Here is a 121239-nt window from a genome sequence, read left to right on the forward strand (position 1 = left end):
CAACTTCTTGTGTTCATTCTCTTTCATATTCGTGATTGCCTGTGTTTATTTCCCAACAAGTGGTATCAGAGCCCAGATGGCTATGGGTTGTGCCTGGATGAGCCCCGGTTAGGGTCGGGCCCTGAAGGACTCGGGTTAGAGTCGGGCCCAGGATGACCCAGGGGCCAGGGCTGGAACAACCCATGTTCGTGTCGACTGCGTTCCCGATGTGGTCTCGGTTTGAGGGGAGGTTTGTTGGGTTACAAACCCATCCCACATCGGATGAGGGAGGGAAGTTGGAAGGTGTATATAATTCCTGTCCAACCCCAATTAGTTTGAGGCCTTTTGGGAGTGACCCAAAAATAAATCCGTGCGGGCTTGACCCAAAGCGGACAATATCAAACTAATGTTGCAGTCGACGATCCTAACAAGTGGTATCAGAGCCCTGGTTCAGGGCTGGGCATGTGTGGCTCGGGGTTCGGTGGTTGCGCTTGCAAGTTCTCCGATGTCTCTGCGTGAGCTCGACTAAGACCTGTGGTGACCTGTGGACCTGTAACATGGGGTAGGCATGTGGTCTTGGTCTGGTGGTCTTGGTTTGAGGGGAGGATTGTGGTGAAGCAAACCATATCCCACATCGGAGAATGAACAAGAGTTGCAAGCATATAAATGGGCTACCCCAACTCCATTAGTATGAGGCCTTTTGGGGAGTACCCCAAGAGCAAAACCGTGAGGGCTTGTCCCAAAGCGGACAATATCATACTAATGTTGAGTTAGGGTTTAAGAGGCAGAAATCACGATGGGGATCGACGAGAAAATTGCTGTAGAGAAGTTCGATGGATCTGATTTCGGATTTTGGAAGATGCAGATTGAGGATTACCTGTACGGTAAAGATCTCTGGAAGCCTTTAAAAACCAAACCCGAAAAGATGGAACATGAGGAGTGGGAGCTGCTGGACAGAAAAGCGATGAGCGCGATTAGGCTATCGTTGTCCAAGGATGTGGCTTATCACACGACTGCAGCAAAGTCGACAAAGGAGATGATAAAGATCTTGGAGGACATGTATCAGAAACCATCAACGGCAAACAAGGTACATCTGATTAGACGATTGTTTAATTTTAGAATGCAAGAGGGAAAGCTGGTGCAACAACATCTCAACGAGTTCAACATGATTACTTCGCAACTGAACTCGGTTAATATAAAATTCGATGATGAAATTCGTGCCCTGATTTTGCTATCGTCTCTGCCTGAGAGTTGGGCTGGCACAGTGACAGCAGTTACTGCTGCAGAGACAAAACTAACAGTTGACAGAGTAAGAGATCTGATGATTGGTGAGGAAGTTCGCCGGAGAGAATCAGGATCTTCTACTTCGGGATCAGCACTGAATACAGAACAGAGAGGCAGATCGAAGGGAAAGCAAAATCGTGGAAGATCAAATTCCAGAGGAAGGAGTCAATCCAAGAAGGATTTGGATAAAGTTAAATGCTGGAATTGTGATGAGTTTGAGCATTTTAGAAATCAATGTGAGGCACCAAAGAAGTATAAGAATAAGGATCAGAAGGACAAGAAGACAGCAAACGCTACCATGTCTGATGACGATGGCGAGGCGTTGGTCTTGAGCGTCAGTAGTCCGATGGAATCGTGGGTATTGGATTCTGGGGCGTCGTTTCACTCCTGCAGCAATGTGGAGATAATGGAAGACTACGTTTCTGGCGATTTTGGGAAGGTACATCTGGCTGATGACGAGCCCTTAGATATCGTGGGAAAGGGAAACGTGAAGGTAGTGACGTCCAATGGATCCGTGATAAAACTGAATGGAGTCAGACACATTCCTGGATTGCAGAGAAGTTTGATTTCGATTGGGCAGCTTGATGCAGAAGGGTACACCGTGACGTTTGGCTGCAACAATTGGAAGATTACCAAGGGAGCTATGATAGTAGCTCGAGGTAAGAAGGAGGGTACGTTGTATACCACAACTAACTCCAAAGATTGCATTGATATTGCAAGTGAGGCAAATAATGCAGATTTGTGGCACTGTCGTCTTGGCCACATGAGCGAGAAAGGGATGAAGATAATGTGCTCAAGAGGTTTACTGCCTGGCCTGAAAACTGTTGAAGTTGGCCTGTGCGAGGATTGCGTGTTTGGGAAACAGAAAAGGGTGAGTTTCTCAAGAGGAGGCAGAAAATTGAAGACACAAAAGTTGGAGATGGTCCACATTGATCTATGGGGACCAGCACCTGTGAAGTCCCTAGGAGGCTCTGAATATTATATGACTTTCATCGACGACTCTACTCGAAAGCTATGGGTTTATTTTCTGAAGAGTAAATCCGATGCGTTTGACGCTTTCAGGAAATGGAAAGCCCTTGTTGAAACTGAAACCGGGCTGAAGGTGAAGTGTCTAAGATCCGATAATGGAGGAGAATATGAACTTGCAAAGTTCAAGGAATTCTGCGCCGAGAATGGAATCCGCATGGAGAAAACTGTAAAGGAACTCCACAGCAGAATGGAATCGCAGAGCGCATGAACAGAACGTTGAATGAGCGAGCAAGATGCATGAGGTTGAAAAGTGGATTGCCAAAGAGTTTTTGGGCAGATGCAGTCAACACAGTTGCATTCCTAATTAATAGAGGTCCATCAGTTCCCTTGGAGTTTCGGATACCCGAGGAGGTTTGGACAGGAAAAGAGGTAAATCTATCTTTCCTACGCATCTTTGGTTGTGTTGCTTATGCTCATGTTAGTTCCGTTGAGAGAAGTAAGTTGGATGCTAAATCTATTAAGTGTACGTTCATTGGTTATGGAGGCGATGAGTTCGGTTATAGACTCTGGGATGAGCAGAACCGTAAGGTTATTCGCAGTAGAGATGTCATCTTCAATGAACAGATATTGTACAAGGATAGATTGGAGGCGTCAAGTCCCAGCAGTTCTGAGCCACAAGTGGTCGAGCTAGACATCTCAAACTCGAGTGGGAGCAAGGAGAGTCAGAATGCTGAAGAGGTGCTTGAAGAAGAACCAAACACTCCACCACCGACTATTCCGCTGCCTAAATCGACTAGAGAGCGACGTGCACCTGATAGGTACTCGCCCTCTAATTTCTATTTGTTACTTACTGATGGTGGTGAGCCCGAGTGTTATGCAGAGGCAGGAGAAGGCCCTGATAAACGAAGGTGGAAAATTGCCATGGATGACGAGTTTGCCTCTCTTCTCCTAAATGGCACATGGGAGCTTGTGGAACTTCATAAAGGGAAAAGGCATTGCATTGCAAGTGGGTCTATCGAATCAAAGGTGAAGCTGATGGTAGCAAGCGCTACAAGGCTAGGCTGGTTGTCAAGGGATTTGAGCAACGATACGGTATTGATTATACAGATGTGTTCACTCCTGTTATGAAACTAACTACTATTCGTTTAGTGTTGAGTATGGTAGTTGCAGAAAATCTATTGTTACATCAGATGGATGTAAAGACGGCATTCCTTCATGGTGATTTGGAGGATGAGTTGTACATGACACAGCCTGAAGGATTCATAGTAAAAGGAATGGAAAACCTTGTATGCAAGTTGAAGAAGAGCTTGTATGGTTTAAAGCAAGCTCCAAAGCAGTGGTACAAGAAGTTTGATGGATTCATGATGGAGATTGGCTATAAAAGATGCTACGCTGACCATTGTTGTTACTACAAGAGGTTTGACAAGAGCTATCTTATTCTGTTATTATATGTTGATGATATGTTGATCGCAAGAGGTGATCAAAAGGAGATGGATAAGTTGAAAAGGCAATTGTCTGAACGATTCTCCATGAAAGATCTTGGAGAGGCTAATCAAATTTTGGGCATGAGAATCGAGCGTGCAAGGCGGCAGGAAAATTGTATCTTTCGCAAGCTGCTTACATTGGTAAGGTTTTGGAAAGATTCAACATGGATAATTCGAAGCCAGTAAGTGTGCCTTTGGGCAGTCACTTTAAGCTGTCGAAGAAGGAGTCGCCGAGTACAAAAGAAGAACGTGCTGAAATGAAGAAAATTCCTTATGCTTCAGCAATTGGCAGTATTATGTATGCAATGGTGTGTACGAGGCCTGATATTGCACAAGCAGTGGGAGTAGTGAGCCGGTTCATGGGTGATCCGGGCAAGCAACATTGGGAAGCAGTTAAATGGATCATTCGATACTTGAGAGGTACTACAGAAAGCGTCTTATGTTTCAATGGCAAGAATGTCGAGCTGGCAGGTTATGTGGATGCAGACTTGGCGTCCAATGATCTTGATGGGAGAAGAAGCACAACCGGGTATGTATTTACTTATGGTGGTACTGCTATTTCATGGACTTATAAGTTGCAGAAGACTGTTGCTTTGTCTACTACGGAGGCTGAATATGTAGCTGCGACAGAGGCAAGCAAGGAGATGGTGTGGTTGCAGAGTTTCTTAGATGAACTTGGGAAGGAGAACAAGAGTAGCATACTCTACAGTGATAGTCAGAGTGCTATTTTCTTGGCGAAGAATCCAGCGTTTCATTCTAGGACAAAGCATGTGGAGTTGAAATATCATTACATCCGACACCTAGTGGATATGAAAATCCTGCAACTTGTGAAGATACTTGGAAGTGAGAATCCTGCAGACATGTTTACTAAGGTGGTGACCTTAGAGAAATTGAAGCTATGCATAGCTTCAATTGGCCTTGGAACTTGAAGAGAAGGTTAGGCGATGCTAAGCGGATGAAGGGATGAGATCACGAGGAAATGGTTGTTTAGGAGTTGTTAGTCTCCAAGCGGGAGATTGTTAATTATGGAGCCTAAAATATCTCCTACCATATTTAGGATTTGTTTCCTTGAAGTATATTTCCTTGTGATAGATTTATTCCTTAAAAGATATTTCCTTATGGAATATGTTTCCTAGTTTGACTAGAATTAGGGCTCTCTAGTTACTTATAAATAGAGGTGCTCCCTCATTGTTAAATCATCCTAAAATTATATAGTGAAATCCCTGGCTTGGCATCGCCCCCAGACGTAGATACACATTGTATCGAACTGGGTAAACAACTTCTTGTGTTCATTCTCTTTCATATTCGTGATTGCATGTGTTTATTTCCCAACAAGTGGTATCAGAGCCCAGGTAGCTATGAGTTGTGCCTGGATGAGCCCCGGTTAGAGTCGGCCCCTGAAGGACTCGGGTTAGAGTCGGGCCCAGGATGACCCAGGGGCCAGGGCTGGAACAACCCATGTTCGTGTCGACTGCGTTCCCGATGTGGTCTCGGTTTGAGGGGAGGTTTGTTGGGTTACAAACCCATCCCACATCGGATGAGGGAGGGGAGTTGGAAGGTGTATATAATTCCTGTCCAACCCCAATTAGTTTGAGGCCTTTTGGGAGTGACCCAAAAATAAATCCGTGCGGGCTTGACCCAAAGCGGACAATATCAAACTAATGTTGCAGTCGACGATCCTAACAGTCATGCCATTGATCGCGCACACAATGAGGTCATCGTCGCCGCGACAAGAGCCTTGTGCCTCTGATTTCCATACTAAAGAATTGGGTCTTTTTGTTGATTCCGTTTCATGCATTTGTGTTTTTTAGGCGACGACGATTAGAATGAATTTTAAAATTCAAACATATGTTGATTATCATGCAACTTTTAATGTTGATTACTTATATTTGGTGGTGATGTTGATTGATCATTCTGCTTCAGAGTGGTTTAGCTATTTCACCAAAATAACGACGACGTCATTTGAACATAATTTCTCACAGGTCTTCAACAAATGTTTGATCCCAAATTATTTTGGTTTATGGTAAATGGAGTACAAATTTTACGTTTTAGGAGCTAAACTTGAATTGTTTTGATTGATTATCATAGTAATATCAATTTAATATGCTTTTGTTTATGTTTTTATCAATTGTTTGTTTAAACATCTTGTCGAGTTTTGATAGAAAATGGGTGTAAAAAGAAGTCAATAATAGAAAACACAAATTAGGAGTCGAAAGTTGTAGTCGAACAGAGTTAGTGGTGCTTATTCGTAGTTTTATGAAAGGTGTTTATAATAAAATCAAATTTAAAAATGACAGGTAATATTCTGAATAATTTATTTCACAAAATATAGTAGCCCATGACTCATGGCATTACTCATTACACGGGAAAATATACAAAAAGGAAAACAAATAAATACTAATTAAAATAGAAAGAATTAAGATAGCTAAAATAAAAGAGTGACCTACGCAAATGGTCCATGAACTATGCGTTTTGCACGTAAATGGTATCTAAACATTAAAAATATCGTGAGTAGTCCATGAACTAAAGTGTAATCACATTTATGGTAGTTTTCACTATTCGTCATAATTTTACACCCAAAATGCCCCCAAGGCATGAAAGACATTTTTTGACTTTCATATCAAGGTATTAGATTTAATATTTTCTTTATCTATTTCTATAGTACTGAATATGATATTTTTCTTATAGTTTGAGTACCTAAAATGATATTATTCACTTCACTTTTTCTTCACTTTTTCAATCACTTTTAGGAAGTAAAAAATTAAAATAAAAAATAATATAAAATTCTTAAATATATTAATTATAAAAATTAAATTTATAATTTAATTTTATAAATGACCATGCCATACCATTTATAATTTAATGATATGGGGCGTTAATATTGGACGCCTAATTATAAATATATTTAAGAATTTTTATAATTAATATAGTTAACCTCTAATTATATTATAATTTAACGTCTAATTATATATATATATATATATATATAAATTTTATAATTTAACTTTTATAAATAGCCCTACCATACCATTTATAATTTAATGATATGGGACGTTAATATTGGACGCCTGATTATAATATATTTAAGATTTTTTATAATTAATATATTTAACGTCTAATTATATTATAATTTAATGTCTACTTATAAGTATATTGATTTTTATAATTAATATATTTAAGAATTCCATACTATTTTTTATTTTAATTTTTTACTTCTTATAAGTGATTGAAAAAGTGAAGTGAATAATATCATTTTAGGTACTCAAACTATAAGAAAATATCATAATCACTACTAGAGAAAGAGATAAAGAAAATATCAAATCCAGTACCTAGATATGAAAGTAAAAAAATATCCTTCATGCCTTGGGGGTATTTTGGGTGTAAAATTGTGATGAACAGTGAAAAAATATAATAAATGTGATAATATCTTAGTTCAGAGACTATCCACGATATTTTTAAAGTTTAGGTACCATTTACGTGTAAAATGCATAGTTCAAGGACCATTTGCGTAGTTCAGTTAAAAAAATAAACATCAATATAATAGGAGTAGTTTCACATGTACTCTTATCAAACTCAAACATACATACATTATGATAGATTTGAAAAAAATTCCCCACTTTAAAATAGAAAGAATTAAGATATTTAAAATAAAAATAAACATCAATATAATAGGAGTAATTTCACATATATACTGTTATCAAACTCAAACATATATACATTATGATAGATTTGAAAAAATTCCCCACTTTAATCCTAAACGGGTCGGGTCAAAACCGCATTTGGTGGGTTTAAGGGTTTTACGTTTTGGGGAAAAAGTATTTTAGCTCATGTACACATTTAAATAGCCGCTTTCTCGCTGAGCAAGAAGAAGAAGGAGAAGTAGTAGCACCACTCTTCTCTACTCCAGTTTCAATCCCTTCAATCGGAGAAAGGACCTCCTCTTCGCCGGCATCGGATCAGATTAGCTGGATATGGCAACGTTCGTTCCTCCGCCCCCCGTCGCGCCAGCTGCCGCCGCTTCCAGTTCAGATGCGGAGCAGCCTAAAATTGACTACCTTAATCTTCCTTGCCCCATTCCCTACGAGGAAATTCACCGCGAGGCACTCAGTTAGTGCTTCCTCCATTTCTCTATTTCTTTTATTTGAGATTTGATGGACTGGGTTTTGCAAAATGGTTGCCTCATGTGTTTGAATGTTGATTCCATTGTCTCTGTGTATTGTGCTTGATTCTGTTGCTAGTTGTAAATTAATGTTGACGTGTATTAGTGTGAGGAACTGGTTTATTCTCTTATTTTCGGGCTGTGCTAAAACCCTAGCTTAGTAGTCCAGTTTCATTGGTAACCTCAGCGGATTTAAAGTGCTTGTTAAAGAAGCATCTAACAAAAAATGCGAGCAGCCAGACCATTCGCAATAGCTTGAATATGCAAGGGCATAGTTCTTGCTATGTTAAATATTGCTTTAGATTAATAAGTTATTATTGCATGTTGATTAATGTTGTAAAGAGGTACACAGTATACCGTGATTTTCTATGCGACGTTCTACTATAAGGTTCCAATTTGCAATGGCAAATAATTTGTAGTTCAGACCCATTACCGATGCCGCTGGCAGAACTGAACCCTTGACATATGAATCATGCATGGTCATTGACTGATATATAACACATATCAATTCATTATTACCTCTTTTTCCGGTTGTTGTTCTGCTTGTATCTGAAAATTAGTGGGGATGTACGGTTAAAGTTCACTGTCTAGATAGGGACTTCCTTAGGAAATTACTTTCCATTTCTATCATAAAGCCAGTTTTTATTCATTTTTGTAATGATGTGATATAATTAAAATTCGTATGGAACTTGTAAATGCCAGTGTCGTTGAAGCCAGAACTCTTTGAAGGATTGCGATTTGATTTTACAAAAGGACTCAATCAAAAATTTTCTCTCAGCCACAGGTGAAACTATTGTTCTTATGCTATACAATTTTTGTACATTTTCTTTATATTAGATAAGTGTATTGTTCGTTGCCATCCATTTTCTCCTTAGTTCATATTGTTTTAAGAGCTAATTCAACCTCCTTCAGTGTGATGATGGGACCTACTGAGATTCCTGCTCAATCTGCCGAGACAATTAAAATCCCCACTGCTAATTATGAATTTGGGGCCAACTTTATAGACCCAAAGGTAATCATCGTCTGCTATGTTATTTTACTAATGAAAGGGCTAGTTTGGCTAATAAAGGGTCATTACTTTTCCTGCAGTTGATGCTTTTTGGGAGGGTGATGACAGATGGCAGACTAAATGCAAGACTAAAATGCGATTTGTCAGATAATCTTACTTTGAAGGGCAATGCTCAAGTAGGCACATTTGTTAATTCGTCCACAATGTTTTAAGTTGGCAGCTGTCAAAGGGTTGTCCGATATTTCTTATTTTATACGATGAAACTAGATAATAATATCTGTTTTCTTTTTTTGTAGCTTACCAACGAGCCTCATATGTCGCATGGCATGTTCAATTTTGATTATAAGGTAATTATTGTGTGTTATCATTCCTTATTCTCTTCTTTGAGGTTGTCACAGTGGTACTCGGTAATCATAATATTGATGAAGTGTTGGACTTAGGTGTACAAATTGAAGCTAACAAGTGCTCTCTTCATATGAGATACAGGGTTCGGATTATAGGACTCAGTTTCAAGTAGGAAATGGAGCCTTACTTGGTGCAAGTTACATACAGGTAAACGGTCTGACTCTGTTTTGGAAGGCATTTACTTAGCTTATCTATCAAACTATTAAAGCAGTAGATGCTTGAAGCTTGGGTATTTGTAGTAATCTTTTGAAATCTGAGAACATCAATAACCCAGGTATACTTTCCATCCCAGCAGATCACAATTGTATCATAATTTTATCGTGCTTTAAAATCTCTTTGTGTGAGCCTAAACTATAAAGCATTAGCTGATCTAGCTAGTGACTGGTATGGGGTTAGACCGTTAGATCATTATATTGGCCTGTGCAGTTTTATAGTCAGAATATGCTACAGTTATTGCTTGATGTCATACTTTGCTTCTGGATTTGTGGAAGGCTTGGGGAGTTTATTCATACTTAATTTCAACAATCCACTAGAGATGGAAACATAGTTTGATAGTCTGAAGAACCAATATGTAGTTTATCATTCAGGATATTATTTTATGGGAAATATTATGGAGATTGGTGATAATTTATGCTTCATTGGGCTAAATTATCTTTCACATTTTTTCATAGTTGTTTTTCAGCATATGGAGCTAATATTAAAATCTATATGCTGGTAATAGGAATTTATGAGTAGATCAATTAAATAACAAGAGTATTGATTAGTTTTTCTATACCCTGGACTATGACACTACCTTAAGAAGTAATGCTGCTTTCAATAAATGTATCAAAAGCAACAAATCCGTGATTATGTAAAGTTAGAAAGACCTATTGGCTAACCAACAGCCATCAATAGTTCCATTGCTGTGACCGAGAAAGTGAAAAATGATCGATAAACATGGAAATATATTTACCAGATCTAAAATCCCTCCATCCATCTGTCCAAAGGTGGACAGATGAAATTTGAATGATTTTTCAAGTTCCTTCCATTTTGACAAAAACATTGATGGCTCTAGAATTCCTTCATAAGCATGTGTTCTAGCAACTCAGATACTTTCCAGTACTACATGTTTTCTCTCTCAGAACCCAATGAATTTACCGTAATTGATCGACTAAATGCGTTTTTGGCTGTGAAGATCGTCATTCTTATATTAGTGTTGTACTAATACATTTTTTTCCAGCTACAGTTGATTCTATAAATGGCTTTAGAATATAAAGACACATTGCTGTTATAATGACTGATTCTTCTCATGTTTGCTTGCAGAGCGTGACCCGTAATTTGTCTTTAGGTGGTGAAGTATTCTGGGCTGGTCAACACCGGAAGTCTGGCATTGGCTATGCGGCACGTTACAACACTGACAAGATGGTAATTTTTTTTATATGCAATATTATTCTCTTCACAGGTCACACACATTTAATTGTGAACTATCATTTTTTGTCTGCATACATCTGTTTGATGTGCTTCATCTGTGTTCTCCCAAGGAGCTAAGCACAGAAATCCTTTGTTAGTGGTGATTATATCAACTGAGATATGGAAAGACTGGGTAGCATCCTTGAAACTTATTCATATGAGACCTTCACATGTCTGTCGCCATACTTGAAACTTGCATTTTGCATTTTTGTGGGGGTAGTGGCTCTAGCTGCACATTTTATAGGCTGAGCTGGTGATGAGTTTTTCTATTCATATGAAAAAATAAAGTCATCTAAAAAAGTAGTCTGTATTGCCATTATTTTACTTCTGTAGAACATTGAGTGATATCGTCTCTGTTCGTATCTGTTTGCGGAAGTAGATCTAGCTGGACCTTTTAGCAGGCCAAGTTGATCAAGAGTTCCTTGTGTGAAATTCTGAATATCATAAAAAATTTCTATATATTCATTTTTTTGGTTTTTTTTTTTCTGGGCTAAATTGTAGGACTAAAAAGCCTTAAGCAAAGGCTCAACTTTTGAGAATGTGTAACGACTTTATTTTGGTTGTGAGGATCACCGATCACCCCTGGAAAAGACATAATCTGACCCGCATATTGTGAATAATTAAAGTATTTGCTCAATTTGTGATGTGAAATGTAGCTGGAAAATAACTACTTTAGCTACCCCTAACTTTTCCTCTCCCTAGAGTAGTTATAACTTTGACCAGCGATTTCTACAATTTCTTCTTTGTTGGGCCATATATGATTACTTATGGTTAAAAAGACGCAAATCGGTATTGCTTGTTTCAATTTCAGGTCGCAAGTGGGCAAGTTGCCAGCACTGGGATGGTAGCCCTTAGCTATGTTCAGAAAGTATCTGACAAGGTGATCTGAGTTTATTCTTTGTTAGCGAATATTGTGATTCCATTTCTTTTTATTCTATGCTTGTATACTTAATGTCAAATTATTTTTCCTTCAGGTTTCTCTGGCAACTGACTTAATGTATAACTATATGTCTGGGGATGTCACATCCAGTGTTGGTTATGATTACATTCTTCGGCAGGTAACATTTGTTTCAATAATAAAAGTTTCTTTTTGATGTAATAATAAACAGGTTAGTGTTTGGATAGTTGCATTCATTCTATTATTGCAATACCTTTTGGTGTGGGGTCTAACATTCATTTATTTAGTTGTAGAAATCATATGTATGAAGAGACCAACTTCTAATACTTTTATCAGACGTACATAAACTTTATCCTAAGAGTGCTCGTGTTTAAACTTTAATGTTGGTGGTTAGTGGGTATCGATGCTTCTGGATCATACTGCCATTCCCTCTAATGCATTTATCATCAATCATCATTTTGAAAGAGTCGACTTCTTTTGCTTTACCCGTGGATTCTTTGGGTTCGTCAGTCCAATTCTCACAGTATTGGAAGCAAGCTGAGAGTTTTCTAGATGTAATTGACCATCAAATTTCAATAGGATAGCTACAGCTGAATGTTGTGTTTGTTGTTATAGGTGTAGTTATCAATTGACTGCTATCCCTCTTTCGTTAATGATCCTGCTTTGTATTTATTCCACTTACACCATATTTCTTGTTGAAATGGGCTCTTATTTCCATTAAAAAAATACATCCCTGATTTTTTGCTTAATCTGATAAACCAACTTGTCAGATTTGCTTTTCTGAAACTCAATATTTGCCTGAATTTTCTAATTTGCTTAGTGTGAAATTGTTCAAATAGAGATGGCATCTAACGGGCTCTTTTTCTTGGCAGTGCCGCCTGCGAGGAAAGATTGACTCCAATGGTTCAGTGTCTGCTTTCCTCGAAGAGAGACTCAATATGGGTCTCAATTTTCTGCTTTCTGCGGAGGTGAGTACAACTGGATAAACAAGCTCCCCACTCCACCAGACTCTCTCATACTCTGGACTTCTATGTCCCGATACAAGCTTTTCTTAATGTTTTCAAAAATTGTATCTTGCAGATAGATCACCGAAAGAAGGATTACAAGTTTGGCTTCGGCTTGACAGTGGGAGAATAGGACATGAACCATATTCGTTATCGAGTCTCAAATTAAGCTGATAATTACAAGGTGAGAGCAGGAGTTAGGCAATCCCTCTCCTCTTAAAACTGGAGCCAGTTTTCTATGCTCTAATGACCTTATTCGTTAGCAGTGAGATCTGCTGCAGCACATTTGCTAGTAGATGGTTTTTACAGGTTTGCGATATTACTTTTATCTGAGACAACTTTGTTCTATAGCTAATGAATGAGACCACGATTTTCTTCTGTGGTTGGATTAATGAATTACTACATCATAAATCAGTGCCTTGAATTTGCTCTTTGGGGCTAAGGTGATACTACTAGTTACACACATTTGAGTATTTCGATCTAAATTGGAATCTTCATCGTGGAGAGTCTGTATGGTTTGATTTTATTTCATTTATTGTGTCATATTTTACCTTTATTTGATAAATAATTCTTTAAAAATGTGGCAGAAATATTAAAGTCATGACATTAGGTATATGATTACATCAACAGTAGTTGAAACCAGCAAAATTTGTTATTCTAATACCTGGGACCACTAGTTGCCTTGCCAAATGGGAGTATTGTGTCCTGTTAATGGATAAGATTCGTTAGATATACTACTCCTCCCTCCGTTCCATAGTAATGGAGGCGTTTCTTTTCGGCACGGAGATTAAGAAAATTGTGTTAGGTGAGTTAAGTAAACGGAGAATAAAGTGGAAAATGAAAAGAGAATAAAGTAAGAGAGAGTAAAGTAAGACGGAAATGACTCTATTACTATGGAACGTATCAAAATGATAAAATAACTCTATTACTATGGAACGGAGGGAGTATTATACTAGTAATTCGCATGATTTTAAATACTTAGTGTCCCAACTTAGGTTTGATTCTAAATGACTTTTAAGGAGTTGATAGAATATATAACAAGTGACATACGTATATGAATGTACAAAGTTTAATGGAATGTGAATTTTTTTATATATGATGGGAATGACTTAGTGCAAATGTGGAATTTGTGTTTTAGCTAAAAAATAGTAAAGGTAGATTGAGGCTTTTAAGTTGAGATTGAACAAATTATAAATTGTGACTTTTTAAGGTGGGACAAAGAGAGTATATATTTATGCACTTGATGGAATCTAGATATCTTGTGAAAGGAAGATGACTTGTTCAAAACCAATGGTGTGTGTTTGTGGTCCGGGCCCAAAATGTTGTTCCCCTCAATTTCATCCCACCAAAATTATAACCATTAAATTGTCCCTTTCAACAATGAAATTTGATTGGACACCACATAATGATATTGCTTTATCTGTTAAAATAAAATGCTACTCGTATTACCGATAATTTACAGCCAATCTTATTCTTATAAATGGATAATAATTGTTACAAGAGATTATTAATACCTCATTTTAATGAAACAAAAACATGACCTTATGAACGTGAGCAATTTCTTTATTGTATTCCAAATTTTCGATTCTGATTAGCAATATTGATTTGATAATAGGAAAATGCCAATTTGATTGAGTTATAGTTCAGCAACATAATTATCCCAAAATAATGAATTACTCCACCAATTATAATGGCGTCACGAAGAAAAGTAAAAAAAGATGTGAACATATAATAATGAAACGTGAAAAAAAGGTTTCTCTCTAAAATAAACTTGTTTGCCTATTTGTTGGCAACTTGTCACTATATTAATTGCAAAGCTCGTGGGCAGTCCAAATCTTAATCCTATTTTAGATAATATTCTGGAATCACAAACTATGCGGGTCCCTTTAATCCGTGAGTCGTCTCTATGGCTGATCATGGACAGTTGATGAATGCACTGAATGTAGATAGATTTACTGCCCCGTCCCTCGAGAATATGCACTCTTTTCTTTTTAGTCCATCCCACCTTAAAACTCATACCGACCCTAAAGTACATATTCTTTACGGACGAAGGGAGTATTACAATATTATACTTCCTCTATCCCACAATAATTGTCACTCTTATTATGGACACAAGTTTTAAAAAATGTAAAGAAAAGTTGATTGCAAAAGTTAGTGGAATGTGAGACTATTTTTTATATAAATTTTATAATAAAATGTGAGTGAAGTAAGTTAGTGGAATGTGAGACTATTTTTTATATAAATTTTATAATAAAATGTGAGTGAAGTAAGTTAGTGGAAGGTGAGACACACCTACCATTTATGATAAAAATAAAGAGTGATAATTATTGTGGGACATACCGAAATAGAAAAGAATGACAATTATTGTGGGACTGGGTGGGGGAGTATCACACTTTCTATTTTTAGTTCATTCATTGTTTCTTTTGTTCAAAACATAAAAAAAACTCTTATTTCACAACTTAATTTTAGATAAATAATTATATAATAATAATATTAAAAAGAAAAAAGATATTAAAATAAAATTATAATATTGGAGCATACTTGAAGCACAAGTCTTACTATACATATTTTATAATGCTTTGTTTAAAAAGTGACATATTATTGAATAAGATCATATATCTAGAAATCTAATCTTTCAAATTTAATTCTAAATGAGATAATTATATGATAGATAAATAGCTATATAATTCTACTAGTATGTGTACGTGTATAAAGGATATAAAGTAGGGCCGACAGATAGTGAAGTGGTGGGATCGGATTCAACTTGAAAATAAAAATTATCTGCTCCTTTGTTCTCTCTTTCATTACCTTGTTGTCTCTGCTCAAACCTTACTCAACAATTATCTCACTTCCGGTAAGGTAAAATCCCTCATCCCATCTCTACACTTTGTTGAACTCCAAAATTGAAGCTTTGCTGTGATATTTTCTTCATTCTGTGTATATTTCAAGAAAGTGATGATCTAATTTTACCAGTGAGGAGTTTACTGAATAGCAGAGGCAAAATTTAGAGATTTTTTTAGATATAGATCTTGATTTTCTGTTTCTATACATGCCACAAAATAAACCACTATAAAATTTGTGCTGGTTAGAATCACATCTTTTAAACACAAAATTTGCAGAAATAAACTATCTTGCTTCTGCTTCCTGATCCTCCTGCATATTTGAAGATTAAAGAAAAGGGGTTTAATTACATTACTGCAACAAGATCTTCAATTATGCAACAATTCTGAAATCTATGCTTATACTGAAACTTTTTAGCCTTATTCTCTTGTTATCTTACCTTGTTGATTGGTTTTTTATGTTCACTGTTTTCAAATTAAACTGTAAAGTTCAAGTTTTGAATGTGCTTTTTTTTTTATAAAAAGCAACTCTGGTTGATTCTTCAAGTTCGATGATGTTTACTCTCAGTTCCAGCAACAATGCAAGGAGGAATTCAAGGTTTTTTCTCACACGGCAATGTGATCAAGAGCGCAGTCCTGCGCCACCTGCGCGTGGCGCCACCAGCCGCTCTCTCTCTCATGTTTGCACGCCACGAATCCACGCCTGCTACTCGTATGGAGGAGCATGGCTTCGAGAGCACCACCATCTCCGATATTCTTCAAGACAAAGGGAAAACTGCAGATGGATCATGGCTCTGGTGCACCGTGGAGGATACTGTCTATGATGCTGTCAAGTCGGTATATAGCCTCTCTCACATGCCTTACTCGCAATTTTATAAGCTCGTCTTGTTTGATATCTTCATGTTGCGTCGTTTATAATCTTTGGCTGTGTTTGTGTGCTCTCATTGAAGATGACTCAACACAATGTTGGGGCTCTGGTGGTGGTTAAACCCGGGGCTGGGGAACACAAGTCTATTGCTGGGATTATCACTGAGAGAGGTAAGTAATATCATCGGAAACTCAAAATAATGTGCCGGAGTGCAAGATTTGATTATTTTATGATGCTGTGTTTTTCTAGATTATCTGAGGAAAATCATCGTCCAAGGAAGGTCATCCAAGTCAACCAAAGTTGGGGATATCATGACTGAAGAGGTATGCATAAATATACATACATATATTCTGTTAAGGTTCATGTGAATGGTCATAATAAACTCTAAATGGACTGACTGATTGCAGAACAAGCTGATCACAGTAACTCCGGATACAAAAGTTCTCAAGGCAATGCAGTTGATGACAGGTACTAGTTTCCACTTTCGGGTGTTGATACTTGCGATTTCTGCAACAGTCTGGACTAAAATTACTTCAAACTCTTGGTTGGCAGATAATAGGATCAGGCACATTCCGGTGATCACTGAAGGAGGAATGATCGGCATGGTGTCCATCGGAGATGTGGTTCGTGCAGTTGTGAGCGAGCATCGCGATGAGTTGAACCGACTGAATGCCTTCATACAGGGAGGATACTAACTATGGAGAGACTAAAGATTGTTGTAAATATTTTGCTGCCATGAATCAATCTACTGGAGTGTCTCTGTCAAACAGAGTTCAACAGTAATAATATGCACTCTAAGCTGACTGCTTTGTTATTATTATGTGTGATGATCACACAACTGCTATTTCTAGTCTTTTCTTAGCCTTAGTGTTGGGTGGGAACCATCACAAAACCATCAGGACAATGATAAGTTCCTTCAAGCAAGGTATCAAGTATTGTGAATCTTAACCATTAGATAAAAAATGAAAGGATGAGATTGCATGGGTTTTAAAAACATGCCATTTAGCGTTTTGGTTTATTCCAAGAGTGTTTTAGTTTGTTATAAATACTGTACACCATAATAATTACACTCCCTCCGTCCCCAAAGAGTATGAACTTTGGGTTTGACACGAGTTTTAATTCATTATTGATAAAATAAGAGAGAGATATATATAGAGAAAGTTTTTTAAGTATTGTTAGTGGAGAACGAGTTTCACCTTTAGAGAGAAGAGAGTTTTCAAAATTGAAAAATTCATACTCTTTGGGGACAAATGAAAAATGAAATAATGCATACTCTTCAGGGACGGATGGAGTATTATTATGAACTAAAATGCTAGAATATCGTGTTTTCTAATTAAAAAAAATTTAAAACTCATTTCAACCTTCCATTTTTTAATCTAATTAATTGAGATTTGATCTTTAGTTATGTACTAAAGAGTTACTCCTTCTGTCTTTCAATTAAAGACCACTTTAATTCGGCACATGTTTTCAGAAATTATTTGACTTTGTTAAGAAAAAGAGTAAAAAGTTAATGGAACGTGAGTCTCACTTTTATATAATAATTTTAAAAGTGGAAAAAAGTGAATGTGTCTTTAAATGACGGGCGGAGGGAGTATATAATACTAGTCTTTGATTGAGTATTTATATAGTTACATGATCAAACAAGCATGACACTATTATTCAATCCGTAGTATGTGGTGGAATAGCCTATATTAATATCACGTGACTGAAATGAATAATAATAGGTTATAGGTCTATGGAATTATATAGTTACAGAATTGATTACAAATTTACAATACGTTGTACGAGTACATTTTGATTTGGTTTTATAAAATCTGCAAACCACAAATTCTGGTGCTGCGTAAGGTTTTGTTAACACGTCTATGAATTATAGTTTGCTTAGTGCTTAAAAATTTCTCACTAAAAACTAGGAATTTGGTAGTTTCTCATCCCGATCAAAATCATTTGAGGAAGCCTAGTTGAGAAGGCGAATTGGTGAGCAGAATCGATTCCTAAACTTTGTGTTTCTACGTATCGCCTTGTGAAAATATCTACCAAAATCAACAACCATTTCTGTGTTGCTTTAATTTTCGTGCAGCAATGAAATCGGATGCCACTGCTGCCGGCGGCGAGGTGAACGAGCCATCGCCGGACATGCTAACGAATACGCCGCTGAATATAATGCGGTTGTCTAGTGAGATCGAGCAATGTGAGGGGAGGCAGAAATATCTTGCGCGTACTACCAGTCCGTCCGACGGCGGCGATGTGCGCTGGTACTTTTGCAAGGCTCCCTTGGCGCCAAACGGTGAGTAAGAGGACTGTTTTGTCATTTGTGATGAAATGCTTGTATTTTTCGGTGGAAACTGTTCTTTGCAATTCGTTATTGTGTCGAATTGATGCATGTTTATCACTGCATTGCTGTGTGCCAAAGCTGATTTTAAGCATAGATGAATTGGAGTTATGCATCTGCTTCTTGTCATCTCAAAACTGGACCGAAGCAATTATGCGAACTTCAAAATCAATTGTGTTCTTTTTGGTTTTCACTGTGCATATGACTACTAGGACATTCAATTATTCATCGAGTCACTAAACCAATAGTCAAAGAATGAGTAGGGAAGTAAAGCAGCAGGGAGTAGAGACTTCATGTAGAATAATTACGAGTGGACTTCTGAATTACAAGATGCTCTGAATTATGCATGATACAGTCTTTAAGTTAAAAGGTCTAAATCCACAAGAAGCTCACAAGTACAACCCCTACAAGCCTTTATATAGTCACGCGTGATCAAAAAATTGTCAATTTCTGCAATTTGGAAGGATTTGGTTGTACAACTATGTCCACGCCTTTGTTTACAGTGGCAATAAAGATAACAAAATATGTGACACCATACTTGGATTGTAGTTTCCATACTTGACTGCCAATAACAGCTCCATTTTTTTATTTATAATGAGATTCTGGGCCATTATAGTATCTCATTATAACAAATTAATGAGTCCACCTGAAATCATTTGAGAAACCTTAATTGTTATTTCAAGGGGAGGTAATTCGATTAAAGAATTATAGTGTATATTCATGATACATACTCCGTCCCAGAAAATTGTGCATACTTTTCCATTATAGGGTGTTTCACAAGATAGTGCACATTTCTTAACTTTTCTTTTTTGGACACCTTTCTTCATACTTAACCGTCATTTGCACACCTACTTACACAAAAAACAAACATGACTCACCAGTCACCATTGTTCGCGTTAACTAACATAAAGAACAACAATATGGGGCCCTTTCTTCACTCACAAAATACACTACCTAAATTTTATTAAAACCCATGCCTCACCAAGGTGTACACTAGTTTGTGGGACAAAGGGAATGTATGGTAATGATCATTTCCTCTTGTTTTTCTCAGAGCTAGCTGCATCAGTCCCTCAGACAGAAATTGTTGGAAAAGGTGATTATTTTCGATTTGGTATGAGGGATTCTCTTGCAATAGAGGCATCATTCTTGCAGGTCATGCCACTTTTCTTCTGTTTTGTTGATATCTCAATATCTCATGGATATCTTATTTTCATTTTGAATAGAAAATAATGTACCTTGGATACGAGTACTATACTTGATGCCATTTTCTACATTTGCAGAGAGAGGATGAGTTACTTTCAAGCTGGTGGAAAGAGTGTGCAGAGAGCAGCGCTGGCCCTATACAGACAAGTTTTGTTTCCAAGTCACCCTTACATATAAACAGAACACTGCCAGGAACTCCACAATCCAACCAACTATATTCAACTGATGAAGAAAGAGTTGGTGTCCCTGTAAAGGGAGGCCTATATGAGGTATTGCTATATGAAATTGTGTTATCAATTGATATAGTTGTATTTGGTATAGTTATATTTGGTATACTTATGATCTGTAGTAGTCTGTTTAAGAGAGGTGGCTACTTTATAAAGGGAGAGTTGATAGCTTTTTCATATGTAGCTCACCATCATTCATAGCTTAGTGGAATCAAAGTACATTATTGGTACTACAAACTTTATATGCTAATCCATATAATGGGCTTGAAATACAATAATAAGCAGATATGCTGGTTAACCGGATGCTCTTTTACCTTCTGGCTTGTTGCATTTGGGTTGGTTTCGGGGTGAGACGGATTCTGTATACAACCTGTTGTAACTCTAGAATTGTAATTTCAGCTAGTTAAGTTTATTCCATGTTGTGCCCCTAGTCCTTTTAAATCCCTCTCCCCAACAAAGAATTCTGCGATATTCTGAGTTGTAATCCTTCAAGGGAGATTTACTTTTGCTACTAATCAAATGGATTGACTTCAGGCCAATGTGATCAAGCCCAACTGATATTAAAATTCAACAATGATAATAAGGCACTTACCTTAGGTAGTGATGCCAAATAACAACTACATTGTGTTTTTAGGTATGGATCACTTTCAAAACTTACAAAATATTAGGTCTTCTGATGAATGAGTAGAACATAGGGGCCATAGGGCTTGATTGCACCCACTCTATTAACCTTTTATGGACAAAACATAATCATATGGATGGAGAATGTTGATCATAAAGCAAATGCATCAACAAATACAATATATATTTTCATGTATAGATATCTGCACCATTAAAACTCGTGGGCTCATTCAATTCGTTGTGCTAGTTTGCCTATCACTTGTGTGTGTATTTCAACTTTAACAAGTCCAATATTAAGGATCTTGAAAATATTGAAGTTCAATAAAGAATTTTTTTCACCTAAAAGTTCCTATGTATACCTCCATTGCTTGATCACATACAACGACAGTCTGGCTCTTTTAATTCGTTGTGCTAATTTGCCTATCACTTGTGTGTGTATTTCAACTTAAACAAGTCCAATATTAAGGATCTTGAAAATATTGAAGTTCAATAAAGAATTTTTTTCGCCTAAAAGTTCCTATGTATACCTCCATTGCTTTGTTTGTTGCACCATATAAAATCTTATTTTGGACTGACAGTAGAAGTTCTATCATATAACTGACATTTTTTCCATTTCTTTAATCAAGTTCTGTAGGATATATTTGCATGGACCAATAATTATATTTCAACTAGAAAAACAACGATTGTGCCCCTAATTTATTTTTTGCAAAACGACTTACGGTTTTCTTTTGTGGGTAATATCTTTGTAATAAACTTTGCGACATCTAAACACTTCATTCTGCAGTAGAGATTCAATTTGCTCTAGATAGACAAATCTTCAACTCTTGGTAGCAATGCATATTTTGCTTTATCACTCTTGACATATTGTTCTAATACTTTCCAGTTACTGCTGAAGTGGGATTATCATATGACCCATATTTTTTTTGAGAATGCATGTCTATTCTCTCTAACAATTATGTAATGTATAGAAATTTTGCAGATCCTTCATCCATTGGGTGTTTGTTCACTGCATAAATGAAGAAGCATAAAATGTTGAACGGTTTTGATTAGTGCAGGTGGATTTGGTCAGGAGACATTGTTTTCCCGTATACTGGAATGGACATAATCGTAGGGTCCTACGAGGCCACTGGTTTGCTTGTAAAGGTGGTCAGGATTGGCTTCCACTGCGCGAGGATGTTTCTGAGCAGTTGGAATACGCATATCGCAATCAGGTGCCCACTAATCCCTTCTTATTGGTGAATTTGTGGTGAATCAAGTAGATTAGAAGGGTATGGGGCCTTGCCATGTTCCTGAAGACTATGTGGATAAAGGTGCTTGATTTTTTTTATTTATGTTCCTACCTTCCCCTTTTTCTCTATTATCTTTTAGGCTCTTTCTATGCCTCTGATTATTTAATGGACTTTAGTGGTCTAGTTATTTCTTTCTTTTTATTGTGAGTTAATCTCAAAGCCTGAATAAGGCTGGGTGCCTGCTTTCAGGTTTGGCGCCGAAGAACATTTCAATTGTCAGGTCTCTATGCTGCACGAGTTGATATACAAGGCCCTACTCCAGTGTGCCTTTCTGCTCTAATTTAAAATTACTTTTCACAGTTTTTAAGTTAATCTATATATGGTTTCTAGCTTAAGTGACATGACAAGTAACTGCATCTAATGCCAATATTATGATTAGGGACTACATGCCCTTTTCACTGGGGAAGATGATACATGGAAAGCATGGCTAGGTGTAGATGTTTCTAGAATTTCTGGTGTTGTGAAATTTGGAAAGAATGGGATAAACATAAGACGTGGATATGCTCCACCTCAGTCTCAGAAACCAACCAAGGTAATTCATTTCACTTGTAATTATTGTTGGCTAACTATGTCTTAGAATGCTGATTACCTATTAATTTTTTGGAACTTAACGTCATTTCTATAACGTTTCTCAAAGATTGGAGTGGAAGAGGATTTCTTAATCCACTAGTGTATTTATGGTCCATGATCGATATAGGCTTGGATTGCTGAAATTCTCAAAGGAACAGGCAGGGAATATCGAAGAACAGAGAAGTGCTGATCAAAAATTGATAAAACTGAACTAGGAAATAAAACAACTAATGATACGCCACCTTGAAGAGGGCCACAGCTATGAGAAGGGCTACACACAACAATCGTTGGTACTAAAGACTAATTTTCTGGAAACTTCAAACTACTACCAAACAATTCCGGATCCCCTTTTTACTTAATTAACACAGTTCGAACTGGCGTAAAAAGGAAAGAAAATATTCATGGGAAAGACTTGAAGAAGGAAAAATTTACTGCAAAGAGAGGGAGAGACACATAGAGAGAGAACACATTTTTAAAAATCCTATATTAGGGAAAATGAATACCTAGGTTGAGATGATGAAAAAGAACATTGATATTTTATACTTCCACTGTCCACTATAGTCTTCAAGCTTCATAGTGGATGTCGCAGTTGAATAATGTTGCTACAACTGTCTTCATTTTGTTTCAGGATGAATTACGTCAACAACAGGAGGAAGAGATGGATGATTACTGTTCACAGGTGAGACGAAAAATTTCAGTGAGGATATTGGTGTGAAATTTTCAGAGCACGTGAGAAATATGTATGCCAATTGGCAAAAAAAGAAATTGTCGCTTCGCTTGATGGATGAATCATTTTTCTCTACCAAAAATATGTTTTCTTGTTGATGACTCGTTCTTTGTACATATTGACACATAAGTATGAACGGAATTAGACCATCTTTAACAGGAGAGGTATAATGATTCTGACAGTGCTCGTAGGCGGAGTTTGGAAAGGATGTAACTTTTGGTGCTGGGCTCGAACTTGCTATCATAATAAGATCTTTTCAGAAGCAAAATGAAAAGAATCACTGCGAGTATAATTTTTAATATCATTGCTTATGTCTTTTTTGCATTTATAATTATTGAGTTTTAATATGAGATGCAAATACGTTTTAAATATTATTAAGATTAAACATATAAACAAAAATATTCTGGAATATTCCTTTTTTATATACTTATAAAATAGAGCAGATGGTTGGAGGATGAAGTATAAATTCTGCTGTAAAATAGATACTACCTCTGTCCATGAAAAATAGTTCTGTTTTTTCATTTTGGGTTGTCTACCAAAATTAGTCTCTATCTATTTAGAGTAAAACTTTTCTCTCTAATAAGGCTGTCCCATTTTCACTAATAGTACTTCAACCACTTCTTCTCTCTATCTATGTCTTACTTTACCAATTTTACTTTAAAACTTGTGATGTCTACTACTAAGACTATTTTTTCTGCAAAATGGAGATGCCCTTAGCTATTGCTTGTCCATGGATGAGACTGCTGAAAGTTTTTGTTAGATAGCAATTCTTGTGAGATCACTATGGCATCTTCTTGACCAAGCTTGGAGTTTTCTCATTCAAAACTCATACATGGTAAAGATGACGTGATGGATGCCTGAAATGGTGGACATTGATCGATGAATAGACTGATTCTGTTTCTCATGGAAAATAACTTGCATGTCTCTCGTTTATCTTTCAAGCAATGTAAATTGATCTGAAACCGACAGCACTGCAAGGAACTTTATGTTAAGATGTTTGCATGTTCGTTCTTATATATTTAGTGAGTTACTTACATTATAAACTTTTAATAGTCGAAGATAGTGATATCACATTAAATTTTTCAGCTTGTATTTGTCATAGAACTATGGCAATGCTAAGGCTCGGTATGGATTATTAGAAGGATGTTTTTCTCCTTGAGTTTACTGTGCATTTAGTTCAGTGATGATCTTCCATTAAGCAAAGTTCCTTTTATTTCAAGCTGTGTCTGATTGTTTTCTGGTGTAGGTTCCTGTTGGACATTTAGTCTTCATGGTTCACGGCATTGGTCAAAGGTTGGAGAAATCCAATTTGGTGGATGATGTTGGAGATTTTCGCCTTATAACTGCAAGTGTTGCTGAAAGGCACCTTACTTTTCATCAACTTGCTACTCAACGAATACTTTATATTCCATGCCAGGTAGTTCATTACCCCTGTTATTACTAAATCCCACTTGATTGTCCTCTTTTGTCCATGTTGCCATAGTTGATAATATTTACCTTTATCATTGTATATAACTGATTTTGCAAATTGAAATATTATGAATTATTTGACCGACTTTTCCTGTATCAACACTGATGTAGAGATTTTTTGGATCTATTGATGCGGCCACACGTACACACATGCACAACTGAGATGTGTGGACCTTTGATATGAATATATATGTGCTAAAGTTCTAGAAATAATTTTGGGCTTGATACCTCATATAGTGCTCAAACAGTAAACTTTTAAAACAGATTTTATATGTATAATCTTGGAAAGCTATAACTCCCATCAAGTATTTTTAATGATGGTTTCTCAGCAAGGACTATTGGCCTTGCTTTGAGAAACCATTTAAAGGCTAGTTTAATCTAGTCTTAGCAAAGAGGAAAAACAAAGGTATGCTTATTAAGTTGCATTTCTAGTTCTTTCTCCTTCCAGGTGGGGGGAAATCTTTTCTATACATACACTTTTTGTAAACATTTATTGGTGTCATTTGAAGTTTAGTTTGGCTACTTGAAGAGGAGTTTATAAAAATGATGGATGGCCACAAGATGATTGGTGAAAACCTAAACTTTCTTAATTTCTGACTTCATTGATGAAACTGCTTGGCTTTACCTTACAGTTGGTCCCTAAAGAATTTACAATAATTTAGAAGTTGCAAGTTTTTGTTTGTTTATAGTCAGCCAAGCCTGGTCACTGTGACCCTTTGGAGGCACCCCTTCTCCCAAAGTTACAGATCTAAGCATATCATGTGCTTAACACATCAATTGACATCCTAATTATTGCTGAGTTGTGTGAGCATTGGTTGATAAAGCATTGGAATCATAGCCCACTTTTTCTTTATATCCTGGGAAGGAGACTCTTACATATAGGGTGCCTGCTTTTTCCTTGGCTGAAGGTGGGGGACACATACAGATAAAGTACAATTGAAGAGATGGTGTGAAAATCAACAACTTTTTTCCCCTCTTTGTCCCACTATATCATTAAGTACATACTTCATCAAATTAGAATGATGATCTAATTGTTTGCCTTATTGTAAAAAGCAGCTTAGCATCATCCTCATAGTTGTTGAGATAGGCCTGCTGAAGAGCAAAGACTATGATGTTTAAATATGGTCTCTGGTTGAAAATATGTTCTTTAGTACCCATGAGTGATCTTTTGAGATATCCTAGTTAATTTCCAATCCATGGGGATTCTGTTAAGACAGCTACTATTGGAAATTTTAATTTTAATTTTAGTTTTATGTTTTACTTTTTTGCTTGCATTACTATCCTGATGCTTATGCAAACCAATGTTCGTAATGCTGTTATCATTATTAGTTTGTCTTCTCAGAATGACTAAGCTCATGCACCCCAACTTCTTTAGTCATGAAATTTATTTGTTTCTTTGTAATAATAGTATAATACTTTTTGCTTTCGGCAGTGGAGGAAGGGATTAACTCTCAGTGGAGAAGTTGCAGTTGAGAAAATTACTTTGGATGGCGTCCGAGGGCTACGCAGGATGTTGAGTGCAACTGTTCATGATGTTCTATACTATATGAGCCCAATATACTGTCAAGAGATAATAGATTCGGTAACAAGCTTCTAATGATCTCTTTTCTACACTATTCACTGACATCACTTTCTTTTTCTAGATACGTTGATGTTTTTTTTTCTGGTTTTAACATCTGTGTTTTCTCAGAAGTTGTGATTTCCGTGTTTTACTAAAGATCATAGTTGATTTTATAATCATATCAAAACATGCGAAATAGGTACCTATACATTTATTATAGTAGTATCATTTATATTGTTTGAATACCCAGTTATCCTCCATTGTGGGAAAAATTGTTGATTGAATTATATCAATATTGTGCTTCTGCTCTTAATTCTGCTAGCATTTTGTTTATGGTCTTCAGCATCCTATCAAGCAGAGAATACTGCTGCTTTTTATCTGGAGAATAATATGTCTTCTACCAAACAGTTGATTACCTTACGTTTGGATCTGTTAATTTTAGTTGTTTACATGGCATGTTCAGGTTTCCAACCAACTTAACAAATTATATCTGAAGTTTTTGAAGAGGAATCCTGGTTATGATGGAAAGGTATTGGCCAAAGAAAATATGTTCAACTTTCTATATAATATAATTATAATTAGACTTATCCAAACGTATCACCCGATTTTAGTTGTCTAATAGTGATTCTAATTTATGTAGGTTTCAATTTATGGTCACTCTCTGGGTAGTGTACTGTCTTATGACATCCTTTGTCATCAAGAGACTTTGACCTCACCCTTCCCAATGGAGTGGATGTACAAAGAAAAAAATAAAAACAATATTCCTCATTCTGTCAGGAATAATTTAACATCTAATAACAGTTCCAACTCAAATTCTCGGTGTGAGAGCTCAGAGAGTGTTTTAAGTGAGAACATGGTTGGTCCTCTGCATTATCCAGATCTTGTAGAAGATCCTACAGAGGGAACTTCCAATCCATTGGGGCCTCCGATATCATCAGAGTCTGATTTATCATCATTGGGTGGAAATGCCGATGAACTTTTTCACGGTTTATATGACATGGACTTCAATAAAAATGACCTGATAAATGAACCCGATACCATGAGAACTGATGCTGTAGTGTTCGGCGACAGTACAGAAAATTTTGATCGCTGTAAAGCTGATAAAATTAGGTTATTGATGGAAGAGGTAATTAGTGATGACTTAGCTTTGTGTGCTTGTCTCAATATCTCCGTATGCCTCTTACCATAGTTTCATTGTCTCAGAAAGATTTGCTAAAAGCAAAAGTCAAAGAATTTGAAGCTGATTGTTATAGCAAAGGTGTGGATATGAAGTTTCAGTGTAGTTTCAAATGCTTTTTTGGACTGTACTTGTTTGTCTTAATTGTTCTCACTGATCTTAAACACCAATGTCCCATAATTGATAAGAAGTACTATTAGTGAATGCAAAGAAGAGTTCCTCAGACGTAAACCAGTCTGATCTTAAGAGACGTCAGCATGGGCATAGAGATTCTTTGAAGAGTTATACCCCTCAGATCAGATATACAAAATTAGAGTTCAAAGTAACGTCTTCTCTCTCTTTAAAAATATCTTTCTTTCTGTATACATATCGTGTACACCCTCTCCAAAAACATCTTGATCATCTTCTATTTATATCTTAAGAAATTCATAGGTTGAATAATTCACATTACTTTGATGTCAGGTTGACACATTCTTTGCAGTTGGGTCTCCTCTTGGAGTTTTTCTCTCCCTTCGTAATGTTCGTATTGGGATTGGTAATAACTGATGCTTTTGAAAGTGGCTATACTACTTTCTTTCTTGACCTTCTACTTCTCCTTTTAGGTAGTGTGGAAGTTGTCTTTAAGCATGAGAGATGAGAGCATCATGGGAAACATGCTCCATCATTACATAGATTAGAGCATATGCTTGATTCCTATGGATTTCAGTATTCACTTCTGAAATATTTCTCCATTTTGGTCGCATTGATTGGTTTGTTAACAAATAATAGCTGCGTTAAGTTGGCAGGGTGTTGCATCAATTGTTCTTACACGTCCGTCATTACTAATCGTTCCAAATGGACATTACAATGCTGGGAATACATACACAGAAAAGGTTCATCCTTCCTGTGGAGTTAACACTGTCCTGAACGTCTGGAAAAAATGCTCTGCACAGTCGAGTCATTAGTCTTTTGGGCCTTCTTTAGAACCAAGCATTATTTTCTGGGTGTTCCATGACTTACTGTCATACTTGGTTGTTTTCCTTACAGTCTGATGGATTTGGGTACAGTTGACTAGAATATCTCCTGATGTTTGCATTGCTAGGCAAAGGGAAAGAGTATTGGAAAGAGAAAAATATAAATGAAGAGATGCCAGCATGTCGGCAAATGTTTAATATCTTCCATCCATTTGATCCTGTAGCATATAGGCCTGTCTTCTACCCCTTCGATTAGAATAGTTTAATAACTCCTTTGTGATAAGCTTCATTTTCACATATTACTTATTTGCCACAGAATTGAACCACTCGTCTGTGAAGAAATTATGCACAAACCTCCTGTCATTATTCCTTACCACAGGGGCGGGAAACGGCTGTATGTTGTGCTCAAGGTAAGGAACTGTTGTCTTCAATGTTCGCGGGTTAGTTCCTCCTTGCCTTTTTGTTTTGATATAATGTTAAACAGGAATTCAAAGAAGGCTTAGCATCGTGTTCTCAGGCAGTAAGGAATCACTTTAGCAGAGTTAGGGTAGGTAATTGTTGGTTTTCTTACTATTATTTCAGAAATCACCTTAATTTTTTGCACTTCTTCTGTAAGTAGGCATCTGGAAAGTTATATGATGCAGCGGCAGAATTTACATTTCTTGATCGTGTCAATAGGTTCAGGCTTGATAACTTGTTACTTATATTTATTTTGTTGAATAACTTTCCGAATTGCTCATGATTACAAGGGTATTACTACAATATAATTGAGAAATGAATGCTGGATCTAAATTGTTAAGGAACTATCATTCCTTCTATCTTTTGCTTTCTCTAGGGAATTAAGAAACACAATATGATATCCTGCATTTGAAATTAAGCCCAACATTATGCTCGAGCGTTAGGAGTAAGTATTTTTTAAGGAGCTTTGCACACTTCTAATTCGCCAAAGAATTTTCTGGCAATCATGCTGTGACAAGTTAGCTTAAATTCTGCTGTGTTTGCTAGTAATACTCTATGTTAAGCTGCATCAATACAGATACATATTTACATATGTGAATCACATGATTGGATTTATTTGTGAGTCTTACTGAAAGCATAATTAATGAGTTAAGTGCTCCTATGTAGGTTAAAGTGCTGACACTATGCGAATCTAGGTCAGATGATGAGGATGGTAAGTACTTTAAAGCCATTAGATTTAAAGTTTCTGCTTACCCACTCCTTGTATCGAGATGTAGAGGCACTACTTTTTCTCTGTGCTAAATTTACTGCAATGTATTTGCCCTATTGCAGAGCAATCTGCTAGCAGTCATAAAAAGAATGAGAGATCATACGGTATGATCATGATGAATAGGCTAACGGGCAGTAGAGACGGGCGAGTTGATCATGTATTGCAAGTATGTTCTATCACTGATGTCCAACTTCATCCAAATCACAACATCAGTCTGAAAAATCGTATCATGGTGCAATTCTCTTATTTTGTTTGCTAATGCAGGATAAAACCTTCCGCCATCCGTATGTATCTACCATTGCGGCACACACGTAAGCTTCACCATTCTGATTGAGACATTTTCTTTGTTAGCTAGCTTGTATGATGGTGTTGAAATTGAGCTGAAATTAAATTTTGTCAGAAACTACTGGAGAGACTACGACACGGCTCTCTTCATGTTACGGCACTTATACAGGGATGTAGCAGAGGAACCGAATTTGAGCAGTGAGGAGCTGGAAGGCAGCTGGAGGAGTAGATTGAAGGGGTGGTCTAAACAGAGGGAAATACTCGACGAAGAGCTCCCATTGACGTTTGCTGATAACGTCTTCATAAAGCATTTCTCCTACCAAGTGAAGAAAATGTCCAAAAAACACTGAATTGTCAATTTTGAGGTTCCGCGTTCACTCTCCCACATTTGCACCACCTAATAATCAATTTAGGACATATAGGTTAGTATAAAAAATTTATGGATCAAAAATTTTAGCCATGAAATAATTGCGAAAAAAATTAACGTAATGATATTAATAATTTATTTCAAACACGTGGGACTGACTAAAATTTAATAGAACATCATAAATTTTCATTGATTATCTATGTTATTTTTTAAAAGAATACCAAAAATACAAGCCAACTTTCTATTCACAAAAATAGTTGCTAAGATAAGGATTGCCATGACCATTTGGTTAATGATGGACAAGTCCCCTGTCACCTAGCCCCACTCCATTTGGTTACTATGACTTTATTTGTTACTTTAATAGTTCGAATACATTTTTGCAATCAGACATATATTTAGAATTTACATTGCTAAATTAAAAATACACAAACTTTCTATTCACGAATATCGTTACCAAGACTTATTATTTCCATAGTTCGAAAGCATTTTCGGAATTAGGCATTTGTTTAGAATTAAAATTGATGTTTACCTACACACATTTTCTCTAGATGTGATCTTTCACATTTAGTCGACCAGATAGAGAATGCAGGACTTGTTTCATGCACCACAATAGAGAATGACTTCCAAGTAATAGATTTCGAGAGAAATAGGATCCAGAGATTTGGAGTATTAAATAGGTAATGACCATTTAGAAGACTGGGGATAACATCCACAAAAACCTACTAACATAACCACATAAAGAAAGTCATGCATGCAAAAAAAAAAAGAGAGCAAAATCTTAAACAGTTAACTCAAGGCTTAAACATTAACAGCTTTTTCCAAAGTTGACCTGTATAGATATGCCCCCTCAAGATTTGGAGGCCTTCTGTTTGGCCTTTTCTATGAGAGGTCTCAACTGCTTCTTTTCAGCAAGAATCTTCAAGAAGTTGAAGAGAAAGGGTATGTAATTGTGCTTTCGACGGATGTTTTCGGTTCTCCATTTCTTGAACTTCTCCTCCTCCATCACTATCTTCTCAGTCACAGCTTCAATCCCAGCATTTATCTCTGACAGTGACATGTTAAGCGCGTCCACAGCACTTCCATCTACCATTCTCTCTGACTGCAACGCGCCAAGTTGTTGGAGGATTCGTTCCCTCTTCCTCTGCAGTTCTTTAAGCTCTGCTGTGTAAACTTCTTTTCTGTTCTTTACTATTGCCAATAGATTGAATCTTATTTCATTTTGGGAATATCTCTCAATGCGTTCCTGAATCACAGGTTGTACCAAGCGTAGCCATTCCATATCGCCTTGCCCCCCAACAGGGCATGGCCCCAGGCTTATAGGTCCCTCTTTCAGCCCATCAAGCTCGTAAAGTACACCATCAACCGGTATATAGCTTATGAAGTGATATACATCATCGTCTTTTCCAGATGCTCTCTGCTCTTCGGGTACAAAGGGTTCAGGTCTTGCAAAACTATTGTGCGCTGTGCGGATTGCTTCACTGTTATTGATAGCTAACCCCTTGAGCTCGGGCGGGAAGTTTTTTGTGAATTCCTTCAGCGCTGACAACTCTGACCCAATATCAACATCAGGGCTGTTCAGCAGAATTGACAGGATTGCTTGGGTTGCACAGGCATTATTTATTACCTGCAGTTATATTGGCAAGAAATATTGAAGCAGTCACAAAATTTTTCCAATTTTGACTAGCTAAGGTTCTGGTTATTGATACTAACCTGGCTGGCAAAAAACAAGTTTGGGTTTGGATCCTTTATTACAGGACGGTCATCCTTTTCTCCCGCACGCCATTTAAAGAGGAATATTAGCCCATAAACTGGCCTGTCCACAAAAGAGACAGAAACGAAACCCAGAGCCAAGAACATAAGAGCTAAACTTGAAAAGCAGGTGGAAAAAATAGAATCATGATATTAGTCGAACAAAGTGATATGCAAGAAGTTTACCTTAGATTGTCTAGTGAATCAAGATCCAAAGAATACAACTCCTCGACCTGTTTGAGCATAGTAATTGAAATAAATACTTGATTACAAGAAAGCAACCATTATTATCAGATATCCTAGAACCTAGAGATGATGAAACATTAATTTTACATCACGATAATTCAATTAACCATTCTTCTTGCCATTAGGGCAAAGCTAGATGACCAACTACAACTAATGCAAGGCATACAAAGACTAAGGAAACAGCTAACTTTTAACTGAGTTATACTTATCTCACTTAAAAATAAAAATATACTCTTAATCAAATAAGACCAGTCTGATTGATCAACTTTCTCCACCTAACAATTAATCAGTCGCTAAGAGCAATCAATTACAAACTGCTTGCATTCAAAACTTATTGGAAGTTATGAATGTGACACCCATATAATTACACCATTAAATAAGTAGGGTATCGAAGTAAGATTGGTGAGATCGTTTGTTCTCTTCTTTTACGTACTATCGGGTGTTAGAATGGATTCTCCTTTATTAGCTAGTCAAAGATAGTTCACTTGGAACTTGCATCCTATGAATGAAGTAAGCCAAGCATTGATTCAATGTAAATGAACCAGGCCTAAATGCATATATTTGGCAGAATAATACCTGAACGCCTTTCACTTGCATCTGCTGTATAAGTTCAGTAAAAACACCTGTAGTGCAAGAAAAAATTTAATTATATGTATCATTCTAACAAGGCAAAAGAAATTCAAGAACATGAATGGAAGTATTTATTTGCCGTTAGAGAATAGCTCCTGATTGTACTCAAATATGTAATTCTAGCATAAGAGGATATAGAATAACATACATATAAACACACATAGACATGTATGGTAATTGGTGCATAAGAAACTTTAACATACTTCATGAGCTCTTATTGAAGAACATCAAACAAACTGACCACATATTCCTTTGACAGATTGTCAGAAACACTTAATTGTAGGGCTTGTTAGAAACACTCAATTGACCCATGCATATTGGGATGGTTTCACCACCTCAGCAGCTTCTTAGTGAGCCTTCACTTACAAAGACATACCAATTTCTAAATTTAATTGAGCACCCCTTTATGCTACAACTATAAACATGATATCTGCTACTGAGATGAAACTCTCAGTTCACTATGCCATGACAAAGTCATAGAACTTTTTCATCAGCTTTTTAGTAATCCCCAATGTTGTATAACTCTTATAACTTGCGCTTGACATTCTATAGCAAGGATTGACAAATTGGGGTCAGAACAAGTCAATAATCTGATACAAACAACTCTTCATTTCACAATAACAGCAAATATGCTTAAAATTTTAAAACCATAATTACATTCAATAAACCTCGGACAACAGACTGAGGTTTCTTATGATTCGGAAAGAAAAAGGAACAAATTATTATCTTGGTTTCGTTTCTAGATGAGCTTTGACGACCTAACGCACACAAACTTGAGAAAAAAACAGAAATCCCATGCTCGTCAGATGCCTTGGATAAAACTGAGGCTACTTTCAATGTCCATAAAATTTCTCTTTACAATGACACATGATCACATATCATATCATACAACAAGAAATTCCTTTTACATTAATTTTTTCCAGCAAAAACAGACACCGAAGAAATCTTAGACACTGAATTTCGAAATTAAAATATACCAGGATCCGATTCAATGGTGCACCAAGACATGATTGTACATCAAAATCACTGCAAAATAATAAAATAAAGTTAGGGGAACACGAAAATTAGGTATTACGTAGAACATAAACCATCACAGATATCATTCAAATTCATGCAACAGTGATAAGATACAAATTAACCGTTGTGGCATACGAATACGCAAAATAAATTGAAGACGGCAAGCAAACTTCACCCAAAATATTTATTATAGCTGGACAAAATAGCTAACTCCCAATCCTTGGTTTTAATTGAAATTTGTTTCGATTGAAATTTAGAAGTGTAGTTGTGTTAAATTGGAGAAACGAGAGCATACCTAAAACACGCGGAGGAGGAGGTGGCTGAGCAGTGAGCGGCGACAAGGTGCTTTCTTCGTTCGAAACTTTATGGATTTCGGTGTATACTGTTTGTTACCATATCAAAGTCGGGCCGGGCCGGGCCGGGTTTGAATCGGCAACCCGTAACTATGCTCTCAGCTGCAAATTTAAACCTGATTCGTATATTAAAAAAATTTCTTTTAAATTTTTGACCCACAAAAATATTTTAAAAGCTAAACAAAGGTCAATATCTTTGTTGGTTAGGTAAATATTTTTCTTGTAATTAAATTAATTTTAAGGCCATTGGATGAAAATTGAACAGCGCCCCACAACATTTTGATGAAAGATGTCGGTTAAATGGGTGAAAGCAATCCATGGAATATGATGGTTATTTTTTTTATTTTTTTGTTTGATCCTGCTTTGTGTTCGTTCGTTTCTTGCTTTTGTGAGTTTCTATTGATCGCTTGGCACTGGGTGTTGAGTCCCTACTAGTCGTTCTCTTTTCTACGTGTTGGGTTAGGAGTTGATGTATCTATGCTTGTTGACAGGGGCGGTCCGTACGGATACAGAAAATTGTTATAGTAGGGGTTATATATTCTAAATTTTAGATAAGATAATAAGTTTATTGTAATTTGTTGTTTTGATAAAGACTTTTGCACGTCATTTTACAAAAAAATACTAATAAAATTATAATATAATATAATTAAAATAGTAAAAAAATTAATTAGGGAAGGGCTTAAGCCCCTCTTTAGAGCATACACAACGCGCGCCGCCCGCGTTCCGCGTTTCGTGCCGGAGGAATGAAACGGGCGCGCGACGCGTTACGGACATGCGTTCCGTGCCCATGCCGTCGTCGCGAGACGCGGCACGGCCGCGTCGCCACGCGCTTCGGCGACGTGGCGCGCCCCTGCGTCGTGCGTGACGCGCACTCGCCGGCCCGCGAGTGGGCGTCGTCATTTATGACGCAATAAATCTTTTTAAAAAAAAATCAAATTTATAAAAAAAATTAAAAATGTGTAAACGGTAATATTACCGTTTTATATCCATTTTTTCTTTTTATTTTATTTTATTTTTATTTTTTTACTCTATAAATACTCCTAATTCATCCTCACTTCACACACAACTACACATCTATTCTTCCTAAAATCAACTTCATTTCCTCTCCAATTTTCATCTAACATCTCATAAAAAAATGTCCGGCGACGACAACTCCGGCGGTGGGGGCTCCGGCGGGTGGGATCTCAACACGTTTACCGATTGGGGTACCATGTACAACACACTTGGTGGTTCCGGTTCGTCGATGCCAGGCATGGCGGGTTCGGCGACGCCGGGTGGGTACCAACCACCCACTTTCGACGTGGATGCATACGCTCGACCCTCCGCCCCGCGGTATTCGCAGGGATTATCCCAGATTCGGGAGGATTTCCCCGTTGAACCCACTCTGGGAGGAGGCCGAAGCGGGCGAGGAGGAGGAGGAGGAGGAAAAAGAGGAGGAGGAAAAAGAGGAGGATCTAGGTCGGCATCCGTACAGCAATAACGAAACGATGGCGGTGTACAATGCTCCGCTCTCACTTTGGGAATCAACAAGCCCACAAGCGCTTCTGGGAAAAGGTCACCGAGATCTACCACCAGATTAAGCCGAAAGGCTCCCGGAAGCGCACATATACAATGCTCCGCTCTCACTTTGGCCGAGTCGACAAACAGGTCAAAAAAATCTGCGGCATCTACTCGACCGAAGCGGCGCACTACCAAAGCGGAGCTTCGGGAGCCGACATTCTGAGGGCGGCTTTGCGCGTCTACAACCAGGACACCGGCAAACAATTCAGATTTGTTGATGTTTGGCAGACTGTCAAGGACGAGGAACGGTGGGCCGGCGGTGTCCGCTCCAGCTCGGGCTCAACCTCAAAGCGCACGAAGCACACGACGAGTGGCCAATACTTGTCTGGTGACACCGGTGAGGGCAGCGGCGGACAAGAGGGTGCACCGCAGGAGTTTGCGGGTACGGCCGGGGATGACGGGGGATCCAGCCGTGCGCGCCGTCGGCCGCAAGGGACAAAGGCGGCGAAGGCGGCTAGAGTGAGGAAGGGTCGAGGCGAATCAAGCCAGGCGGGCCCGGGGGAGGCTCGAACACCCTTATGGCGGTGTACATGACCGCCACAATGGCGGACACTTCCCGCTTCTCGCCCTCCCAATACGCGGCTTGGTGGAACGGAATTGTGCATATGGCAGCACAACTTGTCCGACTCCCCCTCCACCTCGACCGCCTTCGGGGGATGATTCGCCGGCGGAGTAGTTTTTTATTTTCTTTAAATTTGTATTTTAAATTATGCAACGTTTAATTTTTTAGGATTTTAATTGTGTGTTTTTTATTTTTTTGAATTTTAAGTTGTAATTTTTTTTATGTTGTGTGTTTTTTAATGAAGTGTGTTTGTTTTATTTGAATTGGGTTGGAAATAAAAATAATAAATGAAATTGAATGAATAGTAATTTAAGGAACGGTTAAGAAACGGATAAGAAACGGAGGGTTGCAGGTTCCGTTCCTTAGTTAAGAAATGAAGTTAAAAAGTACAGTGAGCCCGCAAATAGTAATTTAAGGAACGGTGGGGAACTGCGTAGTGGATGCCCTTAATGACACGTGTGCAGGCAATGCTTGTTGGTAGGGGTCCAGCGTTGGTTAGTTTTGTTTTGTTATTTTGCCTTTCGAACAATAACCACCGCAAATGTAGGCTCGAGCATATATTTTTCTCTCATCGAAAAAAACAAGGCCAATGAAATAATTCAAACTTTGAAAGCATTAAATATGCTTAACAAATAGTTCAAGAATAACTTAATTCTTAACCTATAAACTAGGAGTAATTTTCAACGATCAAGAATTCCTATGGATGCTAATATTAAAAGACTATTTCATATATGCATAATATTAAAAGACTATTTCATATATGCATAATATTAAAAGACTATTTACTATACCAACGGATTGTAGCGCAGTTGGCAGCGCGGAGCTGTGGTGACCTTGAGGTCACGGGTTTAGACCTCACCACCCCCTGAGAGACTTTCGGCCTTAATCCGCAAGTCCGGTCGAGTTTAATCCAATTCCGCCGAAGGCAGATTCGGAACACTTGTGGTCAAACAAAATAATCCATATACATCCAAGTTAAAGAGATGTTGAAAATAAATCGAGAAATAATATTATAGATGCATCTAACATAGTAGTAAAATCGACATTCAACAAGGTTGATAATGAACAAACAAAGAGTAATGTATATAACAAATCTACCAATTATTTTATCTAATCACATGATTGGAGCAACAATGACAGACTTAACCAAATATAGTATAAAACTCAAGAACACCAAAAGCATTGGAAATCTAGTAGTTCATGATGCTCTTTTGTAGTATCAGACATTCAATATATATTGCTATTATAGATGCATCTAGCATAGTAGTAAAATCGACATTCAACAAGGTTGATAATGAACAATATATAACAAATCTACCAATTATTTTATCTAATCACATGATTGGAGCAACAATGACAGACTTAACCAAATATAGTATAAAACTCAACAACACCAAAAACATTGGAAATCTAGTAGGTCATGATGCTCTTTTATAGTATCAGACATTCAATATATATTGATATCGGTATCATGCAGCATGTTTGGTATATACCACTATATGTTGAAATTTATATTTTTACCGTACCAAAAATAATTGGTAAGATATCATACATATCAAAAATTAAGTATTTTCAGTATTTTTCCGAATAAAAACAATACTTTGGTATTTTCAAAACACCCCCTAAAAAATAACAAATTTGAACTACCTTTCCTCCAACATTTGTATTGTTTTCTTCGCGCGCACACTGCTCATTACGATTTGAGGTGCTATTCTTTAATATCCATCTTTAATTTTATTATAAAGTGAAATTAATGATAAATAATGTTTGTACTAATATAAACAAACACAAATCCCCTAAATTGGTGATCGCGCGTGTGTGAAAAAAATTGGTAGCTAAAAATTTATTCATGGCGTTTAGCTGAGCCGTAATTCCCCACCTGCTCGCATTCAATGCACACCAAATTCGTCAAACCTGAAGCAGTCCTTTTCTGTTTCTGCAAAGCCATGAACAAATTCAGACACCCAATCCATTCCTTTGTCGTTTTCTTCTTTGCCACTCGCCACCAAGTTAGTCCCACTGCAACTTTCGTTTCTTCCATTTCTTTCCATTTCAATTTTGTTCATTTTTTTTCTTCTCTTTCTCTTAATAATTGTTGCTTCTTCTTTCTTTGTGGTAATAGTAATAAAGATGGTGTATGGGTGCGATACAGATGACACCAACAATATGCATTTAATGGACCTTTATTTATTTTTATTTGCCTTCCCTTTTGAAGTATGTAAATCCGCAGGGAAAGAGGAAAACGAATGAGAGGTTTGGAAATGGGTGCTGGGTTTTTGGATGTGTCTACTTCCACCAAGCAATTAGGTTGGCTCTCCTCTGTTTTGGCTGGTATTTTGATGTGCAAAGTTGTAAGCGCCTCCCTCTCTCTCTCTCTCTCTCTATTCATTTAGTTGCCATGTGTTTAGCTGAATTTCGAAAATCTAATTATTCCGCCAAATCTCGTTTCAGAGGAAAATTGCTTTGTGATGTTAATTTGTAGTCTACTTTTGTGTTGTTTTTGTTTTGGTTTCCACTTCAATAGTATGTATGTATGGTACTATAGAAAATTTTCTGGACAAAAAAAAATCAAAATTTAGAGGTTTAGGGTTTAAGCACAAGAGTTGAACTAGCAAGATACAAGATTGATTAGAGAATTGATCTTAGCGACCGGCATGATTTCCCGGCTCTTAACGAGCCAGCACGTTTTCGAGGCTTTAGATTTCGTTTTAAAGAGATCCTGTTTTGTTCTTGAAGGTATATGACTTAACCGGTGTGATTAGTGCGTCGTTGGTGAAGGAGTACAGAAGGCTTAACCGGAAACAGAAACTAGAATGGGACAACAGGTAATGCTTGTTTCGTATTATCATGTTGAGATTTTCATTATTGATGTGTTCATTATCTGGCAATTGCTATTGTATCTGAAATTTAACTGGTGACTGATTGTTTGTGTAGGGGGTTCTCCACTTTCCACGCCATCGTTGCATCAGCTTGCGCTCTGTATCTCTTGCTCGTTTCTGACCTTTTTTACGATTCTCGAGAGCAGTTGGTCATCAATCGGTCTTCAAGCTTTTCAAACACTACACTGGGGGTATGTGAATAAATGCCTCATAATAGTCGCAACGACTTAATAATAAAAATTGTGTTTCGATCACCCTGGAACTTAGCATACTTGATCAGAGAACCTAAATGTAGATAGCTGTCCCGATCTTCATTATTTGGATTGTTTCATGAAATTTACTATTTCAGGAACCAGTTACAAAATTGCACATCTTATTTATGGGTTTTTTATCAGACTTACTATATCTAACATTTGTTTTGGCATAATGATGCAGGTCTCAATTGGGTACTTTTTATCAGACTTGGCGATGATACTCTACCAATATCCTGCCTTAGGTGGAGTGGAGTATGTAAGTGGCCTTCTCTAAATGAATATTCAAGTTTCTTACGTTACGTATATAGCCTTTTGTCTCAGTTACCTAGGATTTTGATCGACGTGCTCTTTTCTTTTGCTAGCTCATACATCACGGACTCTCCTTGTTTGCAATTACTCAATCACTTTTCAGTGGTCAAGCGCAAATTTACATACTAATGGTTCTCTTCACTGAAAGCACTACCCCATTTGTTAATCTACGATGGTAATCTTCGGAAGCAGAGATTTTGTAGCCATCTATTTGGTATCATTTACACTCCTGCCAGTTCTTTATTCCTTTTAACACATTCAGGTATCTTGATGTTGCCGGCCAGAAGAACTCCAAACTATATATTTACAACGGTGTTGCTCTGTTCTTGGGTTGGTTGGTACGTACCATTACACTTGAACAAAGTTCATCAGATCATTTTTCTGTTTTCATATTTTTAGTGGCATTTGTAGTAAAGAAACTCAATTAACTTCCCAAACCTAACTTTCTGCAAGATGCTCTGGAAAAATTTAATGGACGTACTAACAACATTTCTAGTTCTGGAACTGCTTATCACAGCCTTAAATGCATTAGCTGAATTCTCTATAGAAGTCCTGTTTACAATTGGTCTATTTCTTTTATTCTCTTTTACCAACCACCTATTGTGTTTGACAGCATGGTATGGATTATCCTAAAACAGAAGTTCATTATATTTGCAACTTTTTGTATAATTAACATTCTTATTATATGATTATACATTGTTTCCTTTCATCTATTTTGTTTCATACTATATGTCATGATAATTCTAACACCTTATTTTGATACTCAGGTTGCAAGGATCTTTTTATTTGTTTTCTACTTCTACCACATGTACGTCCATTTTGATCAGGTGAGCAAGCATTTAACGTTTAATACTGCAGTTCGATCTCTAGTTGTAAGCATGCTCCTCAATCATGTGATTTGGTTGGAAAGTGGAATAGCATAATATGCTTCTATCATTCAGCTGGAATAGTATTTGGTTATCATCTCATCACACTTGGACCATTGCGTAAATACATGATTTGAAAGTTTTCCTTTGTCAGTGAAATGGAATTAGTCATTATATGTGCTTACATTGATAAAGGCATGTCCACTTCAAGTGAGCTAGAATCGTCATGTGTATTGCCTGTTTGAAGCCTTCGAGTGATACCCTAGAAACGGGTTATACGACCCCTGGTTCTGATTAGGTTTGTGCATACATTATTGGTGTTTGGCAGGTGAAACTAGTGTACCCACTAGGGTTTTACAGCTTGCTTACAGTGCCCCCTGTGTTGGCGGCGATGAACTTGTTCTGGTTCTGGAAAATCGCAAGAGGTATGGTGAGGACGTTGAGCAAGGCTAGACACAGTCAATAGTGTTTTACCATTCTCATGAGGCAGTCCAATTACTATCAACTCTCAGCTAGAATCTACACATCCTGCAGCATTTGCTGTTAGTTAAGCTTATTTTTTCCTCTGTAATACTACTCAGCATTTAGCCTCTCATTCTTTATACCTGTGAGGTTTTTGGTCTTGGATCACCCATTTCTCTCTTTTTTTAAAAAATCAGTATTTAATTAAACTAATAATTTAACCTTAATTGTGGATTATTAAATCCTAATTTTAGATTAATAAACCATGACTATGGATTGACGGATTGTAAACTCTAAGTAAACTAGTAAAGAGTAATTAATAAATCTTAATCGTTGATTACTAATTCAGTAATTCCTAATGGAGTATATTAGTTTATTAAACTCTAATTTTAGATGGAAAGTTTTAGGCTTAGACAGACGACTATGTACTAACTAGAGTTACAATAACCTACAAACTATATAATAGTTAAATCATACACTATTTTAAGTTTTCTATTTTTATTTTTTTATATAAAATAAGAAAACTTACTTGCTACTTATTCATTTGTATACAAGTAGAATTTATCTGGCACGTGAGAAACTTTTGGTGTAAATTACGACTCTATCTCTTCTCCTTTTGGTGAAATACTTTTTGGTGTAAATTACGTCTCTACCTCCTTTTTTGTGTAAACTTTTGGTGTAAATTTGTCCGGCACCGTGTAATAGCTTTGTTTATTCTAAAAGTGAGGGTTTTTTCTTTTTTGTTCTAGACCACGATTGTCATTCTTCGAGTGTACTGGACTTTTTTTTTGTTCCGGCTTTGGAAGAGACGCATGACCCTCATGCGTCACCTTTTAATAAAACGCATGACGATTATGCGTCTTTGTGCAAATCACCCGGTCGGGTGTTTTGCCACTGCAATCTCACAATTCGAAAAAATTGAGAGACGCATGTCCTCATGCGTCTCTCACAAAGACTCATAATCATCATGCGTTTCATTAAAAAGGAGACGCATCTCCCAAAACCGGAACAAAAAAAAAGTCCAGTACACTAGAGGAATGACAATTGTGTTCTAGGAAAAAAAAAGAAAAAAACCCTAAAAGTGAAATAGTTACGTCTCTATCTCCTTTTCCTCATCTATTTTTTGTCAACAATTATTTGTAATTATAACTAGTCTTTTCTGATGCATCCTTAATATTTAATCTTGATAGTTACAATTAACCGATAAACACTATATTTGCTATATATGGTGTTGTATACATAATTATTTAAGTAATTTTTGTGCCTGGGATATCATAATCAATTATTTGAACAATTGCATGCAGAGTTGCATCCAGTTCTAGGCTAAAAGCAAATGGATAAAACAAATCATTTAATTTCAAGCCCATTTTTGGATATAAAAAATACTTTTTCCGCTGTCTACATGGTGTCATGGTAGGTTACAATTACATAATTGTTTTTATTAATATTAATAGTCTATTTTTTTTTAATTTTAAATGTGATCGTATAATTATATTACGACCAATCACGAGATTTGTATTCGATTCAAACATCACCATAAAAGTATAGCTTTGCGTGCCTGCGTTTGTGCATGGAATTAAGTCGTTACGCATACAATTTTGAATTTGCAAGCAGCAAGTTATTGACCATTGCTGTGAAAATGGAGGTCACAAGTCACTACCAAATAAGAATGCCGAGATTCATTAAATAAAAATGATAGTAGTATTTTTCAATAATCTAACTTATACATGTAATCATTTTTTATGGTGTCATTCGGTTGCTTATCACTTATTATCATATAACTATAATTAATTATCATAAGACTATAAGTAGTAGGATTCATTCTTATGAGCCAATTATAGTACATATTTAACTATGAGATGTAATCTAGTAGTACATTTTTTAACAAGTGAGTGCAATTTTGACAGTGATAGAGGTAAAAGCTTATGTATGTTTTGATACACTTTTATTTATTTTAATTAGATTCAACTAAAATGGAAAGAGGAATAATGACCACATTTTTTAAACAAAAACATTAAATGAAATTACTACTACTATATAGTATGCCAGAACTTATTAAACTAAAAAAAGAGTAGCACAGGTAATCTATTTAGAAGTCTTTCACATCTCCACTCTAATAACGGAAAATATGGATCATTAATTCAATACTCACTACAGATTTCAAATTTGCTAATTACTTAACATAGAAAAGTATAATAAATGCAAATAAAAAGACAAATTTGTGCTTCCTCACCAATCTTCGAGTTAAGCCGATCCTTACCGTTTCAAAGCTCTCTCTCTCTCTTCCACACTTGACTCTCATCGCATCATCTCCATCTCCATCTCCATCTCCATCTCCATCTCCATCTCCATATCCTCCATTATCGTTTTTCTCCAATGCCACACGACATCATCTACCCACATTCAATCACTCATCACTGATCCACCTTTTTTTTTTCGATTTTGATCGACATGTTGCGAACCCTGGGGATCAATCTTCTGCGACGGACCGCGTGCCGACCTGCGTATCGGTTGATCGGCCCGTCGTTGGCTCGGCACAGCAGCACCGGAGGCAAGGAAAAGAGCGGGAACGCGAAAGCAAAAGCGACGACAAGTCATGCAGAGGCGATGCGGCTGGCGAATGTGGAGGCGCTCAAGGAGAAGCTAAGGAAGGAAAACAAGGAAGTAATACTCTACGATGAACTCGTCAAAATCTGCCGCGCCGCAGGCGTCGTCACCACCACCGATGAGGCCGCGGCCTTCGCTCGGGTGTTAGACGACGCCGGCGTTGTCCTGCTCTTCCGCAACAGAGTTTACCTCTGTCCTGATAAGGTAGGTCGGTAAAGATCTAATTCCAATGATGATATATATATATACATGATCATTTGATCAAGGCATGTGTTCTTGTGTGAATACAGGTGGTTGATCTAGTGAGGAAAGCAGTGCCTCTGGCTCTCCTACCGGAAGAGGAGGTGTCGTGGAAAGCAGAGCTACAGAAGCTGCAAGACAAGAAAGAAGAGATCGACATGGCTGCGCACAAGCAGGTGCGCAGAATTCTGTGGGCAGGCCTGGGGCTGACTGTGATGCAGGCAGGGCTATTCTTCCGCCTCACCTTCTGGGAGTTCTCATGGGACGTGATGGAGCCCATCACCTTCTTCACGACCTCAGCAGGGATCGTGGTAGGCTACGCCTACTTCATGTTCACTTCCAGAGACCCCAGTTACCAGGACCTGCTCATGAGGCTCTTCCTGGCCAGGCAGAGGAAACTCATCAAGAGGCACAACTTCGATGTGGCCAGGTTCATCGAGCTGCAGAAGCACTCCAGGATGCCTCAGTATACATGTGCATCCGTCAAGAGGAAGATCGGCCTTGACATCGATCCACATGATCTTCTGCAAGACCACTCTAACCAAAACTAACACTTATTTTTTCCTTCTATTCTTTTAGGTGGCTGCCTTAGCCACCACTCTCATTTCTAAGTAATTTTATATGCAGTTTCTGATTCAACTTTATCATTGTTGAAGGATATCCAATAACACCATCTTAGATAATTAAGATTTTTCCATTGGAAAAAGGCTCCCTTAAAAAAGAGGCTATACAAGAAATCAACAAGAAAGAGAGAATTCCATCTACTAAGGTAGTAAGGTTAACTCACACTAGGAACTGACCCGATTCATTACATAAGATGGTAAAGATTTTTCTTCTTGAATATCACAAACTCACTCTCGAGACAATTTAGGACGTTGATCACCGACTCTTCTCTCGATCCACTGAAATGCTCCACAATATCCGAAAGCAGAACCTACATATAAATTACATTAATGGTTTGATTTCGAATAAAACCAATTTGCCTATTTGCAAGTTCAAACATGTACCCCATCTTTGAAGTTCTTGAGCCAGTCAAGTACAGAATCCTCTGTTGCTTCCAAAGCAACAGACTGCACTGCTTGTGCTTCGTCAAGTTTCAAGCGTTTCCTAGAGCAAGTGAAGTCATCTGCATTCTCAGATTTTCCAGTTGAGTTACCATTAATCGCACTGTCAACTTTCATCTGATGATCCCCACTGTCAGCCAATGGCACAATATTGGACTGAGCGCCTTCAGTCTTGGATGTAAGGCTGGTGGATCCTCCCAAGAGTTCTGATGTCTCTTTCTTGGAGTTGTCTACTTTGCAGCTTTGCTGATGGGTAGATGCAATTACTTCAGTCGATATTTGCATCTCTTGCAGCAGCAAGTCAACCTTTATTTGCATGTAGATCACCTAATAGTTACAAAACATGGTCATACTTACAGAAGATCATATTTGTATCAGGATAGGATTGTCTAATATCATACCTCTTCAGGTAACTCGTTTTTTATAGGTTTTAAATTTGTCCCAACTTTTGAAACGGCTTCCTGAATGTTGCCAAATGTCTCCTGTGTCAGTCCAACCTCGAGACATAATCTGGCCCAGTCAATAGGACATCCCTCTCTTCCGGCGTCAATTATATACGTCAAGACTGTTTCTTCTTTTATTGGAGCTGCTCTACTAGGATGATTCTGAAAAAAAACTAGGATGTTACCAAAAAGAAAATTGTTCAGTGAATGTAACTAGTATGCCCTTTTAAGAGACCTACAGCAATTTTTTGGGCTGTAAGGCCATCCTCTTGCCACATTTTCCAAGCTTCGAACTTTGCTGGTGATAAGTTTCTTTTCCTGTGAATTATCGCGACCTTAGTTTGCATTGGGGATTCTACACTTGGCTCCCCATCCAAATTAAGACTCTCTTCTTGTGATAGCTGCCTAATGATTTGCAGCAAACGATCTCCATATGTATTTGAAAAGTGCTACAGAAAATTCATAATATGCACATTAGAGAAGCGATTGTATGAAAATCGAATGAAAGGGGTAATTTTTATGTTGAGAATAAAACATGAAGTCATTGAAACAAAACCCAGTCAGTGGAAGACGTTCACTTCCTAAAAAGCCAATTTAAATTACCTCACTGTATTTGAAAAGTAAGATCGTGATGAGTGATAGTAAACACATTTACTGTCTTAATTTGTAAAACAAGTGTACCTGATTCACACCATCAATATTTGCTAGCCTAGCTCTTGTCGAAGGCCTCGTCAATGTAATCCTTCTTAATGTTTGATCGCCACATAATGCATACCTGAAAGGTGAAAAACTCTTTATCATCATGAGTTGTTTTTTCTCAAGCATAGAGCACAATCAGTGATCGATGAATATAAGGAAAACTAAGAACTTACGGAGCAGTTCCATGTGCTTTTGCAAGTTTCATTCTCTCTTCCAAAAGCATTTTGTAGAGCTTATCCTCAGCCTAAAACACATAAGTAATAAGTACAAACATAGTAGTGACCCATGTTCTTTTAGTCTAACTTCATGCAAATGTGAAAAACAAGAGAAATATCCAAACCTAACTATCTAAGTGAAGTAGATTGGATGTCGTGAAAAATGTACTTTATGTTCTGATTGCCAATTAACAGTCATTGCACTTTCAGTTATCTAAATTGTTTTTTGCTTCTATCTAGAACACTAGCACTTTAGCGAGTAGCCATACCTGGGATAATCCATTGGAAACCTGACCCGAATTGTCAACAATCCCATTACCAGTTCTATCTTTGATCGCATCCTCACCCGCCAATTCTGGAGTTAGTGTTATATATAATGGAGGTTGATAATCAGGGTTGCAGGAAGTCAAAAACTGATTTCCTTTTGTTCCAACTCTGGTACAACAAAGAAGACTTGTTCAGGGCAATGAAAGTTCAGTGTGTATGCTACGTATATCAACACCCTTGTGAAGATGGGCCAAGGAGTAAAGAACTTGAGCTTTTCTAGAAAAGACGGGTTCTAGCATGGTCTGGGGTTTTTCTTTGCCCATATACATCGCCTGCTCAAGACGTTATAGTGATACTTCTGGAAAATATTATAAGACCAGCCTTTTTATCATGATAGTGTAGTAAAAATGCATACCTTATAGTTTTGTATATATCTTTGAAGGTTTCGACCAAATAATCTGCAGCCATTGTAGAATTGATGGTGAATAAGGTAGTCTAGTGGTAGAGCATTTAACATTGCAATCAATGAAATAAAGCTATCCACTAGTTTTCTGTTATCTGGTCCTAGAGAATAGTACATGAATAAAGTATATTGCTCGAGGAGTTTCTCTATCTCAAAATTTGGGGAGACATTAGGATATCGGGAATTCTTCTCATAAATTCTGGATATGAAAGTCTGTAACTTAGGACAAATCATTTTTAAAGCAAGGCTCCTACTATATACCTTGTGCAATTAATTGAGAAGCTAGTGCCTTCCACCTATTAGCTGACATATCTTTTCCTAAGCCATGGAACGGAATCTTATCAAAACGAGCATCAAGAATTTTCTTGGACTGCAAACACAGAGGAAGGTATAATTATATAGAAAGAACATAGAATACTGCAGAATCTACAAATAAAACTAGATGAATATATCTTTTGATGCCTTGAACCAAAGCAGAAAATCAATGAAATCCAATTTGTAAAAATAGGAGATGAAAGTGCAATGAGGATTCTAAATGAGATCCAATTTGTAAGAATAGGATATAGAAGTGCAATGACGAGAATGAACTACAGCTAATTCATTCACAATTTTGGGTACCCCCAAAACAAAGTTATTTGTAGAGACGAACAAAAACCAAACTACTTGGAAAAAAATTGAATCTTTTTAGAGTATGTCTAACTTCCATATTGGCTTATCACTATATATTTTACCAGCACAAAAGCTTACTCTAGATCCACGAAGAACATCAATAGGCAAATTGAGACCCCAGTGTCCCCCACACGATTGAATGCAAGCCATAAGAAGAAATGCCTCTCTAGACATATCAATCTCTTTTTTTGAGCTGGTGCAATTATCACAAGTCCCTGCATAAATCATATTTGGCATACTCTAATGTAAAAGAAATATATAATGTCTAACACATACTCCCTCCGTCCTTAAAAAATAGACAAACTAGTAAATGGCACGAGTTTTAATGTGCAATTTGTAAAGTAAGAGACAGATGGGAAAAAGTGAAAGAGAGAGAGAGGGAAAAGGTAGTAGAAGGAGTGTTAGAGGATTGTGGGGCTCAGATTATAAATGATGTGTAGGATTATTATTTGTTAAAAACATTTCATATTTAGACTTAGTCTAATTTTGGGGGACGGCCCAAAATGGTAAAGCTAGTCTATTTTTTGAGGACGGAGGGAGTAATATCTAATAGTTTTAGGTGTTTAGTAAATCATAAAATGATTTTAAAGATTATGCATTCTTCCTTTTTGTACATTGGGACTAAGACCATAACCCAAGCAGAGGTGATCAATAAGACATTATGCTTTGAGGTTTTTCCCCATACATCAGATTTATTAATAGCCAATAGGACAAAACCATACTCTCAATATAAAAACAAGACAAATTACCTAATCTACATTTTAAAGATTTTGAAGCACATCCTAGTGCAATTTTAGAGTTGCGAAGCTTATCTAATCGTGGACTTCTGCTCTAACTGAAGGAATCAAATATTCAGGCACCTTTATTTTATTATCAGCATAGTCTGTGATGATATCAGGATGCTTTAAAGTTTTCTATTTAGTAGATGACTAACCAATCCCTGTTTGCAACATTATTTTCTCAAATGATGCATCATTATTTAGAGGTTAAACAAAGATTTTGTAGAAATCATTTTTGAGTCACTAAATAGAAAAGGCACTGAGTCTAGTTTCATAATGAATAACCATTTTTGCACTCACTTGATGCTAGTAGAAGAAAGGAAAAATATGAACTGATAAGTAGATCTAGATCATATAAAAGCGCAAATATGAAAACTCGGAATGGTTGGTTCTCTTAGAATTGAACTTCCAGCCACTACTTGCAAATATGGTAGTTGGATAACAAGGCAGGTCCAACAATATTCAGATAAGAAACAGTAACATAATTTCATACCACAGCGAGATGATGGGTATGTCTCTCCAAAGTATCCTAAGAGGAAATTTCTTCTGCAAGTTGTCACCATGCAATAACGTTGCGCTGCCGCAAATGAATCCATTATTGCTTTTCTTTGGTCTTCCTGGTTAAACATCACATCACATGTATAAAAAATCTTACCAGAACCAGTGTAACAAAAAATTATTCAAAGAAAAAAAATGAGATAGGAAACTGCAGATATATGTGAAACTATTAAAAAGTTGAATATAAAGAGTCAAAAATACATACTGTGCGTGCTTCAGAACAATAAAAATCACCCTTGCCAAAATCACTTCTTGTGTAATATAAACGGCAGTTTGAAGGAATCCCATCTCTACCACAACGCCCACTTTCCTGATAATATGATTCCAAACTCTTTGGGCAGCCATAGTGTATTACATGTCTTATATCAGGCTTGTCAATGCCCATGCCAAAAGCTATAGTTGCAACCATTATATAAAACTCATCTCTGATGAAGGATCTGTAAGAAGTCATGACACATCAACTGCTATTTCAGAAGCTTTGATTGACACAATATTCAGACCAAAAAGATATTATAAGCATATGAAATATATCCATCACATACTCGAAACAATCAGGAAACATAAAAAAAAGAAAAATCTATGTTGATCATATTAGCAGCAGCGTGTATCCTGAGACTAGTAAAAAACAACTACAGTTATGCAGAAGGTTAATAAATATATAGACCTGTGGGAGTCCTCGCGTGCTTTAGTAGACATCTGTCCATGGTACATTCCGGCCTGAACTCTTGATTCCATAAGGCTCGCAAAGACCTGAAGAAGCCATAACAAACAATCAGCATGAGATGCTCCGGTGCAAGTATATTAGGGCCTCAGAAATTTCTTCTTCAGAAAATAAAATAAACTTTTGAAAGTCTATTCATTTTAAATGTGGATGTGATATGGATATATTAATTATTAAGGTTTATATATTTTCCCTGCAAACTTATGCATACAAACAAGATATAATATATGATGCTAGAGTAGAGAAACATGAATACCTCTTCCACATCTTTGACTGTGGTACAGTATATTATAGTTGATTCTCTTTTAGCAGCACAGGTAGAGATTTCTGACACAAGTTCGTTGAGAAAAGCACTGCCCCGGACAAAAGATTGACAACTGTAGAAGAGATTCTGGCGGTCGAATGAGCCAATGGTTATATGGGGAGATTGCAACTTCAATGACTTCACGATATCATCACGAACCCTGGACGTAAAAAAGAATTATTGGAAGCAATGCACGAAATCATATCGAATCGAATAAATATCAAATCGCACTGGAAAAGAATGATAAGTCATAGATTCTAAAATATATTCCCTCCGTCCCACTATTAGAGACGAGCCTAGACGAAATGGACACGTAGATTAAGAAAGCTGTATTATGTGTAAAGTGGTAGGGTCTAGTGGTCTACTGAAGTTGACTAACTTTTTGTGAGTAAAAAGTAACATATTTGGACTAGGCCACTTATAGTGCAAAACATTGTGATCTTGCGTATGGAATTAGTGACATAGCAATCCAATGGCTATGAGAAAATTTCCAAATTTTAAATTACATGCACCTTGTGTGAGGGAAATTTGTTAAACAAATGGTGTGTAGCTTCCAGGCAGAGGCATGTTATCACTGAATGCAGTAGATTCTATCATTCTACTAACAGTATACACAACATGCGTTTTCGTGATTGGAAGGACTTAAAATTGGATAATATGCGAGTATATATGGAAAATAGATCTATACTTACTTTCCAGTAGCTGTTGCTGTCAATCCAACAAATGGTACGTTCAAAAGAACATCACGCAGTTTATCTAATTGTTTGAATTCCACCCTGTGTAGTAGGCAAACCTTAAGAAATGATGAGAATATCACGGGTGAAAGATTGACATAATTGTGACTTAACATGACAGAACCACAGATAAGTTTGATACTAAAAGTGCCAACATAAACATGAGAACGTGCATGTTGCTGGATATTGTTTGGTAAAATCATATTACTTCTTTCTTATATGAACAAAAAACTAAAAAAGATGATTCAAAGAATCAAAATTATCTTCATAAAACCCGCTCCAACAAGGACAGCAAACTATTTGTTTGTCAAGCCAAGGTTAATTGAATTAAATAATCTAATCAAATGTTGAGCTTAAGGATCCAAAGTTAGCTCATAATATGAATATAATTATTCATATGGGAATGTGAGGAAACAAAAATGTGTTAGATGACTGGTCTGCAAAGTGTCACAAATTTACTTATTTGGGTGCCCTGAAATTTCAGTTGGAGAAAATAGTTTTTTTAGTGGCACAAAGATGTATTTTGAAAAAAGGAATACCGGGTTTGAAAGAATTTAGATTTCAAAAATAAGAACGGACATATACTAAAAGAATATAAAATTGTGCTTTAGAGAAAGCAAGTCAAAGTGAAAAAATGATAATTTTATAAAAACACGAAAATGCTTTCCAGGAGACATTGTTAGGCATGTCTTAAATCAATACATCTTTACTTTGGGGAATGATAATATTCAGGGGTAGTAAATCCTTAACAGCATAGAGCGCTGGGAACACAAGAGGGTTGGGGACTAGGGGCAGGTAAACCTTTTCTCAAGTGTCTACTTCAATGTGAATCTTGCTTACTCAGGAGCAAGAGAGACACAAATAAAGCATTTAGTTAGACATGATAAGATCATAAAGGACCAGAGACTTCAGAAACTAGTAGAGATGATAAGTGACATTATGTGAAGTGAGCTTAAAAGCACACGCCATTGTGAACCCAACTGATAGTTATCATGAGGCAAACAAAGAAATAGATATTAGAAAGGGGCTTTCCCAGTGAGCCACTCAACCGCTCATTGTCTCATAGTCATATACGTCGGTTTCCTTTCATACATTTTAAAATCAATATGTTGGGTTATATATAAAAAAAGAAACGTGCAACCGACCTGAAGTTATGTCCCCACTCTGATATGCAATGTGCTTCATCAACAGCTAATAAGCAAATTCCATAATCTAGTAATCTTGACCAGAAACTGCAGCACAATCGTCATTAATCACGAGAAAGGCAATACAAGAAGTCAAACAGAAAGTAACTAATCAAGTAGCTTTAACAATGAATGAACAGAAATTAGCACTCAGCTCTAATAAACAGACATCAGAAAAAAAACAGACAGAATAAGAACAGTCATGGAGAACATATGCATGTAGCTCTTTCAAATAAAAAATAATCTGTACCACGTCCACAAGCTATTTATAAAGAGGTTTACTTAACAGGGATGAGTAGATGACATCCAAGTTTTTTATCACAAGTTCACCAAATTTCATCAGCAAATAATACTTATAAAAACGATACTCACCTGCTCGGAAGCATGCAGGCCTTCTCTGGTGTCATGTACAGAATATCATATAGACCTCTCTCAGCATTAGTTTGGGCACTTGGATCATTCTGAGCACTAGATAGATACTCTGCTCGTATATCCCTTTCCTTCAGAGCCATAAACTAATCACATAACAGGCTATAACTACATCCAAACCAGTTCCACAAATTACCTGAAAGCATGACGAATAGGCTAAAATGCGTACCTGATCCTGCATCAAGGATATGAGCGGGCTTATGACTACAGCAGTCTTATTCAGTATTAAAGGAGGCACCTGATAGATTTATCATCGGAGTAGGGTTTTCAGAAGTTGATCAGTTTAAGCTAAGGTTACAAAACTTACAATGCCTAGAAAATGGAGGAAAAATTAGAAAAATTACCACAATGACTTGCCACTTCCGGTCGCCACAACCACTAAGCAATCTCTACCTTGCAGGATACTGTCCACAATTTCTTTCTGGTAAGGTCGAAATGTGGAGAATCCGAAGAATTTCTGCAGCCAAAATAATATAACAAACGATAAACCCTTAGACACAACGAAGGGAAATAAAAACGATGGAAATATAGTTCAAAAAATGAAGGGATAAGCGACGAACTTTGAGAGTGGACTCCATTAATGGACCTCGCATTCTTCGGTGACACAACAGTCGGCCAAGCCAAGATAGAGAGACCTTATTAGGGTGTTACTGTGTGTTTGACTCCTTATTAGTGTTTTTTATTTCTCTTTATTTATTCCCGCACATATGGCTTCCCGCCACTTTTCATGAAATTTGTGTGCTCGTTAAATATCTACATTAAGCTTTTTGTTATGCTCTCACTGTTATTAAATATAAATAGTATTCCATTTTGATTATTACGAGTTTTAAAATATAAAGAAATAAAGTAGAAAATCAAAAAGTTAATAATAAGCATTATATTTACTATTTACTAAAAAGTGGAGTAGTAAAAATATAATGAACGAATCTAAAAGAAATTATGAAACAGATTTATTATATAAATTATGTACTACTACTACTTCTACTAGTTATAAATTTGTAACCGTGATTCCGTGTGAATCCAAAATTAACTTTGACATTGCCACCTCACGACGCATCAAAAATTAAATACAGTTTCCTCTGTATGCACACATCATGATAAGTCTATTTACTTTCATATTTACTGTGAGTATTTAGTTATGTCAATAATTTACCTATTTTTATATAAAAATCAAAATTACGCCAATAACTATAAGACTAAAATTAATATGATTTTAAAAAATAAATATAAATATAATTAGAGAGATATCGAGGAAGAATTCAAAAGGGAAAAAAATGAAAAGGAAAATATTGATGTAAAATGCCCATCATTAAATTACGAAGGCCACCACTAGTTAAGCACTTTCCGGTCTCCACACTATCTGCGTTTTATTGGAGCATCCATAATAGTGCTCTTCATAAAAAGCTGACTTATTACTATTCAGGATCCACATACTGCTTTTCATAATTTTTTATTCCATTTTCTTAATTAAGAGATAACCCCTATAAACTACAACAATTCAACTTATCCCTTAATTATTTATGAGTTTCACTATTTTATTCTTCAATTTTAAAATACTAATAATAAACATTTCATTCATAATAAAACTTCATTACAAACACTAAAATCACATTGCAAATTCTTAAAATTAAAACTTACATAATTCAAATCCTAAAAATTTAAAATTGCATAGTTTAAATCCTAAAAATTACAAAACAATTACATAATTACAATCCTAAAAATAAAGAAGCATTAATTTTTTCGGCAGCTGCATGTTCAAACGAGACATGAGGAGTGTAGTTTTCTGATGTTTGCTCGCTTGTTCTAGCCGTGTCATACGTGAAGTGTAGGTTGGTATAGCGGTGAACAACCATTAAAAAAGTTGTGGAAGTTGGAGGGTCGCTAGTTTGTCCCCGTCTTGTCCTTTGCCTTTAGACATACTTTAATTAAGAACGCAAATCATAGATTTCATAGAGAAAATGGGAGAAGAATGAGCGAGTATTTTTTTATGTGAAAAAATGAGTAATGAATGAGGTATTTATAGATGATTTATAGATGAATTAGAGGTTACAAAAATGAAAAGGAATTAATAAAAAAGGTGAAAAAAACGGTAGTAAAACAGTAATACAAGGAAGTGGGCTGGATTTTTTTTATATACTATATTTTTTCGATTTTTTTCCATTTTAAAAAATCAAATACCATAACTCATGTTATGGCTTTGAACGGAATATAATAATAGAAGTAATAATAATAATAATAATAATAATAATAATAATAATATATTATTTATTACTCCCTCTGTCTGAAGAATATGCATTATTTTCTTTTTTGTCCGTCCTCAAAGAGTATGAACATTTATTTTTGAAAACTTTCTTCTCTCTAATGAGGTGAGACTCATTCTCCATTAACAATACTTTAAAAACTTTCTCTATCTCTCTCTCTCTCTTATTTTACCAATAATGCATTAAAATTCGTGCCAAACCCAAAGTTCATACTCTTTGGGGATAGAGAGAGTATTATTATTTATTACTATTATAACTTTACATAATGAAAATAATATAGTTTGAATTGCCACTTTTGTTTTCTTTTGGGGCAGAAGAATAGAACCAAGGAGGAAGCGGCAGACAGCCATTGAATTATACTAGTGATTTAGAAGTTTGGACAGCCATTGAAGTATGTTCTAAGGCTAAGGTTTCAAATTACGTATTTGAATTTGGTGTTGGAAATTTCAAAATTATACTGCATTTCAAGTTTTTTTTTTAATAACGGGGACCGAATTAATTGTGCTTGAAGTTTCTCTTTAATTTTTAAACTTTAGGAATTTTAATTAACGTAAATTTTATGAATTTTAATTAATTAATTTTGTTATTTATATTAGTTTTTAATTTATAAAATTGATGATAATTAAAATAAAATTAATTGAAGTGTGGTATGAATATTAAAAGGTATGTGGAGATGTATGGGGTTGTGAGAGTTATGAGTTAATGCAAAAATTGAGGGGAACGATGATATAATAAAGGTGAGGTATGAAAGGAGGTATATGTTTTCTGTATTTGATATGTTTTCAGTTTTTCACCATTGAATTTCAGTGTAACATGTATTAGAACACAAATAAAATACTACTCCTATAAATTTGAAACTGATGAATCCGCGAATTTTTGATGGTGATGAATGCAGGAAAATGCAGATCACGACACAGAGAATTTACGTGGTTCGATTTACTGAAGTAAATCTACGTCCACGGGAAGAAGGGAGGGCAAGATTGTATTGCTTGATCTGGGATTACAGCTTACAACACAGACTTGCTATATGATATTTTATCTCTAGAGAGCTTCTTTCGAACTTAACCCTTTTCTATCTGATCTAAGTTCTATTTATACATTGAACCAAGATCGTGGCATGCAGCACCATTTACTAGGCAGTGGATGTCGTGGAGATCGTGGCGATCTTGCATGGGTCCACTATCCTGCATGAGTTAATGACTGCTTGACACCACTAAATAGATCGTGGGTGTAGTGGAGGTGGAAATCCTGCATGAGTCCACTATCTCCTAGTTCGGTCGAATACTGAGACCGAACTGCTGAATTATTGCCGAGCAGCTTTTGCCGATCTGAGAGTAGAGCTTGATGCCGACCTGAGAGCAGAGTTTGATTGGTTGGCTTTTACCGAGCTGTAGGCTGGGGCCGAACTCTTTGGTTGTGCCGAACTGAACTCTTTAGTCATGCCGGACTGATACTCTTTAGTCATGCCGAACTGATACTCTTTCTTGGGCTTTAGGCTGATGGGCTTTACTGCTGTTGGGCTTGTTTAGTACGTACTCCATCATACTCCATCACTACCCCCCCCGAAAAGCGAAGTGAATCACTTCGGCATTCTGGATAAAGGTACGGGGTAAGTTGATGTTTGTCCTCGGTCTGATGAAGTGAACTCTTCTTTGACCGGACTTGGTTTGTGTCCTAATTTGGCGAGTTTTATCGCTCGGATCGGACTTTCCGTTGTCCTAATTTGGGGATCGGACTTTCCCTTGTCCTAATTCGGCGAGTTTTATCGCGTGGATCGGACTTTCCCTTGTCCTAATTCAGGCAAGTTTTATCGCGTGAATCAGACTTTTGTTGCAGTTCGTTTCAGACGAAGTGCTTGATTTTTAAGCCGAATTGTGGTCTTGTATCCTCTTTAGAAGCTTGGACTTCACAATCGTTGGCTTATTGCAGTTCGTTTCAGACGAAGTGCTTGTTTCTTAAGCGGAATTGTGGTCTTGTATCCTCTTTAGAAGCTTTGACTCACAATCGTTGGCTTATTGCAGCTCGTTTTAGACGAACTGCTTGTTTAAGCTGAATTGTGGTCTTGTATCCTCTTTAGAAGCTTGGACTTCACAATCGTTGGCTTGTATATGTTCTAAGAAGGGGATCAGCCTTCGAAGAACAAGATACCTCAGTAACATTTGTAAGAGACGACACGCACAGAGACAGACAAAACACACAGACAAAACGCACAGAGACAAACAAAGACCAAGCAAACCAAAGAAAGCACATTGACCGAACAGGACTCAAGACTGACTGACCGGACTGTCTCTTACAAATGGAACTTCTTGAGGTTGGAAATGTGCCATGTTCGGGGTACCTGTTCTCCTGACATGTGAGCCAATTTGTAAGACCCTTTGCCGAGGACTTCTGACACCCGATACGGACCTTCCCATGTGGGTTCGAGCTTGCCCAGCTTTTCTGCTCGGCTTACTTCGTTGTTTCTCAAGACGAGATCTCCCACTTGAAATTGCAGCTTCTTCACCCTTTGGTTGTAATACCGGGCTACTTGCTCCTTGTACTTGGCTGCTTTTATGCATGCCAATTCTCTTCTTTCTTCGGCAAGATCTAGCTCGGCTCTCAGTCCGTCGTCATTCATTTCTGCTGAGAAGTTTAGAGTTCGGGGACTGGGTATGCCGATCTCCACCGGAATCACGGCTTCAGTGCCGTACACAAGACTGTACGGAGTTTCACCGTTGGAGGTTGTGGGTGTAGTTCGGTAGGACCATAGGACTTGAGGGAGATTTTCTACCCATTGTCCTTTGGCTTGTTCTAACCGAGCTTTTAACCCTTTCACCAGGATACGATTTGTTACCTCCGTTTGTCCGTTTGCTTGTGGATGAGAGACCGAAGTGAACCGCTGTTGAATATTCAGCTCTTGGCACCAATTCTTGAACGTCTTGTCGGTGAACTGAGTCCCGTTATCCGAGATGAGGATGTGGGGTATGCCAAATCGGCACACTATGTTCTTCCAGACGAAATCCAATGCCTTCGAGCTCGTTATCGTAGCTAATGGTTCAGCTTCCACCCACTTCGTAAAGTAGTCCACGGCAACGATTAGGAATTTTATTTGCCGAGGAGCTTGTGGTAGTGGCCCTACTATGTCTATACCCCATTGCATAAAAGGCCAAGGGCTTTGCATAGTGGATAGATCGGTCTGCGGCATCCTTGGGATATTTGCATGGATTTGGCACTTCGGGCATGTCTTGACGAGCTGCACTGCTTCTTGTACCAAGGTTGGCCAATAATATCCCCATCTTAGAACTTTTTTAGCTAAAGCTCTAGCTCCGATGTGGCTGCCGCACGATCCTTCATGAACTTCTCTGAGGATGTAGTCCGTCTCTTCTGGCCCTATACATCGTAATAACGGCTGAAGGTAGGACTTTCTGTATAAGACTCCTCCATGAAGTTCGTACCGAAGTGCTCGGTATGTGATTTTCCGAGCTTCTCTCTTATCCTCGGGCAGTTGTCCTTGATCTAGATACTGTAAGATCGGCGTCATCCAGTTCGGCGAGCTGGTTACTGAATGTACCTCAGCTTCATCAATGCTTCGATGCATCAATTCCTCCACCTTTGAGCTTGGACATGCGGCTAACTTACTTAAAGTATCTGCTCGGCTGTTTTCTGCTCTGGGAATGCGGATTATCCGAAAATAAGAGAAACTTCGGCTAATGCTTTGCGCTTTGTCTAAATATTTCCTCATCCTCTCATCACGGGCTTCACTTGTACCCAACATGTGATTCACTATGACTTGTGAATCACAATGGATTTTGAGAGACTTGATACATAGACTTTGCGCTAGCTGGAGTCCGGCAAGGAGGGCTTCGTATTCGGCTTCGTTATTAGTGGTTGGGAATGAGAACCGAAGTGAATAGGTTACCTCGTGTCCATCGGGAGCGATAAGCAGAATACCAGCTCCACTTCCCGTTTTATTCGAAGCTCCATCTACGAATCCGCTCCAGCAGTCCGGCGGCTCTTCTTCGGATTCCAAGGGCTGTGCTAGTTCGGCATTGGTAGAATTTTTCTGTTCGGCAATGACAGGGATTGCTTGATCGAACTTGGCCTCTGCAAGAAAATCTGCCAAGGCTTGTCCCTTGATGGCTTTCCGAGGTAGGTACTCGATTGAGTGTTCTCCCAGCTCTATGGCCCATTTGGCGATTCTGCCTGATGCTTCTGGCTTGGTCAAAACTTGCCGAAGAGGCAGATCGGTTAAGACGCATACCTTGTGAGCATAGAAGTATGGCCGCAGTCTCCTTGCTGCATTTACTAACGCCAGAGCAATTTTTTCCAGAGGTTGATACCTTGTTTCTGGATCTCTTAATGCTCGGCTTGTAAAGTAGATGGGAAACTGCTTTAGGCCTTCTTCTCGTACAAGCACCGCGCTAATGGTTTGATCGGATGCCGCTAAGTATAAGAAAATCACTTCGGCATCTGTTGGAGCAGAGAGAATTGGAAGCTCGGCTAAATAACTTTTGAGCTCGTCAAAAGCCTTTTTCTGCTCGGCTCCCCACTCAAACTTTGGTGCCTTTTTTAACACTTTGAAGAACGGCAGTTGCTTTTCGGCTGCTTGGGAAAGGAATCTATTCAATGCGGCTAGACATCCAGTTAGTCTTTGCACATCGTGTATGGACTTCGGCATCGCCATGTTCTGAATAACTTGAACTTTTGAGGGATTTGCCTTGAGTCCGTCCTTTGAAACCCAACAACCCAGAAATTTTCCCGAATCTACCAAAAAGGTACATTTTTGGGGGTTGAGTTTGAGGTTGGCTTTTCGGAGCACGTCGAGAGTGGATTTGAGGTTGTCTTCGTACTCCGAAGTGCTTTTGCTTTTGACGACTATGTCGTCGACATACACTTCAACCTGTTTTCCGATTAGGTGCCGAAAAAGCTTGTCTACCATCCTTTGATAAGTGGCTCCGGCATTCTTTAAACCGAATGGCATCTTTTTATAAGCGAAAATGCCGAAATCGGTAATGAAAGCTGTTTTCGGAGCGTCACTCTCATCCATCAACACTTGGTGATATCCTTTGTATAAATCAAGAAAACAGAAAATTTCGAAGCCGATCAAAGCTTCTACTTTTTTATCTATATTCGGAAGGGGATAGCAATCTTTAGGACAGTGCTTGTTTAGATCGGTAAAATCTATGCACATCCGCCATCCTCCTTCTTTTTTCTTGATCATCACAGGATTGGCCACCCAAGAAGGATATTTCACCTCGAATAGTACATCCGCTTTTAGTAATTGGCGGACTTCGTCATGGATGACTTGGCTTCTTTCTGCCGCAAAGAGTCTTTGCTTCTGTTTTACTGGCCGGATTGAAGGATCAATATTTAACCGATGAGTGATTACCTCGGGGGGCACTCCGGTCATGTCCAACGGAGACCATGCAAAGACATCTTTGTACTCCTTGAGGAGCTGAATGGTCTTTTCCCGGAGTAGAGGCGTTCCTGCGAAGCCGATCTTGACCGTTCTGGATGGATCATCTTCGTATAACTGAACGGTCATTGAGTTCGGCTCTGAAGTGACTTCGGTCATCTCGCTTGCCTCTGACTCCGGTTGCTGTGATTGCTATGCTTGATGGTGCCGAACTGATTGCTCGGCACTTTTAAGCGCAATCTGCAGACATTCTTTTGCTCTTTTTTGATCACCTCGGATGACCGCTATCCCACCTTTAGTGGGGATCTTGATGGTGAGGTGATAAGTAGAGCAAACGGCCCGAACTGTGTTGAGCCAGTCTCTCCCCAGGATGATGTTGTACGGGGACCGAGCTTTCACCACAAAGAACTCGATCATCGTATTGGAGCTTGTAGGCGCTTTTCCCACCGTGATCGGAAGGCTGATAATACCTTCAGGGCGGGTGTCCTCCTGGGCGAAACTTTTCAGAGGAAGTGGAGCCGGACTGAGCCGAGCTGGATCCACTTCCATTTTATCGAAACATTCTTTAAAAAGAATGCTGACTGACGCTCCTGTATCCACAAATACTCTGTGGATCAGTTTGTTTGCCACTCCGGCTTGAATGACAATAGCGTCTTGGTGAGGAGAGATGGCTGGGACGGGATCGGCATCTGAAAATGTAATCACTTCGTCTTTCTTCAGCCTTTTATGTGTTGGCTCCTCTTGATTGGAACCTCTGCGTTCTGCTTTTAGGGACGACTTAGTCTTCCCGGCAGGGAGAGCATCAATAGTCTGGATTACTCCATCATATTGCGGCTCGTCGTCGTCTTCGGGATCCTCATGCCTTTTCGGATCCTGAGGATTGCAGTTCGCACCTCTCTGCCTTTTGTTCTTTTTCAGCTGCTTGCTTTGGTATTCTTTTAACGTTCCTGTTTTCACAAGAACATCAATACCTGCAGCCAAATTTCGGCACTCCTCGGTATCGTGACCGTGGGCTTGATGGAAGGAGCAATATTGATCCTGAGGTCGCCGCGCGGCTGATTTCGTCATCCGCTTTGGTTTTTCGAACATATCGGAATGTAGTTCGAAAATTTCCGCTCTTGACTTGTTTAATGGTACGAACTGAGCGGGCGGCTTCTCAGGATTGAGACGTGGCCCCAGTCTGCCTTGTACCGGTGCCCTTTGAATTCTTTCAAAAGGAGTTCGGCGAGGAAGCACCTGGCCGCTTTGATCGGGCTTCTTTTTCTCTTCTCGGGATGAGCTGTCTAAAGACCGTTTTCGACGGTCTGCCTCATCCGCACGGGAAAACTGGTCCGCAATGTCCCACATTTCTTGAGCTGTTTGCGGACCGCACTCCACGAGCTTTCTGTAGAGAGCTCCGGGCAGGATTCCATTTTGGAATGCCGAAATGACAAGTAGATCGTTGAGATCATCTACTTGTAGGCATTCCTTGTGGAATCTCGTCATGAAGTCGCTGATCTTTTCGTCTCGACCTTGACGTATAGAAAGCAGCTGAGCCGAAGTGATCCGGGCTTCCGCTTTCTGAAAGAACCTCCTGTGGAAAGCATCCATTAGATCTCGGTAAGATCTAATGCTGCCTTGGGGGAGGCTATCGAACCACCTTCTCGCGTTCCCGATAAGAAGCTCGGGGAACAGCTTGCACATATGGACCTCATTGAGACCCTGGTTCGCCATATTATACTGATAGCGTCCCAAGAAGTCATGAGGATCCACTAGCCCGTCATAAGTCATTGACGGTGTCCGGTAGTTCCGCGGCAAAGGAGTTCGGGTGATATCGTCCGAGAACGGAGTCTTTAATGCTCCGTACATGGCGAACCCGATATTTCTTCGGTACGGAGGAGATGGAGTTCTCCTGTGGTTCCGGTACCGAGGAGGAACAGGAACATGTCGGGGTTGAGGATTCTTTCTCCTGGAAGACACGTCACTACTGCGGTAGTGACTTTCATGTCTGGATGAGGAGGGAGAATCCGCCGTTGTCTTCTCCGGCTGTTGGCTCTTCTGCAGGAAGGTTAAGAACTCCTCCTGCTTCTCGGCCAAGAACAGCTTGACAGCTTCATTTAAATCGGGCTGCTGGGAAGACTCGGTGCGATCTCTCCTGGAGTGGCTTGTTCCTTCTTCGTGAGAACCGGAGGTAGATGTCTCCCGAGGCCGTTTTTCAGACCTGCGAGCTGGACTAGCTTCCTCACGGTTATCACGAACGGTATTATGGGTGTTATGTGATCTGGTATGCATTTTTTTTTTTTTTTGGGGTGGAAAAAGGATCAAAAATTCGCTTTATCACAAATTTGGTTCTCTGTTTCCCACAGACGGCGCCAGTGATGAATCCGCGAATTTTTGATGGTGATGAATGCAGGAAAATGCAGATCACGACACAGAGAATTTACGTGGTTCGATTTACTGAAGTAAATCTACGTCCACGGGAAGAAGGGAGGGCAAGATTGTATTGCTTGATCTGGGATTACAGCTTACAACACAGACTTGCTATATGATATTTTATCTCTAGAGAGCTTCTTTCGAACTTAACCCTTTTCTATCTGATCTAAGTTCTATTTATACATTGAACCAAGATCGTGGCATGCAGCACCATTTACTAGGCAGTGGATGTCGTGGAGATCGTGGCGATCTTGCATGGGTCCACTATCCTGCATGAGTTAATGACTGCTTGACACCACTAAATAGATCGTGGGTGTAGTGGAGGTGGAAATCCTGCATGAGTCCACTATCTCCTAGTTCGGTCGAATACTGAGACCGAACTGCTGAATTATTGCCGAGCAGCTTTTGCCGATCTGAGAGTAGAGCTTGATGCCGACCTGAGAGCAGAGTTTGATTGGTTGGCTTTTACCGAGCTGTAGGCTGGGGCCGAACTCTTTGGTTGTGCCGAACTGAACTCTTTAGTCATGCCGGACTGATACTCTTTAGTCATGCCGAACTGATACTCTTTCTTGGGCTTTAGGCTGATGGGCTTTACTGCTGTTGGGCTTGTTTAGTACGTACTCCATCATACTCCATCAGAAACCATAAAAACAAAATTATTCACATAGTCTTACGAAATACTCCTAATTACAGTGAGTATTACAGATTCAAAAGGCGTACTTTGAAAAAAAATAAAAATAAACAATTATGCAATATATATGGATTTGTGTGGAATTTATTTTTAATTGATTGAAATAGTACCCTTTTTTTTATCGTTTTAGAGATGGACCATGACAAATATGGATGTTGGAACAGAAAGAGTTAATGATTTTGTGCACGTACTATTTTATTTAATTGATCCAGGATAAACAAAATTTAAGGAAAAAAGAAGACATCATAATGGTGAAATAATGTAATGAAAATTACAAGTGTTTAACTAAAAGGTGCACTCCAAATTTGGGCTCAATAACCAAATTTAGGAGGGGCGAATGGACGTATTTAGGCGACAAGGAAATGGAATATTTTGACAAAATGAAGGAAATCAAGATCTTAAGTTCGACCAAAGCCAGGTTTTGGCCTAAGCAGAGACGAGGTCCAACTCCAAAAGGCATGTACAAGTACGGATACTTGCAAGCGCCCGTTATCCCATTAGCAAATCTCTGGGGATTGAACTCATACGAGTCCGGTCCCCATATCTCTGGATCCGTATGCAAAGTCGTCACTAGTGCCCACAAATTCACTCCCTTTGGCACATTAATCTTCCCGAATTTCATGTCCTTAAGGGCCTCCCTCGACACCACTGACACCGGTGGATAGAGGCGCAGCGACTCGTTGATTGCCATAGTCAGCTGCATGAATAAAAAATAAGTCACATTCATATAACTATACCTTTCAGATAGTAGTATATAAGAGACAGTTTGGTAGGGTAGATAAATACCAGTTTCATTTTCTTGGCGGCCTCGTAGTCAGGGACCTGGCCCTTGCAAACGTCGACAACTTCACGATGGATCCGGTCCTGCCACTCGGGGTTGGAGGCCAAGAGCATGAGGCACCATGTGGCCGAGACAGCGGTGGTCTCGTACCCGGCCAAGTATATGTTCTTGCAGTTGTCCACCACGAACCGGTCGACTGCATCCTGGCTCAGATCACTCTGCCTGGCTCCTTCAAGCACCATCTGCAGCAGATCCTTCTCGAATCCGGCCTCGTCTCTTTCCTTCACCACGTTCAAGACCAACGTCTTGATATCCTTCTCCAACGCCCACGCCTCCCGGTTGCTCTTCGTCGGAAGGTGCCTCATGCCCGTTCCAGAGACGAAGAGTTTCTTGGAGGAAATTTCTTGCAGGGCTCTGAGTTTCAAGAATATCTCTTCTCCTTTGGAATAATTGCTTCCAAAACAAGCTCTTGATATCACATCTCCTGAGAAACTCCTCATGTATTCATCAATCTTAATCTCTGCTAATCCACCACCTTCCTCGACTTGCCTCTTCCACGACTCACACAACGAAATAGTCGAATCTTGGATCAAGTTAATCATTCCCTAAAATAGTGTTTGTTGTTAGAAATTTAGAATGACAAATATTTGTACCACACAAATCATGGGCCACTTTCTTTTTTATAGTCAAATGAACATTAATTCATAGATCAGACATTACCAGTCTACGACTAGGCCAACTCACACGTACAATTATGGAACACTTTTATACCTTTACTTTGTCCATGTAGAGTTCCGGTGCAAGAATCTTCCTCTGGTGGACCCAATGAGGTCCGTTTGAGGTAAGGATTCCTTGCCCGAGCAAAGCGCCTCGCTCCTTTGCCTGATACGTCGGCTTCCCTAAATCCAGCGACGTGCACGTCGTGATCTCCCTCACCATCTCCGGCTGGGTCACGTGCATGATCTGCGTGGTGCCCAGAGAGAAAACGAATACATCTCCTGAAACCAAATAAACCAAAATTATTATTAAATACATTGAAAGCATCAATTTTATAAATTAAGAAGAAAAAGTAAGTAAATGTGAATAGTAGTAGTATTAAGTACCATATTGCTTCCTCCACTCGTCGAAGAAGGGGAGCAGCGCTGCGCCGCAGTTGTGGGCGGGCGGGGGGCCGGAGACGGGGGAAGCTTTGGCGGCCGCGTCTCTGGCCCTCTTCATCTCCAGTATGTTTCCGAGGAGAAAAGCCGGAGGCGGGCCGGACAGGCCTTGGCGGTGCAAGGCGGAACGCAGCCTCCGCGGCTGCGCCACCACGACGTTGTAGAGGAGGAAAAGTAGGCGGAGAGAGACGATCACCGCGGCCGATACCAAGAGGTTCCACAGGTATTGGGTGGCCATGGCGTGATTAAGCTAGCTCGACGTCACGTTGGCTGTTTTTCTTTTCTCTGATATTTTTAAGGAAGTGGTATAAGATCCTTATATAGATAGAAAAATCTTAAAATTTTCACCATGTTACGTCATCGCCGTGGAAAATGGATTAGGCCATCTACACTAGCTAAAAAGAAGACTATTTCACCAACTAGATATTATATTTGAAATGTTAATTACGCCAATTAGTTTGTTCAATTATTTGCTATTTTTTCATATGGAAAAATGTAAGTATTTCTTGAATTTATGGTAGTGTTATTTTGTAATTTTTGAGTTTTAGGTACTTTAGTTGGAAAGTTTCCAAGGAAATACATTTACTTTACTTATAGTAGGAGTATAAAATAATACTCCATTAAGCTAATTCTTTTTTATCCTCCGATATTATCTTTAGTCCTATTTATTATAGTATTATATGCTAATTATGCATTTATGTTCTATAATTACTAAATTATGTGGGATAGGGGAGTAGTTATTTAAATACTTTTTGTTTGAAAGTGTAACAAAATGCTACCTAGTATAATTCTTTCAATTAATTTAATTTTTTAAATAGTTCCATTAGCGTATTATTACAACTATAATATAGAAATATGTTTGTGTTGCGCTCTTAAACCTACACGTAAAAGAGACCAGAGGCACGACTACGCATTTATTGAACATGCCTTGACACAACACATTAAATTTAATTCGTCCATACTTAAATCATATACCTTCACCTCTTCATAATGTGGAATGCACGACTTTTTTTGGTTTATTTTCAAATATGGAGTAATTCACATACACTGTTCTCATGTACATAAATTCTCATGTTTTTTTAAAAATGCTCTTATTTTCAACCTACTGGTTGAAAATTTAGCGTTTTGCATACAATGAAAAATTGGTAGCTACTACATCGAATTGTACGTGCACTAGATGAATTTCATTTCTCTGTGCCACTGGTGTTGATAATATTATAAAAAGTGTTGGATCATTTTTATGAATCTGAAGCGTAGTGCAAGTTTTGTGCAATTCTATCTCAGTAATCAGAATCAATGGGAACGCAATTAAATATTGCAATTCTACTTTCTATTTTAAGTAACTGAAAATTCGACACCTGTTTCCGAAAAGTTGTGACCAGCACACAATATGTGGTGACGGAGTTATGATAATTTATGCCCACTATTTATATCCAAGATATAAAGATGACAATAATCATTACACACCGATACACAAATCCAAATGTGTGCCATATGCATGATGTATGTTTAATCTAGAAAACACTGTAAAGTCAATAAGAAAGTATAACCAAATATAGTTAGACGCAGTTTTGGTTATCAGTATGATCAGTTTAATATAATACTTACTAATTAGTATAAATCATTAGCACCTTTTTTCTTCATATATATATTGTGTTTAAATTCCTAACAAATTAAAGTAGAACAACGTTTTACGTCATGTCGTCCGGATTATTTTCATCATGACCATTATTTAAAATCTCAACCGTATTCTTTAATTAAAAGGTAACAATACCGTCACGTTTTCATTATATCATACCAATTTTTTAAAATCAATTTATATGTCCTATCCAATTCCAACGTCCCTTGTATATACTATTTTGTAAATTATTGTATGTACTGTATAAATGAATTTTTTTATCAAATAACCGTCACGCTTTCATCATTTCATATCAATTTATATCTCCTATCCAAATCCAACGCACATTGTACATCCACTAAATTTTACTATTTTGTAGATGATTGTATAAAATGAAGTTAAGATAGACTTTATACCAGGGAAACGATTTTATGATTTTATGTACTACTGTATAAATTTTACTACTACTATTTTACAAAACTTTATTATTTCCTTTTTGTCCATAGATGGAGTACAAGATTGATAAACTAAAATAGGATCGAGTTATTTAGGTCATTTAATTTTGTATTTGGATTGATTGATTGTGTTGTACGATGACTGAAAGATTATAATAACCGTCACGTTTTCATTATTTCATATCATTTTTTTTATCAATTTATATCTCCTATCCAATCCAACGTACCTCGTATATCCAATAAATTTTAGTACTACTATTTTGTAAATTATTGTATGTACGTATTAAATGAATTTAAGATAGACGGCACTTGTTGTGACCGGCAGTTATGAAAAAAAATCAATTATTGAGTTAAGAGAGTCAAATACATGCAACAGATTAAGCTAGCAAACCACGATGGCTGTGGAAAATTGAGGAGTCAAACAGTGAGTATTAATTGGGCAAGACCAACATTTCAATTTATGTTGGCGAACCCATACAAATTCAATCACACCCATCACATACCATTTCACACGTTCGCCAAATCATTCCATAAGTAGGCCATTCCTCTGTCTCACACATTACAAGAAAGTCGTACCAAAATATATTAGCACCTAAATTACGATCAAATTTTGATGTTACACATTAAATTAAAAATCTATGTCACCAATATTGGAATTGGTGCTGCATATTCAAAGACAAAGATCGACCCCTGATCCCCTGACCATTTGGTTAAAGATGGACGAGTCACATACCACTCGACCACAATCAGCATAAATGAAACGAAGAGAAGAGAGATGAAATGCGCACCTCTGAGTGTTGAGTCCAACAAAGATAGTTACTATTACTAAATTAGAGTTTTAAACTTTTAAAATGAATGGGGCTGGGCTTAATTTTGGACTTTTAGTTACAACTTACTTGCTTCAGTTTTGGGCTATTGGGTTAGGCTGGATTTGCCCCAAATTCACTCGCAAATCTATTTGCCTGAATCTGCACCCATCTGAATCTATTTTGGAATGCATCTACTCTACACATATAAATCTTGGAGCCATTATATAATTTACTTTTGAACATTAATACATGAAGTTATTCAAATCACCAATAATTTTCTTATGGAATTAATTCTTAGTGATTCATGACATCGTTGGTAACAAGTTATTCTTGTCAATTTTAAAGCATTGAAAATGGAAGAACACAATTAAAAAATTCATTTTATCGAATGTTTTTTACTTGGCTAGCCAACGAATTAATCTGAAACCCAAATGATTAGGCAGGATTGAAAATATATAACCCGTACGTCCCGTATCCAAATATCCCAACAACTCAAATGGATAAGCCCAAACTTGAGCGGATTGGTCCAACTAATATTCTTACTATACACCATGTTTTCAAGTGCTTAGGCAGAATTTCGAAGGACAGAGAGTGGCTTAATAACGAGATATTGTGGCTCAATAGTCGACAAAAACAATCAAGCTATTATGTGACAACAAGGCAACTATTTGCATCTTAGAAAACCCGGTCCAACATGATCATATAGAAGTGGACCGACATTTCATAAAGAAGAAGATTAAGGCCAAGGTTGTGGAGTTTCTTTTTGTCAAATCTGAAGATCAATTGGTGGATATTCTAACAAATGCAATAAACATATAGAGCTTTCATGAAGTTCTAGGCAAGGTAAGTATCGGATACCTAATTACTTAACTTGAGGGGATTGTTAGAAAGAAATTATCACCGCCCATTAAGGAAGACTAAAATAAAGAGATTGATACTTCTTACCGAGATTAGAATATTAATATCCTTGTAATTATGTAAGTTAGGTTTGCCATATTTGTGTATTCCCTACTCTATGAAGGGTATATATGTAAATTATGCCATATTCAATCAATGAGAAACACGAGGGTTAAACTTAACCCAGTTTAACAATTAATCGGTCGTTAATCATTTTATTTTATTTTGTGCATGAGTAGTTCATTTCAAGGATATTTAGATATCAATTTATTCATGTATTATTACTTGAAATAAGCCCAAACGGATCTAAGACCTAATAACAACAAACTGAGAGCTACATATTTAATATCTAGTTTTTTTTTGAATGGCCAAATAATTTTAAATGCCGCGCTACGGAGGAATCAAACTCGAGACCTTTAATTTTAAGTATCTAGTACTCGAATCCGAGACCTTTAATTTTAAGTATATAGTAATTGTGGAGATAGTAGTGAAATAGCTAGGTACCATTAGTTGAACTTGGTAGAATTAAATTAGTTTGACTGAGGAATTATTGCCAAGTACATACATTAATGAATGGCTCAAGTCAACTATAGCGAGGAATTAAGTGAGTTTAACCACCTCTAACTATTATCAACAATTAAACAACAACGAAAAGGAATTAAATGAGTTTAACCACCTCTAACTATTATCAACAATTAAACAACAATAAAATTAATCAATGAATCGAGCACGTTATATATACTATTGTAAATACGTGAATTTTTAATATTTTTTATTTTTATCTGAATTTGTATTTTTTAATCTAAATACATGAATTTTCCTAAAAACCCCAAAAATTAATTTTTTCCCTTAAATTGAAGCTAACGTGTACGTAGGAAGTGCCAATGTGGCAAAATGCGACGAATATTGAAGCTGGAAAATTCACGAACTTTCAAGATTTTCTAAAATTCATCTCAATCTTTGGAATTTTCTGATTTTTTCCTAAAGATAGGTTTTTTTTTTCTAATTTATTTAATGTTCAACACATTTTAAATTTAAATATAAATATTAATTAATATTTATTGCAATTTATGAGTAGTGATTTTAAAGTAATATTTCATTAACATCTTTACAATCACATTATTTGAATAAAGAAAATTATGTAAATAAAATAAAAATATATATAGATTTTAACATAATCAATTAAATTAAGAAAATAAAACATTAATATATAAAAATAATAAACAATCATCATTTGAACTAAATGTAATTTGAATCACAAAAATCTTATTAATTTACAGCATAAAAATTGTTAATTTTTCAAGACATTAGACGGTTCAATATAACTAAAAAAAATGTCGTTTAAAACAATCAAAATTTACAAATTAGGAATCTCATTATAAAAAAAATAGAAAATTTCATTATTCATATATTTATATTAGAAAAAGGAAAGTTTAGGGAAAAACTAAGAAAATGGCCAAAGTTTGTGTATTTATAAGCTAATAACATGTTATATTCATTTGCCATGCACCTTTCGCCACGCAGATGGTAATATGCTAAGTGTACTCCACGTCAGCTTTAATTTGGCCGGAACTTTTTGTCGGGAAAAAATCAGAAAAATTCAAAATTCATGTATTTACATTAAAAAATAAAAGTTCAGGGGAAAAACCAGAAAATGTTGAAAGTTCGTTTATTTACAGTCAAATAACCCTATACTATATTCCATGCTTTTGTCCTATAATATATAATTAATTAATATTTAACAGCCATATATTAATCTTAATTACCAAAATAGGAGTATATTGAATATACATGTTTGTGTGTGTGTGCGCGTGCGCGGGAGGGAATGTTCGATCTCTAACGTGATCTACGGACCTGATGTAACCTCTGTATGATTTAATCTTTAACAAAGAAGAGGCATAATTGGCGAGTGAAATGATTTCCAATAATTTATTCTTAGTATATTTTATTATTTTTGTCAATTTAATAAAGACATAGTAGGTTGAATACCAAATATTGCTATAAATTGTAGAAATTACTTATTCTAAAAATAAAAGTATGGCATCGTCAAACTAAAAAAGTCAGATAGTATCTTTAATGGAATAAGGGTAGTAACAACAATATAAATGCTTACATGACGCAAAAGCTTAACCTGCGTGCGTATAATTAAACATAGGTTATAATGAAACACGAATATTGATGTATACATATTTAGCTATTTGATGGAAAAAAATCAAAATAAAATATACTTGACTGTCTATGCTTCTTATTTCTCTTTGACTGCTGAAAATTAATTGTTGAACAAGTAAAGTTTCCTTATACTATATATTTGATATATCATCCCATTTAATTTCTCGAATTTGAATTTCCTCAAGTACTCTTGATATTGATCAAGATGCGAAGCCAGCTTGTTGTAACAATATTAATAGTTATTTTCTCCATAAACACAGACGCCTCATCGCTGCCGGAAAGGCTGCTCCGATCAACAGCGGAGCTCCGAAACCACACGAAGATATCGGAGTTCCGGCTTGTAAACCGGATGCAACTGGCCAAGTGCTTCCACCCGAACCCGTACCTGAAGATAAGCGTCACCTCCAACCCGACCCTATCCGATGAGGAATACGTGACGGTCAACATCACCGGAGTTTGGCCGCCTTCCATAACCGATTGGGTGGCCATGATATCCCCTTCTCACACCGAGTACGTTCTTGATCATCGTTACGCACCTAATTTCGATTTAGTAACGTATTTAGTGTTTGGTTGTAGTGTGAAGACGTGTTTTAGAATTGCGGCGCTTATGTACCAACAAACGGGCGATCTCACCAGCCTTCCACTTCTATGCCACTACCCTGTTAAGGTCCTACCGTTTTACCTAACCATATTTTAGTTACGCACATTTATTACTTATTTTGTGTTCTTTTCCTATGCATAAATACAATTATCAAAACTAGTGATGAAAATTAATACTACAACCCTCCATTTCAAAAAATATGCATAATATGATCTGTTAATATAAAATTGATAAAATAAGAGAGATATAGAAAAAAATGTGGTTCAAATTTGTGTATGCAATTTGGTTGAGACTGTTCCAATGCAGGCTCAATACGTTAGCAACGATCCAGAATACTTGAAGTGCAGCAAGAGTGATTGTGAGGTGAGCATTGATGGGAAATGCACGGTGAAGACATGCGGGGCCACATTGTCGTTCCATGTCATCAACATACGTACAGATATCGAGTTCGTGATGTTTACTGGCGGATTTAAGACGCCCTGCATGTTGAGTAGATCCGACCAAATTAAATTCGCTAACCCAAACCAGCCCTTGTATGCCCATGTAGCCAGCGTTGATTCCACTGCAACATCGGTGTGTATTCTAATTCTGTCACTTCTTATATCATCATTTATATTGCATGTTTAATTTGAATATCGTTGTGTCAAATCGTCTTAATATTAAAGTGCTGGTAATAAACTATGAGAGAGAAAAGTAGAGGAGTAAATAGTATTTTAGTTAAGTGGAGAATAAAGTAAGAGAAATGGTCTAAAAAAAAGAAATGACTCATTTATATAGGATATCCCAAAAAGAAATGTGACTCACTTATAGTGGGACGGAGCGAGTTAAATCGATCATACTGTTAGAATATTATTCAAACTAGTGCTTTGATTTGTCAAGTAAAATGGCAGTAGTCAACTATTAAATTGACGGCCAGAGTCTATATCGAAGTGTGAGACTATAAAAATACTCCCTATTCTATTTTTGACCGCTAAAGTTTTTAAAATAGTTGTAGCGACCAATCGATGGATGTAAATATGTAATAGGTTTGTATCTAACGAACTCAAATTGAGTAAATACTTTTGGATACAACTCCTGAAACATAAGAAAGTCAGATAATATCATAATATTAACCAAAAAGTTGTAGCAATAATAAATTTAATTAATTACTAAGTGACAGCTAATCATCTAGTAATGAAAATGCAACGATTTATAACCATAATTTTTTTCCAATTATAATAGATACTATTAGATTAACAGATGGAGTAATATATATGCTACTAGAACCTAGAATTCACCAAAAATAACAAAAAAACAAGAATTAATTCACATCTACCAAGCTACCGTTTTCCTAAAAACAAAGAAGTTGGACATATTATATCTTGCTTATTTTAATAAGTTTAACTAATTAACAATACATTACTACAATTAATTGCAATTATCATATTATTAATAACATTTTTTCACGATTGATTCCTGTTACAAATTTTAAATGGATTCCGTTAAGTACCTTTGAGTGGTTCTGCAAGTAAAGTTATGATAATTTATATTTGCAATTGTAGTAATCTAAAAATAAGGAGTAATTAAATTTCCGTCCTCGTTTTTTAATTGGTCAAATTGACTGTAAAGTCATGAACTTTTAAAATAATTTGATTTTTTCTATAAACTTTAAATGTTGCATGAAAAGTCATGAACTTGAGTCTTGACTGTCTGGTAAAGTTAATGATTTTTCTTACAACATTTATTCATGAGAAAAACTGAATTTTTTTGAAATTTCATGACTTTACATGCAATTTGCATTTTTTTAATTCCTCCATTATCTAATTGTCTGTATGTACTTTTGTGCAATTGCAAAAGCACATGCCACCAAACTAAAACATATAAATAATGATTTTTCAAAACCTTGAATCCGAAAGTGTTGGTTTGAAATGGCAGATGAGATTGACGTGGGTAAGTGGGGATCGAAGTCCACAACAAGTTCAATATGGAGATGCCCAAACAGCACATTCCTCAGTTTCAACCTTTTCCCAAGATGATATGTGCACAAGTAAAGTAACTACTCATTCACTCTTTTTTTTTTATCATAACAAAATTTCAATTTATTCAGGAGAAAAATGAAATATGACAAGAAACGATAATAATTAATTTGGTATGGTTTACAGGTTGGTTGGAAAGTCCGGCGGTTGATTTCGGATGGCACGACCCTGGTTTTATTCATTCAGCTATAATGACCGGACTTCGTCCTTCCACCAATTACTCCTACAAATATGGAAGGTGTTTCAATTACTATTATTTACTTCTACTGCTTGAATATGTGATTATAAATCCAAATTGCTAGCCTGGAAGAGTCCATATACATCATCTCCAGACATAATTGATTAATTTGTGTTGAACAGCGATTCAGTGGGATGGAGTGATGAAATGAAGTTGAGAACTCCGCCGGCATCTGGTTCGGATGAGCTTAAATTTCTTGCTTATGGTGATATGGGAAAGGCTCCTCTTGATTCCTCTGTAGAACACTACACACAAGTAAGGAGTATATATATATTTATATAAATATATATTGGAGGAGTAATTAATTAATGGAGTTGAATGTATGTATAGCCTGGATCGGTATCTGTTATAAAAGCAATGGAAGAGGAAGTATCCTCCGGTGGAAGGGTGGACTCTATATTTCACATCGGCGACATTAGTTACGCTACCGGTTTCATGGCCGAGTGGGATTTCTTCCTTCACCTCATCTCCCCTCTCGCCTCCCAACTCCCCTACATGACCGCCATCGGCAATCACGAGCGGTATGTCACCTGCATGTGTTCATAAAAAATAATCTTAGTAGCAAGCGTAATGAGTGTTAATGCAACATTGGTAAAGTAAGAGAAATAGAGTTAAAATTTCATTACAGAGATAAAACTTATATAAACAAATAGAGACTAATATTGGTGAACAACCCAGAATGGATAAAACGTTCTCCATTTAATTTAGTAATGCAATGCAGAGACTACATAGACTCTGGCTCAGTTTACGTAACCCCGGACTCTGGGGGAGAATGCGGGGTTGCCTACGAGACTTATTTTCCGATGCCCACCGCCGGTAAGGATAAGCCATGGTACTCCATAGAGCAAGGCCCTGTTCATTTCACTGTCATTTCCACCGAGCACAACTGGACACAAAATTCAGAACAGGTAAAACTCAATTTCATCTATAGTATTAATATCCAATTTCATCTTCTTACTCTTTTCATTTGCAGTATGAATGGATGAATAAAGACATGGGCGCAGTGAATAGAACAACAACTCCATGGCTCATATTCACAGGGTAAGTCTCAAAAACTATGGTGCACCACTTATTCATTAATTATTGATGAATTTGTGATGAATGAATGCTCAGGCACAGGCCCATGTATTCATCTTCTCCTAGAATTCCAATTTTACCTAGCGTCGACAATCAGTTTGTTGAAGCAGTAGAGCCGTTGCTACTAGCAAACAAGGTAACAAATAAATGCATCAATAATTTCCACAATATATATCCTTAATTAGAAGTAAAACAAGTGAAGAATATATGTAATATAATAGGTGGATCTGGTATTGTTTGGGCATATCCACAACTATGAGAGAACATGCGCCGTTTATAATAAAGAATGCAGAGGAATGCCCACCAAAGATTCCAATGGAGTCGACACTTACCAAAATTCCAATTACACTGCGCCGGTTCATGCCGTTATTGGAATCGCTGGATTTGAGCTTGACAGTTTCACACAAAATGTAATTAATTATATTATTGAACTATTATTTTTGAGATTATTAACTGTGTTGATTTTGTAGGATAATAGCTGGAGCTTGGTTAGGATATCCAAGTACGGATATTTAAGAGTTCACGCCACCAAGAGCGAGCTTCACGCCGAGGTCAGTGGAATTCATAAAATAAGCAAAGTTTCAGTCTTGATTAATTATTTTACTAAATTAGACACACTTCTTGCGTTTTTAGTTGGTCATTGCAGATTCAAGAAATGTGGATGATAGTTTCCGAATCATTAAGTGAGGAGCAAAACAAGACCGAATTTTGACATGTTTTATAAATGGTTGTAAACTTGTAATAATAACACATTACTCTTAAGTTCATAGAAAAATATCGTATTTATCAAGACGCAAGTAAAAGTCGGTGTTCATATTGTAGCTGCTGGAGCATAATGAAGAATCAAAATGATGAGGCTATAGCATTTCAACTGACTTAATTTTTAGATAAAATTTCGGTATATATAGAATTTAGAACAACCGTTATTTCATAAATCTAAAACTATTACAAATATCAAACCGCTGCTCTTTTTCTTGTAGTGCATCAATAGTTGTTCTTCAATTTCTCATGGAACTATATAGCCTGCAAAACAAGAGATGGTTAGAAAAGTTCAAAACACATACTAGTATATAATAATTTTGAAATAATGTTAAAAAAACATATGATTTCATACTGCCACATTTGGTTCCATGAGCAAGTGGCTTGCCACAAGATGCAGAAACAAAAGCTGCCTTTTGCATGCTGATTATCTTCTCAACTTGGCTATTGACATGCTGGCAGACGCATGGCAGATCGACGTTCCTAATGATGTTGCAGCAGCCCTGAGACGGGGCCTGTTGAGGCCCCGGTCGCTGGACGAATCTGGAGCATTGCTGGATGAGACCTTGGAAGTCGCCTTGGCATTGCGCTGAGGCAGTGGAGAAGATCATGCTTGTGCACATCACCAGCATCAGGTATGTTGTAAACCCTATTTTCGAAATTGCCTCTTGCTTGTAGTTGTTGTTGTCTTTGCTTCACTAGATGTGGCTTTAAATAGAATTTTGAATCTCAAGTTGGAGTCATGATGTTTGCTACCTTCATGTTTTCTTTGTGCTCCTTAGTAGGATTCTTCCTTAAAGTTGCCTCATTTTGTGCTAAAAGTGTTTTTGAGTTGCCTTTTTGGCACACCTTTTTTTTTACTTTTAAAAGTGGCGTGAGTATCGTGAATTTGTGTAATAAAAATACTCTTGTCATTTTAAAGTTAAGAAGTTTGAGTCGTAATTTTTAAGTCGTTTTATTATAGTACCATTATACGGAGTATTTTTTAATAAAAAACTCAATATAATTTATCTCTTTAGTTTATTCTCTCTTCAATTATTTATTTTATTTCCTGCTTATCTTTATGTCTTTATTTTTTTTTTACTTTTGACAAGTGTAATCTTATAGGTGATGTTCGGTTGGTTGTATAAAATTATACCAAGATTAAGTATGAGATTAAATATGGGATTATCATAGGAAATTAATTTACTAAATTACCCTTTGTAGCCCATATTAATGTGGACCTCTGTAAATTCATGATATCGCAGCATCAAACCCAATTTATTGAGAAGTGATGGTGTCCAATTTAATGACAGCTAGACACTTTCACTTTCCACCCGTTATTTCTCCCTAATTTGAATACAATTTGTTTTATCATTCTAATTATCATACTCATTTTCTTCTATGTTGTGACTTGTGAACATAGAAATTCACAAAAATCATGAACTCAAACATCATCTCGCATTTTTTTTTCTCTTATTAGTCGCCTTCCTCGATTTTCTCTAATTTCATTTGGCAATTCCACAAGCAGTGACATCTTCATTCATGAGATAAATGCAAGTAAACATGTTGATTTGGAGAGAGAGAGGTGGAAGTAAATGCAAAGAAAAATGGAGGAGAAATTTATCTTCTGCCAAGACAATATTAGTCGGAGGGGGGAGGTCCGTCGTCTAGAGTCATGCATTTAGTACCAGGCCTTGGAAATAAGGAACTCAGTTGCGGGCCGAAATAAGAACGAGTTTTGCAAACCGAACGCCTGATTGCATGGTTTGTCGGGCGTTGTCGTGGTGAATAACGGCAACCGAACGGGCACATAGGTGGTGTTTGGTTGCCTAAATTAAATAATCTTAAGATATAATCTTGGATTACTAGCGAATAACGGCAACCGAAATGGGCGAGTAGTAATTATAATCTCTTGTTTGGCTCGTTAGATTGTAGAGCTGTTTTTTTTATTGTGATTGGACAAAATTACCTTTACTAAAAATCACTAGTTACTTAATAAACTTGATGGAAAAGGAAAAAAATCAAGTGCATCAGAAATTGAAATTTTATTACTCTTTTTAACCGACCAATCAATTATACCTCTTGTTTGTTTGCTTATACTATGTTAGATGTCAACATTATATTTCTGTGCGTGACAATATGTAGAGTCAGGATATATAAATCCAGTTATTCTAACAAAATATGGCAATCAAACGAGGATATTTGAACTTGCAATATCATATAAATAGTGGTGTGTGTTAAGTTTGTAAATTAATACTATTAAAATTAATATTTTGAATTTGATTGGATAATTGAATACTAGCTAGCAAATTCCAAACCCTTTAAGTTTTCACTCAACAATATCCAGCACTATTGACCTGCCCCATCATTGCATATAATTCGTAAAACCTACAAATTACGCCTTAAATTTTGGGAAGATTCTTTTATAAATATGCTTGTGAAATTTATATATAGGATTCATTTTTATCGTTTGTCATGCATTTTCTGAATATTTAAACTCTACCACTAAGACATTTTTTTTAAGGAACCACGAAGGCACTAAGACATTAATATCAACGTTAAACCATTTATTCTGTTGATCGGTCGTTAATCATTTAATTTAATATCGTGCATGAGTAGTTCATTTCAAGGATCTTTAGATGTCAATTTATTCATGTCTTATTAAATGAAATCGGCCCAAACGGATCTAAGACCTAATAACAACAAATTGAGAGCTACTTATTTTAATTTCTAGTAATTGTGGAGATAGTGAAACAGGTATCATTAGTTGGAAGGCATGCATTGGTAGAATTAAATGAGTTTGACAACAAGAATGTTAGCTGATAAATCGAGGTATTATTTCTAAGTATATACCATTACGCAACTATATATTGTGCCACTACTTAACTAGTAGTACCTAAGTATTATCAACATAAAAACAACGACAATTATCAATGAATCGTCCACGTTATAGCATGCTTTCCTCCTATAATATTTAATTCCCATATATTAATCTTAATTACCAAAATATATTGAATATGCATGTTCTATTTATAACGACATCTATAGTAACCTCTCTAATAATTCAGATGGGTGTAAAACATATCAAATCCATCCATTTATATGATTTAATCTTAACCAAAGAAGAGGCATGTATAACTGGTGAATGAAATGATTTCAAATTAATTTATGAAGCGGGATGCATGTCTAATTAATTATGTTTCTTATTATATTTATCATTTTTGTCAATTTAATAAAGAGATATAGGTTGAATTCCAAAATTTGCTATAAAATGTAAAAATTATTTTTTCTAAAAATGAAAATGTGACATGTATAGGACAAAATTAAAAAGAAAAATGAAACATCCTCTATAGAACGGAGGATACTTACAGCAATATACGATCTGATTTAACAAGTATAAATGCTTCTATAATGCAATAGCTTAACCTGCGTGTGTATAAATAAACATATATAGGTTTTACACGAAACACGAATATTGATATCTACACATTAATTTGATGAAAAAAATTCAAGATATGTACCAATCCTAAAAAGAGATTACTATAGTAGTACTATTTATTAGCCTAGTAATATCTTTTGTACGCAACATGATAACATTGTCCAAATTTTGTGATTAGCGTACTTGTTATTTTTCTACCGAAATTTAATTATTGATTTATCACATCTTCTTAAAGTTTGGCGCTTTTACATAAAAACAATGTAAAGTTTCCTTATATATATACCATCCCATTTCATTCCTCAACTCTTGATATTGATCAAGATGCTCAGCCTTGTTGTCACAATATTAATAGTTATTTTCTCCATAAACACAGACGCCTCCTCACTGCCGGAAAGGCTGATCCGATCAACTGCAGAGCTCCGAAACCACACAAAGATATCAGAGTTCCGGCTTGTAAACCGAAGGCAGCTGGTCGAGTGCCCCGACCCGAACCCATACCTCAAGGTGAGCGTCATCTCCAACCCGACCCTATCCAATGAGGAATACGTGACGGTCAACATCACCGGAGTTCTGGTGCCTTCGAAAACCGATTGGGTGGCCATGATTTCCCCTTCTCACTCCAAGTACGTGCACTTCATTTCTTGATCATCCTCACGCTTAAACGTAGCTAATTAACGTGTTAATGTTTGGTTATAGTGTGACGACGTGTCTTGAAAATGCAGCTATGTACGAACAAACGGGCGATTTCAACAGTCTTCCACTTCTATGCCACTATCCTGTTAAGGTCCTACCATTTTACCACGATATTTTAATTAGGTAGTACATGTGTTAACTATTTTGTGTTGTGTTCTTGTTGAGAAAATCGGGTAATTTTCTCTGAAGTAGTGAAATGAACTGATTCAGTAATTTCAGAGTTAACCCAATGGGGGCTACTCGATAAAATTACTTCTCCAAATAAATTCTTTAGAAAGACTGGCGCGGACACTGTCCCTCTTAAATACCAGATTCCTAACATAATTTATCAGTCGGTGTATTTATCACAATATAAAAACACCCAAAAGAACCGTACAAAACACTACTACCAAACCCGCAAATAATATTGAATACAATATCCCAACAGAAAATAAACCCAGAAATAAATGCGGAACAAAATAAATAATAAAGAAAGAACACACCCGGGACTTTAATAACGGAGTTCGGTCAAATTGTCTACGTCTATGAGCACCCTCTGCAGAGCCTGCTTATATATAGACGGAGAAGAGAATACAATATTTGAGGATGATTTACATAATGGGGGGTGAGCTCCTTTTATAGGAAGCCACACCCCCAAAATACCTACTCCCCACCGATGTGGGATGGCAAAATTTTGCCAAACTTCAACAAATCTCCACCTTGGCAAAATTTCAAATCCCACCGAACACGAATCTTCTCCACCAAAACAAACGACTCGCGGTGCTTTCATACTGGCGCAGTCAAGCGACAGCTCCAAATCGCAGAATATTAACCAAGTCCAAACAATGTTCAAACTTGGTTCTCGTCACCACCTTAGTCAACATATCTGCAGGATTCTCCAAAGTTGGAACCTTTCTGATGACAATTTCCTCCTCTTCTTTGAGAATTTCCCGCACAAAATGATAGCGCACATCAATGTGCTTCGTCCTTGCATGAAAGACCTGATTCTTTGCTAAATGAATAGCACTCTGGCTGTCAGAATATACTTTAAGTTGTTTCTGACCAACACCCAATTCTTTCAGCAACCCATGAAGCCAAATCGCCTCCTTCACAGCTTCAGTAATGGCCATGTACTCTGCCTCTGTCGTAGACAAAGCTACTGTTGACTGCAAGGTAGACTTCCAACTAATTGGCGCACTCGCTAAAGTGAACAAATAGCCCGTAGTAGATCTTCGCTTATCCAAATCACCAGCATAGTCGGAATCACAATATCCAACTGCAAAATGACCAAGTGATTTATCCTACTCAAACAACAAACCAATATCTACAGTATCTTTGATATACCGCAGAATCCATTTCACAGCTTGGCAATGACCCTTTCCTGGATCATGCATGTATCTGCTCACAATACCAACGACCTGTGTACACACCATTGCATACATCAAGCTTCCAACTACGTTAGCATAGGGAACTTTTGCCATATATTCTCGCTCGTCTTCCGTTTTTGGAGATAACTGAGAACTAAGTTTCAAATGAGGAGCAAGTGGGGTACTTACAGATTTGGAATCATCATTTACACTAAAACGCTGTAGTACTTTGATCAAATACTGCTTCTGTGTCAGCCAAAGCTTGCCTCCCTCTCTATCCCTTGTAATCTCCATACCGAGAATCCTTTTGGCTTCCCCCAAATCCTTCATCTCGAACTCTTTACTCAACTGAGCCTTCAATCTGTCAATTTCAATTTGGCTCTTTGATGCTATCAGCATATCATCAACTTATAAGAGTATGTAGATGTAGGAACCATCTTGAAGTCTGCACAAATACACACAGTGGTCGTATTTGCTTCTTGTGTACATCTGATCCTTCATAAACTTGTCAAACCGTTTGTACCACTGTCTTGAAGACTGCTTCAATCCGTACAACGATTTGTTCAACTTGCAAACCTAATTTTCTTTACCAGCAACCTTGAATCCCTCCGGTTGGGTCATATAGATTTCCTCATTCAGATCACAGTGTAAAAACGCGGTCTTCACATCAAGTTGAGCTAGCTCCAAATTCAACTGCGCTACCAAAGCCAACAAAATTCTAATTGAGGAATGTTTAACAAAAGGAGAAAATACCCCATTGTAATCAATTCCCTCATTCTGGGCGTAGTCTTTAGCTACCAATCTTGCTTTGTAGCGAACATCATCTTTGTCAGGAAATCCTTCTTTCTTTGCAAAAACCCATTTACATCCAATTGTCTTCCTGCCTTTCGGCAATGGCATCAGCTTCCACGTCTTGTTCTTTTGAAGAGATTGCATCTCTTCTTCCAAAGCACCTTTCCAACCATCGCTTTCTGAACTTTCAATAGCTTTTGAAAAGATACATCATCAACAACTGGAAGCGCATATGCTACCATATCCGCAAATTGAGCAAGTTTCTTATTTTCCCGCCTCGTTCGCCTGACTGCAATTGGCTCTGATTGCTGCGAAGGTTCTTGGGGTGGAACCTCTTCATCATCTGACTCTTATTCTTCCGTAGGAGAGTCATTTGTGGTGTTCGTAGTTGGGATCACAACTGCTTCTTCGAACTCCACCTACTGCGAAGTATCACTACTATTTGGATTTACCTTATTCAACATGGAAGATTCATCAAAGGTAACATCCCTACTTACAATCGTCTTCTTAGACTCCAAACACCATAACCGATATCCTTTAACACCAGCACTGAAACCCATAAACAAAGCCTTCTTTGCACGTGGATCCAATTTCGAATCGGTCACATGATAATATGCAATAGAACCAAAAATACGCAAAGAATCATAATCAGTTGCAGGTTTACCGGACCATACCTCTAAAGGAGTCTTACCATCAATGGCAGAACATGGCAAACGATTGACAATGTGTTGAGCGTATGTGATGGCCTCAGCCCAAAATTTCCTGTCTAGCCTAGCATTAGACAGCATACAACGAACCTTCTCCACTAGTGTTCGATTCATACGCTCTGACACTCCATTCTGTTGTGGTGTATTTCTCATTGTGAAGTGCCGAACTATGCCACACTCCTGGCATATATCTTGGAAAGGATCACTCTTGTATTCTCCACCGTTGTCAGATCGGAGAACCTTGATCTTCCTCCCCATCTGATTTTCAACTTGAGCTTTCCATTTCAGAAAAATCCCAAGGACTTCATTTTTGCTCTTCATAGTGTACACCCAAACTCTCCTGGAAAAATCATCAACAAAGGTGACAAAATAGTGTCTACCTCCAAGTGACAGAGTCTTGACAGGTCCCTACACATCTGAGTGCACGTAATCCAGAATTCCCTTCGTATTATGGATTGCAGTGCCAAATTTCACTCTTCGCTGTTTTCCCAGAACACAATGCTCGCAAAACTCTAATTTGCAAGACTTCGTACCTTTCAATAATCATTGCTTGGCGAGAATTTGCAATGATCTCTCACCAGCATGTCCCAATCGCAAATGCCAAAGCTTCGTTGCCTCTGCATCCTTCTTGTTACTCGAAGTTGCAGTTGCTACTGTCCCAACAATTGTACTACCTTGATAGTAATACAAATTGTTCTTCCTCACGCCTTTCAACATCACCAATGCTCCTGAAGTTGCTTTAAGAATTCCATCTCGCATCATCACAACTAGGCCTTTAGATTCTAAGGCCCCCAATGAGATGAGATTCTTCTTCAACTGGGGCACGTACCGCACATCCTTTAAAATTCTGGTGGATCCATCCTGATTCCGTAGATTGATTGAGCCTATCCCGACTGTCTTACATGGATTGTCATTCCCCATGTAAACAAGTCCGCCATTGAGTTCTTCGAAATCAAAGAACCACTCCCTGATGGGACACATATGATAGGTGCAACCTGAATCCAATATCCACTCGTCTGGATGCGATGTTGAAGGTGAAACCGTCAAAGAACAATCTGACTCTGCATAATTTTTGCATTCAGCAACATTTTCATCTTGCGAAGCCTTTTCTTTTTTCTTCAACTTTGGGCAGTCTTTCTTCCAATGTCCTTTCTCATAACAGAAAGCACACTCATATTTGGCAACTCGCCTTTTCGATTTGGACCTTCCCCTTCTCTCCTTTGATCGGCCTTGTTGACGATCTCTTGCCACTAATGCTTCATCTGTAACTGCTTTGCCTTTCATTTTATCTGCCTTTCGCAATTCATGACTATACTAAGTAGAACATACAGTATCTAAAGACACATTCTCTTTATCGTGGAGTAATGTGGTCTCCAGATGTTCAAATTCATCAGGTAGAGACGACAACAACATCAATGTCAGATCCTCATCCTCAAATTTTACATCTAAATTTAGCAGATCTGCTACTAATTGGTTAAACAAAGTAATGTGTTCATTCATAGTGGTACCTGGTCGGTATTCAAATCGGAACAACCTTTTCTTCATAAGGAGCTTATTCTGACCACTCTTCTTCAGAAATTTGTCCTCCAGTGTCTTCCACAATCTATGTGCAGAAGTCTCATTCTTGACAGCATACTTCTGCTCCCTGGACAGACACGACCGAATTGTTCCACAAGCTAACCGATTTATGGTACTCCAATCTTTATCATCTATATCTTCTGGTTTCTTTTCTTCAATGGCAATATCAAGACCCTGCTGGAAAAGAGAGTCTAGAACCTCCCCCTGCCACATACCAAAATGGCCAGTACCGTCAAATATCTCCACCGTCAATTTCATATTTGACAGTGGAAACCTCGACCATGATGACGAAGAACTAGCCTTATTTTCTTGATCATTACCCGCCATTACAGACTCAAAATAAAGTATTCAGTATTACAAACAAATAGAACCAAGGACGAACCTTGGCTCTGATACCACTTGTTGAGAAAACTGGGTAATTTTCTCTCAAATAGTGAAATGAACTGATTCAGTAATTTCAGAGTTAACCCAATGGGGTCTACTCGATAAAATTACTTCTCCAAATAAATTCTTTGGAAAGACTGGCGGGGACACTATTCCTCTTAAATACCAGATTCCTAACAGAATTTATCAGTCGGTGTATTTATCACAATATAAAAACACCCAAAAGAACCGTACAAAACACTACTACCAAACCCGCAAATAATATTGAATACAATATCCCAACAGAAAATAAACCCAGAAATAAATGCGGAACAAAATAAATAATAAAGAAAGAACACACCCGAGACTTTAATAACGAAGTTCAGTCAAATTGTCTACGTCTCCGAGCACCCTCTGCAAAGCCCGCTTATATATAGACGGAAAAGAGAATGCAATATTTGAGGATGATTTACATAATGGGGGGTGAGCTCCTTTTAGGAAGCCACACCCCCAAACTACCTATTCCCCACCGATGTGGGATGGCAAAATTTTGCCAAACTTCAACAGTGTTCTTATATCATGTAAATGTAGACGGATTTTGTTGCTGGTGGAAAAAATTCGAATATTATTTAAATTCGTGATATTATATATCAAGTTCAAAGTTTGTGGGAAAACATAAATTTTTAAAAGTTTTGTGATATTAAGCATCAATATCCTTTTTATTATTCAATTTGATGTAGTTTTTATTTCGTATATCAAATAATTTGGTTTGGTTCCAAATTGAGAAAAATTCAAACCAAAAACTTGCAATATCAATTAAAATTAGGCCTACGTGCATGCATATTCTTGACTTTTAGACGCATGGCCTCTATATACAGTTCCTGCAATTAGGTAAGTGATGGGGTACGAACTAAACCCTAATGGCAAGCCCAATAACAGTGACGGCCCATCAGCCCAGAGCCCAAGAAAGAGTATCTGTTCGGCACCAAAGAGTTCGGCACGACCAAAGAGTTCGGCACGACCAAAGAGTTCGGACTCAGCCTACAGCTCGGTAAAAGCCGACCAGTCAAGCTCTCCTCTCAGATCGGCAAGAGCTGATCGGTAAAGTCCAGCAGTTCGGTCTCAGCATTCGACCGAACTAGGAGTTGGTGGACTCACGAAAGGCCTCCACGACCTCCACTATACCCACGATCTATTTAGTGGTATGAAGCAGTTATTGAGCAGTTATTGCTCACCCACGATCTTGTTAGTGGGGCTGCAAACCACGATCCTAGTTCAATGTATAAATAGAACTTAGATCTGATAGAAAAGGGTTAAGCTCTCTAGAGATAAAATAGCATATAGCAAGTCTGTTGTAAGCGGTATTTTCGCAGATCAAGCAATACAAACCTGCCCTCATTTCTCCCCGTGGACGTAGATTTACCTCAGTAAATCGAACCACGTAAATTCATTGTGTCATAATTCTCTACCAGCATTTACTAACATCAATAATTCGCGGATCCATCACTGGCGCCGTCTGTGGGAAACAGAGAACAAAATTTGTGATAAAGCGAATTTTTGATCCATTTTTTCCACCCAAAAAATGCATACCAGATCGCAGAATACCCGTATTCCAGCCCATGAGAACCAGGAGGAAGCCAATCCATCCCATAGGTCGGGAAAACAGCCTAGGGATAAATCCACCACCAGTTCTCATGGCGAAGGAACAAGCCGCTCCAAAAATCGTCCCACTGAGTCTTCCCAGCAGCCCGATTTGAATGAGGCTGTTAAGCAGTTTTTGGCTGAAAAGCAGGAGGAATTCTTAACCTTCCTGCGAAAAAGCCAAAAGCAGCCGGAGACGAAAACGACGGATTCTCCTTCTCCCTCCGCACAAGAAAGTCACTACCGCAGTAGTGTCGCATCTCCCAGGAGAAAGAATCCTCAACCCCGACATATTCCAGCTCCTCCTCGGTACCGGAATCACAGGAGAACTCAATCTCCTCCATACCGACGAGATATCGGATTCGCCGTGTACGGAGCACTGAAGACTCCGTTCTCGGACGACATCACCCGAACTCCCCTACCACAGAACTACCGAACTCCGTCGATGACTTACGACGGGCTCGTGGACCCTCACGATTTCTTGGGGCGCTATCAATATAACATGGCGAACCAGGGTCTCAACGAGGTCCACATGTGCAAGCTGTTTCCCGAGCTGCTCATCGGGAACGCGAGAAGGTGGTTCGATAGCCTCCCCCAGGGCAGCATCAGATCTTACCGAGATCTAATGGATGCCTTCCACAGGAGGTTCTTTCAGAAAGCGGAAGCCCGAATCACTTCGGCTCAGCTGCTTTCCATTCGTCAAGGTCGCGACGAAAAAATTAGCGACTTTATGACAAGATTCCACAAGGAATGCCTGCAAGTAGACGATCTCAACGATCTGCTTGTCATCTCGGCATTCCAAAATGGAATCCTGCCCGGAGCTCTCTACAGGAAGCTCGTTGAGTGCGGTCCGCAGACAGCTCAGGAAATGTGGGACATTGCGGACCAGTACTCCCGGGCCGATGAGGCAGACCGTCGTAAACGGTCGTTAGACAGCTCATCGTCCCGAGGAGACAGAAGGAAGCCCGATTATAGCGATCAGGGGCATCCTCGCCGGACTCCATTTGAAAGAATTCAAAGGGCTCCGGTGCAAGACAGATTGGGACCTCGTCTCAATCCCGAGAAGCCGCCCGCTCAGTTCGTACCGCTGAACAAGCCGAGAGCGGAAATTTTCGAACTGCACTCTGACCTATTCGAAAAGCCAAAGCGGATGACGAAATCAGCCGCGCGCCGACCACAGGATAACTACTGCTCCTACCATCAAGACCACGGTCACGATACTGAGGAGTGCAGAAACTTGGCTGCAGGTATCGATGTTCTTGTGAAGGCAGGGACATTGAAAAAATACCGAAGTAAGCAGCCAAAGAAGAATAAAAAGCAGAGTGGTGCGAACTGCGCCCCTCAGGATCCGAAAAGGCAGCCGGATCCCGAAGACGATGACGAGCCGCAATATGATGGAGTAATCCAGACTATTGACGCGCTCCCTGCCGGGAAGACCAAGTCGTCCCTAAAGTCAGAACGCAGAGGCTCCAATCGAGAGGAGCCAACGCATAAAAGGCTGAAGCAGGACGAAGTGATTACGTTCTCGGCTGCTGATCCCGTCCCGGCCATCTCTCCTCACCAAGACGCCATTGTCATCCAAGCCGGAGTGGCAAACAAACTGATCCACAGGGTGTTTGTGGATACAGGAGCGTCGGTTAGCATTCTTTTTAAAGAGTGCTTCGACAAACTAGAAGTGGACCCAGCTCGGCTCAGTCCGGCTCCGCTTCCCCTGAAGAGCTTCACCCAGGAGGACACCCGCCCTGAAGGTATTATCAGCCTTCCGATCACGGTGGGGAAAGCGCCTACTAGCTCCAGTACGATGATTGAGTTTTTCGTGGTGAAAGCTCGGTCCCCGTACAACGTCATCCTGGGAAGAGACTGGCTCAACACAGTTCGGGCCGTTTGCTCCACCTATCACCTCACCATCAAGATCCCCACTAAAGGAGGGATAGCGGTCATCCGAGGTGACCAAAAGAGAGCAAAGGAATGTCTGCAAATTGCGCTTAGAAGTGCCGAGCAGTCAGATCGGCACCACCAAGCATAGCAATCACAGCAGCCGGAGTCAGAGGCGATGACCGAAGTCATACCGGAGCCGAACTCGATGACAGTTCAGCTGTACGAAGACGATCCATCCCGAACGGTTAAGATCGGCTTCGCGGGAACGCCCCTACTTCGGGAAAAAACCATCCAGCTCCTCAAGGAGTATAAAGACGTCTTTGCATGGTCTCCGTTGGACATGACCGGAGTGCCCCCCGAGGTAATCACTCATCGGTTAAATATTGATCCTTCAGTCCGGCCGATAAAACAGAAGCAAAGACTCTTTGCGGCAGAACGAAGTCAAGTCATCCATGACGAAGTCCGTCAATTATTGAAGGCGGATGTGTTATTCGAAGTGAAGTATCCTTCGTGGGTGGCCAATCCTGTCATGATCAAGAAAAAGGAAGGAGGATGGCGGATGTGCATAGATTTCACCGATCTAAATAAGCACTGTCCCAAAGATTGCTATCCCCTTCCGAACATAGATAAAAAAGTAGAAGCTTTGATAGGCTTTGAAATTTTTTGTTTTCTTGATCTGTACAAAGGATACCATCAAGTTTTAATGGATGAGATTGACGCTTCAAAAACGGCCTTCATTACTGATTTCGGCATTTTCGCTTATAAAAAGATGCCATTCGGTTTAAAGAATGCCGGAGCCACTTATCAAAGGATGGTAGACAAGCTTTTTCGGCACCTGATTGGAAAGGAGGTCGAAGTGTATGTTGACGATATAGTCGTCAAAAGCAAAAGCACCTCGGAGTACGAGCACAACCTCAAGTCCACTCTCGACGTGCTCAAGAAAGCCAACCTCAAACTTAATCCCCAAAAGTGTACCTTTTTGGTAGATTCGGGAAAGTTTCTGGGTTGTTGGGTTTCAAAGGACGGACTCAAGGCAAACCCCTCAAAAGTTCAAGTCGTTCAGAACATGGCAATGCCGAAGTCCATACATGACGTGCAAAGGCTAACCGGATGTCTAGCCGCACTGAATCGATTCCTTTCCCAAGCAGCCGAAAAGCAACTGCCGTTCTTCAAGGTGTTGAAAAAGGCACCAAAGTTCGAGTGGGGAGCCGAGCAGAAAAAAGCCTTTGACGAGCTCAAAAGTTATCTAGCCGAGCTTCCTATTCTCTCTGCTCCAACCGAAGCCGAAGTAATATTCTTATACTTAGCGGCATCGGATCAAACCATCAGCGCGGTGCTTGTACGAGAAGAAGGCCTAAAGCAGCTTCCCATCTACTTTACAAGCCGAGCATTAAGAGGTCCAGAAACCAGGTATCAACCACTGGAAAAGATTGCTCTGGCATTAGTAAATGCAGCAAGGAGACTGCGGCCTTACTTCTATGCTCACAAGGTATGCGTCCTAACTGATCTGCCACTTCGGCAAGTGTTGACCAAACCAGAAGCATCAGGCAGAATCGCCAAGTGGGCTATAGAGTTGGGAGAGCACACAATTGAATATCTACCTCGGAAAGCCATCAAGGGACAAGCCTTGGCAGATTTTCTTGCAGAAGCAAAGTTCGATCAAGCAATTCCTGTTATTGCCGAACAGAAGAATTCTGCCAATGCCGAACTAGCACAGCCCTTGGAATCCGAAGTAGAGCCGCCGGACTGCTGGAGCGGATTCGTAGATGGAGCTTCAAACAAGATGGGAAGTGGAGCTGGTATTTTACTTGTCGCTCCCGACGGACACGAGGTAACCTACTCACTTCGGTTCCTATTCCCCACTACTAATAATGAAGCCGAGTACGAAGCCCTCCTGGCCGGACTCCAGTTAGCGCAAAGTCTGCTCGTCAAATCTCTCAAAGTCCATTGTGATTCACAAGTCATAGTAAATCACATGTTGGGTACAAGTGAAGCCCGTGACGAGAGAATGAAGAAGTATTTGGACAAAGCGCAAAGCATCAGCCGAAGTTTCTCCTATTTTCGGATAATCCGCATTCCCAGAGCGGAAAATAGCCGAGCAGATACCTTAAGTAAGTTGGCCTCAGATCCGAACTCAAAGGCGGAAGAATTAATGCATCGAAGCATTGATGAAGCCGAGGTACATTCAGTATCCAGCTCGCCGAACTGGATGACGCCGATCTTGCAGTATCTGGATCAAGGACAATTGCCCGAGGATAAGAGAGAAGCTCGGAAGATCACATGCCGAGCACTTCGGTACGAACTTCATGAAGGAGTCCTCTTTAGAAAGTCTTACCTCCAGCCGTTATTGCGGTGCGTAGGACCAGAAGAGACGGACTACATCCTCAGAGAAGTTCATGAAGGATCGTGCGGTAGCCACATCGGAGCCAGAGCTTTAGCTAAAAAAGTTCTGAGATGGGGATATTATTGGCCAACCATGGTACAAGAGGCAGTGCAGCTCGTCAAGAAGTGTACGAAGTGCCAAATTCATGCAAATGTCCCAAGGATGCCGCAGACTGATCTATACACTATGCAAAGCCCTTGGCCTTTCATGCAATGGGGCATAGACATAGTGGGACCACTTCCTCAAGCTCCTCGGCAAATGAAATTCCTTATCGTTGCCGTGGACTACTTCACGAAGTGGGTGGAGGCTGAACCATTAGCTACGATAACGAGCTCAAAGGCATTAGACTTCGTCTGGAAGAACATAGTGTGCCGATTTGGCATACCCCACATCCTCATCTCGGATAATGGGACTCAGTTCACCGACAAGACGTTCAGGAATTGGTGCCAAGAGCTGAACATTCAACAGCGGTTCACTTCGGTCTCCCATCCCCAAGCAAACGGACAAACGGAAGTAACGAACCGGATTCTGGTGAAAGGGTTAAAAGCTCGGTTAGAACAAGCCAAAGGACAATGGGTAGAAAATCTCCCTCAAGTCCTGTGGTCCTACCGAACTACACCCAAAACCTCCAACGGTGAAACCCCGTATAGTCTGGTGTACGGCACTGAAGCCGTAATTCCGGTGGAGATCGGCGTACCCAGTCCCCGAACTCTAAATTTCTCCTCAGAAATGAATGACGACGGACTGAGAACCGAACTAGATCTCGCCGAAGAAAGAAGAGAATTGGCGTGCATAAAAGCAGCCAAGTATAAGGAGCAAGTAGCCCGGTATTATAACCAAAGGGTGAAAAAGCTTCAATTTCAAGTGGGAGATCTCGTCTTGAGAAACAACGAAGTAAGCCGAGCAGAAAAGCTGGGCAAACTCGAACCCACATGGGAGGGTCCGTATCGGGTGTCAGAAGTCCTCGGCAAAGGGTCTTATAAATTGACTCACATGTCAGGAGAACAAGTACCCCGAACATGGCACGTCTCCAACCTCAAGAAGTTCCACTTGTAAGAGACAAAGTCCGGTCAGTCTGTCTTGTGTCTAGTTCGGTCATAGGGGTACATGTTTTTATTTGTTTGTTTTTACTTGTACTCTTTTACTTGTCGTTTTATAAAAGTTTAAAGTTTTTTTTCTTTCGTCTTTTTCATTTTTTCTCTCTGTGTTTTGTCTCTATGTGCTTGTCGTCTCTTACAAATGGTACCAAGGTATATCGTTCTTTAAAGACTGATCCCCTTTTTAGATCGATTATTAAAGACTATTGTGAGTCCAAGCTTCTAAGGAGGATATAAGACCACAATTCAGCTTAACAAGCAGTCCGTCTGAAACGAACTGCAATAAGCCAACGATTGTGCGTCCAAGCTTCCAAGGAGGATACAAGACCGCAATTCAGCTTAATAAGCACTTCGTCTGAAACGAACTGCAATAAGGGAAAGTCCGATCCACGCGATAAACCTCGCCGAATTAGGACGACCGAGTTCGGTCAAAGAAGTTTACCTCATAAGACCGAGGACGACCATGTCTAGTCAAAGAGGTTTACTGCATAAGACCACTTCGGTTAACTGGGAAAGTCCGATCCACGCGATAAAACTCGCCGAATTAGGACAAGGGAAAGTTCGATCCCGGCGACAAAAATCGCCAAATTAGAACACAAACCAAGTCCGGTCAAAGATGTTTATTTCATCAGACCAAAGACGAGTCCGGTCAAAGATGTTTATTTCATCAGACCAAAGACGAGTCCGGTCAAAGATGTTTATTTCATCAGACCAATGACGAGTCCGGTCAAAGAAGTTTATTTCATAAGACCAAGGACCAAGTCCGATCAAAGAAGTATACTTCATAAGACCGAGGACAAGTACGATGAAATTTTTTCGCTAAGCTGTAAATACAGTGTTAGAGGTGGAAACAAAATTTCATTTTTCAAATCTTGTTCAGCATACAACTCCGCTACCCTACTATTACAAAGGACTATTCTACTGTCCGGGGTTGCTAAAGTTGAGCCACCTATTCACAAAATCCTCTGGAAGCCGAGTTCGGTCGTTCCGAGCAGATGAAGAATAAGCAGGTCGACGAGATGCTATCCTCGACCCAACGCCTCTTCCCCGAGCCCGAGAAGTCCTAACACCTCGGCGATGAAGAGTCTCTGCAATAAGCATCTGCTGATCTTGCTCGCTCATAGTCACAACTCCTCGGCGAATTTCAGTCCGTCCCTGTCTTGACGATTCCGGTTGCTCCTGAGCCCGTTCTCGTCTAGACGTTTCCGGCTGTTCCGAAGTTCGTTGTTGACTTGGAGTAGGATTTTGAACAAGGGAACCAGAGGTTTGATCTGGAGTGCGAGCATCTGTTGGCACGATATGCCGAAGGAATCTTTCTATGGAGGGGCGCCGAGAAAGAACAATGTTGTACCGAGAAGCCCAACGCCGTAGTGATTTCACAACTTGTTGGCAAGCCGAGCTCTCCAGCGCATTGTTCCTCCGGAGTACAAGATATTCCTCCCACAGTTCGTCAACTCGACTCTGAACATCTGATATGGTCAATCCCCCGCGCACACGGATGTAATCCTCGTACGCAGTCCTCTCAGCAATGGTCGTATTCAGCTCGGCCTCCAGATCTTTCTTATCGGACTCTAAGTCCTTGATATCGGCCTCCAGCTTCACTAAACGAGCCAGAAGCTCGTCATTCTTCGTCTGATCGGCTATAGCTCTTCTCTCAGCTTCGTCCAAAGCCGAAGAGTACAGCCGTTTCCAGTGAAGTATCTCCATCTCCTTGGGTACAAAGCAGCTATATTAGTTCGGCAGTTGTACCGAGCAGATAGTAAAATACAACAGGAATAAAGGCGAGTACGAAAAGCTATACGAAGACAAGTGTAGAGAATTTTTCATTCACAAGGAAAATTTTACACTAGGAGGGCATCAAGGCCATTTTACAAGGAAGAAACTAGACTAAGAGAAGGGAGACGAAATCATACTCCGCCAGCTTCGTCTCCGGCTCCTCGGTCTGGTACAGCTTCTTTCTCCTGGGCTACCTCAGCCTCAGCCTCGCCTCCTGCCGGCCTCGCCTCCGCCTCCTGATCGGCCTCCTTCTCCGGATGCCCGGCCTGATCGACTTCGGCCTCCCGCTCCAGCGGCTCGGCCTCACCCTCTCCGTTGTAAGTCGAAGCGGGTGAAACGGGTCCCACGGAGGCAAAGATAGCCTCCAGGTTCTCGTCCCGATCAGCTCGACAACTCCGGACTCGGTCTGCAGAAAGCAGGACCGAAGATGAAGCGAGCTCCTCAAGGAGCGGCAGATTCTGAAGCCGAGCTGCTATCTCTCGGCTGTACAGAGGCAGCACGACGTCGGCCCCCTGCTCGCCCTTATCGGCAATTAGCCTTACCAGACTACCGACAAAGGCCGAGAACTGGCTGCTCAAAAAGAGTCTCTCCGTGTAGGCACGGAGACCCTCTCCTTGGGCAACCACGGCGGCAGCATCCCTCTGTTTCGTCTGCTCTCGCTGGATGACGAGCTGGTTTTTGGCAAACTGAGCTTCATCCTGGGCCGAAATCCTAGCAGCCCTGGCTTTCTCAAAGTTTGCCTCAGCCTGCTCGGCCCGGTGACAAGCAGCCGCCAATTTCCTCTGCATCTCGGCATAGTCGTTGGACGCTTTGGAGAGTTCGACGGCGACGAGCTTGGAGAGCATATCATTCCTCTGAAAATGGATAAGGAAAAAAGTTAACAGAGGGCACCAAAAATACAGGACAGAAGCCAAGCCAAGGAATCAAGAAGACAATTCACCTCGGCGAAGTCCGTGGGCCATAGAAATGGCTCACAGATATGCTCCGAAGGAGGCGCCAAGACCATGTCTTTCTCTGGCGCTCTCGGGGGCTTCTGGGTCTTCCCCTTCCTATTTGCCGAAGTCGACTCCGGCTTCTTTGGACCCGAAGAGGTCTTTTGCCTCTTCGGATTCTTCTCGGCATCAGGCGCCGAGCTGGTAGCCTTCTCTCTCTCCGGCTCCACAAGCTCGGAGGACTTTCTGATAGCCTTATTCAACATGAACACTGCCAAAAAGCAAGAAAGCAAAGTCAGATTTTCTTCGTTAAAGCAGTAGAGCATAAAGATAAAGAGAAATCCTCACCCTCGGCCTCTTCGTCCGAAGACGAGATGTCGAACACGACGTCGCCCTTGACGAGCTCAGACTCCGTGTATTGTTTCCTAACTATGGGAATCTTGTTGAGCTCGCCGTCGAGCTCGTCCAACGGTTCAGGCCGAGGGTGACGGATAACGGACTCCGGCCCTCTCCAGGGAAAACTAGGAGCCGCGGTCCTATCATAGTAGAAGAAGCGATTTTGCCACTTCGGCCACTTCGTTTTACAAAAGGCCCTAAAAGGCTGTAAAGGGATCAAGTAAAACCAAGACCCCTTCCTCTTAAATTGAAAGAATTTAAGGATCGCCTTCAAAGACAAATCCCTTCCTAACCTACGGAGTTCGGCAGCGAAGGCCGACAAGTGCCTCCAAGAGTTCGGAGTCACCTGGCCTAAAGGAAGCTGAAAAAAATCTAGTAAATCTATAAAGGCAGAAGGGAGGGGGAAACGAAGCCCGCATTCTAAGCAGGCCTCGTACACGGTGACGTAACCTCCGGCGGGGAGTCAGCCCTGTGATCACCGTCAGGTACCACCGCCTTCCCCCCAGGAAAAGAGTATTTTTCGTAAAGGGATATCACAGTATCCTTACTCAAGATACTGTGAAAATACTCTACGGTCTTCTCCCCGGATTCTTTCCGGCTAGAAGACCCCTTACCCCCTTTCCTAACGCTACCCGACTCCGAAGAAGAAGAAGAAGACATTTTTCTTACTTTTTGAAGGTGAAGATAGTCTGAAAAAAATTCTTGAAAGCGGAGAGAGAATTTTCGCAAGAAAGAGAGTATAGAAGACGCAACAGCAAAAGTGCTTCAATGATGAAGAAAGAGCGTATTTATCAGATACGGGAAAGATTTCGAAATCGTTGCGCCGTTTCGAATCCCACCTTTTCAGGAATCAACGGCCGGATTTTACTGTCGCATTTAATGCAGGCATGCGCTAGGCACGTCCCCTGACGTCAGCCTCCCCCTTACCGTTATCCAGAATGCCGAAGTGACTCACCTCGCCGAAGTGATCCACTTCGCTTTTCGGGGGGGGTAGTGATGGGGTACGAACTAAACCCTAATGGCAAGCCCAATAACAGTGACGGCCCATCAGCCCAGAGCCCAAGAAAGAGTATCTGTTCGGCACCAAAGAGTTCGGCACGACCAAAGAGTTCGGCACGACCAAAGAGTTCGGACTCAGCCTACAGCTCGGTAAAAGCCGACCAGTCAAGCTCTCCTCTCAGATCGGCAAGAGCTGATCGGTAAAGTCCAGCAGTTCGGTCTCAGCATTCGACCGAACTAGGAGTTGGTGGACTCACGAAAGGCCTCCACGACCTCCACTATACCCACGATCTATTTAGTGGTATGAAGCAGTTATTGAGCAGTTATTGCTCACCCACGATCTTGTTAGTGGGGCTGCAAACCACGATCCTAGTTCAATGTATAAATAGAACTTAGATCTGATAGAAAAGGGTTAAGCTCTCTAGAGATAAAATAGCATATAGCAAGTCTGTTGTAAGCGGTATTTTCGCAGATCAAGCAATACAAACCTGCCCTCATTTCTCCCCGTGGACGTAGATTTACCTCAGTAAATCGAACCACGTAAATTCATTGTGTCATAATTCTCTACCAGCATTTACTAACATCAATAATTCGCGGATCCATCAGTAAGTAAAATTTGTGTGAGATATTTGGTTGAAATTGTTTCGAATGCAGGCTCAATATGTAAGCAACGATCCGGAATATCTGAAGTGTGGCAAGAGTGATTGTGACGTGAGCATTGCTGGGAAATGCGCGGTGAAGACGTGCGGGGCCACACTGTCATTCCATGTCATCAACATACGTACGGATATCGAGTTCGTGATGTTTACCGGCGGGTTTGAGACGCCCTGCATCTTGAATAGATCCGACCCTATTAAATTCGCTAACCCGAACCAGCCTTTGTATGCCCGTGTAGCCAGCGTTGATTCTACTGCAACGTCGGTGTGTATTCTAATTCTATTACTTGTTAGTATTTCATTATTTGATGTTGCACTTGTATTTGAATATTGGTATGTTAACGAGTCTTGTTCATAATAGTTTTAGACAGAGAATTTGGCATCCCCTGGCAATGAGTATTCATTTAGAATTTAATAAAACTTTAATTGATATTAATCAATCACAATTAACAAAACATGATTACAGTTAATTGCAATGATCATATTTTTAACAATTTTGCACGATTATCTAATTGTCTGTATGTATGCATTTAGTTCAAGTGCAAGTCTCACACAAAAATGTGTTGATATGTAGAGCTTGTGTTGATTTGAAATGGCAGATGAGATTGACGTGGGTAAGTGGGGATCGAAGTCCACAACAAGTTCAATATGGAGATGCCCAAACAGCACATTCCTCAGTTTCAACCTTTTCCCAAGATGATATGTGCACAAGTAAAGTAACTACTCATTCACTCTTTTTTTTTATCATAACAAAATTTCAATTTATTCAGGAGAAAAATGAAATATGACAAGAAACGATAATAATTAATTTGGTATGGTTTACAGGTTGGTTGGAAAGTCCGGCGGTTGATTTCGGATGGCACGACCCTGGTTTTATTCATTCAGCTATAATGACCGGACTTCGTCCTTCCTCTAATTACTCCTACAAATATGGAAGGTTTTTTCGATTACTACTGCTTCCAATATGTGATTATAAATCCAAATTGCAGCCTAGAAGAGTCCATATACATCATCTCCTAACATGATTGATTGATTGATTTGTGTTGAACAGCGATTCAGTGGGATGGAGTGATGAAATGAAGTTGAGAACTCCGCCGGCATCTGGTTCGGATGAGCTTAAATTTCTTGCTTATGGTGATATGGGAAAGGCTCCTCTTGATTCCTCTGTAGAACACTACACACAAGTAAGGAGTATATATATATTTATATAAATATATATTGGAGGAGTAATTAATTAATGGAGTTGAATGTATGTATAGCCTGGATCGGTATCTGTTATAAAAGCAATGGAAGAGGAAGTATCCTCCGGTGGAAGGGTGGACTCTATATTTCACATCGGCGACATTAGTTACGCTACCGGTTTCATGGCCGAGTGGGATTTCTTCCTTCACCTCATCTCCCCTCTCGCCTCCCAACTCCCCTACATGACCGCCATCGGCAATCACGAGCGGTATGTCACCTGCATGTGTTCATAAAAAATAATCTTAGTAGCAACCGTAATGAGTGTTAATGCAACATTGGTAAAGTAAGAGAAATAGAGTTAAAATTTCATTACAGAGATAAAACTTATATAAACAAATAGAGACTAATATTGGTGAACGGCCCAGAATGGATAAAACGTTCTCCATTTAATTTAGTAATGCAATGCAGAGACTACATAGACTCTGGCTCAGTTTACGTAACCCCGGACTCTGGGGGAGAATGCGGGGTTGCCTACGAGACTTATTTTCCGATGCCCACCGCCGGTAAGGATAAGCCATGGTACTCCATAGAGCAAGGCCCTGTTCATTTCACTGTCATTTCCACCGAGCACAACTGGACACAAAATTCAGAACAGGTAAAACTCAATTTCATTTATTACTCCCTCCGTTCCTTGTTAATAAAGACATTTCTTTTCAGCACATAATTTAAGAATAGTGTGTTAAATGGATGATGAAAAAAGTAAGAGAGAATAAAGTAAAAAGGAGAATTACTTTTTACCAAAAGTAGAAATGACTCAATTAACTTGGAACTTGTCAAAATAGAAAAATGACTCTATTAACATGGAACAAAGATATCCAATTTGATCTTCTTACTCTTTTCATTTGCAGTATGAATGGATGAATCAAGACATGGCCGCAGTGAATAGAACAACAACTCCATGGCTCATATTTACAGGGCAAGTCTCAAAAACTATGTTGCACCACTTATTTATTAATTATTGACGAATTTGTGATTAATGCTCAGGCACAGGCCTATGTATACATCTTCTCCTGGAAACCCAATTTTTCCTAGCGTCGACGATCAGTTCGCTGATGCAGTGGAGCCGTTGCTACTAGCAAACAAGGTAGAACAGATAACTCATCTATCTTGAAGTTATATGACCAAAAACGACTGAAAATTTGTGTTATTATCATGAATTTTTTTTCCATTTTATTTATTTATCTTCCCTACCAAACTGATCTATAATAGGTGGATTTGGTTCTGTTTGGGCATGTCCATAACTATGAGAGAACATGCGCTGTTTATAAAGAAGAATGCAGAGGAATGCCCACCAAAGACTCCAATGGAGTTGACACTTACCATAATTCCAATTACACTGCGCCAGTTCATGCTGTTATTGGAATGGCTGGATTTGAGCTTGACAGTTTCACACAAACTGTAATTAATTGTACCTCTTACTTCATTAATTTCTTTCAATTCATTTTCAGATTATTAATATATAGATTATGTTGATTTTATAGGATAATAGCTGGAGCTTGGTTAGGATTTCCAAGTTTGGATATTTGAGAGTTCATGCCACCAAGAGCGAGCTTCATGCCGAGGTCAGTGAATTTAATAAAATAAGCAAAGTTTTAGATTTGATTAATTATTTTGCTAAATTAGACACTCCTTTTTGGTTTGTAGTTGGTGAATGCAGATTCAAGAAATGTGGATGATGGCTTCCGAATCATTAAGTGAGGGACTTGACACCGTTCATAGCAAAAAAAAAGTCAGAATTCAGACCAGATTTAATTTTTGACATGTTCTATAAATGGTTGTAATAATAACACACATCACTCTTTAGTTTATAGAAAAATATTGTACTATTTTCCAAGTCACGAGTAAAAAACCAATGTTCATAATGGAGCTGCTGGAGCATATTAATGATGAACCAAAACGATGAGGCTATAACATTACTATTTAATTTGTGGATAAAATTTCGGTATATATAAAATTTAGAACAACCCTTATTTCAAAAATCTAAAACAAACAAATCTCCTTTATTACAGATATCAAAGCACTGCTCTTTTTTTTGAAGTGTATCAATAGTTGCTCTTCTACCTCTTATGGAACTGTATAGCCTGCAAAATAAGAGAAATTAGAAAAGCTCAAAGCACACAGTAGTGTATAATAGTATTGAATTAATATTAAAAAACATATAATTTCTTACTGCCACATTTGGTTGCATGAGCAAGTGGCTTGCCACAAGATGCAGAAACAAAAGCTGCCTTTTGCATGCTGATTATCTTCTCAACTTGGCTATTGACATGCTGGCAGACGCATGGCAGATCGACGTTCCTAATGATGTTGCAGCAGCCCTGAGACGGGGCCTGTTGAGGGCCCGGTCGCTGGACGAATCTGGAGCATTGCTGGATGAGACCTTGGAAGTCGCCTTGGCATTGCGCCGAGGCAGTGGAGAAGATCATGCATGTGCACATCACCAGCATCAGGTATGTTGTAAACCCTATTTTCGACATTGCCTCTTGCTTGTAGTTGTTGTCGTCTTTGCTTCACTAGATGTGGCTTTAAATAGAATTTTGAATCTCAAGTTGGAGTCATGATGTTTGCTTCCTTCATGTTTTCTTTGTGTTTCTTATTAGGATACTTCCTAAGAGGTGCCTTATTTTATGCTAAAAGTTTTTTTGAGTTGTGTTTTTGGCACACCTTTCTGTTTGTAAAAGTTAAGAGGTCATGAATTTTGCATGGGTCAGGAGTCTTATGAATTTGAGTAATGAATAATTCTTTAATATGGATCTTAAATTAAAGGTCATAACAAAATCTTTAATTAGAATAAAAAAACTGAACATGAAAGATTAATTTTTAATTTATAATTCTAAAAATCAAATTTCCATTTCATATTTCCTCTCTTCATATTCTTTTCATCTAGCTTCTCTCTTTCATTCTTTTCTATCAAATTTCATCCTTTAAATGTTAAACATATGTTTACTTTCTTATTACTATTAAGTTCATTAATCTCACTATATTTTTATTGATTACCATTCTTCTAAATAAACAGAAATTAGGATTTGTAATTTTTACTTATTTATTTTTCAGAATGGCAAATTTTTGTCTCGTCGTTTAGGATATTTATTCGAAAATATCCTATACTACTATTTAGACAATTCTCATTAAGTACTCACAACTCAACGAATCAATTTTGGGAATAAAATGTTAAAAAAAATCAACAATAGAATATTAACGCTGCAGTCGAAATTACAACCTTTGAGGTGTGACCTGCAAAAGTTTTAGTTTTACTTAATTTTTTTCTATCGTTTGGATGTCTACTCCATTTTAGTATTTCAATATTTGGAGGGTACGATGTTGTTCTATTAAAACATTTAATCAAAACAAGACATTTTGAGTTTAAATAGAAAATTTGGATGTTAAGTTGGAGCTCCGGTGTTTGATGCCTTCATGTTTTTTTTTGCGCTCCTTAGTTAGATTCGTCCTTAAAAGTTATTTTGAGTTGTTTATTTGGCATGTAAATATATAAACTTTCAACAGTTTTTTTTATTTTTGAACTTAAATACTTACTTTAAGTTTTTATTGAATTTTTGTTCGAAAAATAATTTTCTCTAAATTGATTTTATTGATCATTTATCCTTATTTTATTGGGTTAATAGCCAATTAAATCACGAAGTTTGATCAAATTTTGGTCCGTCCCACGAAGTTTAAAATTAGAATATTAAACATGAAGTTTCAATCTTTCTCAATTATCCCATCTATATGCAAAATTTCATATTTAAATGGTATTCAAAATGACGTGTTTTATGAAAATAAGTATATTTTTTCTTTTAATTATGTTTCTTTATCTTTCCTTTTCTTATTTTAATGAAAAAGTTAATTTTTGAATATAATCAAAAAGATAATATTTTGTACATAGATGGGATAATAGAGAAAAATTGAAACTTCATTATTTATTATTCTAATTTTAAATTTGGTAGGATAGATCAGAATTTGGGGGAGGATCCCATGCTGTCTATGAAAGCACAACATATGATGCTGTGGACAAAACACATAAATATAGGCATGAAACGCAACCCCATTTCCTTTTCTCTACTTTTTTTTAATATTTTCATTCTTATTTAACAGTTTTATATACGAAAAACATTGTAGAAATTCAATTATATATATATATATATATTATGTTATCATTTCTGAAATAAAATGATGAACTCGAAATAATAAAATATTGAATGATAAATATATTTCCTAATTACATATTGATGAAATCATCAATTAAATATAAAAATAAAATAATAAGGATAACATATTTTCGAGATAGTCATTTTATTACAAATTGATAACCATAGTTAATATTTTGATAATTATATTTTACAATGTATTTTAGTATTCAAAATTATATAATAATGTTAATGTCAAATAAGAATGAAAATATTAAAAAAAAGTAGAAAAAAGGAAATGGGGCTGCGTTTCATGCCTATATTTGTGCGTTTTGTCCACAGCACCATATGCTGTGCTTTCATGGACAGCAGGGGATCCTCCCCTCAGAATTTGACCAAACTTCATGATTTAATTGGCCATTGACCCTATTTTACTTGGTTATGGAGAAATCACCGTCATATTGTTCTCACATGCATAACAAATGTACACATATAGGGTTGAAGCCAGAGAATTTATAATAAAAGAGAAAAAAAAATACATGAAAATCTTATTAGGCCTGTTTTTACTTGGTTGTGGGAGTTTTTTCTGATTTCATGTCAACTAAAGTGATAATCTTTACAATAATCAATACATAATCAATATTTAAACGTATGAACATTGAGTTGTGTCAACTAAAATGATAGACTTTACAAGAAATGTATGCATGATTATATACCCTGTGTTTTTGCTTACAACAGGCCATCCAAAATTTGCAGTTGTGTCACTGAGTAGAAACCTTCTCCTCCGTAGCAGGTAATCCAGCTATATCCTTTAACGGCGTCCACACGAATTTTCTCCTGCACATATACAATTACTATATCGAAACCCCTTCTTATCCAACATCAACAAATTGGTGATCCCGACCCCCCTCTATAAATAAGTCGATAATATACAATTTCATCCATATTACTATGTTAATTTGGTATTTTGAAAAAGGACGCACCAGTTGCCGCATTCAGCGAGCACCCTGACTCGAGGCCGCAGCGTCGGAAGCAGGGCCAGAAACTGCAGCTCTGCCTTGGACAGCACCTAAACAATGCGCACCAATTTAATCATGTCCTCATAATAAAACATCAACTCGAATTATGCAAACAAAAGCAAACCTTAGCTTCGATGATCCAAACCACGAGCCCCTTCGCATCCGGAGGCAACAAAGATAGCCTGTAATCGACCTCCGGAGGGAAGTACCACCGCGCTATCGGCTGCTTCCCTATATGAGGCTGCATATAATTCAATTAAAATGATAAATAGACAAAACATGATAAAAACAGACTTTTAGATCATATTATCTATTTGACCAAACTGCCCCTTAGAGAGTACTCCCTCCGTCCGTCATTAGGAGTCTCATTTATGGTCGGCACGAGTTTTAAGAAATGTTAAGAAAAATGAGTGGAAAAAAGTTAGTGGAATATGGGTCCCACCTGTATATATTAATTTTAAATGAAATGTGAGTGGAATGAGTTAGTGGAAGGTGAGACCCTATTACCATTTATGGTAAAATTGAATCGGGACTCCTATTCACGGACGGACTAAAATGGAAAAACGAGACTCCTATTCGCGGACAGAGGGAGTAATACTTACTGGGCAGACGGGGTGGAACTTGGTGAGGGTGGTCTCGGGGTCACCGAGGCCGCGGGCGGAGAGGTCGAGGAAATGGTAGCCTTGGTGGGCGAGGCGGATGAGATAGCGGCCCTCGTAGCCTCCCTCGTGCGGGGAGTAGATGGCCAAGGCCTTGTGCTCCTCCACGTCGGCCAGCCACTGCCCTAGGTCCAGTTTCAGCAGGTCTCCTCCGATGAAGTCTCCCAAACTACGGTTGCATTTTGTTGCTATTCTCGCTGGTTTTCTGGTGAGCGTCGCCGGCCTTGTGCAGTGGTGCTGTGGGAGGAGGTGGATTGGCGGTGCTATTGCTCTTTGATGAAATGAGCATGCTGCAGTTGCTGTTGCAGTTGCAGTTGCAGTTGCCATTTTTATTTATTGGTGTGTTATGTGTGTGAGTGGAGGAGGAAGAGATGAAAGGTGAAGTGTTAGGAAGAAGATTCTGCTGGTCCAGAAACAAGATAAGGTGCTTTTCTGACTTCAAGTTTCTCTACAATAAAACAAAATAATCATGTCAATATTTTGACATATCGTTTCATGTTTATTTTGTTACTACTAAAATTAGCCATTGGAATTGGGGCATTTGTATCTCATTTGAAAATTCTTTAGCTCTTTATGCGGACTAGACATCAACCAAGCTATGGATCTTTCCCTCCCGTATAGCTTTTGCGAATATGATTGGGGAGAGCATTTAGTCATTTAGAAGTATAATGACTTTATCTTCATCCTCCAATAAGTCATCATTTATATTCTTCAAATCATCTACAACGTTGTTGAAATCTTTCTGTAGTTTGGGTTAGATGATCACTCAAACCAGCTCAATCAAGCTCAGGAACCGAACCATCCATGCAGGGTTCGCGTTTTGGAAAAGAATGAAGGAAATCAAGATTTAACGGCTAGTTAAATCTGAGCCGTCCGATTGTAAAGATTAGTTAGTTAGAATCCTAGCCTTGGATTTAAGTCCGTTAGTTTTCTTGTTAAGTTTTTTCCAGTTAAGCATAGCGAAAGCTTTTGTAATTCAAGATTCAATTCAGCTCAATAAAAGTTTTTCTTCTCTCAATTCAATTTGTGTTCTTCAACATTCGAATTCCAAAGTTTACAATTGGCGCCGTCTGTGGGAAGCGCACGCAATCGGAACGAATTGCAGCTTGATTTTCTTTTGGAATCGAATCCGCGGTGGTAATGGCGGCGAGGTTGGAGGCGGAAAAGTTCACCGGCAAAAACGACTTCGGTCTGTGGAGGATGAAGATGCGCGCGATGCTCATTCAACAAGGGCTATCGGCGGCGCTTGAAGAAGAGAAGATGGAAGCGGGGGCCGATCTTGATGAAAAGCCGGCGATTAAACGAGCTGATGTTTTGGCCAGAGCTCACAGCGTGGTGGTTCTGTGCCTGAGTGATAAGGTGCTCAGGGAGGTCGCGAAGGAGAAGACGGCGGCCGGAGTCCTGAAAAAATTAGAGAGCCTATATCTGGTAAAATCCCTCGCCAATCGATTGTATATGAAGCAGCGACTCTATTCTTACAGATTCTTGGAGGAGAAGGCAGTAATGGAGCAGCTTAAGGACTTCAATAAGGCAATCGATGATCTTGAAAACATCGATGTGACAATTAGCGATGAAGATAAGGCGATACTTCTTCTTAATGCTCTCCCGAAATCATATGACCATTTGAGAGATGCTATTATGTATGGAAGGGAGGGGTCCATTACACTCTTGGAGGTTCAATCTGCTCTGAGAGCCAAGGAGTTGCAGTCTTCTGGGGTTAAGCTCGTTGATTCTGCGTCTGAAAGTTTGAATATCAAAGGATCAAAGGGCAAGAAACAATTCAAGAAGAAGTTTGAACCAACCAAGCAGTCATGGAATGAAAGGAAAGAAACTAGGGTGTGCTATTGGTGTAATAAGCCCGGTCATCTCAAAAAGGATTGTCACAGTTGGAAGAAGAAGCAGGCCGCACAAGGTAATCATGGTGCGAGTACCTCTGACTGTGTTGAGTCAAATGATGCAGTAGAGGTGTTGAATGTGATGGAAACCATTGATGGAGCCTCTTGGATCATGGACAGTGGCTGTAGCTTCCACATATGCCCAAACCAAGATTGGTTTGAGACTTTATCCGACTCTGATGGCACAGTGACTCTAGGGAACAATCAAATATGCAGTGTGAGGGGTATAGGCTCAATCAGACTTAAGCTGCAGGATCACTCAATCAAAGTTCTTAGTGATGTCAGGTTCATACCTGAGGTGAAGAGAAACTTGATATCACTAGGATCACTGGAGCAAAAGGTTGTTCATTCTTGTCCAGGGAAGGTAGGATGCAAGTCAAGAAGGGTGAAAAAGTGGTCATGACAGCTGAGAGAAGAGGGAGTTTGTACTATCTCTATGCTTCTGTGATCAAGATTCAGAGGGATGGTGATGAGCTGAATCTGGTAAAGCCTCCAAGCTTGAAAGTTTGGCATGAAAGGCTGGGACACCCTGCAATAGGAAGCATTAAGGAGTTGATCAAGAAGCAAGTGATTGCTGCTGATGAGTCAGAGAATATTTCACCTTGTCAAGATTGCATCCGAGGCAAGGCTAAGAAATTGCCTTATCCCACTGGTAAGCATACTTCTACATCTCCATTGGATTATGTCCATAGTGATCTTTGGGGGCCGGCTTCAGTCAACACCATTGGGGGAGGAAGATATTATATGTCTTTGATTGATGATTTCTCTAGAAAAACCTGGATATATATATTGAAAGAAAAGAGTGAGGCATTGGCTAGGTTCAAAGAATGGTGTGATGAAGTTGAGCTTGAGACAGGGTGTAAAGTGAAGTGTCTTAGGACAGATAACGGGCTTGAGTATGTGTCCAAGGCATTTGATGATTTATGTAGGCAGAGGGGTATAAAGAGGCATAGAACTGTCCCCTTGAATCCTCAGCAGAATGGAGTAGCCGAGAGGGCCAACAGGACCATAGTTGAGAGAGTAAGATGTATGCTGTTCTCATCAGGTTTGGGGAAGAGATTCTGGGGTGAAGCTGCTTCTACTGCAGTATATTTGATGAATAAATGCCCATCTAGCAGCATCAATGGAGATACTCCAGATTATAGATGGTATGGCAAGAATGCAAGTTATGACAATTTGAAAACCTTTGGCTGCAAGGTGTTTGCTCATGTGAAGCAAGGGAAATTGGACCCTAGAGCATTGATGTGTGTGATGTTAGGGTATCAAAAGGGAGTAAAAGGGTCAGATTGTGGTGCATAGAGCCGGGGAACCACAAAGTGATCATTAGCAGAGATGTTACTTTCTTGGAGAAGGATATGCCTTTTCTGAATAAAGGCAGTGCTGATGGTGATGGAGTGAGGATAATTGATGCTGATGGTACTGAGTTCGAGGTAGAGCCTGCAGAAAAGAGAGATCATATCCAAGATGGTAGTGAATCTGATGCAGAGGCTGGAGAGTCAGCTTCTGAAATGACTGGAAGTTCTGCTCATGGGACTGATACTGCTCATGATGGTAGTGATGATCTAGATGGTTATCAGTTGGCCAGGGATAGAGTCAGAAGGGTCAGCAAGTTGCCAAGCCGGTTTTCTGAGTATGAAACAGTGTTCTATGCTCTTCTTGCAGCAGAAGAAGTGGAGCTTGAGGAGCCTCTTACATATAAGGAGGCTATGGCAAGCAAGGACAGAGACAAATGGTTGCTAGCTATGAAGGAAGAAATGGACTCACTGACCAAAAATAAGACTTGGGTCCTGGTTGATAAAATTGAAAACAGAAAGCTTGTGACTTGCAAGTGGATTTTCAAAAGAAAGAATGAAGTTGATGGTTCAATCAGATTTAAAGCTAGGCTAGTGGCAAGGGAATTTACCAATGTTGCAAATAGCGGGCTATCAATTTTAGTGGAGTCCTCCCGAAAAAGCTATAGCGGCTATAGTGCAGCTATAGCGGCAGCTATTGCTAATAGCGTTTTACAAAAAAAAGAGCAAAATTTTAGCCAAAACATGAGTAATTTCACACATTAGTTCACATACATTAGTTCAGAGCCAATAAAACTATGATAGCAGCCAATGCAAAATAAAAATTAAAAATAGTATAACAAGCCAACAATGCTCTGCTAGTTCACTCGTGTTGCCTTCAGTTCGTCTTCAGTTCTCTTCTCTCGTCCTCTTACTACAAATCATCATCACTCGAAGAATTAGAAGCAGATGGGGATGGTACAATGGTGTCGTTATCATCTTCATCTTCAGAGGAGGAAGTAGCAGATGCCTCTTCATCATCAAGAACAGGAAAGAATTTCTTTTTCTTCCTATTGTCTGGGCCTCTCTTCCTTTTGCGTTGATCTGGCATTCCTTGTGATGAGGATCCAGGTACAACATCTGTAAGATCGATTACTTGCTCTTGTTCTCCTTCTTCATTTGGTATAATGCCTGTGATCCATTCATTGCCATCATCGTCTTCGTCTTCTACAACAATTGGGTCTCTAGTATTGTTCTCTCTCTTTTGCCTCAGTTTGGAGTTGAATTTCACGAAGACAAGGTCCTTCATTCTGTCATGCAAGAGCTTATTGCGTTTCTTTGTGTGGACCTATAAAAAGTATAAATTAACTGATTAAGAAATAACAATGCAGGAAGAAACTATTTCTGTAAGTTTACCTATCAAGAACTATGCTTACCTGCTCAAATGCACTCCAATTTCTTTCACAGGCTGAGGAGCTGCATGTCAAACCAAGAATTTTTGCAGCCAATTTCCTTAGGTTAGGCGAAGTAGTTCCATGATTCATCCACCATTTAGCTACATTAGAAAACAACAAGACACATGAGAGGAAAATTTAGATACATTGGGACAATAAAAAACATGTTTAGAAAATTAGAAATGGAACTTTTCTAACCTGGGTCAAAACTTTTATTTTTATATTGCCTCTTGGCAATTTCCTTGCCAAATGAACCATCTCCATCCTGATACTTCGCAAGCTCAAGAATGACTTGGTCTTGAATATCTGCATTGTCAATCATTTTTGTAATGCAGGTTATTACACCTTTTGGGCCAATTTTTTAATCTGGCTTGACGTTTGGCCTGTTGCAACAAAAAAAGCATAGCGCAGCTATCGACACCGCTACGCTATCGTACATTAGCGGCGCTATAGCTCGCTTTAGCGATTTTAGCGCCCGTATATCTAATACAGAGGATATCTTCGCGATGGCTTGCTTCAGCAGCTATAGCGGCGCTATATCGGCGCTATAGCCCGCTATTTGCAACATTGGGATTTACTCAAGAGTATGGCATTGATTACAATGAGGTTTTTTCCCCGGTGGTGAAGCACAGCTCCATTAGAATGCTCTTATCAGTTGTTGCAAAGAATGGCTGGGAACTCGAGCAAATGGATGTGAAAACGGCCTTTCTCAATGGGGAGTTGGAAGAGACTATATATATGACCCAACCTGAGGGTTTTGCTGCTCCAGGACAGGAGGGAAAGGTGTGTAAGTTGATCAAGAGTATCTACGGCCTCAAGCAAGCAAGTAGGCAGTGGCATAAGAAGTTTAACTCTCATATGCTGAGTTGTGGATTCACAAGATCCAGATTTGACTCCTGTGTTTACTTCAAGAAGAAAGGTGGAGCACCAGTGGCCTATTTGTTATTGTATGTGGACGATATGCTCATTGCTGGGTCAAATATGAAGGAGGTGGAGCTGGTAAAGGAGGATCTGAGGTCTGGTTTTGATATGAAGGACCTAGGCCCAGCAAGAAAAATTCTTGGCATGAATATAGTGAGGGACAGGAGGCAAGGAACTATATGGCTGGGCCAATCTGATTACATACTGAAAATGTTAAGGAGGTTCAAGGTTGATAATATGAAGGAAAGCTCAACTCCATTGGCTCAACACTTCAGGCTATCTGCTGATCAGAGGCCTCAGAATGAAAATGAAAGGAGAGAGATGAAGCTGATCCCATATGCCAATATTATTGGCAGTGTGATGTATGCAATGGTCTGCACTAGACCGGATATTGCACATGTTGTTAGTACCACTAGTAGATTCATGGCTGATGGAGAGAACATTGGTTGGCTCTAAAATGGCTACTGCAAAATTGGGAATTCTATATGGAGGATGTCAGACTTCAGGTGATGAAGCTTTACTTGGTTTTTGTGACTCTGATTATGCTGGGGATGTGGACAATCGGAGGTCACAATCAGGCTATGTGTTACCATGTATGGGTCTGCAATAAGTTGGAAATCAAGCCAACAAAATGTGGTGGCATTGTCCACAACTGAAGCTGAATACTTGGCGCTTGCAGCAGCTGTCAAAGAAAGTTTCTGGTTGAAGGGCCTTGCGGCTGAGTTGGGAGTGGTCCAGAAATGTATTGCAGTTGGTTGCGATAGTAGCAGTGCCATTGCACTTGCGAGACATCAAGTTTATCATGAACGGAGTAAGCACATAGACGTACGCTTACACTTCATCAGAGAAAAGATTGAGGAAGAAGAGGTGAAGGTGTTTAAGGTGTGCACAAAGGTGAATCCGGCTGATATGCTTACAAAGGCTTTGCCTAGAGATAAAGTGGAACTTTGTAGGAGGCTGGTAATGTTGAAGTCCGATGATGCAGCTGATTGAGTGAAGGTGGAGATTTGTAGTTTGGGTTAGATGATCACTCAAACCAGCTCAATCAAGCTCAGGAACCGAACCATCCATGCAGGGTTCGCGTTTTGGAAAAGAATGAAGGAAATCAAGATTTAACGGCTAGTTAAATCTGAGCCGTCCGATTGTAAAGATTAGTTAGTTAGAATCCTAGCCGTTGGATTTAAGTCCGTTAGTTTTCTTGTTAAGTTTTTTTCCAGTTAAGCATAGCGAAAGCTTTTGTAATTCAAGATTCAATTCAGCTCAATAAAAGTTTTTCTTCTCTCAATTCAATTTGTGTTCTTCAACATTCGAATTCCAAAGTTTACACTTTCTAATTGCTCTCCTATGCATTTATCTTCCAACAACACATAGGAAAACAACCTTCGCTTCGTGTATAATCAGTTGGCTAATAATTTCGTCATGCACAAGCTCTTCTAATTCGCCAAACAGAGTCAGTTTTTTTCTTCAAAACCTTTTGAAGAACCTTATCTCCAACACATATTCTCCGATACCGCAATCTTATTTTCATGCACCTTAGGATCTGGATCCTCTATCGTTCTTCTTTAAATTATCCACTGACAACACTGATTTTGTTGGATCGGGGCGGATCTATCCCGTTTATTTATATTCCTGGATCCGTTCCTGTGTTGGATCAACATCGCTCACATTTACATCCGCCACTTGCCCACAAACCTCTCCGCCTAATACAATACACCACACTTCAAGAATCAAAGAAAATTTTTAGTTCATTATCTGCATAGATATGGACCTAGTAAATGTAAAACAACATAAGTACTTGTGTTCCACCGAATGTATTTGTACTTAATTACGCATTAGGTTTATAGTATAGTCAACGCATGTGCAATATTTTCGTCATTCGCAGCTACACATTCTACGATTTACAGCTATTTTATCAAAAGTCGCATTTTGCGACAACACCAATTTCATTGCTTTCAACAACGGAATAGAAGCGTACACAGATTCTGTCCCCACCAACAAATACGGCTATAGGAATCACGCAACCCGGCCAAGGCTGATTTCTCTCTCTCTCTCTCTCTCTCTCTCTCTCTCTCTCTCATTTCATCAAACAGTTGGGGAAGAGTCAGACTTCCCCTCAAATGCACTGAGACAAACACGCCGAAGAAGAATATGCAGGGAGTAATCGCGTCGAGGTGCTCCAGAATCATCAACCACGCCGTCTCCTCCCGCGTTAATCTCGTAGCTCACGCAGCTCTCAAACCGCCTGGCGTTCCGCTTCAGCTCAATCCGAACTCCGTTGCTACTGGCGCCAGAACTCTCTCGAGTAAACCGAGATTATGGCGCTCCGTCAGAACTGTGCCGTCAGCGCTCAAGCTCAACGCCTTCCTATCCGATTTTCCTTCCCGACCTCCTCAAAACGCGGTGACCATTCCATATTTGTTTCGTGTTGCATTTGTCTTATTCTTATAGTTTAGCAGGTTTATGTAGTATGTCTTTTTTAACAACAAAATTGATGTGCAATTCGTGCATTATCAGGTTTCACCGCCGAATGGGTATGCAATGTTCTCGACGGAGGCAGCTCCGGGACCGAAGCAAGAGAAGAAGACGTCGTTGACCGAAAATGGAGCTTCCGGAGAGACTAAAATAATCGCAACTCTAGCTAAATACTTGTGGATGAAGGACAATTTTGAATTTCGGTTTCGTGTCATTGCTGCCTTAGGTCTTCTGATCAGTGCCAAAGTAAATGTTTGCGAAGATTACCTATTATTTGCACGTGATGTTGATGTTTTAAGGTGATTTTATTTTGTGGTTGTTCCCTTTGGTTTGTGGTTTGTAGGTGATTAATGTTCAGGTGCCGTTCTTGTTCAAGCTGGCTGTTGATTGGTTATCAACAGTGACAGGCAATGCTGGTGGTCTTGCTGAGTTCACTGCTGCCAATTCTACTGCTCTAGCTCTTTTTGCTAGCCCTGCGGCAGTTCTAGTTGGTTATGGTATAGCGCGGTTGGGGGCATCTGCTTGTAATGGTATGTTGCAACTTATGTAGGTTTTAATGGTTTGTTCCATTTTATGGAAGTTTGAAGAGTAAATGGAAATAGCCTTCATAATTTCTTTGCTCAAATTGTACTCCTACTATGAAAGAGTCCCTCATTTTAACTCTATATTTTACTGTAGAACTTACTGTAATTCTTTTCATATAGAACTAAGAACTGCCATATTTTCCAAGGTGGCATTGAGAACAATTCGGCAGGTTTCTAGGCAGGTAGGGGACTGCATTTCCTTATTTTCTCACCCTTTTTATTGCATGATTGATCTGTTTCTTAAGATATTATATATTTAAGTTAATGTATATTTATGTGCTAATGATATGCTATTGTTCACTCTTTCATGCTGTACCCAAATTTTTCTGAATATGGAACATTTTTTTCCATTGAAGGAAAATAGCAGAAATTTCCCAAGCATATAAAGTAAGCTTCATGTAGGTTGGAGGAAATTGTTGGCATAGGGTGAAAATTGTCATCAGTTTTAGCTTTTCTCTAGCTCTTGATCAATTTTAATTAAAGATTTCATGATAAGAAGATCATCGTCCTACGTAGAAAATTAGAATCTAACATTGGGTTGCAGCTTGAAAAAGATAAAAAATGAAACTAACCACAAGCTGCTGAACAGATGAAAAGCTCTAGGTTCTGACCACCCGAGACATTGATCTAGACAGAAACAGTAGAACACCCTTTTTGAAATTCCACTGATAATTGTCTGCCCCTTCTAGGGCCAGCTTAACTGAGTTTATCTTTCTATTATGTTGATACATCTTGCCATATCCTAATGTCTTGTCTCATAAATGTGACTCTAGTTTGGATCTGTCAGAAATAAAACAACAAAATTGAAAAATGTGTCCAAACAAATTACAACTAAATGTTAGTATAAAATAGTACTCCTTCTAGCTTCTTTTGTAACTATTGGGATTTTTTTTTATATTGCTTAAGATAATGATCCTACACAAACTCAGAAAGCGTGATGAATAAGCTATGTAGCCGACTAGCAGTCAGACAAAATTAATAAGTCATTTATATTCTTTCTGATGATGTTCCATTCTCATTGCTTAATCAAAATGGGCAGTCTCAAAGATGAAAAGCATAGTTCTGGATGAGCATTGAGAAAGTGAATTCTTTATGTATCTTATAATTTTATATACCTTGAAAATAAAGGGAAGGTAATCAGTGGGTGACAGAATTTCTTGGTAAAAAAGGACATAGCAAGGCCCTTTTTTGGGATGTTATGTAGTTGGTAACAAGTCAGATATATAGCTAACATAAAAGGATTCATGGTCCCCCAAGTCCAAAATCCTAGTGTTTGAAACATAGCTACACAAGGATATGTTTCTCTGAGAAGGAAAACTTATAGAAAAGGCAAAGAACTAAGAAATTAAGCAACAATACCTTAATTGAAAGGGTATATGTATGCTGATAGGAAACTCTGTGGGGTGAAAGAAGTTTCACTTGGGATGGAAGTATATTGATGTTATCTACTAAAGCCATTTGATCAGAAATTGTGATACTCCAAATTGCATTACCTTATTCACCTCCTCGGTTGACTAAGACCTGTTTGCCCTTTTCTCTTTTATGATTCTGTAATCATGTTTGCCAAAATTTATGGAAAAGAAGAGGTCTATAATGAATTGAGCCATTGGACCTTATTGACTGTCACTATATTTATCTTCTATTTATAATTCTCGCGACGCTGAAAATTAGAAACAGCAAAGCATAAATAATGAAAATGTAATAATTAATTCAGTTTGGTTCCAGTACATACCAAATGGTTTTGATTAAATGAACTATGTTAACCAAGGGAGTGATACTACTTCTCTAAGGCATCAGGTTAATTGATTGGCAATTCTTGTTCATTTTCAGCAAAAATAATTTATATCTGTAAATTATAACATGCAGAAAACAATAATATAAAGTTCAGAATTTTCAGACTTGCCTGTATATTGAAAAAGTCAGCACATGATATTTGTGTAACGTACATTATCGGCCCATCTTCTTGCAGGTCTTTTCACATTTGCATGATCTTGACCTACGATATCACCTGAGGTATGTCACAGTCCACATTCTCTTAGAAATTAATAACACCTAGGTCCCTCATGCTTCTTATTGTACCTTAAATTCTGTTTACACGTATTATAGTAGCTCTAAGGTGAAGTTTTCAAATGAGCTGAACGATTTAGAAATAACCTTGAAATATGCCTGTTTATCTTTGCAGTCGAGAAACGGGTGCTCTTAATCGTATCATCGATCGTGGTAGCCGGGCTATAAACTGGATTCTTTCATCAATGGTCTTCAATGTTGTACCAACTGTGTTAGAGGTGTAATCCCTAGTTGATTCCTTGTTAAGTTTGATGTAGTAAAAGCTTTTACAAGTTAAGAGTTTGTAGGAACAACTTTAATAGTCTTGGTCTATGGCCTTTCAGATATCAATGGTTGCTGGTATCCTTGCCTATAAGTTTGGAGCAACATTTGCATGGATTACAACATTTTCTATGGCAGCTTACATAGCTTTCACATTAACTGTGACACAGGTATTGTTACTTTCTTTAAATAAGAGATCTTCATCTGAATTGTCTGGTATTTTTGAGTTGGTTCAGTTTACATGATATTTTAATAAAGACCACTATTGGATTTTCAATTGTAGTGGAGGACTAAGTTTAGGAAGGCTATGAATAAAGCTGACAATGATGCAAATACGCGTGCAATAGATTCCCTAATAAATTATGAGGTGAGTTATCCTCTTCTTTGTGAAAATTAAGCTACATTTGAGCCTGATGTTATTGATGTTGATGGTTCCTATTACCTTTCAGACTGTCAAGTACTTTAACAATGAGGCCTATGAAGCTGATAAATATGATGAATTTCTTGAGAGTAAGTATTTTCACCTTAAAATTCAAATTTTATTTGTTCAAGCATTGGCCTACCACTATAGAGGCCAACATAAGAGATCTAGAACTTTTCTTTCATTGGTTAAATGATAAAAAATGTTAGATGCAGTGAAAGGGGGTTAAGTTCTTAACTCCCAAGGTAAAGGGGGTGCACAACTTACAAAGTGATGTGTGTGTATAAAGGTGTGAGGGAGACTGGTATAAAATTAATACTCATATGTCTTCCAGTCAAATTGATCAATGAACTCCTCTTGTGCTATCTTCCATTCAAATTGATCAATGAACTCCTCTTGTGCTATCTTCCATTCAAATTGATCAATGAACTCCTCTTGTGCTATGCCCTCAAATAATTCCATGAACTGAACTAGGTCTAAGAACTTATACTTTTCTAATAAAATTGTGAACTACATGAAGAATGTATGTTGTTTATACCAACAGTGAGGCAAAGTATGTCACCTAAAGGGCTGGCTTTTGCTTATAGCCTTATACCTGTGTGGCAGTCTCCGCAAAACAATTATCTGTAAGAAAGCACAAATTCTGGTTTGCTGCATTTACATTCGCTCAATCATAGCAATATAGTACCTATGGACCCACGGCTGGATGACCTTTTAGCTTGAGTTGCTACCTCATCAGAATGCCAAACTACTACTCCTATTAGTATGTTTTTTTTCTTTTTGGTGAAATTTCTTTCCTCGGTTGCTCCTTTCATTTTGAGTAGCTAGGTCTGGGTAGTGTTATACATAAAGGGGGCAGTGCATTGTGCAACAGTTCCACAGTTCCAAAACAGCTAACTAATAAAGAAGCTATGACACACTTCTTTCTACTTTTTGTCCCTTTCAGATGAAATAATTTATAAATTCATACCTCTCTCTGCCCTGTTAAGTCATACTTCATGTTTGCTATGATGTCAGTTAACCAATGAGGAACCATCTTTCAGGATACGAAGATGCTGCCTTAAAAACTCAAAGAAGTCTTGCTTCTTTGAACTTCGGGCAGAGTTTGATATTCAGCATTGCTATCTCAACTTCTATGATTTTGTGTTCAAGTGGGATCATGCAAGGGAATATGACTGTTGGGGACTTGGTAATTTCTACCTTCCTCATAAACATTCCTGTTACCCATTTTGGCATCTATTGACTAAGACTTGATCTCTTATTTATTCATTTATTTATGATTTATTATTATCATGACTAAATATTATTCCTCTTAGGTCATGGTAAATGGACTTCTTTTTCAACTCTCTCTTCCACTCAACTTCCTTGGAGGTGTTTATAGAGAAACGGTTCAAAGTTTGGTAGATATGAAGTCCATGTTCCAATTACTTGAGGTAGTAACTCACTGTCAGGGTAATGTTTATTTTCCATCTCAGAGTTTTCCTGAAAATGTTTACTGAATCAAAGTCAGATTTTGTTTGTTGGGATCGAACAATTTGATACTCGTTACTGGTGATATCTGGAGGATCTAACGGAAAATTATGTTAAGCATAGCTCTGGAAACTTGTAGTTGTGTTAATGTCTTCATATATAATGATTTTTAAATGCTATTTGCTTCACATCCAGGAAAAATCGGAAATTGTGGATAAACATGACGCGAAGCCTTTGGAATTGAATGGGGGGTGCATAGAATTTGAAAACGTTGACTTCAGGTGCACCTCCATATTTTCTAGTTGGAATACAACTGTACCTGATGGTCTGTTGTGCATAATAGTAGAAGGTCTTTCATATCATCTTTACAAAGTGGTTTTGTTCTCTTAACTGACATGCAATGTGTTTAACCCTACATAGTTGCATGAAGAATGAACCTGAGTATCAATGTTAATTGTTACTAGTGAAACTCTGCCACGTGATATCTTTCGGTCTTGTAAGGAACTTAAGGCTGATAGGACACTTAACTAGGGATGGAAAGAAGGATCTAATAATAGCTGGGAAATGCAGCTCGCTAGGAAACTATAATACAGCTTTTCATTCACTTGCATGATTTTCTACAATCTATTATACTCTGCAACGAAGTGGACCTTCATCAGGCTTAGCTTTCTCATATTACTAGGTTTGTGGAATTTATTGGCTATATTACCATCTGGTTTAGCTTTCCAAACCACTTTCATGTTTCCCACTCTTTAGTTTTGCAAAAATTGAAAACAAAAACGTGCTTCATTAATTAAATTGTATTATAGACTGTGTCGGTCTGAAAATGAAGATATGTATATGATACTTATATGTGAACTACTACTAGTCTACTAGTAGGTATTTAATGGTTTAGGTAAATGCATGGGAAACATTAAATACTAACAGGTCTCAACATAATGTTATTTTTTATAAAATAAGGGGGTGATTGCTGGTTTAGGGGGCAATGGAGTGACAAGAACGGAGAATGAGTTCATTGCCCCCATTTTTGGGAGGTATGGCTCATTCCTCTACTTTTTGGGTGCTAAAATTACTATTTAGGGATCATTCCAACAAACCAAGCCTATTCTTCTTTTGTGTTCCGAGTCCCTAAATACACCCTACCAAGTAAGTGGTAAATTATCTTTCTGATGAAAATGGCTGAAAAACTTGCATTTCTTGGTTATCAAATGGAATAAGTAGAAAGATTCACCACAAAAATGAAATCAGTGATGCCTAATCTTTTGATGTCAATATCAACATCCGTGACTATGACCACATTTCTTTAGCCGCAGTTTAGTGCAGATGATTGTTTTCCAGTTCATTAAATGCTTGTCAGAACATATCTACATTAAGAAACATGTTAGAGTTTAGTGTTGTAATTCTCTATCATATGTTTCAGTCAGTCTGTAATAAATTTCAATTGTGATATCCTCTCTAAGCTGTCAGATCAAATAATTCGCAAAAGCAAGTGTGCAGCTTTGATACATTGAAACCTGAAATGGTGCAGCAGACTTTGCTTTTTTGTCCTACTGCTTTTATTTAAACGTTTCAGTAGGTAATACTATATTTTACTGTCTTGAAATGATTGTTTTGGTGCTGATCATATGTTCTTAACTTCTTATGCAGCTACCTCCCAGAAAGAAAGATTCTGGATGGTATATCATTTGCTGTGCCAGCTGGGAAGAGTGTAGCTATTGTTGGAACCAGTGGAAGTGGTAAACAATCACTTATTTTTCTTGATAAAAAGGATCTATTTTTTGTTCTGGTAATCAAGATATTTGGCTTTCATGTCTTTCTTGTTTGATTTATTCTGTTGCTGAAACTGAATAAAGGTGTTTATATGTGTAATGCTTGTTTTTAGAATAAAAAGCACTTTATATTCATGACCATTTGCACCTGTTTCGTGAACTATCATTAGTTCTTTTAGTTTTAGAGTCTTGTCTCATGATATACCTCTGCATGTATTTGCAGGAAAGTCAACTATTCTAAGATTGCTATACAGATTTTTTGACACTCATGCTGGACACGTAAGATTACAGCAGTTTCTTTTAGACAAATAATTTGTTGGAATTTTAAATCCGTTTTACTACTGCTATGGTACCATTTGTCAATTTTCTGTAACTAATCTCAAGCAATAGATGTTCTTTCTTTAGGTTCTATGATGTTTTTCTTAAGTTCCATTTTACATTTTTACTTGACAGATAAAGATAGATGGGCAAGACATCAGGGAAGTAACGCTCGAGAGCCTTAGGAAATCCATTGGCGTTGTTCCTCAAGACACTGTAAGTTGACAATTCCATTAAGTGTTTGCTTCAGGAATGAATTATTGGCTATGCAGGCATTCATAACCTCCTTTTGTTGTTTTTGTTGCAAATTGCTGGCAGGTTCTATTCAATGATACTATATTCCACAACATTCACTATGGTCGCCTTGCAGCTACGCAGGAGGAGGTTCCTGTTAAAATTAACATTATTCTTATGCTTGTAATTGCTACTTTCAGAGGTTTTCCTCTTATTTGTCTTCTAATAATAGGTATATGATGCCGCTCGTCGAGCAGCTATTCACGACACAATCATGAAATTCCCGGATAAATATTCTACTCTAGTAGGGGAAAGAGGACTTAAGGTATATCTTGTATTTTCTTCATTTAGAATAACTTCTACAGTATCCTCGTTTAGATGTAATTTCAACTTGTAAGCATGACAATTGTACATTTTTTAACACTCCTCCTATTTTGTAGTAGTAAGTATGTTAAGTCTGTTAAGATGTATGAGATGATCTTTAACTTTATGTTGGTGTAAATAAGTGGCAATTACCCTACTCTGATCAACATTGAAGTTTAATGTGATACTACATTTTGGCAGTTAAGCGGTGGTGAAAAGCAAAGAGTGGCACTTGCTCGTACATTCTTGAAAGCACCTCCTATATTGTAAGTATCTATTGCTTCTGATTACACATGACATTGCCACACCATTTGCTTCCTTCTTTCCATTCCTTTAGTTTTCATATTTAAGTTCAAGGGGGTAAAAATATAAAGAATGGCGATAAATTATTGAAATGTAATCTCAAGTAAATCTGGATGAGAATGACCCATTACTGTGTTGGGAATGAAATTAATCCTTTTTGTTCATGTGTTATGTCAGTGTCTATTGATAAAGTTTTGGGTTAATAGATCAAATGAGCGCACTGGAATCAAACTCAGAAAACCTGAGTGCAAGCTGAATATAAATCAATGAGCCCATCTCAAATAAAGCACATTAATACTCCTTAACTCCTGGTCCATGCAATGGTCCGGTAGCCTATTGTCTGTTGACACAGCATAAACAATATCGATAGTATTTTGAGCTCCTTGTGATTTATCTTTCTGTATATTGCTCTACTCACGTTTTTTGTGTTCTGCTTGACCTCAACGATAATTCTGTAGTTGATCTTTAGTAATTGCATAGGCATTCCTTGTATGTTTTTTAATTCTCTTTATTTTCTTCCTTTTTAGGTTTTGTGATGAAGCTACAAGTGCGCTTGATAGCACAACGGAGTCAGAGATTCTAAATGCTTTGAAATCCTTGGCAAACAATCGGACTTCAATTTTCATTGCTCACAGGCTCACAACAGCAATGCAATGTGACGAGGTATTTGTCCACTATAAGAATCTGAAGACACTCATGTATTATATGTCATACTCCCTCCTTTCCTTGTTAATTGAGTCATTTCTTTTCGGCACAGAAATCAAGAAAGAGATGTTTAGCATATTAAGTGGAGGGAGAATAAAGTAGGAGAGATTAAAATAAAGTAGGCGAGAGTGCCAAAAATAAATGACTAAATTATCTTCGTACTGTGTCAAGTTAGTAGAATAAACTTAAGTTTCCATTGGGTCTGAGTGTATTCAGTTTCGAAGTCATGTGGTGGTTGAGATACATATTTACAGTGGCCATGGTCATACTCCGTTTATACTACGTTTGTTATTTGGCTCTATGCTATTCCGTTGAGTAGTGTTTCCATGTGATTATTTGTGAATGAAATTTGGAATGGCAGATCATAGTTTTGGAGAGCGGAAGAGTAGTAGAGCAGGGACCTCATGATGTTCTCTTGACCAAGTCTGGCCGATACTCACAGCTTTGGGCACAGCAAAATTCCACTGTTGATGCCATTGATGCAGCCATCAAATTGGAAGCATGAGTTCCATTCTAATTTTATCTTAAATTATTATGGAGTACTACTATTTTGCTTGCACATAGAAACAGATGATAGATATATATATATATATATATATATAATTGGGGTTTTTCAGTTCATATAAACATGTGGTTGTATGAATGAGGGACCATTGACTATATAATTTCTGCAGGGTCTATAGATAAGTTACTGCCCTACGGCTGCCATCCCGTTGAGTATTTTGTCATCAAAAATTGCCCTTTTTCATTCAAGCCCATTGTACAAGTTTTGAATAGTGAATGGGAAAATAGGCAATGAACATGTTATCCTCAGAATGCATTTCAAAAGCACAACACAATTATGAGTTACATCAAAACTTTTTTTGTATCACCTCAGTGAACGTACCAATTGCCAGCTATCTTATCTTTATGCACCTCATTTTCAAATGTTGGGCCACATTTGACATTTCAATTAAAATTATGATTCAGTTTTTATTACTAGTAATAGTAGTATAATTCTTTCACTTTATGGTTTGAAGAAGATATTTGAATATTGGATCGCCTTGTTTGTGTAAATCATGAATGTAAGTAGTGCA

At 38.4% G+C, this 121239-nt stretch overlaps 13 protein-coding genes across 26 annotated transcripts; 8 read left to right on the forward strand and 5 right to left on the reverse strand.

Annotated features, from left to right (window-relative positions):
* Nucleotides 1–7539: 7539 nt before the first annotated feature.
* LOC121743876 (mitochondrial import receptor subunit TOM40-1-like) lies at nucleotides 7540–13125 on the forward strand. The gene is made up of 11 exons (XM_042137264.1): nucleotides 7540–7823; nucleotides 8578–8659; nucleotides 8788–8887; nucleotides 8965–9060; nucleotides 9181–9231; nucleotides 9371–9436; nucleotides 10592–10693; nucleotides 11550–11618; nucleotides 11713–11796; nucleotides 12509–12604; nucleotides 12717–13125. Exons 1-11 carry the CDS (start codon nucleotides 7688–7690, stop codon nucleotides 12771–12773), a joined length of 939 nt encoding a protein of 312 aa, XP_041993198.1. The 5' UTR covers nucleotides 7540–7687; the 3' UTR covers nucleotides 12774–13125.
* Nucleotides 13126–15350: 2225 nt separating this feature from the next.
* LOC121742911 (CBS domain-containing protein CBSX3, mitochondrial-like) lies at nucleotides 15351–17165 on the forward strand. 2 transcript variants are annotated; one of them, XM_042136040.1, is made up of 6 exons: nucleotides 15351–15499; nucleotides 16049–16317; nucleotides 16431–16518; nucleotides 16598–16671; nucleotides 16756–16816; nucleotides 16901–17165. In XM_042136040.1, exons 2-6 carry the CDS (start codon nucleotides 16060–16062, stop codon nucleotides 17041–17043), a joined length of 624 nt encoding a protein of 207 aa, XP_041991974.1. In that variant the 5' UTR covers nucleotides 15351–15499; nucleotides 16049–16059; the 3' UTR covers nucleotides 17044–17165. The 2 variants fall into 2 exon arrangements, with proteins under 2 accessions (XP_041991974.1, XP_041991975.1); XM_042136041.1 differs by having other exon boundaries at nucleotides 15379–15494.
* A 910-nt stretch (nucleotides 17166–18075) lies between these two features.
* LOC121744182 (phospholipase SGR2-like) lies at nucleotides 18076–30551 on the forward strand. Of its 8 annotated transcripts, none has more exons than XM_042137632.1 (22): nucleotides 18079–18322; nucleotides 18426–18632; nucleotides 19729–19829; nucleotides 19958–20149; nucleotides 21779–21939; nucleotides 22207–22237; nucleotides 22397–22549; nucleotides 23216–23266; nucleotides 24561–24731; nucleotides 26217–26366; nucleotides 26809–26874; nucleotides 26986–27471; nucleotides 27549–27603; nucleotides 27711–27844; nucleotides 27985–28057; nucleotides 28604–28706; nucleotides 28792–28885; nucleotides 28960–29022; nucleotides 29601–29646; nucleotides 29766–29869; nucleotides 29968–30014; nucleotides 30104–30551. In XM_042137632.1, exons 2-22 carry the CDS (start codon nucleotides 18428–18430, stop codon nucleotides 30336–30338), a joined length of 2721 nt encoding a protein of 906 aa, XP_041993566.1. In that variant the 5' UTR covers nucleotides 18079–18322; nucleotides 18426–18427; the 3' UTR covers nucleotides 30339–30551. The 8 variants fall into 8 exon arrangements, with proteins under 8 accessions (XP_041993569.1, XP_041993567.1, XP_041993566.1 ...); XM_042137629.1 differs by having other exon boundaries at nucleotides 18080–18322; nucleotides 21784–21939; nucleotides 22207–22278; XM_042137630.1 differs by having other exon boundaries at nucleotides 18080–18322; nucleotides 21784–21939; nucleotides 22207–22278; nucleotides 27714–27844.
* A 464-nt stretch (nucleotides 30552–31015) lies between these two features.
* LOC121744184 (ubiquitin carboxyl-terminal hydrolase 2-like) lies at nucleotides 31016–34455 on the reverse strand. Its single transcript, XM_042137638.1, has 6 exons — nucleotides 34293–34455; nucleotides 33958–34006; nucleotides 32927–32973; nucleotides 32291–32337; nucleotides 32066–32168; nucleotides 31016–31979 (listed from the first exon to the last, which is right to left on the reverse strand). The coding sequence occupies exons 2-6, from the start codon at nucleotides 33986–33988 to the stop codon at nucleotides 31203–31205; spliced, it is 1005 nt and encodes a 334-aa protein (XP_041993572.1). The 5' UTR covers nucleotides 33989–34006; nucleotides 34293–34455; the 3' UTR covers nucleotides 31016–31202.
* Nucleotides 34456–38339: 3884 nt separating this feature from the next.
* LOC121743288 (TLC domain-containing protein 4-B-like) lies at nucleotides 38340–41410 on the forward strand. 2 transcript variants are annotated; one of them, XM_042136545.1, is made up of 9 exons: nucleotides 38340–38481; nucleotides 38703–38823; nucleotides 39209–39297; nucleotides 39407–39542; nucleotides 39787–39861; nucleotides 39968–40089; nucleotides 40177–40252; nucleotides 40682–40741; nucleotides 41109–41410. In XM_042136545.1, exons 2-9 carry the CDS (start codon nucleotides 38719–38721, stop codon nucleotides 41244–41246), a joined length of 801 nt encoding a protein of 266 aa, XP_041992479.1. In that variant the 5' UTR covers nucleotides 38340–38481; nucleotides 38703–38718; the 3' UTR covers nucleotides 41247–41410. The 2 variants fall into 2 exon arrangements, with proteins under 2 accessions (XP_041992479.1, XP_041992480.1); XM_042136546.1 differs by having other exon boundaries at nucleotides 38437–38481; nucleotides 38688–38823.
* Nucleotides 41411–43329: 1919 nt separating this feature from the next.
* Nucleotides 43330–44719, forward strand: LOC121743870 (calcium uniporter protein 5, mitochondrial-like). Its single transcript, XM_042137256.1, has 2 exons — nucleotides 43330–44053; nucleotides 44140–44719. The coding sequence occupies exons 1-2, from the start codon at nucleotides 43694–43696 to the stop codon at nucleotides 44638–44640; spliced, it is 861 nt and encodes a 286-aa protein (XP_041993190.1). The 5' UTR covers nucleotides 43330–43693; the 3' UTR covers nucleotides 44641–44719.
* Nucleotides 44720–44764: 45 nt separating this feature from the next.
* On the reverse strand, nucleotides 44765–53297 carry LOC121743869 (ATP-dependent DNA helicase RecQ-like). 4 transcript variants are annotated; one of them, XM_042137253.1, is made up of 20 exons: nucleotides 53179–53297; nucleotides 52963–53075; nucleotides 52788–52856; nucleotides 52562–52689; nucleotides 52151–52237; nucleotides 50964–51047; nucleotides 50224–50431; nucleotides 49911–49996; nucleotides 49452–49683; nucleotides 49182–49305; nucleotides 47988–48124; nucleotides 47502–47610; nucleotides 47193–47235; nucleotides 46780–46945; nucleotides 46469–46539; nucleotides 46278–46371; nucleotides 45836–46045; nucleotides 45555–45758; nucleotides 45097–45480; nucleotides 44765–45023 (listed from the first exon to the last, which is right to left on the reverse strand). In XM_042137253.1, exons 3-20 carry the CDS (start codon nucleotides 52797–52799, stop codon nucleotides 44898–44900), a joined length of 2505 nt encoding a protein of 834 aa, XP_041993187.1. In that variant the 5' UTR covers nucleotides 52800–52856; nucleotides 52963–53075; nucleotides 53179–53297; the 3' UTR covers nucleotides 44765–44897. The 4 variants fall into 4 exon arrangements, with proteins under 4 accessions (XP_041993187.1, XP_041993188.1, XP_041993186.1 ...); XM_042137254.1 differs by having other exon boundaries at nucleotides 45097–45459; nucleotides 52562–52704; XM_042137252.1 differs by having other exon boundaries at nucleotides 52562–52704.
* A 10303-nt stretch (nucleotides 53298–63600) lies between these two features.
* Nucleotides 63601–65588, reverse strand: LOC121743536 (cytochrome P450 714C2-like). The gene is made up of 4 exons (XM_042136864.1): nucleotides 65262–65588; nucleotides 64930–65156; nucleotides 64164–64763; nucleotides 63601–64074 (listed from the first exon to the last, which is right to left on the reverse strand). The coding sequence occupies exons 1-4, from the start codon at nucleotides 65551–65553 to the stop codon at nucleotides 63649–63651; spliced, it is 1545 nt and encodes a 514-aa protein (XP_041992798.1). The 5' UTR covers nucleotides 65554–65588; the 3' UTR covers nucleotides 63601–63648.
* Nucleotides 65589–71453: 5865 nt separating this feature from the next.
* Nucleotides 71454–76650, forward strand: LOC121743609 (probable inactive purple acid phosphatase 27). Of its 2 annotated transcripts, none has more exons than XM_042136938.1 (13): nucleotides 71454–71773; nucleotides 71840–71930; nucleotides 72171–72437; nucleotides 73779–73890; nucleotides 74006–74117; nucleotides 74240–74372; nucleotides 74448–74638; nucleotides 74839–75025; nucleotides 75091–75158; nucleotides 75231–75330; nucleotides 75416–75604; nucleotides 75665–75745; nucleotides 76427–76650. In XM_042136938.1, the coding sequence occupies exons 1-13, from the start codon at nucleotides 71469–71471 to the stop codon at nucleotides 76544–76546; spliced, it is 1956 nt and encodes a 651-aa protein (XP_041992872.1). In that variant the 5' UTR covers nucleotides 71454–71468; the 3' UTR covers nucleotides 76547–76650. The 2 variants fall into 2 exon arrangements, with proteins under 2 accessions (XP_041992872.1, XP_041992873.1); XM_042136939.1 differs by lacking the exon at nucleotides 76427–76650 and adding an exon at nucleotides 75828–76203.
* A 3045-nt stretch (nucleotides 76651–79695) lies between these two features.
* LOC121745709 (probable inactive purple acid phosphatase 27) lies at nucleotides 79696–99627 on the forward strand. Its single transcript, XM_042139681.1, has 13 exons — nucleotides 79696–79997; nucleotides 80071–80158; nucleotides 96610–96876; nucleotides 97211–97322; nucleotides 97437–97548; nucleotides 97663–97795; nucleotides 97871–98061; nucleotides 98262–98448; nucleotides 98702–98769; nucleotides 98838–98937; nucleotides 99063–99251; nucleotides 99335–99415; nucleotides 99498–99627. Exons 1-13 carry the CDS (start codon nucleotides 79696–79698, stop codon nucleotides 99549–99551), a joined length of 1884 nt encoding a protein of 627 aa, XP_041995615.1. The 3' UTR covers nucleotides 99552–99627.
* Nucleotides 99628–102587: 2960 nt separating this feature from the next.
* On the reverse strand, nucleotides 102588–104081 carry LOC121743487 (NAD(P)H-quinone oxidoreductase subunit N, chloroplastic-like). The gene is made up of 4 exons (XM_042136791.1): nucleotides 103599–104081; nucleotides 103121–103237; nucleotides 102961–103046; nucleotides 102588–102814 (listed from the first exon to the last, which is right to left on the reverse strand). The coding sequence occupies exons 1-4, from the start codon at nucleotides 103980–103982 to the stop codon at nucleotides 102739–102741; spliced, it is 663 nt and encodes a 220-aa protein (XP_041992725.1). The 5' UTR covers nucleotides 103983–104081; the 3' UTR covers nucleotides 102588–102738.
* Nucleotides 104082–107712: 3631 nt separating this feature from the next.
* Nucleotides 107713–108597, reverse strand: LOC121744417. Its single transcript, XM_042137938.1, has 3 exons — nucleotides 108474–108597; nucleotides 108258–108376; nucleotides 107713–108169 (listed from the first exon to the last, which is right to left on the reverse strand). The coding sequence occupies exons 1-3, from the start codon at nucleotides 108595–108597 to the stop codon at nucleotides 107756–107758; spliced, it is 657 nt and encodes a 218-aa protein (XP_041993872.1). The 3' UTR covers nucleotides 107713–107755.
* Nucleotides 108598–111209: 2612 nt separating this feature from the next.
* On the forward strand, nucleotides 111210–121034 carry LOC121745558 (ABC transporter B family member 25, mitochondrial-like). Its single transcript, XM_042139518.1, has 20 exons — nucleotides 111210–111596; nucleotides 111711–111914; nucleotides 112012–112198; nucleotides 112373–112434; nucleotides 114222–114265; nucleotides 114435–114537; nucleotides 114643–114750; nucleotides 114864–114947; nucleotides 115030–115090; nucleotides 116045–116190; nucleotides 116318–116434; nucleotides 116667–116752; nucleotides 118119–118207; nucleotides 118464–118519; nucleotides 118694–118774; nucleotides 118877–118942; nucleotides 119025–119117; nucleotides 119357–119421; nucleotides 119986–120121; nucleotides 120525–121034. Exons 1-20 carry the CDS (start codon nucleotides 111345–111347, stop codon nucleotides 120666–120668), a joined length of 2184 nt encoding a protein of 727 aa, XP_041995452.1. The 5' UTR covers nucleotides 111210–111344; the 3' UTR covers nucleotides 120669–121034.
* Nucleotides 121035–121239: the final 205 nt, after the last annotated feature.

This window comes from Salvia splendens, chromosome 8, assembly GCF_004379255.2.
Source record: "Salvia splendens isolate huo1 chromosome 8, SspV2, whole genome shotgun sequence".
Classification (NCBI taxonomy): domain Eukaryota; kingdom Viridiplantae; phylum Streptophyta; class Magnoliopsida; order Lamiales; family Lamiaceae; genus Salvia; species Salvia splendens.

Bases quoted from the DNA above. Each gene is read 5' to 3' on its own strand.
- LOC121744182 (XM_042137629.1), top strand. From the start codon at position 18,428: ATGAAATCGGATGCCACTGCTGCCGGCGGCGAGGTGAACGAGCCATCG. The intron at 21,940-22,206 runs GTGCCCACTAAT...GCCTGCTTTCAG, and splicing joins AATACGCATATCGCAATCAG to GTTTGGCGCCGAAGAACATT. The intron at 28,707-28,791 runs GCCTGTCTTCTA...TATTTGCCACAG, and splicing joins TTTGATCCTGTAGCATATAG to AATTGAACCACTCGTCTGTG.
- LOC121743536 (XM_042136864.1), bottom strand. From the start codon at position 65,553: ATGGCCACCCAATACCTGTGGAACCTCTTGGTATCGGCCGCGGTGATC. The intron at 65,157-65,261 runs GTACTTAATACT...ATTTGGTTTCAG, and splicing joins CGAGTGGAGGAAGCAATATG to GAGATGTATTCGTTTTCTCT. The intron at 64,075-64,163 runs GTATTTATCTAC...TTATTCATGCAG, and splicing joins CCGCCAAGAAAATGAAACTG to CTGACTATGGCAATCAACGA.
- LOC121743869 (XM_042137255.1), bottom strand. From the start codon at position 53,211: ATGCGAGGTCCATTAATGGAGTCCACTCTCAAA. The intron at 50,432-50,963 runs GTAAGTATAGAT...TTTTACGTCCAG, and splicing joins ACAGCAACAGCTACTGGAAA to GGTTCGTGATGATATCGTGA. The intron at 48,125-49,181 runs GTATGAAATTAT...TGATTTATGCAG, and splicing joins ATACCCATCATCTCGCTGTG to GGACTTGTGATAATTGCACC.
- LOC121743288 (XM_042136545.1), top strand. From the start codon at position 38,719: ATGAGAGGTTTGGAAATGGGTGCTGGGTTTTTGGATGTGTCTACTTCC. The intron at 39,862-39,967 runs GTAAGTGGCCTT...TTCTTTTGCTAG, and splicing joins CCTTAGGTGGAGTGGAGTAT to CTCATACATCACGGACTCTC. The intron at 40,090-40,176 runs GTAATCTTCGGA...TAACACATTCAG, and splicing joins CCATTTGTTAATCTACGATG to GTATCTTGATGTTGCCGGCC.
- LOC121743487 (XM_042136791.1), bottom strand. From the start codon at position 103,982: ATGGCAACTGCAACTGCAACTGCAACAGCAACTGCAGCATGCTCATTT. The intron at 103,238-103,598 runs GTAAGTATTACT...AATTATATGCAG, and splicing joins AGTTCCACCCCGTCTGCCCA to CCTCATATAGGGAAGCAGCC. The intron at 102,815-102,960 runs GTGCGTCCTTTT...GTATATGTGCAG, and splicing joins CTCGCTGAATGCGGCAACTG to GAGAAAATTCGTGTGGACGC.
- LOC121743876 (XM_042137264.1), top strand. From the start codon at position 7,688: ATGGCAACGTTCGTTCCTCCGCCCCCCGTCGCGCCAGCTGCCGCCGCT. The intron at 9,232-9,370 runs GTAATTATTGTG...TATGAGATACAG, and splicing joins TGTTCAATTTTGATTATAAG to GGTTCGGATTATAGGACTCA. The intron at 12,605-12,716 runs GTGAGTACAACT...TGTATCTTGCAG, and splicing joins ATTTTCTGCTTTCTGCGGAG to ATAGATCACCGAAAGAAGGA.
- LOC121743870 (XM_042137256.1), top strand. From the start codon at position 43,694: ATGTTGCGAACCCTGGGGATCAATCTTCTGCGACGGACCGCGTGCCGA. The intron at 44,054-44,139 runs GTAGGTCGGTAA...GTGTGAATACAG, and splicing joins TTTACCTCTGTCCTGATAAG to GTGGTTGATCTAGTGAGGAA.
- LOC121744184 (XM_042137638.1), bottom strand. From the start codon at position 33,988: ATGTCTTGGTGCACCATTGAATCGGATCCTG. The intron at 32,974-33,957 runs GTATATTTTAAT...CTTGCACTACAG, and splicing joins CACCATTGAATCGGATCCTG to GTGTTTTTACTGAACTTATA. The intron at 32,169-32,290 runs GTAAACTTCTTG...TTTTGTGGACAG, and splicing joins GATTCACTAGACAATCTAAG to GCCAGTTTATGGGCTAATAT.
- LOC121745558 (XM_042139518.1), top strand. From the start codon at position 111,345: ATGCAGGGAGTAATCGCGTCGAGGTGCTCCAGAATCATCAACCACGCC. The intron at 114,948-115,029 runs GTGAGTTATCCT...ATTACCTTTCAG, and splicing joins ATTCCCTAATAAATTATGAG to ACTGTCAAGTACTTTAACAA. The intron at 116,753-118,118 runs GTGCACCTCCAT...CTTCTTATGCAG, and splicing joins TTTGAAAACGTTGACTTCAG to CTACCTCCCAGAAAGAAAGA.
- LOC121744417 (XM_042137938.1), bottom strand. From the start codon at position 108,597: ATGATTGACAATGCAGATATTCAAGACCAAGTCATTCTTGAGCTTGCG. The intron at 108,377-108,473 runs GTTAGAAAAGTT...TTTCTAATGTAG, and splicing joins AAATAAAAGTTTTGACCCAG to CTAAATGGTGGATGAATCAT. The intron at 108,170-108,257 runs GTAAGCATAGTT...TACTTTTTATAG, and splicing joins ATTGGAGTGCATTTGAGCAG to GTCCACACAAAGAAACGCAA.
- LOC121745709 (XM_042139681.1), top strand. From the start codon at position 79,696: ATGCTCAGCCTTGTTGTCACAATATTAATAGTTATTTTCTCCATAAAC. The intron at 98,770-98,837 runs GCAAGTCTCAAA...ATTAATGCTCAG, and splicing joins CCATGGCTCATATTTACAGG to GCACAGGCCTATGTATACAT. The intron at 99,252-99,334 runs GTAATTAATTGT...TTGATTTTATAG, and splicing joins TTGACAGTTTCACACAAACT to GATAATAGCTGGAGCTTGGT.
- LOC121743609 (XM_042136938.1), top strand. From the start codon at position 71,469: ATGCGAAGCCAGCTTGTTGTAACAATATTAATAGTTATTTTCTCCATA. The intron at 71,931-72,170 runs GTCCTACCGTTT...GTTCCAATGCAG, and splicing joins TATGCCACTACCCTGTTAAG to GCTCAATACGTTAGCAACGA. The intron at 73,891-74,005 runs GTAAAGTAACTA...TATGGTTTACAG, and splicing joins CCAAGATGATATGTGCACAA to GTTGGTTGGAAAGTCCGGCG.
- LOC121742911 (XM_042136040.1), top strand. From the start codon at position 16,060: ATGCAAGGAGGAATTCAAGGTTTTTTCTCACACGGCAATGTGATCAAG. The intron at 16,672-16,755 runs GTATGCATAAAT...GACTGATTGCAG, and splicing joins GGGATATCATGACTGAAGAG to AACAAGCTGATCACAGTAAC. The intron at 16,817-16,900 runs GTACTAGTTTCC...CTTGGTTGGCAG, and splicing joins GGCAATGCAGTTGATGACAG to ATAATAGGATCAGGCACATT.